General features: G+C 42.0%; 2 protein-coding genes across 2 annotated transcripts; one reads left to right on the top strand and one right to left on the bottom strand.

Moving 5' to 3' along the window:
- Positions 1-33,773: 33,773 nt before the first annotated feature.
- Positions 33,774-52,102, bottom strand: LOC139405180 (NLR family CARD domain-containing protein 3-like). The gene is made up of 10 exons (XM_071147600.1): positions 52,019-52,102; positions 42,651-42,767; positions 42,329-42,413; positions 41,970-42,198; positions 39,794-41,585; positions 39,334-39,507; positions 37,702-37,875; positions 35,696-35,869; positions 34,764-34,810; positions 33,774-34,306 (listed from the first exon to the last, which is right to left on the bottom strand). The coding sequence occupies exons 1-10, from the start codon at positions 52,099-52,101 to the stop codon at positions 33,774-33,776; spliced, it is 3,408 nt and encodes a 1,135-aa protein (XP_071003701.1). The 5' UTR covers position 52,102.
- A 22,225-nt stretch (positions 52,103-74,327) lies between these two features.
- Positions 74,328-89,775, top strand: LOC139405176 (NLR family CARD domain-containing protein 3-like). Its single transcript, XM_071147596.1, has 10 exons — positions 74,328-74,441; positions 79,188-79,331; positions 82,585-82,701; positions 82,955-83,039; positions 83,170-83,398; positions 83,773-85,543; positions 85,829-86,002; positions 87,524-87,697; positions 88,445-88,491; positions 88,915-89,775. The coding sequence occupies exons 2-10, from the start codon at positions 79,204-79,206 to the stop codon at positions 89,436-89,438; spliced, it is 3,249 nt and encodes a 1,082-aa protein (XP_071003697.1). The 5' UTR covers positions 74,328-74,441; positions 79,188-79,203; the 3' UTR covers positions 89,439-89,775.
- Positions 89,776-115,981: the final 26,206 nt, after the last annotated feature.

Below are 115,981 nucleotides of genomic sequence, written 5' to 3'. Positions count from 1 at the left end.
ATATTTAACACATCATTTAATATTCCTGTAGAACTGTAAGAGAGAATATATTTAACACATCATTTAATATTCCTGTAGAACTGTAAGAGAGAATATATTTAACACATCATTTAATATTCCTGTAGAACTGTAAGAGAGAATATATTTAACCTGTAGAACTGTATCATTTAATATTCCTGTAGAACTGTAAGAGAGAATATATTTAACACATCATTTAATATTCCTGTAGAACTGTAAGAGAGAATATATTTAACACATCATTTAATATTCCTGTAGAACTGTAAGAGAGAATATATTTAACACATCATTTAATATTCCTGTAGAACTGTAAGAGAGAATATATTTAACACATCATTTAATATTCCTGTAGAACTGTAAGAGAGAATATATTTAACACATCATTTAATATTCCTGTAGAACTGTAAGAGAGAATATATTTAACACATCATTTAATATTCCTGTAGAACTGTAAGAGAGAATATATTTAACACATCATTTAATATTCCTGTAGAACTGTAAGAGAGAATATATTTAACACATCATTTAATATTCCTGTAGAACTGTAAGAGAGAATATATTTAACACATCATTTAATATTCCTGTAGAACTGTAAGAGAGAATATATTTAACACATCATTTAATATTCCTGTAGAACTGTAAGAGAGAATATATTTAACACATCATTTAATATTCCTGTAGAACTGTAAGAGAGAATATATTTAACACATCATTTAATATTCCTGTAGAACTGTAAGAGAGAATATATTTAACACATCATTTAATATTCCTGTAGAACTGTAAGAGAGAATATATTTAACACATCATTTAATATTCCTGTAGAACTGTAGAACACATCATTTAATATTCCTGTAGAACTGTAAGAGAGAATATATTTAACACATCATTTAATATTCCTGTAGATATATTTAACACATCATTTAATATTCCTGTAGAACTGTAAGAGAGAATATATTTAACACATCATTTAATATTCCTGTAGAACTGTAAGAGAGAATATATTTAACACATCATTTAATATTCCTGTAGAACTGTAAGAGAGAATATATTTAACACATCATTTAATATTCCTGTAGAACTGTAAGAGAGAATATATTTAACACATCATTTAATATTCCTGTAGAACTGTAAGAGAGAATATATTTAACACATCATTTAATATTCCTGTAGAACTGTAAGAGAGAATATATTTAACACATCATTTAATATTCCTGTAGAACTGTAAGAGAGAATATATTTAACACATCATTTAATATTCCTGTAGAACTGTAAGAGAGAATATATTTAACACATCATTTAATATTCCTGTAGAACTGTAAGAGAGTAGAACTGTAAGAGAGTAGATATATTTAACACATCATTTAATATTCCTGTAGAACTGTAAGAGAGAATATATTTAACACATCATTTAATATTCCTGTAGAACTGTAAGAGAGAATATATTTAACACATCATTTAATATTCCTGTAGAACTGTAAGAGAGAATATATTTAACACATCATTTAATATTCCTGTAGAACTGTAAGAGAGAATATATTTAATATTCCTGTAGAACTGTAAGAGAGAATATATTTAACACATCATTTAATATTCCTGTAGAACTGTAAGAGAGAATATATTTAACACATCATTTAATATTCCTGTAGAACTTTAAGAGAGAATATATTTAACACATAATTTAATATTCCTGTAGAACTGTAAGAGAGAATATATTTAACACATCATTTAATATTCCTGTAGAACTGTAAGAGAGAATATATTTAACACATCATTTAATATTCCTGTAGAACTGTAAGAGAGAATATATTTAACACATCATTTAATATTCCTGTAGAACTGTAAGAGAGAATATATTTAACACATCATTTAATATTCCTGTAGAACTGTAAGAGAGAATATATTTAACACATCATTTAATGTTCCTGTAGAACTGTAAGAGAGAATATATTTAACACATCATTTAATATTCCTGTAGAACTGTAAGAGAGAATATATTTAACACATCATTTAATATTCCTGTAGAACTGGAAGAGAGAATATATTTAACACATCATTTAATATTCCTGTAGAACTGTAAGAGATAATATATTTAACACATCATTTAATATTCCTGTAGAACTGTAAGAGAGAATATATTTAACACATCATTTAATATTCCTGTAGAACTGTAAGAGAGAATATATTTAACACATCATTTAATATTCCTGTAGAACTGTAAGAGAGAATATATTTAACACATAATTTAATATTCCTGTAGAACTGTAAGAGAGAATATATTTAACACATCATTTAATATTCCTGTAGAACTGTAAGAGAGAATATATTTAACACATCATTTAATATTCCTGTAGAACTGTAAGAGAGAATATATTTAACACATCATTTAATATTCCTGTAGAACTGTAAGAGAGAATATATTTAACACATCATTTAATATTCCTGTAGAACTGTAAGAGAGAATATATTTAACACATCATTTAATATTCCTGTAGAACTGTAAGAGAGAATATATTTAATATTCCTGTAGAACTGTAAGAGAGAATATATTTAACACATCATTTAATATTCCTGTAGAACTGTAAGAGAGAATATATTTAACACATCATTTAATATTCCTGTAGAACTGTAAGAGAGAATATATTTAACACATCATTTAATATTCCTGTAGAACTGTAAGAGAGAATATATTTAACACATCATTTAATATTCCTGTAGAACTGTAAGAGAGAATATATTTAATATTCCTGTAGAACTGTAAGAGAGAATATATTTAACACATCATTTAATATTCCTGTAGAACTGTAAGAGAGAATATATTTAACACATCATTTAATATTCCTGTAGAACTTTAAGAGAGAATATATTTAACACATCATTTAATATTCCTGTAGAACTGTAAGAGAGAATATATTTAACACATCATTTAATATTCCTGTAGAACTGTAAGAGAGAATATATTTAACACATCATTTAATATTCCTGTAGAACTGTAAGAGAGAATATATTTAACACATCATTTAATATTCCTGTAGAACTGGAAGAGAGAATATATTTAACACATCATTTAATATTCCTGTAGAACTGTAAGAGAGAATATATTTAACACATCATTTAATATTCCTGTAGAACTGTAAGAGAGAATATATTTAACACATAATTTAATATTCCTGTAGAACTGTAAGAGAGAATATATTTAATATTCCTGTAGAACTGTAAGAGAGAATATATTTAACACATCATTTAATATTCCTGTAGAACTGTAAGAGAGAATATATTTAACACATCATTTAATATTCCTGTAGAACTGGAAGAGAGAATATATTTAACACATCATTTAATATTCCTGTAGAACTGTAAGAGAGAATATATTTAACACATCATTTAATATTCCTGTAGAACTGTAAGAGAGAATATATTTAACACATCATTTAATATTCCTGTAGAACTGTAAGAGAGAATATATTTAACACATCATTTAATATTCCTGTAGAACTGTAAGAGAGAAAATTAATATTCCTGTAGAACTGTAATAGAGAATATATTTAACACGTCATTTAATATTCCTGTAGAACTGGAAGAGAGAGTATATTTAACACATCATTTAATATTCCTGTAGAACTGGAAGAGAGAATATATTTAACACATCATTTAATATTCCTGTAGAACTGTAAGAGAGAATATATTTAACACATCATTTAATATTCCTGTAGAACTGTAAGAGAGAATATATTTAACACGTCATTTAATATTCCTGTAGAACTGTAAGAGAGAAAATTAATATTCCTGTAGAACTGTAATAGAGAATATATTTAACACGTCATTTAATATTCCTGTAGAACTGTAAGAGAGAATATATTTAACACATCATTTAATATTCCTGTAGAACTGTAAGAGAGAATATATTTAACACATCATTTAATATTCCTGTAGAACTGTAAGAGAGAATATATTTAACACATCATTTAATATTCCTGTAGAACTGTAAGAGAGAATATATTTAACACATCATTTAATATTCCTGTAGAACTGTAAGAGAGAATATATTTAACACATCATTTAATATTCCTGTAGAACTGTAAGAGAGAATATATTTAACACATCATTTAATATTCCTGTAGAACTGTAAGAGAGAATATATTTAACACATCATTTAATGTTCCTGTAGAACTGTAAGAGAGAATATATTTAACACATCATTTAATATTCCTGTAGAACTGTAAGAGAGAATATATTTAACACATCATTTAATATTCCTGTAGAACTGTAAGAGAGAATATATTTAACACATCATTTAATATTCCTGTAGAACTGTAAGAGAGAATATATTTAACACATCATTTAATATTCCTGTAGAACTGTAAGAGAGAATATATTTAACACATCATTTAATATTCCTGTAGAACTGTAAGAGAGAATATATTTAACACATCATTTAATATTCCTGTAGAACTGTAAGAGAGAATATATTTAACACATCATTTAATATTCCTGTAGAACTGTAAGAGAGAATATATTTAACACATCATTTAATATTCCTGTAGAACTGTAAGAGAGAATATATTTAACACATCATTTAATATTCCTGTAGAACTGTAAGAGAGAATATATTTAACACATCATTTAATATTCCTGTAGAACTGTAAGAGAGAATATAGTCGACGGCTGCTGTCCAAAGGTGATGGACGAGTTATTCCTGTGTCCTGTGTTCATGCCCTTTTAAGGACATCCTGTCCGGATATCCTCATGCTATTTAGGGTACGTTCATGCCCTTTTAAGAACATCCTGTCCGGATATCCTCATGCTATTTAGGGTACGTTCATGCCCTTTTAAGGACATCCTGTCCAGATGTCCTCATACTATTTAGGGTGTGGTTATGTAACTTGATAGTACAGCTGTTAATTTGAAGTAAAGCAAATGTTTGTAATAAAAAGTAATGGCCTGATGATTGATGTGTGGGGATCTTGTTGAACTGAAAGAAAATGTGTTTGAACTTATGGAGCTGCTGTGTAGTGACCTTGTGACCCCTTGTAGAATGAACAAGTCATTTTCCGGGTCGGTCTGACTGAGTTATAAGTTAGTGTTAGACTTGTCCTGTGAACAAGAAACCTCAAGATAGATAAACCACTGAAATCATGTCTCCTAGACCAATTCTAGGTGTATGGGGTCCTTCATGTGTGGTCCACAATGACAAAACCATCAAAGCCATTCTTTGTGATGCACCTGGTTGTTTTAATGGTGGGATTGATATGACTGAAGGCCATAAGGGTTACATTTTCCAACAATTCAACAGTGAAGATTTTCACACACAGCTGTCTCAACAACCTTTTTCAGCCAAAAACCTGGTGTTTTCTCTCCTTCGTTTCGCATGAGAGAATGGCTTAAGATAAGACTTGCTCTATGTCAGATCTAACAGGCCCTGAGCTGAACATCCCTGCCTGGGTACGTGTTGGAAGAGGAAGTTCCATTCAGAAAAACCTAAAATTGTCACTTCGGAGTATAAGCCACTGAAGAGATTCTTCTTTCCCCATATTTCCATTTCTCTCTCTCTCTCTCTCTCTCTCTCTCTCTCTCTCTCTCTCTCTCTCTCTCTCTCTCTCTCTTTCTCTCCCTCTCTCTCTCTCCCTCTCTCTCTCTCTCTCTCTCTCAAATTCAAGAAGCTTTATTGGCATGAAAAACATTGTGTCAATATTGCCAAAGCAACAATGTATATTGTATACATTGTAACAAAATTATAAATGATAGCAAATAATAATATAAAATGGTACTAAATAATAATACAAAATTAAATTCAAAAATAATAACAATAAAATGGTAACAGTCAATAGTAGCAATTATGGAAAATGAAACTATAACTAACTTATAACTAAATAACGGTCATCTTCTTCTTTATATCAGTACTACAACTACAATCATCATTACTACGACTACTACTACCATCACTAAACTGTTATCACTACCATTACCACCCATATTTGGGATAAACAGCAATAATAATAGTAATAACAATAATAGTAATAATAAGTAAGTTACTGTTTACTATACAGGAGAGATGATTTGAAAGCCATACGAATCTCTTCAGCAGCGTATAGTCCAGACTCCGAAGTGACAATTTTAGGTTTTTCTGAATTCAGTAGCGCAAATGCAACCAAATCTGTTAGTTCATATGTATTTTCAAACGCTTGTACAGTGGTCAACTACTTTGTACCTGTCTTTAGCTTCAAGTGGTGAGATTGGTTTACAGAGCTTGATAGGATAAAACAAGTACAGCAGTTTGTCCACCATCGTGAACATTTACGAAGATGGTCCCTTTTGTCCTCAAGACAAAACTTGGGCTGAACGATCAAGAAGGTTGATCTATCAGGGAAAAGAAAACTTACGACACCTGGAAGGCCATGGACAGCCAGTGTGGAAGAGGCAACGTCTGAGGCTTGTGGAGACTAATGGGGTGTCAGGTTGCAATAGGACCTGGAAGGCCATGGACAGCCAGCGTGGAAGAGGCAACGTCTGAGGCCCTCACAGCTTGAAGACGGGGATTTGGAGACTAATGGGGTGTCAGGTTACAATAGGACCCTGAAAAGGAGAGACTGATTGGGTTGTCAGGTTACAAAAGGCCCCTGAAAAGGAGAGACTGATGGGGGTGTCAGGTTACAATAGGCCCCTGAAAAGGAGAGACTGATGGGGGTGTCAGGTTACAATAGGCCCCTGAAAAGGAGAGACTGATGGGTGTGTCAGGTTACAAAAGGCCCCTGAAAAGGAGAGACTGATGGGGGTGTCAGGTTATAATTGGCCCATGAAAAGGAGAGACTGATGGTTACAATAGGCCCCTGAAAAGGAGAGACTGATTGGGGTGTCAGGTTACAATAGGCCCCTGAAAAGGAGAGACTGATGGGGGTGTCAGGTTACAATAGGCCCCTGAAAAGGAGAGACTGATGGTTACAATAGGCCCCTGAAAAGGAGAGACTGATTGGGTTGTCAGGTTACAATAGGCCCCTGAAAAGGAGAGACTGATGGGGGTGTCAGGTTACAATAGGCCCCTGAAAAGGAGAGACTGATGGTTACAATAGGCCCCTGAAAAGGAGAGACTGATTGGGTTGTCAGGTTACAATAGGCCCTGGAAGGCCATGGACAGCCAGTGTGGAAGAGGCAACGTCTGAGGCCCTCACAGCTTGAAGATGGGGATTTGGAGACTAATGGGGTGTCGGGTTACAATAGGCCCCTGAAAAGGAGAGACTAATGGGGTGTCGGGTTACAATAGGCCCCTGAAAAGGAGAGACTGATGGGGGTGTCAGGTTACAATAGGCCCCTGAAAAGGAGAGACTGATGGGGGTGTCAGGTTATAATTGGCCCCTGAAAAGGAGAGACTGATGGTTACAATAGGCCCCTGAAAAGGAGAGACTGATTGGGGTGTCAGGTTACAATAGGCCCCTGAAAAGGAGAGACTGATGGGGGTGTCAGGTTACAATAGGCCCCTGAAAAGGAGAGACTGATGGTTACAATAGGCCCCTGAAAAGGAGAGACTGATTGGGTTGTCAGGTTACAATAGGCCCCTTAAAAGGAGAGACTGATGGGGGTGTCAGGTTACAATAGGCCCCTGAAAAGGAGAGACTGATGGGGGTGTCAGGTTACAATAGACCCCTGAAAAGGAGAGACTGATGGGGGTGTCAGGTTACAATAGGCCCCTGAAAAGGAGAGACTGATGGGGGTGTCGGGTTACAATAGGCCCCTGAAAAGGAGAGACTGATGGGGGTGTCAGGTTACAATAGGCCCCTGAAAAGGAGAGACTGATGGGGGTGTCAGGTTATAATTGGCCCCTGAAAAGGAGAGACTGATGGTTACAATAGGCCCCTGAAAAGGAGAGACTGATTGGGGTGTCAGGTTACAATAGGCCCCTGAAAAGGAGAGACTGATGGGGGTGTCAGGTTACAATAGGCCCCTGAAAAGGAGAGACTGATGGTTACAATAGGCCCCTGAAAAGGAGAGACTGATTGGGTTGTCAGGTTACAATAGGCCCCTTAAAAGGAGAGACTGATGGGGGTGTCAGGTTACAATAGGCCCCTGAAAAGGAGAGACTGATGGGGGTGTCGGGTTACAATAGGCCCCTGAAAAGGAGAGACTGATGGGGGTGTCAGGTTACAATAGGCCCCTGAAAAGGAGAGACTGATGGGGGTGTCAGGTTACAATAGGCCCCTGAAAAGGAGAGACTGATGGGGGTGTCAGGTTACAATAGGCCCCTGAAAAGGAGAGACTGATGGGGGTGTCAGGTTACAATAGGCCCCTGAAAAGGAGAGACTGATGGGGGTGTCAGGTTACAATAGGCCCCTGAAAAGGAGAGACTGATGGGGGTGTCAGGTTACAATAGGCCCCTGAAAATGAGAGACTGATGGGGGTGTCAGGTTACAATAGACCCCTGAAAAGGAGAGACTGATGGGGGTGTCAGGTTACAATAGGCCCCTGAAAAGGAGAGACTGATGGTTACAATAGGCCCCTGAAAAGGAGAGACTGATTGGGTTGTCAGGTTACAATAGGCCCTGGAAGGCCATGGACAGCCAGTGTGGAAGAGGAAACGTCTGAGGCCCTCACAGCTTGAAGATGGGGATTTGGAGACTAATGGGGTGTCGGGTTACAATAGGCCCCTGAAAAGGAGAGACTAATGGGGTGTCGGGTTACAATAGGCCCCTGAAAAGGAGAGACTGATGGTTACAATAGGCCCCTGAAAAGGAGAGACTGATGGTTACAATAGGCCCCTGAAAAGGAGAGACTGATGGGGGTGTCAGGTTACAATAGGCCCCTGAAAAGGAGAGACTGATGGGGGTGTCAGGTTACAAAATGCCCCTGAAAAGGAGAGACTGATGATGGGTGTCAGGATACAATAGACCCCTGAAAAGGAGAGACTGATGGGGGTGTCAGGTTACAATAGACCCCTGAAAAGGAGAGACTGATGGGGGTGTCAGGTTACAATAGACCCCTGAAAAGGAGAGACTGATGGGGGTGTCAGGTTACAATAGACCCCTGAAAAGGAGAGACTGATGGGGGTGTCAGGTTACAATAGACCCCTGAAAAGGAGAGACTGATGGGGGTGTCAGGTTACAATAGACCCCTGAAAAGGAGAGACTGATGGGGGTGTCAGGTTACAATAGGCCCCTGAAAAGGAGAGACTGATGGGGGTGTCAGGTTACAATAGGCCCCTGAAAAGGAGAGACTGATGGGGGTGTCAGGTTATAATAGGCCCCTGAAAAGGAGAGACTGATGGGGGTGTCAGGTTACAATAGACCCCTGAAAAGGAGAGACTGATGGGGGTGTCAGGTTACAATAGGCCCCTGAAAAGGAGAGACTGATGGGGGTGTCGGGTTACAATAGGCCCCTGAAAAGGAGAGACTGATGGGGGTGTCAGGTTACAATAGACCCCTGAAAAGGAGAGACTGATGGGGGTGTCAGGTTACAATAGGCCCCTGAAAAGGAGAGACTGATGGGGGTGTCAGGTTACAATAGGCCCCTGAAAAGGAGAGACTGATGGGGGTGTCAGGTTACAATAGACCCCTGAAAAGGAGAGACTGATGGGGGTGTCAGGAGAGACTGATGGGGGTGTCAGGTTAATAGGCCCCTGAAAAGGAGAGACTGATGGGGGTGTCAGGTTACAATAGACCCCTGAAAAGGAGAGACTGATGGGGGTGTCAGGTTACAATAGGCCCCTGAAAAGGAGAGACTGATGGGGGTGTCAGGTTACAATAGACCCCTGAAAAGGAGAGACTGATGGGGGTGTCAGGTTACAATAGACCCCTGAAAAGGAGAGACTGATGGGGGTGTCAGGTTACAATAGACCCCTGAAAAGGAGAGACTGATGGGGGTGTCAGGTTACAATAGGCCCCTGAAAAGGAGAGACTGATGGGGGTGTCAGGTTACAATAGACCCCTGAAAAGGAGAGACTGATGGGGGTGTCAGGTTACAATAGGCCCCTGAAAAGGAGAGACTGATGGGGGTGTCAGGTTACAATAGACCCCTGAAAAGGAGAGACTGATGGGGGTGTCAGGTTACAATAGGCCCCTGAAAAGGAGAGACTGATGGGGGTGTCAGGTTACAATAGACCCCTGAAAAGGAGAGACTGATGGGGGTGTCAGGTTACAATAGACCCCTGAAAAGGAGAGACTGATGGGGGTGTCAGGTTACAATAGACCCCTGAAAAGGAGAGACTGATGGGGGTGTCAGGTTACAATAGACCCCTGAAAAGGAGAGACTGATGGGGGTGTCAGGTTACAATAGGCCCCTGAAAAGGAGAGACTGATGGGGGTGTCAGGTTACAATAGGCCCCTGAAAAGGAGAGACTGATGGGGGTGTCAGGTTACAATAGGCCCCTGAAAAGGAGAGACTGATGGGGGTGTCAGGTTACAATAGGCCCCTGAAAAGGAGAGACTGATGGGGGTGTCAGGTTACAATAGACCCCTGAAAAGGAGAGACTGATGGGGGTGTCAGGTTACAATAGGCCCCTGAAAAGGAGAGACTGATGGGGGTGTCAGGTTACAATAGGCCCCTGAAAAGGAGAGACTGATGGGGGTGTCAGGTTACAATAGGCCCCTGAAAAGGAGAGACTGATGGGGGTGTCAGGTTACAATAGGCCCCTGAAAAGGAGAGACTGATGGGGGTGTCAGGTTACAATAGGCCCCTGAAAAGGAGAGACTGATGGGGGTGTCAGGTTACAATAGGCCCCTGAAAAGGAGAGACTGATGGGGGTGTCAGGTTACAATAGGCCCCTGAAAAGGAGAGACTGATGGGGGTGTCAGGTTACAATAGGCCCCTGAAAAGGAGAGACTGATGGGGGTGTCAGGTTACAATAGGCCCCTGAAAAGGAGAGACTGATGGGGGTGTCAGGTTACAATAGGTCCCTGAAAAGGAGAGACTGATGGGGGTGTCAGGTTACAATAGGCCCCTGAAAAGGAGAGACTGATGGGGGTGTCAGGTTACAATAGGCCCCTGAAAAGGAGAGACTGATGGGGGTGTCAGGTTACAATAGGCCCCTGAAAAGGAGAGACTGATGGGGGTGTCAGGGGGTGTCAGGTTACAATAGGCCCAATAGGCCCCTGAAAAGGAGAGACTGATGGGGGTGTCAGGTTACAATAGGCCCCTGAAAAGGAGAGACCCCTGAAAAGGAGAGACTGATGGGGGTGTCAGGTTACAATAGGTCCCCTGAAAAGGAGAGACTGATGGGGGTGTCAGGTTACAATAGGCCCCTGAAAAGGAGAGACTGATGGGGGTGTCAGGTTACAATAGGCCCCTGAAAAGGAGAGACTGATGGGGGTGTCAGGTTACAATAGGCCCCTGAAAAGGAGAGACTGATGGGGGTGTCAGGTTACAATAGGCCCCTGAAAAGGAGAGACTGATGGGGGTGTCAGGTTACAATAGGCCCCTGAAAAGGAGAGACTGATGGGGGTGTCAGGTTACAATAGGCCCCTGAAAAGGAGAGACTGATGGGGGTGTCAGGTTACAATAGAGGCCCCTGAAAAGGAGAGACTGATGGGGGTGTCAGGTTACAATAGGCCCCTGAAAAGGAGAGACTGATGGGGGTGTCAGGTTACAATAGGCCCCTGAAAAGGAGAGACTGATGGGGGTGTCAGGTTACAATAGGCCCCTGAAAAGGAGAGACTGATGGGGGTGTCAGGTTACAATAGGCCCCTGAAAAGGAGAGACTGATGGGGGTGTCAGGTTACAATAGGCCCCTGAAAAGGAGAGACTGATGGGGGTGTCAGGTTACAATAGGCCCCTGAAAAGGAGAGACTGATGGGGGTGTCAGGTTACAATAGGCCCCTGAAAAGGAGAGACTGATGGGGGTGTCACAATAGGCCCCTGAAAAGGAGAGACTGATGGGGGTGTCAGGTTACAATAGGCCCCTGAAAAGGAGAGACTGATGGGGGTGTCAGGTTACAATAGGCCCCTGAAAAGGAGAGACTGATGGGGGTGTCAGGTTACAATAGGCCCCTGAAAAGGAGAGACTGATGGGGGTGTCAGGTTACAATAGGCCCCTGAAAAGGAGAGACTGATGGGGGTGTCAGGTTACAATAGGCCCCTGAAAAGGAGAGACTGATGGGGGTGTCAGGTTACAATAGGCCCCTGAAAAGGAGAGACTGATGGGGGTGTCAGGTTACAATAGGCCCCTGAAAAGGAGAGACTGATGGGGGTGTCAGGTTACAATAGGCCCCTGAAAAGGAGAGACTGATGGGGGTGTCAGGTTACAATAGGCCCCTGAAAAGGAGAGACTGATGGGGGTGTCAGGTTACAATAGGCCCCTGAAAAGGAGAGACTGATGGGGGTGTCAGGTTACAATAGGCCCCTGAAAAGGAGAGACTGATGGGGGTGTCAGGTTACAATAGGCCCCTGAAAAGGAGAGACTGATGGGGGTGTCAGGTTACAATAGGCCCCTGAAAAGGAGAGACTGATGGGGGTGTCAGGTTACAATAGGCCCCTGAAAAGGAGAGACTGATGGGGGTGTCAGGTTACAATATGCCCCTGAAAAGGAGAGACTGATGGGGGTGTCAGGTTACAATAGGCCCCTGAAAAGGAGAGACTGATGGGGGTGTCAGGTTACAATAGACCCCTGGCCCCTGAAAAGGAGAGACTGATGGGGGTGTCAGGTTACAATAGGTCCCTGAAAAGGAGAGACTGATGGGGGTGTCAGGTTACAATAGGCCCCTGAAAAGGAGAGACTGATGGGGGTGTCAGGTTACAATAGGCCCCTGAAAAGGAGAGACTGATGGGGGTGTCAGGTTACAATAGGCCCCTGAAAAGGAGAGACTGATGGGGGTGTCAGGTTACAATAGGCCCCTGAAAAGGAGAGACTGATGGGGGTGTCAGGTTACAATAGGCCCCTGAAAAGGAGAGACTGATGGGGGTGTCAGGTTACAATAGGCCCCTGAAAAGGAGAGACTGATGGGGGTGTCAGGTTACAATAGGTCCCTGAAAAGGAGAGACTGATGGGGGTGTCAGGTTACAATAGGCCCCTGAAAAGGAGAGACTGATGGGGGAAAAGGAGAGACTGATGGGGGTGTCAGGTTACAATAGGTCCCTGAAAAGGAGAGACTGATGGGGGTGTCACAATAGGTCCCTGAAAAGGAGAGACTGATGGTTACAATAGGCCCCTGAAAAGGAGAGACTGATGGGGGTGTCAGGTTACAATAGGCCCCTGAAAAGGAGAGACTGATGGGGGTGTCAGGTTACAATAGACCCCTGAAAAGGAGAGACTGATGGTTACAATAGACCCCTGAAAAGGAGAGACTGATGGGGGTGTCAGGTTACAATAGGTCCCTGAAAAGGAGAGACTGATGGGGGTGTCAGGTTACAATAGGCCCCTGAAAAGGAGAGACTGATGGGGGTGTCAGGTTACAATAGACCCCTGAAAAGGAGAGACTGATGGGGGTGTCAGGTTACAATAGACCCCTGAAAAGGAGAGACTGATGGGGGTGTCGGGTTACAATAGGCCCCTGAAAAGGAGAGACTGATGGGGGTGTCAGGTTACAATAGGCCCCTGAAAAGGAGAGACTGATGGTTACAATAGACCCCTGAAAAGGAGAGACTGATGGGGGTGTCAGGTTACAATAGGCCCCTGAAAAGGAGAGACTGATGGGGGTGTCAGGTTACAATAGGCCCCTGAAAAGGAGAGACTGATGGGGGTGTCAGGTTACAATAGGCCCCTGAAAAGGAGAGACTGATGGTGTCACAATAGGTCCCTGAAAAGGAGAGACTGATGGGGGTGTCAGGTTACAATAGGTCCCTGAAAAGGAAGGAGAGACTGATGGGGGTGTCAGGTTACAATAGGCCCCTGAAAAGGAGAGACTGATGGGGGTGTCAGGTTACAATAGGTCCCTGAAAAGGAGAGACTGATGGGGGTGTCAGGTTACAATAGGTCCCTGAAAAGGAGAGACTGATGGGGGTGTCAGGTTACAATAGGCCCCTGAAAAGGAGAGACTGATGGGGGTGTCAGGTTACAATAGGTCCCTGAAAAGGAGAGACTGATGGGGGTGTCAGGTTACAATAGGCCCCTGAAAAGGAGAGACTGATGGGGGTGTCAGGTTACAATAGGCCCCTGAAAAGGAGAGACTGATGGGGGTGTCAGGTTACAATAGGCCCCTGAAAAGGAGAGACTGATGGGGGTGTCAGGTTACAATAGGCCCCTGAAAAGGAGAGACTGATGGGGGTGTCAGGTTACAATAGGTCCCTGAAAAGGAGAGACTGATGGGGGTGTCGGGTTACAATAGGCCCCTGAAAAGGAGAGACTGATGGGGGTGTCAGGTTACAATAGACCCCTGAAAAGGAGAGACTGATGGGGGTGTCAGGTTACAATAGGCCCCTGAAAAGGAGAGACTGATGGGGGTGTCAGGTTACAATAGGCCCCTGAAAAGGAGAGACTGATGGGGGTGTCAGGTTACAATAGGCCCCTGAAAAGGAGAGACTGATGGTTACAATAGGCCCCTGAAAAGGAGAGACTGATGGGGGTGTCAGGTTACAATAGGTCCCTGAAAAGGAGAGACTGATGGGGGTGTCAGGTTACAATAGGCCCCTGAAAAGGAGAGACTGATGGGGGTGTCAGGTTACAATAGGTCCCTGAAAAGGAGAGACTGATGGGGGTGTCAGGTTACAATAGGTCCCTGAAAAGGAGAGACTGATGGGGGTGTCAGGTTACAAAAGCCCCCTGAAGAGGAGAGACTGATGGGGGTGTCAGGTTACAATAGGCCCCTGAAAAGGAGAGACTGATGGGGGTGTCAGGTTACAATAGGCTCCTGAAAAGGAGAGACTGATGGGGGTGTCGGGTTACAATAGGTCCCTGAAAAGGAGAGACTGATGGGGGTGTCAGGTTACAATAGGCCCCTGAAAAGGAGAGACTGATGGGGGTGTCAGGTTACAATAGACCCCTGAAAAGGAGAGACTGATGGGGGTGTCAGGTTACAATAGGTCCCTGAAAAGGAGAGACTGATGGGGGTGTCAGGTTACAATAGGCCCCTGAAAAGGAGAGACTGATGGGGGTGTCAGGTTACAATAGGCCCCTGAAAAGGAGAGACTGATGGGGGTGTCGGGTTACAATAGGTCCCTGAAAAGGAGAGACTGATGGGGTTGTCAGGTTATAATAGACCCCTGAAAAGGAGAGACTGATGGGGGTGTCAGGTTACAATAGACCCCTGAAAAGGAGAGACTGATGGGGGTGTCAGGTTACAATAGGTCCCTGAAAAGGAGAGACTGATGGGGGTGTCAGGTTACAATAGGCCCCTGAAAAGGAGAGACTGATGGGGGTGTCAGGTTACAATAGGCCCCTGAAAAGGAGAGACTGATGGGGGTGTCAGGTTACAATAGGCCCCTGAAAAGGAGAGACTGATGGGGTGTCACAATAGGCCCCTGAAAAGGAGAGACTGATGGGGGTGTCAGGTTACAATAGGCCCCTGAAAAGGAGAGACTGATGGGGGTGTCAGGTTACAATAGGCCCCTGAAAAGGAGAGACTGATGGGGGTGTCAGGTTACAATAGGCCCCTGAAAAGGAGAGACTGATGGGGGTGTCAGGTTACAATAGGTCCCTGAAAAGGAGAGACTGATGGGGGTGTCAGGTTACAATAGGCCCCTGAAAAGGAGAGACTGATGGGGGTGTCAGGTTACAATAGGCCCCTGAAAAGGAGAGACTGATGGGGGTGTCAGGTTACAATAGGCTCCTGAAAAGGAGAGACTGATGGGGGTGTCAGGTTACAATAGGTCCCTGAAAAGGAGAGACTGATGGGGGTGTCAGGTTACAATAGGACCCTGAAAAGGAGAGACTGATGGGGGTGTCAGGTTACAATAGACCCCTGAAAAGGAGAGACTGATGGGGGTGTCAGGTTACAATAGGTCCCTGAAAAGGAGAGACTGATGGGGGTGTCAGGTTACAATAGGCCCCTGAAAAGGAGAGACTGATGGGGGTGTCAGGTTACAATAGGCCCCTGAAAAGGAGAGACTGATGGGGGTGTCAGGTTACAATAGGTCCCTGAAAAGGAGAGACTGATGGGGTTGTCAGGTTACAATAGACCCCTGAAAAGGAGAGACTGATGGGGGTGTCAGGTTACAATAGGCCCCTGAAAAGGAGAGACTGATGGGGGTGTCAGGTTACAATAGACCCCTGAAAAGGAGAGACTGATGGGGGTGTCAGGTTACAATAGACCCCTGAAAAGGAGAGACTGATGGGGGTGTCAGGTTACAATAGGCCCCTGAAAAGGAGAGACTGATGGGGGTGTCAGGTTACAATAGGCCCCTGAAAAGGAGAGACTGATGGGGGTGTCAGGTTACAATAGGCCCCTGAAAAGGAGAGACTGATGGGGGTGTCAGGTTACAATAGGCCCCTGAAAAGGAGAGACTGATGGGGGTGTCAGGTTACAATAGGCCCCTGAAAAGGAGAGACTGATGGGGGTGTCAGGTTACAATAGGCCCCTGAAAAGGAGAGACTGATGGGGGTGTCAGGTTACAATAGGCCCCTGAAAAGGAGAGACTGATGGGGGTGTCAGGTTACAATAGGCCCCTGAAAAGGAGAGACTGATGGGGGTGTCAGGTTACAATAGGCCCCTGACCCCTGAAAAGGAGAGACTGATGGGGGTGTCAGGTTACAATAGGCCCCTGAAAAGGAGAGACTGATGGGGGTGTCAGGTTACAATAGACCCCTGAAAAGGAGAGACTGATGGGGGTGTCAGGTTACAATAGGTCCCTGAAAAGGAGAGACTGATGGGGGTGTCAGGTTACAATAGGCCCCTGAAAAGGAGAGACTGATGGGGGTGTCAGGTTACAATAGGCCCCTGAAAAGGAGAGACTGATGGGGGTGTCAGGTTACAATAGGCCCCTGAAAAGGAGAGACTGATGGGGGTGTCAGGTTACAATAGGCCCCTGAAAAGGAGAGACTGATGGGGGTGTCAGGTTACAATAGACCCCTGAAAAGGAGAGACTGATGGGGGTGTCAGGTTACAATAGGTCCCTGAAAAGGAGAGACTGATGGGGGTGTCAGGTTACAATAGGTCCCTGAAAAGGAGAGACTGATGGGGGTGTCAGGTTACAATAGGCCCCTGAAAAGGAGAGACTGATGGGGGTGTCAGGTTACAATAGGCCCCTGAAAAGGAGAGACTGATGGGGGTGTCAGGTTACAATAGGCCCCTGAAAAGGAGAGACTGATGGGGGTGTCAGGTTACAATAGGCCCCTGAAAAGGAGAGACTGATGGGGGTGTCAGGTTACAATAGGCCCCTGAAAAGGAGAGACTGATGGGGGTGTCAGGTTACAATAGGCCCCTGAAAAGGAGAGACTGATGGGGGTGTCAGGTTACAATAGACCCCTGAAAAGGAGAGACTGATGGGGGTGTCAGGTTACAATAGGCCCCTGAAAAGGAGAGACTGATGGGGGTGTCAGGTTACAATAGGCCCCTGAAAAGGAGAGACTGATGGTTACAATAGGCCCCTGAAAAGGAGAGACTGATGGGGGTGTCAGGTTACAATAGGCCCCTGAAAAGGAGAGACTGATGGGGGTGTCAGGTTACAATAGGCCCCTGAAAAGGAGAGACTGATGGGGGTGTCAGGTTACAATAGGCCCCTGAAAAGGAGAGACTGATGGGGGTGTCAGGTTACAATAGGTCCCTGAAAAGGAGAGACTGATGGGGGTGTCAGGTTACAATAGGCCCCTGAAAAGGAGAGACTGATGGTTACAATAGGCCCCTGAAAAGGAGAGACTGATGGGGGTGTCAGGTTACAATAGGCCCCTGAAAAGGAGAGACTGATGGGGGTGTCAGGTTACAATAGGCCCCTGAAAAGGAGAGACTGATGGGGGTGTCAGGTTACAATAGGCCCCTGAAAAGGAGAGACTGATGGGGGTGTCAGGTTACAATAGGCCCCTGAAAAGGAGAGACTGATGGGGGTGTCAGGTTACAATAGGCCCCTGAAAAGGAGAGACTGATGGGGGTGTCAGGTTACAATAGGCCCCTGAAAAGGAGAGACTGATGGGGGTGTCAGGTTACAAAAGGCCCCTGAAAAGGAGAGACTGATGGGGGTGTCAGGTTACAATAGGTCCCTGAAAAGGAGAGACTGATGGGGGTGTCAGGTTACAATAGGCCCCTGAAAAGGAGAGACTGATGGGGGTGTCAGGTTACAATAGGCCCCTGAAAAGGAGAGACTGATGGGGGTGTCAGGTTACAATAGGCCCCTGAAAAGGAGAGACTGATGGGGGTGTCAGGTTACAATAGGCCCCTGAAAAGGAGAGACTGATGGGGGTGTCAGGTTACAATAGGCCCCTGAAAAGGAGAGACTGATGGGGGTGTCAGGTTACAATAGGCCCCTGAAAAGGAGAGACTGATGGGGGTGTCAGGTTACAATAGGCCCCTGAAAAGGAGAGACTGATGGGGGTGTCAGGTTACAATAGGCCCCTGAAAAGGAGAGACTGATGGGGGTGTCAGGTTACAATAGACCCCTGAAAAGGAGAGACTGATGGTTACAATAGGCCCCTGAAAAGGAGAGACTGATTGGGGTGTCAGGTTACAATAGGCCCCTGAAAAGGAGAGACTGATGGGGGTGTCAGGTTACAATAGACCCCTGAAAAGGAGAGACTGATGGTCACAATAGGCCCCTGAAAAGGAGAGACTGATGGGGGTGTCAGGTTACAATAGGTCCCTGAAAAGGAGAGACTGATGGGGGTGTCAGGTTACAATAGGCCCCTGAAAAGGAGAGACTGATGGTTACAATAGGCCCCTGAAAAGGAGAGACTGATGGGGGTGTCAGGTTACAATAGGCCCCTGAAAAGGAGAGACTGATGGGGGTGTCAGGTTACAATAGGACCCTGAAAAGGAGAGACTGATGGTTACAATAGGCGCCTGAAAAGGAGAGACTGATGGTTACAATAGGTCCCTGAAAAGGAGAGACTGATGGTTACAATAGGTCCCTGAAAAGGAGAGACTGATGGTTACAATAGGCCCCTGAAAAGGAGAGACTGATGGGGGTGTCAGGTTACAATAGGTCCCTGAAAAGGAGAGACTGATGGGGGTGTCAGGTTACAATAGGTCCCTGAAAAGGAGAGACTGATGGTTACAATAGGCCCCTGAAAAGGAGAGACTGATGGGGGTGTCAGGTTACAATAGGTCCCTGCAAAGGAGAGACTGATGGGGGTGTCAGGTTACAATAGGTCCCTGAAAAGGAGAGACTGATGGGGGTGTCAGGTTACAATAGGCCCCTGAAAAGGAGAGACTGATGGGGGTGTCAGGTTACAATAGGCCCCTGAAAAGGAGAGACTGATGGGGGTGTCAGGTTACAATAGACCCCTGAAAAGGAGAGACTGATGGGGGTGTCAGGTTACAATAGGCCCCTGAAAAGGAGAGACTGATGGCGGTGTCAGGTTACAATAGGTCCCTGAAAAGGAGAGACTGATGGGGGTGTCAGGTTACAATAGGCCCCTGAAAAGGAGAGACTGACGGGGGTGTCAGGTTACAATAGGCCCCTGAAAAGGAGAGACTGATGGGGGTGTCAGGTTACAATAGACCCCTGAAAAGGAGAGACTGATGGGGGTGTCAGGTTACAATAGGTCCCTGAAAAGGAGAGACTGATGGGGGTGTCAGGTTACAATAGGTCCCTGAAAAGGAGAGACTGATGGGGGTGTCAGGTTACAATAGGCCCCTGAAAAGGAGAGACTGATGGGGGTGTCAGGTTACAATAGGCCCCTGAAAAGGAGAGACTGATGGTTACAATAGGCCCCTGAAAAGGAGAGACTGATGGGGGTGTCAGGTTACAATAGGCCCCTGAAAAGGAGAGACTGATGGGGGTGTCAGGTTACAATAGGCCCCTGAAAAGGAGAGACTGATGGGGGTGTCAGGTTACAATAGGCCCCTGAAAAGGAGAGACTGATGGGGGTGTCAGGTTACAATAGGAGAGACCCCTGAAAAGGAGAGACTGATGGGGGTGTCAGGTTACAATAGGCCCCTGAAAAGGAGAGACTGATGGGGGTGTCAGGTTACAATAGGCCCCTGAAAAGGAGAGACTGATGGTTACAATAGGCCCCTGAAAAGGAGAGACTGATGGGGGTGTCAGGTTACAATAGGCCCCTGAAAAGGAGAGACTGATGGGGGTGTCAGGTTACAATAGGCCCCTGAAAAGGAGAGACTGATGGGGGTGTCAGGTTACAATAGGCCCCTGAAAAGGAGAGACTGATGGGGGTGTCAGGTTACAATAGGTCCCTGAAAAGGAGAGACTGATGGGGGTGTCAGGTTACAATAGGCCCCTGAAAAGGAGAGACTGATGGTTACAATAGGCCCCTGAAAAGGAGAGACTGATGGGGGTGTCAGGTTACAATAGGCCCCTGAAAAGGAGAGACTGATGGGGGTGTCAGGTTACAATAGGCCCCTGAAAAGGAGAGACTGATGGGGGTGTCAGGTTACAATAGGCCCCTGAAAAGGAGAGACTGATGGGGGTGTCAGGTTACAATAGGCCCCTGAAAAGGAGAGACTGATGGGGGTGTCAGGTTACAATAGGCCCCTGAAAAGGAGAGACTGATGGGGGTGTCAGGTTACAATAGGCCCCTGAAAAGGAGAGACTGATGGGGGTGTCAGGTTACAATAGGCCCCTGAAAAGGAGAGACTGATGGGGGTGTCAGGTTACAATAGGTCCCTGAAAAGGAGAGACTGATGGGGGTGTCAGGTTACAATAGGCCCCTGAAAGGAGAGACTGATGGGGGTGTCAGGTTACAATAGGCCCCTGAAAAGGAGAGACTGATGGGGGTGTCAGGTTACAATAGGCCCCTGAAAAGGAGAGACTGATGGGGGTGTCAGGTTACAATAGGCCCCTGAAAAGGAGAGACTGATGGGGGTGTCAGGTTACAATAGGCCCCTGAAAAGGAGAGACTGATGGGGGTGTCAGGTTACAATAGGCCCCTGAAAAGGAGAGACTGATGGGGGTGTCAGGTTACAATAGACCCCTGAAAAGGAGAGACTGATGGGGGTGTCAGGTTACAATAGGCCCCTGAAAAGGAGAGACTGATGGGGGTGTCAGGTTACAATAGACCCCTGAAAAGGAGAGACTGATGGTTACAATAGGCCCCTGAAAAGGAGAGACTGATGGGGGTGTCAGGTTACAATAGGCCCCTGAAAAGGAGAGACTGATGGGGGTGTCAGGTTACAATAGACCCCTGAAAAGGAGAGACTGATGGTGTCACAATAGGCCCCTGAAAAGGAGAGACTGATGGGGGTGTCAGGTTACAATAGGTCCCTGAAAAGGAGAGACTGATGGGGGTGTCAGGTTACAATAGGCCCCTGAAAAGGAGAGACTGATGGTTACAATAGGCCCCTGAAAAGGAGAGACTGATGGTTACAATAGGCCCCTGAAAAGGAGAGACTGATGGGGGTGTCAGGTTACAATAGGCCCCTGAAAAGGAGAGACTGATGGTTACAATAGGCCCCTGAAAAGGAGAGACTGATGGTTACAATAGGTCCCTGAAAAGGAGAGACTGATGGTTACAATAGGTCCCTGAAAAGGAGAGACTGATGGTTACAATAGGCCCCTGAAAAGGAGAGACTGATGGGGGTGTCAGGTTACAATAGGTCCCTGAAAAGGAGAGACTGATGGGGGTGTCAGGTTACAATAGGTCCCTGAAAAGGAGAGACTGATGGTTACAATAGGCCCCTGAAAAGGAGAGACTGATGGGGGTGTCAGGTTACAATAGGTCCCTGCAAAGGAGAGACTGATGGGGGTGTCAGGTTACAATAGGTCCCTGAAAAGGAGAGACTGATGGGGGTGTCAGGTTACAATAGGCCCCTGAAAAGGAGAGACTGATGGGGGTGTCAGGTTACAATAGGCCCCTGAAAAGGAGAGACTGATGGGGGTGTCAGGTTACAATAGACCCCTGAAAAGGAGAGACTGATGGGGGTGTCAGGTTACAATAGGCCCCTGAAAAGGAGAGACTGATGGCGGTGTCAGGTTACAATAGGTCCCTGAAAAGGAGAGACTGATGGGGGTGTCGGGTTACAATAGGCCCCTGAAAAGGAGAGACTGATGGGGGTGTCAGGTTACAAAAGACCCCTGAAAAGGAGAGACTGATGGGGGTGTCAGGTTACAATAGGCCCCTGAAAAGGAGAGACTGATGGGGGTGTCAGGTTACAATAGGCCCCTGAAAAGGAGAGACTGATGGGGGTGTCAGGTTACAATAGGCCCCTGAAAAGGAGAGACTGATGGTTACAATAGGCCCCTGAAAAGGAGAGACTGATGGGGGTGTCAGGTTACAATAGGTCCCTGAAAAGGAGAGACTGATGGGGGTGTCAGGTTACAATAGGTCCCTGAAAAGGAGAGACTGATGGGGGTGTCAGGTTACAATAGGCCCCTGAAAAGGAGAGACTGATGGGGGTGTCAGGTTACAATAGGTCCCTGAAAAGGAGAGACTGATGGGGGTGTCAGGTTACAATAGGTCCCTGAAAAGGAGAGACTGATGGGGGTGTCAGGTTACAAAAGACCCCTGAAGAGGAGAGACTGATGGGGGTGTCAGGTTACAATAGGCCCCTGAAAAGGAGAGACTGATGGGGGTGTCAGGTTACAATAGGCCCCTGAAAAGGAGAGACTGATGGGGGTGTCGGGTTACAATAGGTCCCTGAAAAGGAGAGACTGATGGGGGTGTCAGGTTACAATAGGCCCCTGAAAAGGAGAGACTGATGGGGGTGTCAGGTTACAATAGACCCCTGAAAAGGAGAGACTGATGGGGGTGTCAGGTTACAATAGGTCCCTGAAAAGGAGAGACTGATGGGGGTGTCAGGTTACAATAGGCCCCTGAAAAGGAGAGACTGATGGGGGTGTCAGGTTACAATAGGCCCCTGAAAAGGAGAGACTGATGGGGGTGTCGGGTTACAATAGGTCCCTGAAAAGGAGAGACTGATGGGGTTGTCAGGTTATAATAGACCCCTGAAAAGGAGAGACTGATGGGGGTGTCAGGTTACAATAGACCCCTGAAAAGGAGAGACTGATGGGGGTGTCAGGTTACAATAGGCCCCTGAAAAGGAGAGACTGATGGGGTTGTCAGGTTACAATAGACCCCTGAAAAGGAGAGACTGATGGGGGTGTCAGGTTACAATAGGTCCCTGAAAAGGAGAGACTGATGGGGGTGTCAGGTTACAATAGGCCCCTGAAAAGGAGAGACTGATGGGGGTGTCAGGTTACAATAGGCCCCTGAAAAGGAGAGACTGATGGGGGTGTCAGGTTACAATAGGCCCCTGAAAAGGAGAGACTGGTGGGGTGTCAGGTTACAATAGGCCCCTGAAAAGGAGAGACTGATGGGGGTGTCAGGTTACAATAGGCCCCTGAAAAGGAGAGACTGATGGGGGTGTCAGGTTACAATAGGCCCCTGAAAAGGAGGAAAATGTTGATTCTTCTTTTTCTCTCAGAAAATAATAATAAACTGTCTTATTTTACATATAAACATGTATTGTGTAGTAATGTGTAGTATTGTGTAATAACAACATGTATTGTGTAGTAATGTGTAGTATTGTGTAATAATAATGTGTATTGTGTAGTAATGTGTAGTATTGTGTAATAACAACATGTATTGTGTAGTAATGTGTAGTATTGTGTAATAACAACATGTATTGTGTAGTAATGTGTAGTATTGTGTAATAACAACATGTATTGTGTAGTAATGTGTAGTATTGTGTAATAATAATGTGTATTGTGTAGTAATGTGTAGTATTGTGTAATAACAACATGTATTGTGTAGTAATGTGTAGTATTGTGTAATAATAACATGTATTGTATAGTAATGTGTAGTATTGTGTAATAACAACATGTATTGTGTAGTAATGTGTAGTATTGTGTAATAACAACATGTATTGTGTAGTAATGTGTAGTATTGTGTAATAACAACATGTATTGTGTAGTAATGTGTAGTATTGTGTAATAATAACATGTATTGTGTAGTAATGTGTAGTATTGTGTAATAATAATGTGTATTGTGTAGTAATGTGTAGTATTGTGTAATAATAACATGTATTGTGTAGTAATGTGTAGTACTGTGTAATAACAACATGTATTGTGTAGTAATGTGTAGTATTGTGTAATAATAATGTGTATTGTGTAGTAATGTGTAGTATTGTGTAATAATAACATGTATTGTGTAGTAATGTGTAGTATTGTGTAATAATTATGTGTATTGTTTAGTAATGTGTGGTATTGTTTAATAATAACATGTATTGTTTAGTAATGTGTGATAATAATGTTTATTGTGTAGTAATGTGTAGTATTGTGTAATAGTAACGATTATGATTTATATAAAGGTTTTACAAAACAACAACTGTTTTAAACCTGTATAACCTTTCAACTTTTAAAGAGTTCTCAGCAATCCATATTTTAATGGTCAACAGTTTGTTCATCTAGGGCAGGGGTGTCAAAGTCAAATGGACGGAGGGCCAAATAAAAAAATCAGCTACAAGACGAGGGCCGGACTGTTCGAATGTTCATTGAAAAATTTTTAAATGACGCATATAGTCTAGTGAACCTAATTGAACCTACTGAAAACCTAACAAATATATTACAATATGATCAGATAAATAAAGCAATATTTTCTTATGGCTCTGTCAGTAATCTTTAATTTTCAACAGACACAAAAGACAAATTTCCTTTATATAAATATCCCCATAACATGAACATTAAATGAAAGAAACCGGTATTCAAGGCACCATCAGTAGACTATATTTTCTATTTTAGCAAAAGTGGGCTAAATTTACTTCAAAGAAAAAACAATAATAGCAATTTTCTATCATCCACTCAACTGAAATATTTTTAAAATATAATTGGATTGAAATACAAAAAAATAAAGTGCAAAAATCTATTAATCAAAAACAACACTTTGTTTAAGGAGAAGTAACATGCAGTGAAAACAAATATTAAATTTTAACTTTTAAACTTGAACTGAGTAAAAACTCTAAATATGTGATTGCACAGTAATGTTCACTTGTTTGAGGTTGAGGGTGATACTTGGTGGTGTCCCATCTTTTCCACAAGTTCATCAATGTTCGGGGTAAGGCTCTGAGCTGAAGAAATCCTCAGAATTGAGTGGAGGTGTTCAGCAGTAAGTCGACTTCTGTGTGATGTTTTGTTCAGGTTCATCAAAGAAAACAGTTGTTCACACAGGTATGTGCTGCCAAACATAGACAACGTTTGAGCAGCCTGGATGCGCAGCTGGGGCATTGTGCCGGGGAGGAAACGGGCGAACTCCGCAGCACCCACTGCCGCATATTTTGCCCTCAGTGCATCATTGCATTGGAGGTCAATCAACTCCATTTGGAGGTTTGGTGGTGAGCTTTCCACGTCAACAGCAAATGGGTTACCGAGCAGTTCCAACCTGCTTTTTTGTGCTTCAAAGTCAGCAAATCGGCGTCGAAAGTCAGCGGCAAGCATACCTATTTTATCAGCCAACTGTGTGCTCGGGAACGCACTGGTAGAGAGCTTCTCTTTCATGGTCTGGCAGCTGGGAAAGTGGCTCAAATTTTCTTTCCGCATCTGCGTCTCCCACAGAGTCAGTTTGGTTTTAAATGCCTTCACTGTACTGTACATATCAGAGATGACACGATCCCGACCCTGCAGCTGCAAGTTTATTGCATTCAGATGACTCGTAATGTCACACAGAAAAGCCATTTCACACAGAAACATTTCGTCTCGGAGTTGTGTTGTGTCTTTCCCTTTGCTGTCCAAGAACAGACAAATCTCCTCACGAAGCTCGAAACATCTTTGAAGCACCTTTCCCTGGCTTAGCCATCGCACCTCTGTGTGATAAGGCAAATCACCATGCTCCGTTTCTAACTCCGTCAGAAATGCCTTGAACTGGCGGTGATTCAAACCTTTGGCTCTGATAAAGTTAACTGTGCGCGTGATGATGCTCATTACATGCTCCATTTTCAAGGCTTTACCGCACAACGCTTCCTGGTGTATGATACAATGATAAGCTGTCAGCTCACCTGTCGCGTTTTCCTCTTGCATCTTTTCCCGTATCTTCGCCACCAGTCCGCTCCTGTGTCCACACATCGCAGGTGCTCCGTCGGTTGTCAAACCCACGAGTTTTTCCCAAGGCAGCTCCATCTCATTTACACATCTTGACACCTCTTCATACAAATCATGCCCCGTAGTTGTGCCATGCATAGGACGTAAAGCCAAAAACTCCTCTGTCACGCTTAGGTTGGAGTCCACTCCGCGGATGAAAATTGACAACTGGGCAATGTCAGAAATGTCGGTGCTCTCATCCACAGCCAAGGAATATGCAATAAAATCTTTTCCCTTTTTCACAAGCTGCTCTTTTAGATTGATGGACAACTGGTCTACTCTCTCGGCAATGGTGTTTCTGCTCAGACTCACATTTAAAAAGAGTTGCCTTTTTTCTGGGCAAACTTCGTCACAAACTTTAATCATGCAGTTTTTGATGAAATCCCCCTCCGTAAATGGCCGGGCTGATTTAGCGATCTCTTCTGCCAAAATAAAACTGGCCTTGACAGCAGCCTGGCCTTGTGATTTGGCTTTTTTGAACAGAGCCTGTCGAGATTTGAGGCCTCGTTTTAATTCCTCTGCCTTTTGTAGCCTTTGTTCCATGTCCATATTCTTGTTTTTGTCCGCGTGTTTCGTTTCATAATGTCGTCTCAGATTATACTCTTTCAGTACCGCCACACTTTCTCCACACAGAAGACACACAGGTTTTCCAGCTACCTTCGTGAACATATACTCCGACTCCCACCTTGTTTGAAACCCCCGGTTCTCAGTATCCACCTTCCGTTTTGCCATTTTTGATGGGTATCTGAAAGTTAATTTTACTGTGATGCTGACGACTGCTGTGCCAATAAATATTGAAATGAAGCAGCCTACTGCTCGGTGCGTCACCTTTGCATTGTGGGAAATGTAGTATTGGTGCGTGTAAAAGATCTGCGGGCTGCCGGCTTGCTGCGGGCCGGTTCTAATAATAAATCAAGATCATCCCAGGGGCCGTAAAAAACCTTCTTGCGGGCCGGATGTGGCCCGCGGGCCTTGACTCTGACATATGTGATCTAGGGGGTCTCTTACACACATGGGAACTATATGCACACAAGGGGTGTCCCTAGTGTCTTTGAAAAAACAGTTTTAATCCTGCCTAACCTTTAACCTTTTAAAAAGTGTCCTCAGGGGGTCATCCTGGGATGTCCGAGGATGGACTGTCCAGTGTATGTCTCAGTCAATAAAAAATACAAAAAGGGATCATTGTATTATTTTATAAGATGGACCACTTTTAATGCATTATATAAATTATATAGTAAATAATAAATTAGATGTTGTGTTAGAGATAAAAATAAAATATTAACGAGAAAGGACTCTACTCACATATGTATTTATCCTAATGTTTTCAACAAACAAATGTCCATTTTGTGTGACATGTCTCAGTGACTCAGAACCATGAAATTGCATGCCAAAGCAAGGCTCTACTCAAGAGTGGACCACTGGCTCCCCCTAGTGGATGTACAGAGTTCTAGAAAACAATTACTTGACATTGTATAGCGTGTGCGTGTGTGTTATCGCTCTCTAAATGTAAAATACTTTTAAAAATGTTTTTAACAATGTATTAATATTTGGTTTCTACAAACATATTAAGACTCGATGACATACAAACATATTAAGACTGGATGACATACAATTCATATTAAGACTGGATGACATACAATTCATATTAAGACTGGATGACATACAATTCATATTAAGACTGGATGATATACAATTCATATTAAGACTGGATGACATACAATTCATATTAAGACTGGATGACATACAATTCATATTAAGACTGGATGACATACAATTCATATTAAGACTGGATGACATACAATTCATATTAAGACTGGATGACATACAATTCATATTAAGACTGGATGACATACAATTCATATTAAGACTGGATGACATACAATTCATATTAAGACTGGATGACATACAATTCATATTAAGACTGGATGACATACAATTCATATTAAGACTGGATGACATACAATTCATATTAAGACTGGATGACATACAATTCATATTAAGACTGGATGACATACAATTCATATTAAGACTGGATGACATACAATTCATATTAAGACTGGATGACATACAATTCATATTAAGACTGGATGACATACAATTCATATTAAGACTGGATGACATACAATTCATATTAAGACTGGATGACATACAATTCTCAGGTAATTTATATTATTACTATATTGTATTTTGTGTAAATTATCTGTATAAATCCTCTTGGAACTCTACGGCCGGTATTTCATTTTTGGATAAAAAACGTTCCCGTTTTAAGCGCGATATTTTGTCACAACAAGATGCTCGACTATGCATATAAGTGACAGCTTTGGATAGAAAACACTCTAACGTTTCCAAAACTGCAAAGATATTGTCTGTTAGTGCCACAGAACTGATGCTACAGGCGAAACCAAGATGAAATTTCAATCAGGAAGTGCTGCATTTTTTGAAACCGCGTCATGGCAATGACTCCTTATATGGCTGTGGAGGAGCTAGGAGTCAGCTTACATTTCCACATTTTTCCCCAAGGTGTCTGCAGCATTGTGACGTATTTGTACGCATATCATTGGAAGATTGACCATAAGAGACTACTTCTACCAGGTGGTCGCTTGGTGTCCTCCGTCGCAATTATTGCGTAATCTCCACGTCCATGCGCATTCCATTTTCTTCAGAGGAGAAACCAAACTGCTACGAGTGATTTATCATCGAATAGATATGTGAAAAACACCTTGAGGATTGATTCTAAACAACGTTTGCCATGTTTCTGTCGATATTATGGAGTTAATTTGGTAAAAAGTTTGGCGTTGTAGAGACTGCATTTTCAGATTTTTTTCTTAGCCAAACATGATGAACAAAACGGAGCGATTTCTCCTACACAAATAATATTTTTGGAAAAAATGAACATTTGCTATCTAACTGAGAGTCTCATTGAAAACATCCGAAGTTCTTCAAAGGTAAATTATTTTATTTGAATGCTTTTCTTGTTGTTGTGAAAATGTTGCCTGCTGAATGCTAGGCTTAATGCTATGCTAGGCTATCAATACTCTTACACAAATGCTTGTGTAGCTGGTTGAAAAGCATATTTAGAAAATCTGAGATGACAGTGTTGTTAACAAAAGGCTAAGCTTGTGAGTTAATATATTTATTTCATTTGCGATTTTCATAAATAATTAACGTTGCGTCCCTCTCTCTCTCTTTCCCTCTGTTTTGACACTCTACCCTCCCTCTCTCTCTCTTTCCCTCTGTTCTGACTCTCTACCCTCCCTCTCTCTCTCTTTCCCTCTGTTCTGACTCTCTACCCTCCCTCTCTCTCTCTTTCCCTCTGTTTTGACACTCTACCCTCCCTCTCTCTCTCTTTCCCTCTGTTCTGACTCTCTACCCTCCCTCTCTCTCTCTTTCCCTCTGTTCTGACTCTCTACCCTCCCTCTCTCTCTCTTTCCCTCTGTTCTGACTCTCTACCCTCCCTCTCTCTCTCTTTCCCTCTGTTCTGACTCTCTACACTCCCTCTCTCTCTCTTTCCCTCTGTTCTGACTCTACCCTCCCTCTCTCTCTTTCCCTCTGTTCTGACTCTCTACCCTCCCTCTCTCTCTCTTTCCCTCTGTTCTGACTCTCTACCCTCCCTCTCTCTCTTTCCACCTGTTCTGACTCTCTACCCTCCCTCCCTCTCTCTCTACTCTCCCTCTATTCTGACTCTCTACCCTCCCTCTCTCTCTCTTTCCCTCTGTTCTGACTCTACCCTCCCTCTCTCTCTCTCTCCCTCTGTTCTGACTCTCTACCCTCCCTCTCTCTCTCTTTCCCTCTGTTCTGACTCTCTACCCTCCCTCTCTCTCTCTTTCCCTCTGTTCTGACTCTCTACCCTCCCTCTCTCTCTTTCCATCTGTTCTGACTCTCTACCCTCCCTCTCTCTCTCTTTCCCTCTGTTCTGACTCTCTCCCCTCCCTCTCTCTCTCTTTCCCTCTGTTCTGACTCTCTACCCTCCCTCTCTCTCTCTTTCCCTCTGTTCTGACTCTACCCTCCCTCTCTCTCTCTTTCCCTCTGTTCTGACTCTCTACCCTCCCTCTCTCTCTCTCTCTTTCCCTCTGTTCTGACTCTCTACCCTCCCTCTCTCTCTCTCTCTTTCCCTCTGTTCTGACTCTCTACCCTCCCTCTCTCTCTCTTTCCCTCTGTTCTGACTCTCTACCCTCCCTCTCTCTCTCTTTCCCTCTGTTCTGACTCTCTACCCTCCCTCTCTCTCTCTTTCCATCTGTTCTGACTCTCTACCCTCCCTCTCTCTCTCTCTTTCCCTCTGTTCTGACTCTCTACCCTCCCTCTCTCTCTCTCTTTCCCTCTGTTCTGACTCTCTACCCTCCCTCTCTCTCTCCCTCTTTCCCTCTGTTCTGACTCTCTACCCTCCCTCTTTCTCTCCCTCTTTCCCTCTGTTCTGACTCTCTACTCTACTCTACTTTCTGACTCTCTACTCTCCCTCTCCCTCTGTGATATCTAAGTTTTTTTTAATAAAAATGTTCACACATAAAGTGAACCGTTTCTGCTTTGTAATTCTGGGTTATTGTGTGTAGATTGATGAGGGGAAAAACACATTTCATCCATTTTAGAATAAGGCTGTAACGTGACAAAATGTGTAAAAAGTCAAGGGGTCTGAATACTTTCTGAATGTTACTGTATATCAGTATATTAGACTCTCTCTCTCTGGTCTGAATACTTTCTGAATGTTGCTGTATATCAGTATATTAGACTCTCTCTCTCTGGTCTGAATACTTTCTGAATGTTACTGTATATCAGTATATTAGACTCTCTCTCTCTCTGGTCTGAATACTTTCTGAATGTTACTGTATATCAGTATATTAGACTCTCTCTCTCTCTGGTCTGAATACTTTCTGAATGTTGCTGTATATCAGTATATTAGACTCTCTCTCTCTCTCTCTCTCTCTGGTCTGAATACTTTCTGAATGTTACTGTATATCAGTATATTAGACTCTCTCTCTCTCTGGTCTGAATACTTTCTGAATGTTGCTGTATATCAGTATATTAGACTCTCTCTCTCTCTCTCTCTCTCTGGTCTGAATACTTTCTGAATGTTACTGTATATCAGTATATTAGACTCTCTCTCTCTCTCTCTCTCTCTCTGGTCTGAACACTTTCTGAATGTTACTGTATATCAGTATATTAGACTCTCTCTCTCTCTCTGGTCTGAATACTTTCTGAATGTTGCTGTATATCAGTATATTAGACTCTCTCTCTCTCTCTCTCTCTCTGGTCTGAATACTTTCTGAATGTTGCTGTATATCAGTATATTAGACTCTCTCTCTCTCTCTCTCTGCAGTGATGTTGTTTTCATCACTTCTGGTTTAACACTGCCATTAAGTGGTGATTGTCCAAACTGCACCACTGTTAAGATGGTGAGAGATAGAGAGAGCAGAGAATGTGGGAGAGAGAGGAGAGAGAGAGAGCAGAGTGTGTGGGAGAGAGATAGCAGAGTGTGGGAGAGAGAGAGGGAGCAGAGAGAGAGAGCAGAGAGCAGGCTGAGAAAGCAAAGAAAGAGTGAGAGAGCAAAGAGTGAAAGAGCAGAGAGAGAGAGAGCAGAGAGCAGAGAAAAGAGAGCAGCAGAGCAGAGAACAGAGAGATCAGAGAAAAGAGAGAGCACAGAGAGATCAGAGAAAAGAGAGAGCAGAGAGAGAGCAGAGAAAAGAGAGAGCAGCAGAGAGAGAGCAGAGAGCAGGCTGAGAGAGCAGATAGAGCAGAGAGTGGGAGCAGAGAGTGAGAGAGCAGAGAGAGCGAGCAGAAAGAGGGAGAGAGCAGAAAACAGAGAGAGCTGAGGGAGAGAGAACTCTGTTGCTATAGTGACCCTGCATTACAACACTCTGTTGCTATAGTAACCCTGCATTACAACACTCTGTTGCTATAGTGACCCTGCATTACAACACTATGTTGCTATAGTAACCCTGCATTACAACACTCTGTTGTACTAATTGTACAATTTGTTTAATTCTATTCCACATATTTAATTGTTTTGTATTTCATTTCATATTTGTTTCATGTTTCAACCAGTCGCAGGTTAACATCAACCTGACAGAGGAAATGTTAAATCAATAAACAAACTGTTTTCACAATTAACAGCCTTTTCTTGTTTCAACCAGTCGCAGGTTAACATCAACCTGACAGAGGAAACGTTAAATCAATAAACAAACTGTTTTCACAATTAACAGCCTTTTCTTGTTTCAAGTATGTTTTATTATGAAAAGTACAATATATCCTTGTATACTTGTACAACTATGGAGCGTATGTCCAGATATAATTGTACAACTATGGAGTGTATGTCCAGATATAATTATACAACTATACAGCGTATGTCCATATATAATTATACAACTATGGAGCGTATGTCCATATATAATTATACAACTATGGAGTGTATGTCCATATATAATTATACAACTATGGAGAGTATGTCCAGATATAATTATACAACTATGGAGAGTATGTCCAGATATAATTATACAACTATGGAGAGTATGTCCAGATATAATTATACAACTATGGAGAGTATGTCCAGATATAATTGTATATAATTGTACAATTTGTTATTCAACATAAAAGACATGTTATTGTAAGAGGTCCTGGGTCAAGGTCACAATTATAGGAAGATGCGCATGTGTGTGTGTCCAATGTGTTTGTGTGTTTCCTGTGTGTTATTCAACATAATAGACAACAAATGATCACACTTTGTGTCCAGCATGTGTGTGTCCAGCATGTGTGTGTCCAGTGTGTGTGTGTGTCCAGTGTGTGTGTTTGTGAACATGATCCATATATAATTATACATAATTGTACAATTTGTTTTTCAACATAAAAGACAAATGATCACATTGGTATTTTAACAGTGTTATTGTAAGAGGTCCTATATATATATGCATGTGTGTCCAATGTGTTTGTCCAGTGAGTGTGTGTTTGTCCAGTGTGTGTTTCCACTGTGTTTGTGTGTGTGTTTGTTTGTCTAGTGTGTGTGTGTGTTTGTCCAGTGTGTGTTTGTTTGTCCAGAGCGTGCGTGTGTCCAGTGTGTGTGTGTGTGTTTGTCCAATGTGTGTCTGTGAGTCCAGTGTGTGTGTCCAGCATGTGTGTGTCCAGTGTGTGTGTGTGTCCAGTGTGTGTGTGTGTGTTTGTGTGTGTGTGTGTTTTTGTTTGTCCAGTGTGTGTGTGTGTTTGTCCAGTGTGTGTCCAGTGTGTGTGTGTGTGTAGCATGTGTGTGTCCAGTGTGTGTGTGTGTTTGTCCAGCATGTGTGTGTGTGTGTCCAGCGTGAGTGCGTGTGTGTCTGTGTCCAGTGTGTGTGTGTGTGTCAAGCGTGTGTACGTGTGTGTGTGTCCAGCATGTGTGTGTCCAGTGTGTGTGTGTGTCCAGTGTGTGTGTGTTTGTGTGTGTGTGTGTTTTTGTTTGTCCAGTGTGTGTGTGTGTTTGTCCAGTGTGTGTCCAGTGTGTGTGTGTGTGTGTGTGTAGCATGTGTGTGTCCAGTGTGTGTGTGTGTTTGTCCAGCATGTGTGTGTGTGTGTCCAGCGTGAGTGCGTGTGTGTCTGTGTCCAGTGTGTGTGTGTGTGTCCAGCGTGTGTACGTGTGTGTGTGTCCAGCATGTGTGTGTGTGTGTCCAGCGTGTGTGTGTGTGTGTGTGTCAAGTGTGTGTCCAGCAGGTGTGTGTGTGTTTGTCCAGTGTGTGTGTGTGTGTGTGTGTGTGTGTGTGTCCAGTGTGTGTGTGTCACTGACAGAGGGACACTGAGGAGTCTTCATCCCAAACCCAAAACCCTGGATAGAGGGGCTCAGTGAATGTGGAGGTGAATGTGATCAGGTGGGTCAGTGTGTCAGAGGAGGCTCTATAGAAGGACAGAGTGCCGGCTGGCCAGTCCAGATACACTCCTACTCTGTGGGAACTGGAGGAGGGGACGTCTATGGTAGTGTGATTATTATTGTGACAGGCAGAGTAACTGTTGTCAGAGCAGATCAGACTCCAGGACTTGTCATTGCATCCAAAACAGCAGTCATCACCCCATCCTCTCCTACTGATTCCTTTATATGTCAATCCTATATCAGCCCCACTCCCACTCCTCTCTACCTCCCAGTAACAGCGCCCAGTCAGACCCTCTCTACACAGCACCTGTTCATAGTCCTCAAATCTCTCTGGGTGATCAGGATACGGCTGCTTCTCTCTCCTCCATGTCACCTTTCTGTTCTCCTCAGCCAGAGAGAGGCATCGGTTTACTGTGTTTGGGTCCAGTGTGAGATCACAGACATCTGATGGATGAAACCAGACACAATATTAGAAATCATCATCATTCACATTATAATGTTCACTCACTTTTCACTAATTCATTTAATGTAGATGTTTCTAGGTATCAAAAGGAGAAGTTAAGGTAACTTGAGACTTGTTGAATGATCATATGTTATACTGTATGGTAATATAGAACACACTTATTCACATTAATCACACACACACACACACACACACACACACACACACACACACACACACACACACACACACACACACACACACACACACACACACACACACACACACACATTGTCAAATCAACTCTTTGTAAACGTTGGTGTCCCTGATTTCTGCTTCTGTAGAACTACAGCTGATATTTAATATGACCAAGTCAGTAATGATGGTGGTCTTTGACTTTGACTTAACTTGAATTAAGACTTATTCTTAGTCATATTCTTCACAGCAGTCAACACTCACATTTTCTAGGTCCAGGTTTCATTCTGTTCTCTCCACCATGTTCCACACTGTAGCGGTAAGCAGAAGAACAGACAGTCATTGAGGGAAACACCTGAACTCACACACACACACACACACACACACGTATATAGCATATATCAAGCGATTGTTTGTCTGTGTGTGTGTGTGTGTACGTGTGTGTGTGTGTGTGTGTGTGTGTACGTGTGTGTGTGTGTGTGTACGTGTGTGTGTGTGTGTGTACTGTGTGTGTGTGTGAGTCCACCTGAACTCACACACACACGTATATAGGATATATCAAGCGATTGTTTGTCTGTGTGTGTGTGTGTGTACGTGTGTGTGTGTGTGTGTGTGTGTGAGTCCACCTGAACTCACACACACACGTATATACACCAAGCGAATGTTTGTCTGTGTGTGTGTGTGTGTGTGTATGTGTGTGAGTCCTGTGTGTGTGTGTCCAGTGTGTGTGTGTCCAGTGTGTGTCTGTGTGTGTGTGTCCAGTGTGCGTCTGTGTGTGTGTGTTCAGTGCTTGTATATGTGTGTGTGTGTGTGTGTGTGTGTCCAGCGTGTGTGTCCAGTGTGTGTGTGTGTGTGTGTCCACTGCTTGTTTGTGTGTACTGTGTGTGTGTGTGTGTACTATGTGTGTACTGTGTGTGTGTGTATACTGTGTGTGTGTGTACTGTGTGTGTGTGTACTGTGTGTGTGTGTCCAGTGTGTGTGTGTCCAGTGTGTGTGTGTCCTGTGTGTGTCATTGAGCTGGACCCACAGACACACACACTGGACACACACACACTGGACAGACACACACACACACTGGACACACACACACAGTCATCATATAACTTTGTCCAAGTGGTGGTCAGAATGTTTTGTCTTCACTAGCCTGATAAGTCAAACATGTCTGATATGAACATTGATATAAACCCTCTACATACTTGAGTTTCTCCAGTCTGCAGTGTGGATCCTCCAGTCCAGCAGAGAGCAGTCTGACTCCTGAGTCTCCTGGGTGATTGTTACTCAGATCCAGCTCTCTCAGGTGTGAGGGGTTTGACCTCAGAGCTGAGACCAGAGAAGCACAGCCTTCCTCTGTGACTAGACAGCCTGACAGCCTGCAAAGAGTCAAATCATATTAAAACCACACTGATATTCTTTGGTGGTGAAAATAGTGGCAGTATATTTTTTCAACATATTCAGATAAATCAGTGTCCTGAAACCTTCCATATCTATTCATAAAATAGTGTATCATCATAAAAAATGACAAATGATCAAAGTATTGCCTGCAGATAGAAACATGTATAGTACAAATATTATAGTAGACTGACCAGACCAGTTTAAAAAGCAGTATCAGTCAGAAGACAGACAGTGAGGTATCAGATTTAGATTGTATTGAGTATACAGTCCACACCATATCTATTTAGACAGTGAGGTATCAGATTTAGATTGTATTGAGTATACAGTCCACACCATATCTATTTAGACAGTGAGGAATCAGATTTAGATTGTATTGAGTATACAGTCCACACCATATCTATTTAGACAGTGAGGTATCAGATTTAGATTGTATTGAGTATACAGTCCACACCATATCTATTTAGACAGTGAGGAATCAGATTTAGATTGTATTGAGTATACAGTCCACACCATATCTATTTAGACAGTGAGGTATCAGATTTAGATTGTATTGAGTATACAGTCCACACCATATCTATTTAGACAGTGAGGTATCAGATTTAGATTGTATTGAGTATACAGTCCACACCATATCTATTTAGACAGTGAGGTATCAGATTTAGATTGTATTGAGTATACAGTCCACACCATATCTATTTAGACAGTGAGGTATCATATTTAGATTGTATTGAGTATACAGTCCACACCATATCTATTTAGACAGTGAGGTATCAGATTTAGATTGTATTGAGTATACAGTCCACACCATATCTATTTAGACAGTGAGGTATCAGATTTAGATTGTATTGAGTAAACAGTCCACACCACATCTATTTTGACAGTGAGGCTAACATTTTAAATGTGGCTCTATACTCCAACATTTTGGATTTGAGGTCAAATGTTTCATATGAGGTGACAGTTTATAATGTCACCTTTAATTTGAGGATATTTTAAGACACATTTAGTATTTTGTCGTAAACTCGTTGGTTGCATTTGCAGTTTGTTTTGGTTGTGTTTTGCCCAATAATAAAATGGTGGATGATGAGTGGAGTACTTTTCTGTCTAAGAGAGTAGATAACATGTTTCTAAACAATAATAAAATAATCCTGATGATGCCATGATTAAGAAAAATCATGAAACAATCATGAATAATAATGAGTGAGAAAGTTACAGAGGCTACAACAAAGCATGCTAACCTCTCACCATTACCAATAACAGAGGCTACAACAAAACATGCTAACCTCTCACCATTACCAATAACAGTAGCTACAACAAAACATGCTAACCTCTCACCATTACCAATAACAGAGACTACAACAAAACATGTTAACCTCTCACCATTACCAATAACAGAGGCTACAACAAAACATGCTAACCTCTCACCATTACCAATAACAGAGGCTACAACAAAACATGCTAACCTCTCACCATTACCAATAACAGAGGCTACAACAAAACATACTAACCTCTCACCATTACCAATAACAGAGGATACAACAAAACATGCTAACCTCTCACCATTACCAATAACAGAGGCTACAACAAAACATACTAACCTCTCACCTTTAACCTCAAATAAAAGGTGACATTCTGTACTGTCTCCTAATATGAAACATTGTATCTCAAATCCAAAATGCTGGAGCAGAGCACCACATTTAAAACTGTAAGCCTCACTGTCCAAACACATATGGTGTGGACTATGTGTGCCTGGTAAACACATGTGGATCTGGTGAACAGTTATCACTTGTTGACCAACAACAGGAATACTGACCTCAGAGTCTCCAGTTTACAGTGGGGATTCCCCAGTCCAGCAGAGAGCAGCTTCACTCCTGAATCCTTCAGGTCATTGTTACTCAGGTCCAGCTCTCTCAGGTGTGAGGGGTTTGACCTCAGAGCTGAGACCAGAGAAGCACAGCCTTCCTCTGTGACCAGACAGCCTGACAGCCTGCAAAGAGTCAAATCATATTAAAATCACACTGCTATTCTTTGGTGGTGAAAATAGTGGCAGTATATATTTTTTCAACATATTCAGATATATCTGTGTCCTGAAACCTGCCATATCTATTAATAAATGAATGTTTCATTATTAGAAATAACAAATGATCAAAGTATTGCCTGCAGTTAGAAAAATACATATTACAAATATTATAGTAGACTGACCAGACCAGTTTAAAAAGCAGTATCTGTCAGAAGACAGACAGTGAGGTATCAGATTTAGATTGTATTGAGTATACAGTCCACACCATATCTATTTAGACAGTGAGGTATCAGATTTAGATTGTATTGAGTATACAGTCCACACCATATCTATTTAGACAGTGAGGTATCAGATTTAGATTGTATTGAGTATACAGTCCTCACCATATCTATTTAGACAGTGAGGTATCAGATTTAGATTGTATTGAGTATACAGTCCACACCATATCTATTTAGACAGTGAGGTATCAGATTTAGATTGTATTGAGTATACAGTCCTCACCATATCTATTTAGACAGTGAGGTATCAGATTTAGATTGTATTGAGTATACAGTCCACACCATATCTATTTAGACAGTGAGGTATCAGATTTAGATTGTATTGAGTATACAGTCCTCACCATATCTATTTAGACAGTGAGGTATCAGATTTAGATTGTATTGAGTATACGGTCCACACCATATCTATTTAGACAGTGAAGCTAACATTTCAAATGTGGCTCTATTCTCCAACATTTTGGATTTGAGGTCTACAACAAAACATGCTAACCTCTCACCATTACCAATAACAGAGACTACAACAAAACATACTAACCTCTCACCATTACCAATAACAGAGACTACAACAAAACATGCTAACCTCTCACCATTACCAATAACAGAGGATACAACAAAACATACTAACCTATCACCATTACCAATAACAGAGACTACAACAAAACATACTAACCTCTCACCATTACCAATAACAGAGGCTACAACAAAACATGCTAACCTCTCACCATTACCAATAACAGAGGGGGGATGATCTTTGTTCTTCTGTAACTTTCTCATTCATCATTATTCACGATTCATTCATGATTATTCATAATCATGGTAGCATCAACATGAATGTAGAAGTGTTCAGAAACATCTTCTATTCTTACTGACAATATAAGTGAAGTGACTCCAAAATGACAGGACATTATTCACCATTCAGTTTCTATTAGGAAAAACATCTAAAACACAACCAAGACAAACTGTAAATTAATTCAACAAGTTAGTAGAATCACAAGCCTGTTGTAATCACTGCAGGCATGGAATATGGGACCAAATACTAAACGTATGACTACTTTAATACACTATAAGTGAATATAACCGAATAATTACGACTTTTCAAATGGGAGAACTACATACATAAAGTGCTTTCATATCTGATAATACTGACCTCAGAGTCTCCAGTTTACAGTGGGGATTCCCCAGTCCAGCAGAGAGCAGCTTCACTCCTGAATCCTTCAGGTCATTGTTACTCAGATCCAGCTCTCTCAGGTGTGAGGGGTTTGACTCCAGAGCTGAGACCAGAGAAGCACAGCCTTCCTCTGTGACTCCACAGTCTGACAGCCTGACAAAGAGATCATCATGACTTCACAAACACACTGTTAATTTAACACCAGTAGTGTAGAAGGACAATGGCAGATGCATTTGGTTTATTCTCTCAAACAACATATAGATTCATCTTCCGTTTCCTAGAATTGTATGGTCATATTGTTATACTAATGTGAAAATCAATGAATTTATTCAATATGTTTTTCAATATAATATTATTTACATATTATAATACATATTTTTCTCCAAACTGAATATTTTGTCCTGATGATTAGTTCTTAAATGTCATTTTATTTACTCACAGAACAGCTCTGGAGGCTTTGACCACTGGCAGCAGCCTCAGAAGACCTTCCTCTGATCTGGAGTATTTCTTCAGGTCAAACACATCCAGCTCCTTTTCTGAAGTCAGCAACACGAAGACCAGAGCTGACCACTGTGCAGGTGACAGGTTGGGTTTTGAGAGACTTCCTGAGCTCAGGTATCTTTGGATCTCCTCCACTAGAGAATGGTCATTCAGTTCATTCAGACAGTGGAACAGATTGATGCACCTCTCTTGAGAGGGATTCTCCCTGATCTTCTCCTTGATGTACTCAACTGTTTCTTCATGGCTCTGTGAGCTGCTTCTTGTCTTTGTCAGTAGACCTCGTAAGTACTTCTGATTGGACTCCAGTGAGAGGCCCAGAAGGAAGCGGAGGAAAAGGTCCAGGTTTCCTGTCTCACTTTGTAAGGCTTTATCCACAGCACTCTTGTAGAAAGCAACTTTACGCCTTTGTCTGATCCTCACAGAAAGGTTCCTGGACGTTGATTGAGGTTTGGCCATTACATTCTCATTGTTGTTGATGAATGAGAAGAACACATATACAGCAGCCAGAAACTCCTGAATGCTCAGATGTACGAAGCAGTACACCTTGTCCTGGTACAGCACACATTCCTCTTTAAAGAGCTGTGTGCACAATCCTGAGTACACTGAGGCTTCATTGACATCAATTCCAGCCTCTTTCAGGTCTTCTTCATAGAAAATCAGATTGCCTTTCACAAGCTGTTGAAAAGCCAGTTTTCCCAGTGACAGAATGCTCTCTTTATTCCAGTGTGGACCTGTCTCTTCTTTCCCAAGATACTTTTCATTCTTCTGTTTGGTATGAAACTCCACAAGGTGTGTGTACATCTCAGTCAGAGTCTTGGGCATCTCTTCTCTCTTATGTTTCAGCATGTGTTCAAGGACTGTTGCAGAAATCCAACAGAAGACTGGAATGTGGCACATGATGTGGAGGCTCCTTGATGTCTTTATGTGTGAGATGATTCTGCTGGCCAGGTCCTCATCACTGAATCTCTTCCTGAAGTACTCCTCCTTCTGTGGGTCATTGAACCCTCGTACCTCTGTCACCTGGTCAACACACCCTGAAGGGATCTTATTGGCTGCTGCAGGTCGGGTAGTTATCCAGAGGAGAGCAGAGGGAAGGAGATTTCCCTTGATGAGATTTGTCAGCAGAACATCCACTGAGGTTGACTCTGTGACGTCCCAACAGATCTTGTTCTTCTGGAAGTCTAGGGGCAGTCGGCACTCATCCAGACCATCAAAGATGAACAGAACTTTGTACTTGTTGTAGATGGAGATTCCTGATTGTTTGGTTTCCATTGAGAAGTGATTGAGAAGTTCAATAAAAGTGTGTTTGTCCTCTTTCATCAAATTCAGCTCCCGAAAAGGGAATGAAAATACAAATTGGACATCCTGATTTGCTTTTCCTTCAGCCCAGTCCAGAATGAACTTCTGCACAGAGACTGTTTTTCCAATGCCAGCGACTCCCTTTGTCAGCACAGTTCTGATAGGTTTGTCTTGTCCAGTTAAGGGTTTGAAGATGTCGTTACATTTGATTGCAGTCTCTGGTCTTGCTTGTTTCCTGGTTGTTGTCTCAATCTGTTTCAGCTCATGTTCATTATTGACCTCTCCTGTTCCACCCTCTGTGATGTAGAGCTCTGTGTAGATCTTATTGAGAAGTGTTGGGTTTCCTTGTTTAGCGATCCCCTCAAATACACATTGAAACTTCTTCTTTAGATTAGATTTGATTTCACGTTGGCAAATCACAGCAAGCTCATCTGAATGAATAAATAACACAGAGGATATTAATATTACGTCTGTTTTAATGCCTACAGTATTATAGGACTGTTATAAAGTTTTACATTATAATAATTCATTCTGTTAACAGACTGTATAAATGTGTAAATGTTTTCATAATGCATTACAGACTGGTGTGACTGATTATATTATTATTGGTATTATTGATGGTATTATTAATGTTGTCTCTCTCTCTCTCTAAATTAATCACCACAACACATCCCTGCTGCTTCTTGATGAGGTCACTAGGTGTTGTGTTAAGGCTGCTACAATATCATTGAGTTACACAGCTACTTTAGCTGTACTTTAGCTACAGCTTTTAAATGTTATAAAACAGCATTCAACATGAGGCAGAGAGATCTTACATTTCTCCAGTGTGTCAGCAAGCTCCTTCTGGTTCATTTTCCTCAGGACGTGCAGTGTGATCTTCAGAGCCCCCTCTCTGGCACTGCTCTCCTGCTGCTCATCTTCAGCATCCACCACTTCCTTATCCTGCTTCTGACTCTCAAAGCCTTCTGGGAGTTCTGGACTAAGAATCCTCTTGAACAGCTTCAGCTCGTTCTTCACAAATGTCATAATTTTCTGTTCAAGCAACTGAAATAAATAAAGTATATAAGTTAAGCAAGAGAAGAAATGCTTTTCTCATTAACACATTAATGAATTATTGACAGATCAACTTTACTTGAGGTAAACAAAAACAAATGTACATAACAGGACCACATACACTGAATATGGAGGCCAGGTCTGTTTGATGACTCTGGGAAGACTGACCACTGAGAATCTCTGACTCTGATCTCCCCTGTTGGTTTCTGTGGACAAAACATGAGATTACATCTCCTCATCCAGGGAGTACACACACACACACACACACACACACGGAGGGAATGTTGTGTTTGTTTAATATTGTCTTAGGACTATGAAAATGGACAAAATGATTAGCCTATGGATTATGAAAACAACAACAATAAATGGGAAAATGTGAGAGGAGAAATGACTAGAGACAGTGTTGTTTAACTCACTGACCATCACCCATTAGTTCTTCTTACCTTTGTTCAGTAGAAAAGTCTCCCTTTCTAAACACTATAGGACGATCCATAGACCGGTCACTCTTCATGGACACACAGCTGGGAACAGAGGAGGCTGGTCTCTCCTGCTTGATTGGTCTTCAACACAACAGAGACAAACATTACATCTCTCATCTACTCTGAGCTCAGATGGGGAAACATAAGAAGAGTTTCACAAATAGAACTGACTTCTAGACGTTAGTTAACGCGCGAGCAGTGTGTCATTTTTAATAACGAGATTAATTTAGCGTCGCGAGCGTTGTAGTCAGTCTGTCAGCCCCGCTAAAAGGCTGGTGTCGTTACTCTGCCTTCTCCGGGGGCATGTTGAGGTAAATTTACTAACCGGGAGGGTTGAATAATGTAATTTATTGGAGGGCTGGAAGACGCACTCTCGAGGTTGTTTACTCACAATATCAGATATTAAGATGATTTTTTTATAATGAATGTATACTGAGGTTGAGGTTCTGACTAGTGATTATTTACCCGGGATTCAATACCTGCTATTGAGGCGCCCTGAAAATAATATTCAAAAGTTCGGTCCTTGGACTCAGACGGGTTAAACACTAAAGTTACCGCCCATCTAGTGAAGAGAGGAGAACCGGACAGAGGTAGCCAGCATCCGTCAACGAGAGAGGGAGAAGCCTCACCGGGATTTAACAGGTGGAAGAAACAACCGGGGAGCTCCATCGGTCCACAAGAAATGCAGACAGCCGGTGATGATATAGTGGTAGCTATGGTAACTAGGATGCTGCTGGTAGAGTAGCTAGCTAGTTTACCGAGCTGTACCGACTGGCTATGGTAACTAGGATGCTGCTGGTAGACTAGCTAGGATAACTAGGATGTTGCTGGTAGACTAGTGTTAGTGTTCAAATACTGGAGAGTTGAGACCAAATCACGGACGCTGGACAGAGTGGATTTCAGTTGTAACAAAAGACAGTTTTAATGAGTCAGAGATATCTTGTCCCGCAGTTTTACGTGCACGGACCTAGTTCACATAACTCGGCAAGGAGCCAGGTGAAAAAGAGGCCTATACAATGGTTACATACATTTTTATACATAGAATAAAGTAGGTGGAGTCTTGTCGTTTCGGTCTTCTTGACTGGTCGGAGGGTTGGAGGCGGGCCTTGCTCTAGCCAGAGCGGGCCCCATTGGTGCACAGCAAAAGTTCTTTGCTCTTGGGACAGGCCAGTTAGAGGGAGATGAGATGTGTGTTTATATAAGGAAGAGGGGGTCAGTCTTATGGCTGGGTGTATGTGTTCTTACTACGGAATGTCTTTGTTTATATGAGCTATGTGTATGAATATTTATATAACAAATCCCCCTCTTCACGTCTATTAGACGTGAAAACTATAGCAGAAAGGTGGCGGTTGCAATCGTGGGTATACATAAGGTGGTGCTCCTAACCTTGTCTGGTTTGCATGGTGGGTCTGTAGGTGTAGTGCTACGTTTGGGACGGGAGTGATTGGAGGGAGTGATATCAGGAAAGGAGTTAGGGACATGTGTAGGGGCTGGTGTATGTGATGTGGCAGGGTGAAGTAGTTGTTCAATTAACCATGTGAAAGTCCTAGGGTTACTCCAAATATCAGTATGAATATCACAAATAAGGGACCAGATATCCCCAGCCTCACCCAGAGAGGGAGAAATTTCCCTCTAACTGGGCGAGGTTCCCTTCTCAGGGGAGGCGGAGTTTGATGCCGCATCACCTGAGGAAGGAGTGTCTTCATTTGGAATCGAATTTAGGCCGCTCAAATCAGCTCTGACTTCAGTCAGTGTTCTAGAAGGAATTGGGGCTGGGGTGCAATGTGTAAGGCGGTGCCAAGGTGTGCCTGATTTACCTTTGACCTGGACTGAGTGTGAAGTAACCTCCTTCACTTCGTACGGTCCAGTCCACCTGGGTTCCAGCCACTTTCTCTTGTGGACTGTAACCCTCACCCCGTCACCAACCTTTACCTTCAGTAGTGGCGTGTCCCCCGGCAGCTCCCCCTCCTGGACCTTGTGAACCTGGGTAGAGAGTGCTGCAGAGAGAACCGTCAGTTTTTTCACATAATTAGACATTACAATTTGTTGTACATCAAGGGCGGGCATATGACCTCCCTCCCTTGGTGGACCATGCATGACTCTACCAGTCATTATCCCATGAGGCACATACTTTAGCTATCTTAGCTTTTGCTTTTGGTTTGACGTTCCACCAGATTTTGGGATTGGGGCCTGTACACAGATCCAAATCTGTGGGTTATGCCAAATCTTTCTTCCACCTGTCTCAGGTGTTTGTTAAATGTAAGCCATTTGTCAAAATTGATTTGTCTTGGGATGCCATACCTGGGTATTAGTTTGGTTCGTAGCCACTTAAAGACTGACCTAGCATCCTCCCCTTTTGTTAGTATTGCCTCTACCCATTTGGAGAACCTATCTACTATGACCAGGAGATAGAGTTTGCCTTTAGATACATTTTCGGGGCCCATGTCGGTGTAGTCTATACTAATATCCTGAAAACATGCATTAGGTATTACGTATGAGCCCATTGGTGTTTGATATGGTGTCTTTGGGTTGTGTCTGTCACAACCATTGCATTCGTCACAAAATAAATCATCGTCATAAAATAAGTCAGTCATATTTTTTATGTGAGGGTGCCACCAGATGTGCGAGGCCTTTTTGGAGGGTCTTTAGTTTGCCTTCGTGTGTGGGGCCATGTGTTTCTCATAAAAGTTCTGGGTCCATCAGTGTGGCCTGCTTCATGGGCATGGGCTGAGTCTGTATAGATATTCAGTCTTTCCTTTTCCTCTGATGAGGACCTGCGTCAATCCGATGATTTCAGCTAATTTGGCCGATGCTGGTTGAGGGTTGATGGCTGATTGAAGGGTGACATGTGAACCGTCTGGGAGTTGCTGTTTCCTTCTTCTGCCGTGGGTGGTGGGCATTTTTATGACCAGGGGATGGTGCTCCCAGTCATTCCCTGGAACTGCGGTTGGTTGTATGCGGGTTGCTGATGCATGGGTGTGGGTCCTGGTTGCTGATGTTCGTACTGTTGAGGTCTATTTCCACCCCTTTCCTTCCCATATGGACCTCTCGTAGAGTTCCACTGGCGTTGTTGTGGTGTGAGTGGGTATGGACACTCTCGTGAGTAGTGCCCTGGAGTTCTACAGTTGAAACAAACCCCTCTTTTTGGATGGCCTGGTATCCATTGCGGCTGGTATGCAAATTGTGGTTGCGGGGGATACCAAGGCCCCGGGTTGGCTGGTTGAGGACCGGCCTGCTGTTGAATCATCTGGGAGATAGTCTGGGCCACTATTTGAGAGATGTCTGTTTTGGTGCCCGTCTCCTTCGTTTCTTCCGCCACCATCTGTTTCTTAGGTTTTTCTCCTTGTTGTGCTTCCTTCAATTGGAGTTTCAGGAGTTGTACCTGGAGGGACTGCACCTGGCGCTCAGCACCCCCTCTTTCCTTGTTGTGCTGGGTCACATGGTGGTGCACATGAGTGTTGAATTGGGTCAGAGGAAGTGCAAACAACCCTACCGTTCCTCTGAGTTTGGTTTTAACATCTCCGGGACACCCGTTGACCACCATTTCCTTCCACATGCTGAGTGTGGTATCAGTGTGATCGAATGGTTCTTCGTGGACCGATCTCCATGTGGTCTTAGCCCTGTCCAGGTATGCTGCAGGTTGCTCACCTGGGTTGATTGTAAAGGAGGATAAGGTGGCATGGTTTCTTTCTGTAGGGTATGCTCTCCGTAGAACTTCCCATAATCTGGTACGGAAGTGGTCTATGGGCAGTGTTGGGGCCCGCCATCCAAGGTCAGCTGCTGTCATGAGGGCCTCCATGGTTCCGTGGTCGGTGGCTCTTGCTAGAAGTGCTTTCATGTCTCCTAGGCAGAGTTGCAGGCCTGACGTAAGTGTCTGCAGTTGAAGTAGCCACGCTGAAGCTCCTCCATGTAGGCTAGGCATCTGTCCCATCAGTGTTGTTAAATCAGTCATTTTCCAGGGCTGGTACTCCACAGTGTGTGCATCACCTGGTGTCGGTCGCAGGGGGTACTGTCCTGCCATCTCCTGCTCTCGCTCTCTTCTATCAGCAATTCTGGAGGACCGACGGAGTGTTTCGGACCCCATTGATTCGGTAACTTTGGTTACTGTTCCTCTCATTATGCCTTCCACACGGTAGGATCCCTCTCTGTTGTTATCTTGGTTAGCTATTAGCTCCCTGAGTTCCTTAGCTCGAGCTATTGATGATTTCAGCAGCTCCTGCATCTTAGTCACGTTTGGAGCTCCCATCGGAGCTGGGGTGAGCACCATGTCAATTTCTTCTTCGTTTTCGATATCCATGTTCTGATGACAGTCCTCCCTATCCGTCTGATAGAAGTGGTTTGAATCTAATCTTGTTTGTAAGTGTCCTCTGGTTTCAGAGGTGAGAGAGTTCACAGAGGAGCATTGCGGCCTCCGTTCCTGGGGGAGGTCTCCTGCTCCTGGAATCCCAGTTTCGAACTGTTCACATACCATATGGCCAGCCGTTATCCCCAGGGTAATTTCTCCTTTTAACTCCCCTTGGTCTATTCTCAGAACTGGAGCCTGTATTGTGGGAGGTGCCCTGGGCAGGAATGGGTTGTGTGACGGGCTCCGGTGATTTTGTCCCTTTGAGTATGGCTGGGGCTGAACTGCCTCCATTGTCAATTGTGGATATAGTGAGGGAGAAACGGCCACAGGGGGAGCCGTGGGCAAGTTCTCAGGCGGAGCTTTAACATCCCCCGACGCCACAATAGCCACGCCCATCATGTCTGGTGTGTTTTTGGGCAGCACCCTCCTACTCTCCTGTATGGCCCATGTACCTATCTTGAGCTCCCCCTCTGCTCTCTCTCTCTCTCTTGTACCTACTTTTTTGAACCTGTGTATGTTGTTTCTCTCCGCCTCACTCGCTTTTGCATGCTCTACTGCGTCCTCTAATTCTGTCTGCATATCTTGGAGTTTCCCCCCTGTAGGTGGTCCTCCGCTAAAATAACCTGCTTGTGTCCATCTTATCCGTAATCCTTTCCACACTTTCTCCACTTTCCCATACTGTTTTTTACCTCCCGCTCTATCAATCATACTCTGATCTAAATAATCATTGAATTTTAGTTTGGGCGTGGTAGCTGCAGACATTTTATCTAGTTCGTCTGATAATGTGTATAATGCGTTATTTAGGTATATTCAATCCTTACTATGTGGTGTTTATTTCTATCGTTGTATGCTTAGCCTGTCCCTGGTCGAGACAAAGGGGGTTATCAGTATGTGACGCCCGCCACGTGTGTATTTCACCGGTATTTTATTTGAATTTGTTCAGCGATTCGTTTAGGTATTTTCTATAAATGATTCTGCGATTTCCTTTTGGAACAATATATCAGTGAATATATGCGGTTCTATAACAATTTTCAGAGTAATTCTAGCTCTTTAGGAAATATAGATAGAATGTCTAGACAACTAAGAGTTGTTCAGTGAATTATTTAAATACTTTCTGTAAACAATTCAGTAAATTCCTTTATGAACTTATATCAGTAAATTTGAGCGATTCTATAGCAATTGTCAGAATAATTTTAAACTTTAGGCAATATCAACAGGAATGAAAAAAAAACGAAAATCAGTATTCCATTCGATACTAAGGTGGCTTTGTCTACCAGCACGTGTGCATAATAGCCCAGTTACGTATCCCAACCTACTCCGCGACAAACGTTTCTTTCAATTTAATTTCCCCCATCTCCAAATCATGGAATGTCAACTCTGGTTCATCTTATGTTTATTGTTTGATGTGCAATAGCCACATCATTCCCGATCTCTGTCTAGTGGAAGGCCAAACTTACATATCCTATATCTATTCGACTACACCTCTAACATAACCAATTAAACAGTTTACAACTCATTCAATAGGATCTTTTACATGCAGATTCAGTCGATCTATTAATTAACTAAATCTCTAAACACAACCAATTAAACAGTTTAGAACTTATTCAATAGGAACTTTTACGTGCATACTACACTTCTAAACAAAACCAATTAAACAGTAAGCACTTATTTAATAGGAACTTTTACATGCATACTACACTTCTAATAATAGGCCAATTGATAAAAAATAAAAATACAAATAAAAAATAAAAACGAGCAAAACAAGATCTCCCCGATCAATGTCTTAGGTTCTTATGTAAAAAATTTGGGCACCGATTCATACTCACGCCCAGTACTTTCTGATCAAAATTTGGTTTAGGCTATAATACAATATGCAGATTTCGATATAACGGGCTCTGCTCACCTTTATATAGAGCGCTCCGATCAGATTTCCTGAGGCAAGATGAATGGCTGGGGAAGTCACTCTTCCGTCTGATTTTTTAGCCGTGATCAGTCTCGTCCTCTCACACTAACTTATAATAGATCGAATTCAAGAACAACCAAACTCTGCTACCAATTCTGTTAGTGTTCAAATACTGGAGAGTTGAGACCAAATCACGGACGCTGGACAGAGTGGATTTCAGTTGTAACAAAAGACAGTTTTAATGAGTCAGAGACATCTTGTCCCGCAGTTTTACGTGCACGGACCTAGTTCACATAACTCGGCAAGGAGCCAGGTGAAAAAGAGGCCTATACAATGGTTACATACATTTTTATACATAGAATAAAGTAGGTGGAGTCTTGTCGTTTCGGTCTTCTTGACTGGTCGGAGGGTTGGAGGCGGGCCTTGCTCTAGCCAGAGCGGGCCCCATTGGTGCACAGCAAAAGTTCTTTGCTCTTGGGACAGGCCAGTTAGAGGGAGATGAGATGTGTGTTTATATAAGGAAGAGGGGGTCAGTCTTATGGCTGGGTGTATGTGTTCTTACTACGGAATGTCTTTGTTTATATGAGCTATGTGTATGAATATTTATATAACACTAGCTAGGATAACTAGGATGCTGCCGGTAGAGTAGCTAGCTAGATTACCGAGCTGTACCGACTAGCTAGGATAACTAGGATGCTGCTGGTAGAGTAGCTAGCTAGCTTACCGAGCTGTACCGACTAGCTAGGATAACTAGGATGCTGCTGGTAGAATAGCTAGCTAGCTTACCGAGCTGTACCGACTAGCTAGGATAACTAGGATGCTGCTGGTAGAGTAGCTAGCTAACTTACCGAGCTGTACCGACTATCTAGGATAACTAGGATGCTGCTGGTAGAGTAACTAGCTAGCTTACCGAGCTGTACCGACTAGCTAGGATAACTAGGATGCTGCTGGTAGAGTAGCTAGCTAGATTACCGAGCTGTACCGACTAGCTAGGATAACTAGGATGCTGCTGGTAGAGTAGCTAGCTAGATTACCGAGCTGTACCGACTAGCTAGGATAACTAGGATGCTGCTGGTAGAGTAGCTAGCTAGCTTACCGAGCTGTACTGACTAGCTATGGTAACTAGGATGCTGCTGGTAGAGTATCTAGCTAGCTTTCCGAGCTGTACCGACCAGCTTGGTTAGTTAGCAGGTCGTTCGTCTCGATGATGAATCCGGTGAACCACAAAATGAAACAAGGATAGAGAGTGAAAAGGATCTGGCTACACTCATACTGTCCCTGACCGTAAAGAAAAAAGCTAATTGAACAATAAACTTCGGTGTAACAAACTCCGTCGTTATTCCCCAAGATCACCTCAGTCCACTCTGCGCGTAACCGGACAATATCCTTGGCGTTGGGTTCTGTACGGGGACGCGGAAAGTTCTGTACGGGGACGCGGACAGTTCTGTACGGGGACGCGGACAGTTCCAGAACGCGGACATGATCAGTGCAACACAATCAACTAAACCCAGTCTCTACAGTCTTTTTTATTATTATGTTAAACAAACATTTAAAAAAAATTATAACAACATTTTGAGATCAAACATTCAGTTTTTTTATAACAAAATTTTGAGATCTGGGACCATATGGCCAAAGTGTCTCAGAGTAGAAAATTGGTCGTATAAGTGCTGAAAATAAAGACATTTTACACTTATGGGTATAAATTACCTAGTTACCTACCCACCTAGTCAGCAGATATTTAGGACACCTCGTGAGCTGTCCTAAGTAGTTAAGAGTTAACAGCAGGTGTCTTGATATTACTATAGAATCATGCAGTGAGTCAGTGGTTCCTGAGCCACATGTAATTGCTTTGCAGTAGTTAAAAATAATGTTTTATATTTCTATATGATCAATCCATTAATAATATAGACCTACATGCAACAGTATGTCTTGTGCTTTTGGCAATGATTTATGTATAATACTTATGTATAACAAGTGATACCATGTATGTCTGCATTGCATTTTGTCTTCATTTTGGCAGATTAACTCAGGCTTATTTCTGAAGATTAACTCAGGTTGGAGTTGGAGCTGTGACCGAAGGGTGGACTTGTTCTGACCACTGGAGGGCTGCTGGGTTCACATCCTCAAAACATTAACCTTTTGTTGATCAGAACTCTAGGGGTTCTTCTTCACTGAACCCAAATATATATAATGTTTTAGTGGTTCCATATTAATGAAGTGATAGAAGCCTTTTTGGCTCTATAAGGAACCTTGTTTTCTAAACACGTTTTTCTTCTGATGATTTAATTATCTACATCATGTTATTTGAGAGTGTATAATAATAACCACGTTTACATCATGTTAGTTCAAGTTCTCCCTTTGGAGCACAACATCATGTTGTTAAATAATAATCCTAAATTGGGCGTGGCTATAAATTGGGCGTGGCTATAAATTGGCTATAAATTGGGCATTTGAAGGCATCTAGGGTGTAATATGTGTTCGATGAAAATGAACATTGTTGCAATGTTGTAGGCAACATTATTGGCAAGGGACTTGATACCTACTATGCCAAAGATATTTAGAGTGTTAAACGGGTGTGAAGAGTTGTACATTGCAACGAGTACAGTCAGGGTGCCGTGGAACCCCTGCAGTACCTCCACAGACACCGGATTGAGAACCCCTGCAGTACCTCCACAGACCCCAGATTGAGAACCCCTGCAGTACCTCCACAGACCCCGGATTGAGAACCCCTGCAGTACCTCCACAGACCCCGGATTGAGAACCCCTGCAGTACCTCCGGAGACCCCGGATTGAGAACCCCTGCAGTACCTCCCCAGACCCCGGATTGAGAACCCTGCAGTACCTCCACAGACCCCGGATTGAGAACCCCTGCAGTACCTCCACAGACCCCGCATTGAGAACCCCTGCAGTACCTCCACAGACCCCGGATTGAGAACCCCTGATTTAGACAACCACATATCACATTCAAATATACAGGATACGAACATTCCATTCCTGATAAACAAAGGATATATAGTGTTTCATCTTAAGATAACTATTTATTTTGAATGAACTCGATAAATTCTTTATAAATGGTCATCTTACCTCTTAGCTTTGGTGTCATGTCCCCCAGAGAGATGCATTTTAGAGGCAGGACCCCCCTCCTCTCTCTCCCCAGAGAGACTCATTTTAGAGGCAGGGCCCACCTCCTCTCTCTCCCCAGAGAGACTCATTTTAGAGCACTGACCCCTAAACAGAGATCCAGCATGTTGGTTGTGGTTAACACAGTGAAAACTAAACAGAGATCCAACATGTTGGTTGTGGTTAACACAGTGACAACTAAACAGAGATCCAGCATGTTGGTTGTGGTTATTAACACAGTAACAACTAAACAGAGATCCAACATGTTGGTTGTGGTTAACACAGTGTCAACTAAACAGAGATCCAACATGTTGGTTGTGGTTAACACAGTGACAACTAAACAGAGATCCAACATGTTGGTTGTGGTTAACACAGTGACAACTCAACAGAGATCCAACATGTTGGTTGTGATTAACACAGTAATTCTTGAAGGTCATATGTTCTCTTTTATTCATTATCTCTTAGAAAAAAAAATATTTACTAACAGACACATTCAAACAGTCAGGTGATTTAATGCATCACATGAATATGTAGTCGTGATTTATATTTTTCACCTTTTGTCCATAATAATAATAATATTATATAATATAATAATACTAATAATAATAACAATATAATATATAATATTAATAATAATAATGTCTCACTTTCTCTTTTAATAATTTCTCTCATTCTAGCGTGTTGCTTTGTTCAACAGGTATGATATTATGATGATGTTACTAAATTGAGTTCATAATATTAATGTTAAGAAAAGTCTGTTCAGTGGTTTCATACCAAATTACACAGGAAGCAGGAGCTCATTGGAATTTAGAAAACAACAAATGTTCTGATATTCTGAAAGATGATTTAGAACTATGATACATTAACATTTTTACAAATTATAAAATAACCACTATATAAGAATCGTATAATACGATATATGAACAATATGTTTTTGAATGTGACTTGCCTACGCCCAGTTAGCTATATGAACAACATGTTATAATGTGACTTGCCTACGCCCAGTTAGCTATATGAACAACATGTTATAATGTGACTTGACTACACCCAGTTAGCTATATGAACAACATGTTATAATGTGACTTGACTACACCCAGTTAGCTATATGAACAACATGTTATAATGTGACTTGCCTACACCCAGTTAGCTATATGAACAACATGTTATAATGTGACTTGACTCCACCCAGTTAGCTATATGAACAACATGTTATAATGTGACTTGACTACACCCAGTTAGCTATATGAACAACATGTTTTAATGTGACTTGACTACACCCAGTTAGCTATATGAACAACATGTTATAATGTGACTTGACTACACCCAGTTAGCTATATGAACAACATGTTATAATGTGACTTGACTACACCCAGTTAGCTATATGAACAACATGTTATAATGTGACTTGACTACACCCAGTTAGCTATATGAACAACATGTTATAATGTGACTTGACTACACCCAGTTAGCTATATGAACAACATGTTATAATGTGACTTGACTACACCCAGTTAGCTATATGAACAACATGTTATAATGTGACTTGACTACACCCAGTTAGCTATATGAACAACATGTTATAATGTGACTTGACTACACCCAGTTAGCTATATGAACAACATGTTATAATGTGACTTGACTACACCCAGTTAGCTATATGAACAACATGTTATAATGTGACTTGTCTACACCCAGTTAGCTATATGAACAACATGTTATAATGTGACTTGACTACACCCAGTTAGCTATATGAACAACATGTTATAATGTGACTTGACTACACCCAGTTAGCTATATGAACAACATGTTATAATGTGACTTGACTACACCCAGTTAGCTATATGAACAACATGTTATAATGTGACTTGTCTACACCCAGTTAGCTATATGAACAACATGTTATAATGTGACTTGACTACACCCAGTTAGCGCCATATTGTATGATTGAACTGTCACGTAGCTGTCCCAGGTGAAATGGACTGTTAGATCTGAGTGTTTTACTGTCATTCACTATACTAAAATAACACCAGACATTTAATGTCTCTACACACTTTACAATAATCCCTGGGAAGAGTCTTACCTTGTAGCCTGAATTCACAACCAGAACATGTCAAGTCACTGAGATATTTTCCGTTGTGCTGAGAGAGAACCTTCCTGATGACAAGTGTCTCTGTATCTATGTTCTAGGTTCAGTTGATCTCTGGATGTAATAATATCTGGTCAAAGTCTAGTGACACAACACCATAGTAAATCATAAACATAACAGCAGTTTAACCTTTGGCCAGTAAAGGCCATGGTATATTATAACATGTAGAATCATTATGATGATCCAGGTTCATACTATAACATTTAGAATCATTATGAGTATCCAGGTTCATATTATAACATGTAGAATCATTATGATGATCCAGGTTCATACTATAACATGTAGAATCATTATGATGATCCAGGTTCATACTATAACATGTAGAATCATTATGATGATCCAGGTTCATATTATAACATGTAGAATCATTATGATGATCCAGGTTCATATTATAACATGTAGAATCATTATGATGATCCAGGTTCAACATATCTCTAACTGTGAAGGATACAATGGGGTCCCACATTATTGACACCCTGATAAAGATTTGTAAAACTGACTGTATAAAATAAATAATTCTAAGACTGAGCTATATTGTATGCTCAAACAAAATGGTGAAATTAAATGATTTTCTACTAATACAATATGGTTCAGAGAAAGAGATTGTTTAACAAGTAATACTTTTTCTCTCTAAAGGTTCGGGGTCAAAATTGACACCCCTTTCAACACCTCACCTTGTGTGGAAAACAGCACAGAGCCTTTTTCTAAAAGGTTTTATGAGTTGGAGAACACATTGGGAGTGATCATTCCTCCATACAGAATCCTTACAAATCGCTTGCTCTCTCTCTCTCTCTCTCTCTCTCTCTCTCTCTCTCTCTCTCTCTCTCTCTCTCTCTCTCTCTCTCTCTCTCTCTCTCTCTCTCTTTCTCTCTCTCTCTCTTTCTCTTTCTCTTTCTCTCTCTCTCTCTCTCTCAACAACAAGGCGGTAAGAACCCCCACTGAGCAGCACATCGTCTCGTCTTCCCCTCAGCCTCCCCCCAGCCAGTAACCACATTGGCTCCCGGTCCACTGGAACAACAACAGAACCCCTGGCATACAGCCTCAGCTCAAATCCAGGCCACACGACAGTTGATTTCTCTGCCCACCACTTCAGCACCAGTTTCTTTCTCATCCTCGTTGGAGGACTTCCCTCCTTTTCCCAAGTTCTCTCCTCTAGTTAAGCATCAGGCTTCTCAAAAACGATCATCACCATTGGGGCCACGCCCTTCCCCAGCACAGTGCTCTTTAAACCAGAAGCTAAATAATCAGTATCATCCTCTTCCTCAGACACAATCTTCTACTGAGATAGGGATCCGTACCTCAACACCCTCTTCCCCTGTTGCACCTTCGCAGACACAGATAGATGTCAGCAATATTGCCCCAAACAACTCCCCATCTCATTCTAAGAACAACATGGCCCCCACTCCCTCCCCATCTCATTCTAAGAACAACATGGCCCCCACTCCCTCCCCATCTCATTCTAAGAACAACATGGCCCCCACTCTCTCCCCATCTCATTCTAAGAACAACATGGCCCCCCACTCCCTCCCCATCTCATTCTAAGAACAACATGGCACCCACTCCCTCCCCATCTCATTATAAGAACAACATGGCCCCCACTCCCTCCCCATCTCATTCTAAGAACAACATGGCCCCCACTCCCTCCCCATCTCATTCTAAGAACAACATGGCCCCCACTCTCTCCCTTTCTTCCAAAGTAAAAGGAAAGGAGATTATGAGAACCCCGACCTCCACTTCTCCTCATGACCCACAGAGATTAAACAACCCAGGGACCACCCAGGAGAACAGTATTCAAAGTATCATTGGTCCCCCATCGCCCACCATAGGCTCCAACCTTGAATTGATAACCACTAACACCTCTAATTTAATCCAGGCCCCAGTTGAGTTCCACCATAGGGCCTGCAGCCAGAAACCCTCAATGTTATAGCAACACTCCCCTATCCCCTGGTTAAAACTCCTAAACACAGCAATGTTTCAGTTAAAATCTTGGAAAGGATTTCACCTCTATTGCTCTCACCAACAGGAGGCGCCACATCAGGGGGGGAGACTAGGACTGGGCAGTTCCAGGGGCAAATTATGATTAATGGACAAAACAATGGGCAACAACCCAAAAACAACCAATCTGAGCCCTCCCAAAAAGACACCATGTCACTGCCAGTCCGAGACCCCTGTATAACTGGCGCCTCAACATACTCACCCCAGTTTGAATTCCAACCCCCAACCCCAGCCTCAGCCCCAGCATCAACCCCCAACCCCAGCTTCAGCCCCAGCATCAACCCCCAACCCCAGCCTCAGCCCCAGCATCAACCCCCAACCCCAGCCTCAGCCCCAGCATCAACCCCCAACCCCAGCCTCAGCCCCAGCATCAACCCCAACCCCAGCCTCAACCCCAGCATCAACCCCAACCCCAGCCTCAGCCCCAGCATCAACCCCCAACCCCAGCAACCCTTCAGAAACCATCGTACCATAAAGACAGACCAAAAGGCAAGGTGGCGGATTGGAATTTTAAGGGATATAAACCAATACTAGTCTTGGGAGACTCAAATGTTAATAGAATCCCTCCATTTCATAACCCAAACATACAAGTGGACAGTTACTCTGGAGCAACATTTGACCATTTCACAAAGGTTCTGGAGAAAACAGAGGTTCATTTAGACACCAGCATAGTGGTTCTCTCGGTGGGCATAAACAATATGGATAATGACCCATACACAACATCAATCAAACAGATTGCATCAATGCACAAGGAAGCAAGAGTCACTTTCCCTAATGCAATTATTTACATCCCCATTATTAACCACTCACACCTCCTTTCACCAGATCGAAAACGAAACCTCAGTCATTACTGGATTTCATCACCACACATGGCCCATTTCTCTTGGAGATACCCCATGATGAATTCCACACAACAACAGACCTGATACACTGGACAACAACCACAACAGACCTCATTTTTAAGAATTGGTGTGAGCAGCTAAATTTAGAATAGGCTCTACCCAAAATTTGGACACACCTAGGCCACACCACACCCTTCTTTTCCCCCCAACCCCCTGTACTCTCTCCACCCTTTCCTCCCCCAGTTGCTTTCTTAGATTACCCAGCAGAGGTGGTAGTTGACACCCTCCCATCAAACATCATGAATTTATCCGTCTTTTCAACTCACAACAGCACAGACCCAACTTTTGGAGAGGGGGTTGTCTTTCATTCCCCGCCCTGGTAAATTTGATTGGGAAGAACTTCATAGGGACACACATAAATATCATAGACGACTTAAACTTCTAGACTACTTTGACTATCAGACGAATGACAACCATTTACCATTCACCCTTCCTTCAATCTGGGAACCCAAACTGTCCCAGATAGATAGGAGGGTAAAGAACCTAATCAGAACCAACCAAGACACCCTTCACAACTATCACACCCAGGCAGATAGAGAGGACAGTATCACCCGCATCGAAAGACAAGCCATAAAATAACTCATAAACAACCTTCACATAATTTTGAAACTGGCAGATAAGGGATCTAAAACAGTGATCCTAGATAAACATCAATACACATACGAGGCAAATAGACAGTTATCCAACACCAAGTATTATGTACCAATAGGAAACAGCCTACAAGCACAGACCCAGACTAAATTACGTAGAATCATACAAACACTTTATGATAAATGGCACATCACGAAAAAACAACCAGACTTTCTATTTGGACCAGACACTCCACCACCTAGACTGTTTTACCTGCTTTGCAACATTCATAAAGAACCAGAAACCTGGACTATTCCCTATGAAGTTCCTCCTGGCAGGCCAATCGTATCAGACTGTAATTGCGAATCATACAACATAGCCCACTATATAGATCATTATATCAACCCTCTCTCCACTAGACACCCCAGCTACCTCAGAGACACTTAGCACTTTCTTGAGAAGATCAAGCCCATAGTTGTTCCCTCCCAAACATATATATTCACTATAGACATTAATAGCTTATACACTAACATGAATACAGCAACAGGAGTACAGACGGTCAGAAATATTTTCCATGCACACCCAGATAGCAATAGATCAGACAATGAAATACTACAATTATTAGAAATCAGCCTCACACACAATGACTTTATATTCAATGATAAGCACTACTTACAGGTGGAGGGAACAGCTATGGGCAAGAAATTTGCCCCGGCATATGCAAACATTTACATGGCTGAATGGGAGAGAGAGGCATTGGCCAAGTGCCCACATCAACCTACATTCTATTACAGACTTCTAGACGACATTATAGGAGCCTGGCCTCATGATATCCAACTATTCACTGAATTCATTATCCTTCTCAACAGTCACCACCCATCCATTAAAACCTCTTAGAGGTTAGGGTGCCTTTTTTCAACTTTTTGATAAAAAGCGTGCAACATTTCAACGTCCTGCTACTCATGCCAGGAACATAGCATATGCATATGATTAGTATGTGTGGCTAGAAAACACTCAGAGGTTTATAAAACTGGTTAAATCATGTCTGTGACTATAACAGAACTTGTGTAGCAGGCAAAACCCCAAGGAAAAACTGTTCAGAAAAAAAAAACATCTCTCCGCCAGTTTCCTGTATTGTCTATGTCAAGGGAAATTAGATAGCGCCCAGCTTACAGTTCCTACAACTTCCACACGATGTCGCCAGTCTTGGGAATTGGGTTGAAGTTAATCCTTAGTGAAATGAAGAATAGGCACTACCTGTCAGAGGTTACATTGTGGATAGTTATGAAAGAGACAAAATCGTCCATGACTTGTTGACTTGCTGCTATTGATACAGATCGCCCCGTCATCAATTTGGTCGATTATTAACGTTTACAAATACCTAAAGTTGGATTACAAAAGTAGTTTGAAGTATTTTGGCAAAGTTTATAGGCAACTTTTAAACATTTTATAATGACGTTGCGTTTTGGAAAGCTGTTTTTTTCTGGATCAGACGGGCTTTATAAATGGACATTTTGGGTATACATGGACGGATTTAATCGAAAAAAATAACCAATTGTGATGTTTATGGGACATATTGGAGTGCCAACAAAGAAGCTCGTCAAAGGTAATTTCGTCGAAAAGCATTTTCTGACATGTTGGCTGGATTCACAACGAGTGTAGCTTTAATTGAGTACCCTGCATGTGTGATATAATGAAAGAGAATAATTTTGCACGCCCAATTTTTCTGTTTTTGATTTGTTAAAAAAGTTTGAAATATCCAATAAATGTCGTTCCACTTCATGATTGTGTCCCACTTGTTGTTGATTCTTCACAAAAAAATACAGTTTTATATCTTTATGTTTGAAGCCTGAAATGTGGCAAAAGGTCGCAAAGTTCAAGGGGGCCGAATACTTTCGCAAGGCACTGTAACTGTAGCATCTTTTCAGTCTATCCTTATGATATTCACCTACCTATATTATAGCCAAATATAGCCCAATGGAACGCCTAGCATTCTGTTGCTGTAGCATATTTTCAGACTATCCTTATGATATTCAGCTACCTATATTATAGCCAAATATAGCCCAACGGAACGCCTACCAATTCTGTTGCTAACTGTAGCATCTTTTCAGACTATCCTTATGATATTCAGCTACCTATATTATAGCCAAATATAGCCCAATGGAATGACTAGCAATTCTGTTGCTGTAGCATCTTTTCAGACTATCCTTATGATATTTAGCTCCTTTTTAAAAAATCTATTTGGAACTTTTAGCCACTTTTGAAAAGTAACTCAAAGCTATAATGCATTGTCCCTCTCAATGCCACAACCCATTTTCTCTGTCATTATTTGAGGAATGTTATTGTGTAGTCAACGTAAAATGACACAGTTTTACCTTCAAATCAGCCTGCCTCTGTAAAATATATATTCCCTATTCAGATTGAGTTCTATCGACAAAGTAAAACCAACCAAACTTCTCAACTTTCTATACCCTAACATTTAAACGTACCATGTTCTGTCTTAAATGTATCGTATGTCAGTCGATTCATAAAACAATATATCATCCTGGTGGCACAAAACTGTATTGTATCTCTTCGTTATTCCCTAAAATTAATCAGGTTTAGGTGACTTTCTCTTCTATGATACATTTATTTAAATATGACTCCCATCTCAATACATTATTCCAGCAGATCATTTTGGGCAAAATAGCGTATAACATCGAAATTGTCTCGCCATTATTTTGAATGAATTCTTCTTTCAATTCAACCTAAACAAAATATTAAACGTTCAGTTCATATCTTATACAAACACTGGCGACCATATTTTTTCAGGCAAAACATACAAATAGATGAATTACAATCTAAAAATCAATTTTAGTCTATCGGTTTCAAAGCTGAGATACAATCCTTAGTGTCCCGCTATTGAAATGATTGAGTTTCCCCCCCAATAATTATATTATTATTATTGTCTGTAGTCGCAAACTCCGGCACCGAGAATTCCCAGGAAATAGTCCTAATTTAAACCGTTCCTGACTATTTTAGTAGTATCAGCTTCTATTCAGGGTCTTTGTCTGGGTCAGATTTTGGACGCCTCCCTTCCTTTTCCTTTGTTCTCAGCTCCCTTCCTCGCCGCGGCTAACCATATCCTAGCTGTATTTAGCCCCTCTGCCCGTTGTTTATCTGTCTTTTCTCCACTAACCCTATTTATTTGTTTAATCATTGATTAATAACCCCTCTGGCCTCCAAGGCACCCGGATCTATCAAGCTAGTTTTTTTTATGGTGTGTATTCTCTCCTTCGTTTTCTCCTTTGTGGAAACGTTGTCAATAGCTTTGACTGTTGAATCGGATATTAGGTGTTACCTATACAACTACAAGCCCAGGGGTCGTAAATCCCTAGTTAACATCTTATTTTCCAGTTGTGTCAGAGGACTTTTAAAGACAATAATATCGTTAATCTCACGCCACTATTTTAGGCTTCCCTCTTGCTTGGAACCTCTTGTCTATAGATTTGGCTTTTATCCCATTCCTCTAGATTTTGGTTTCCCTCTCCTCCTCATTGGGACTTTATTTCGGAACTATTTGTTGAATCAGAACGATGGTCAATACTCCCACAATTCAATTGACCATTCAAGTTATCTTGTCCGCATAGAATTCCCTTCCTGTCTCCCCACGCTTAGTTAATATCATATTTGTACAAGATCACCGTCCTATCCCCCAGCACCTATTTAATATCAATTCTTAATCTCGGGCGAACATGCCTCTCATGATTAAGTTTATTTTATTTACGGTAGTGCACATTACCACAGGTTTTTTTTTAACCTGCCCAGTGTATATCGGTTATACAAAACCCAGTGTATGTTGGTCATACAAAACTCTGTGGGAATAGTAAAGCTCCCATTATTGATCAATTATAAAAAATGTAGAACATCAAATCAAAGAACTTAAATCATTCCCCCCAGAATCGAGAATATAAGCTACTGACCTTGCCGCCGACTGGGAAAAGCACTGTTCGTTGGATCTAGTCAACGTCCCTGTCGGTCTGGGGTGTACACCGGCCTGGTCTTTACCCTCAATTCAGAGGCCAGGTCTTAAATAACGGGACCAGACCTGCTTGTGCACGATTTTCGACGTATGACCTTCAGATGGCAGAGACGGGTATTTTAGATCCGGCTCGAAGGACCAATTGTTACAGGAATTAAATTCCTATATGTTTTAATACCCAATGAAAATTAAACACTCTGTCAATTCCTAAAAATTTGTAAGACTATTATTTGCATTGAGATCCGGGCTCTTCGCTGGCCATGGCAGAACACTGACGTTTCTGTCCTGCAGGAAATCACGCACAGAACGAGCACTATGGCTGGTGGCATTGTCATGCTGGAGGCGTCTCAAAATCTATCAGCAGCGTTTATTCTCGAGAGTACTGAACATGATACAGTTTACCACAGATTATAAACTGAAAATGACGTCATTAGTTTTCGTACTACCCCGTCTCATCTCCGCTCCAGTACAATGGCTGTATGGTTCTCAAGACTTAGATAATTTATGATCCGAGCCAAGGTCTGCCTGTGTAGATAAGCATTCTAGCCAGTCTGGCTAGAAGTTCAGCCATTTCTACCAAGGAACAGACAGTCATTGTTCTAATTCTTGATTATATTTACACACAATTTATTCAGTACTAAGGTTAAAAGAAAATTCATACATCTATACAGTAACATAATAGTATTCTGATTAGTCAGTCCTGATTGAAATGTATACATAATTAGTCATTATTGATAAAAATTCCCTTAACATCACCCCAAACATACATTTAGAGGCATCGTTAAATCACAAATTATACGATTTCATAGGATTTCCTCCTGCAAACAGGACCTGGGAAAAGCAATTCAAACATAATTTCATGCACTCAGACAGAGAGGTCACTCTAAACGATATCTCGGAACCATAAAAAACAGCACCTTGGGGGCCCTCTCTCCCATTCAACATACACACTCACATAACACAAGTCTGTCAATCACTCTTTTGGACCCCAACCTCCATTATAGAGGTTCCGGAGACATTTCCAAATCCTCCCCTTCCCCTGATTTCAACCCTGACCACAACCCTAATCTTAACCCTAACCTTAACCCTAAACCTAACCCTAACCCCTAACCTTAACCCCTAACCCTAACCCTAACCCCTAACCCTAACCTTAACCATAACCCTAACCCTAACCATATCCATAACCCCACCCCTAACCCCACCGCTAACCCTAACCCCACCCCTAACCCCACCGCTAACCCTAACCCCACCACTAACCCTAACCCTAACCTTAACCCCACCCCTAACACCACCTCTAACCCTAACCCCACCACTAACCGTAACCCCACCACTAACCCTAACCCCACCACTAAGCCTAACTCTAACCCTAACCTTAACCCCACCCCTAACCCCACCGCTAACCCTAACGCCACCACTAAGCCTAACTCTAACCCTAACCTTAACCCCACCCCTAACCCCACCTCTAACCCTAACCCCACCACTAACCCTAATCCTAACTCTAACCCTAACCATAACCCCACCCTTAACCCCATCGCTAACCCTAACCCCACCCCTAACCTTACCCCTCCTAGAACAACAGATTTGGAAATTGACCCCCCTCGGAACCACAATCTTCTTTCCTTCTCTCATTCCCCTTCCGAGCAGCAGACAATCCTCATCCTCCTAGTTACTACATTCTCAAATCAAATCAAATCAAATGTATTTATATAGTCCTTCGTACATCAGCTGATATCTCAAAGTACTGTACAGAAACCCAGCCTAAAACCCCAAACAGCAAGCAATGCAGGTGTAGAAGCACGGTGGCTAGGAAAAACTCCCTAGAAAGGCCAAAACTTAGGAAGAAACCTAAAGAGGAACCAGGCTATGTGGGGTGGCCAGTCCTCTTCTGGCTGTGCCGGGTGGAGATTATAACAGAACATGGCCAAGATGTTCAAATGTTCATAAATGACCAGCATGGTCAAATAATAATAAGGCAGAACAGTTGAAACTGGAGCAGCAGCATGGTCAGATGGACTGTGGACAGCAAGGAGTCATCATGTCAGGTAGTCCTGGGGCATGGTCCTAGGGCTCAGGTCCTCCGAGAGAGAGAAAGAAAGAGAGAAGGAGAGAATTAGAGAACGCACACTTAGATTCACACAGGACACCGAATAGGACAGGAGAAGTACTCCAGATATAACAAACTGAACCTAGCCCCCCGACACATAAACTACTGCAGCATAAATACTGGAGGCTGAGACAGGAGGGGTCAGGAGACACTGTGGCCCCATCCGAGGACACCCCCGGACAGGGCCAAACAGGAAGGATATAACCCCACCCACTTTGCCAAAGCACAGCCCCCACACCACTAGAGGGATATCTTCAACCACCAACTTACCATCCTGAGACAAGGCTGAGTATAGCCCACAAAGATCTCTGCCATGGCACAACCCAAGTAGGGGCGCCAACCCAGACAGGATGACCACATCAGTGAATCAACCCACTCAGGTGATGCACCCCTTCCAGGGACGGCATGAGAGAGCCCCAGTAAGCCAGTGACTCAGCCCCTGTAATAGCGTTAGAGGCAGAGAAAGCTCCAGAGCCTTTCCGTTCACCTTCACACTCCTGGGCCAGACTACACTCAATCATATGACCCACTGAAGAGATAAGTCTTCAGTAAAGACTTAAAGGTTGAGACCGAGTTTGCGTCTCTGACATGGGTAGGCAGACCGTTCCATAAAAATGGAGCTCTATAGGAGAAAGCCCTGCCTCCAGCTGTTTGCATAGAAATTCTAGGGACAATTAGGAGGCCTGCGTCTTGTGACCGTAGCATACGTGTAGGTATGTACGGCAGGACCAAATCAGAGAGATAGGTAGGAAGCCCATGTAGGAAGCCAAGGATTCTAGCAGCCGTATTTAGCACCAACTGCAGTTTATTTAGTGCTTTATCCATGTAGCCGGAAAGTAGAGCATTGCAGTAGTCTAACCTAGAAGTCACAAAAGCATGGATTAATTTTTCTGCATCATTTTTGGACAGAAAGTTTCTGATTTTTGCAATGTTACGTAGATGGAAAAAAGTTGTTCTTGAAATGATCTTGATATGTTCTTCAAAAGAGAGATCAGGGTCCAGAGTAACGCCGAGGTCCTTCACAGTTTTATTTGAGACGACTGTACAACCATTAAGATTAATTGTCAGATTCAACAGAAGATCTCTTTGTTTCTTGGGACCTAGAACAAGCATCTCTGTTTTGTCCGAGTTTAAAAGTAGAAAGTTTGCAGCCATCCACTTCCTTATGTCTGAAACACATGCTTCTAGCAAGGGCAATTTTCGGGCTTCACCATGTTTCATTGAAATGTACAGCTGTGTGTCATCCGCATAGCAGTGAAAGTTAACATTATGTTTTCGAATAACATCCCCAAGAGGTAAAATATATAGTGAAAACAATAGTGGTCCTAAAACGGAACCTTGAGGAACACCGAAATTTACAGTTGATTTGTCAGAGGACAAACCATTCACAGAGACAAACTGATATCTTTCCGACAGATAAGATCTAAACCAGGCCATAACTTGTCCGTGTAGACCAATTTGGGTTTCCAATCTCTCCAAAAGAATGTGGCGATCGAGGTCTAGGAGCACGAGGACAGATGCAGAGCCTCGGTCCGATGCCATTAAAATGTCATTTACCACCTTCACAAGTGCCGTCTCAGTGCTATGATGGGGTCTAAAACCAGACTGAAGCATTTCTTATACATTGTTTGTCTTCAGGAAGGCAGTAAGTTGCTGCGCAACAACCTTTTAAAAAATGTTTGAGAGGAATGGAAGATTCGATATAGGCCGATAGTTTTTTATATTTTCTGGGTCAAGGTTTGGCTTTTTCAAGTGAGGCTTTATTACTGCCACTTTTAGTGAGTTTGGTACACATCCGGTGGATAGAGAGCCGTTTATTATGTTCAACATAGGAAGGCCAAGCACAGGAAGCAGCTCTTTCAGTAGTTTGGTTGGAATAGGGTCCAGTACGCAGCTTGAAGGTTTAGAGGCCATGATTATTTTCATCATTGTGTCAAGAGATATAGTACTAAAACACTTGAGCGTCTCTCTTGATCCTAGGTCCTGGGAGAGTTGTGCAGACTCGGGACAACTGAGCTTTGAAGGAATACGCAGATTTAAAGAGGTGTCCGTAATTTGCTTTCTAATAATCATAATCCTTTCTTTAAAGTTCATGAATTTATCACTGCTAAAGTGAAAGTCATCCTCTCTTGGGGAATGCTGCTTTTTAGTTGGCTTTGCGACAGTATCAAAAAGGAATTTCGGATTGTTCTTATTTTCCTCAATTAAGTAAGAAAAATAGGATGATCGAGCAACAGTAAGGGCTCTTCGGTACTGCACAGTACTGTCTTTCCAAGCTAGTCGGAAGACCTCCAGTTTGGTGTGGCGCCATTTCCGTTCCAATTTTCTGGAAGCTTGCTTCAGAGCTCAGGTATTTTCTGTGTACCAGGGAGCTAGTTTCTTATGAGAAATGTTTTTAGTTTTTAGGGGTGCAACTGCATCTAGGGTATTGCGCAAGGTTAAATTGAGTTCCTCAGTTAGGTGGTTAACTGATTTTTGTCCTCTGGCGTCCTTGGGTAGACAGAGGGAATCTGGAAGGACATCAAGGAATCTTTGTGTTGTCTGTGAATTTATAGCACGACTTTTGATGTTCCTTGGTTGGGGTCTGAGCAGATTATTTGTTGCAATTGCAAACGTAATAAAATAGTGGTCCGATAGTCCAGGATTATGAGGAAAAACATTAAGATCCACAACATTTATTCCATGGGACAAAACTAGGTCCAGCGTATGACTGCGACAGTGAGTGGGTCCAGAGACATGTTGGACAAAACCCACTGAGTCGATGATGGCTCCGAAAGCCATTTGGATTGAGTCTGTGGACTTTTCCATTTGAATATTAAAGTCACCAAAGATTAGAAAATTATTTGCTATGACTACAAGGTCCGATAGGAATTCAGGGAACTCAGTGAGGAACGCTGTATATGGCCCAGGAGGCCTGTAAACAGTAGCTATAAAAAGTGATTGAGTAGGCTGCATAGATTTCATGACTAGAAGCTCAAAAGACGAAAACGTAATTTATTTTTTTTTAAATTGAAATTTGCTATCGTAAATGTTAGTAACACCTCCGCCTTTGCGGGATGCACGGGGGATGTGGTCACTAGTGTAGCCAGGAGGTGAGGCCTCATTTAACACAGTAAATTCATCAGGCTTAAGCCATGTTTCAGTCAGGCCAATCACATCAAGATTATGATCAGTGATTAGTTCATTGACTATAATTGCCTTTGAAGTAAGGGATCTAACATTAAGTAGCCCTATTTTGAGATATCATGAGATATCAGAGATATCAGATATCAGAGGTATCATGATCTCTTTCAATACTGACAGGAATGGTCTTTATCCTAGTGAGATTGCTAAGGCGAACACCGCCATGTTTAGTTTTGCCCAACCTAGGTCGAGGCACAGACACGGTCTCAATGGTGATAGCTGAGCTGACTACACTGACTGTGCTAGTGGCAGACTCCACTATGCTGGCAGGCTGGCTAACAGCGTGCTGCCTGGCCTGCAACCTATTTCATTGTGGAGCTAGAGGAGTTAGAGCCCTGTCTTTGTTGGTAGATAAGATGAGAGCACCCCTCCAGCTAGGATGGAGTCCGTCACTCCTCAGCAGGTCAGGCTTGGTCCTGTTTGTGGGTGAGTCCCAGAAAGAGGGCCAATTATCTACAAATTCTATCTTTTGGGAGGGGCAGAAAACAGTTTTCAACTAGCGATTGAGTTGTGAGACTCTGCTGTAGAGCTCATCACTCCCCCTAACTGGGAGGGGGCCAGAGACAATTACTCGATGCCGACACATCTTTCTAGCTGATTTACACGCAGAAGCTATGTTGCGCTTGGTGATCTCTGACTGTTTCATCCTAACATCGTTGGTGCCGACATGGATAACAATATCTCTATTCTCTCTACACTCGCCAGTTTTAGCTTTAGCCAGCACCATCTTCAGATTAGCCTTAACGTCGGTAGCCCTGCCCCCTGGTAAACAGTGTATGATCGCTGGATGGTTCGTTTTAAGTCTAATACTGCGGGTAATGGAGTCGCCAATGACTAGAGTTTTCAATTTGTCAGAGCTAATGGTGGGAAGCTTCGGCGTCTCAAACCCCGTAACGAGAGGAGTAGAGACCAGAGAAGACTCGGCCTCTGACTCCGACCCGCTGCTTAATGGGGAAAACCGGTTGAAAGTTTCTGTCGGCTGAATGAGTGACACCGGTTGAGCGTTCCTACATGAGAAAGTTGTCCGGCTGCAGGGACTGTGCGAGGGGATTTATACTACTATCTGTACTTACTGGTGGCACAGACGCTGTTTCATCCTTTCCTACACTGAAATTACCCTTGCCTAACGATTGCGTCTGAAGCTGGGCTTGTAGCACAGCTATCCTCGCCATAAGGCGAGTACAGCGACTGCAATTAGAAGGCATCATGTTAATGTTACTACTTAGCTTCGGCTGTTGGAGGTCCTGACGAATCGTGTCCAGATAAAGCGTCCGGAGTGAAAAAGTTGAGGAAAAAAATATATATATATATGAACGGTAATTAAAAAGTAAAAACCGTAAAGTTGTCAGGTAGCAAAATAGGTTGGCAACAAAACGCACAGCAACTCGAAAACAAGTCTGCAAGTTGTGACCGGAAATGACTTCAACACGCTGGAGTCGTATATAGCTTCCATATTTACTCTGTACCGGTACCACCTGTATATAGCCTCCACATTGACTCTGTACCGGTATATAGCCTCCACATTGACTCTGTACCAGTACCCCCTGTATATAGCCTCCACATTGACTCTGTAACGGTACCACCTGTATATAGCCTCCACATTGACTCTGTACCGGTACCCCCTGTATATAGCCTCCACATTGACTCTGTACCGGTACCACCTGTATATAGCCTCCACATTGACTCTGTACCGGTACCACCTGTATATAGCCTCCACATTGACTCTGTACCGGTACCCCCTGTATATAGTCTCCACATTGACTCTGTACCGGTACCACCTGTATATAGCCTCCACATTGACTCTGTACCGGTACCACCTGTATATAGCCTCCACATTGACTCTGTACCGGTACCCCCTGTATATAGCCTCCACATTGACTCTGTACCGGTACCCCCTGTATATAGCCTCCACATTGACTCTGTACTGGTACCCCCTGTATATAGCCTCCACATTGACTCTGTACCAGTACCCCCTGTATATAGCCTCCACATTGACTCTGTACCGTAATACCCTGTATATAGCCTCCACATTGACTCTGTACCGTAATACCCTGTATATAGCCTCCACATTGACTCTGTACCGTAATACCCTGTATATAGCCTCCACATTGACTCTGTACCGTAATACCCTGTATATAGCCTCCACATTGACTCTGTACCGGTACCCCCTGTATATAGCCTCCACATTGACTCTGTACTGGTACCCCCTGTATATAGCCTCCACATTGACTCTGTACCGGTACCCCCTGTATATAGCCTCCACATTCACTCTGTACCGGTACCCCCTGTATATAGCCTCCACATTCTCTCTGTACCGGTACCCCCTGTATATAGCCTCCACATTGACTCTGTACCAGTACCTCCTGTATATAGCCTCCACATTGACTCTGTACCGGTACCCCCTATATATAGCCTCCACATTGACTCTGTACCGGTACCCCCTGTATATAGCCTCCACATTGACTCTGTACCGGTACCCCCTGTATATAGCCTCCACATTGACTCTGTACCGGTACTCCCTGTATATAGCCTCCACATTCACTCTGTACCGGTACCCCCTGTATATAGCCTCCACATTGACTCTGTACCAGTACCTCCTGTATATAGCCTCCACACTGACTCTGTACCGTAACACCCTGTATATAGCCTCCCCATTGACTCTGTACCGGTACCCCCTGTATATAGCCTCCACATTCACTCTGTACTGGTACCCCCTGTATATAGCCTCCCCATTGACTCTGTATCGGTACACACTGTATATAGCCTCCCCATTGACTCTGTACCGTAACACCCTGTATATAGCCTCCACATTGACTCTGTACCGGTACCCCCTGTATATAGCCTCCACATTGACTCTGTACCGTAACACCCTGTATATAGCCTCCACATTGACTCTGTACCGGTACCCCCTGTATATAGCCTCCACATTCACTCTGTACTGGTACCCCCTGTATATAGCCTCCACATTGACTCTGTACCGGTACCACCTGTATATAGCCTCCACATTGACTCTGTACCGGTACCCCCTGTATATAGCCTCCACATTGACTCTGTACCGGTACCACCTGTATATAGCCTCCACATTGACTCTGTACCGGTACCACCTGTATATAGCCTCCACATTGACTCTGTACCGGTACCCCCTGTATATAGCCTCCACATTGACTCTGTACCGGTACCCCCTGTATATAGCCTCCACATTGACTCTGTACTGGTACCCCCTGTATATAGCCTCCACATTGACTCTGTACCAGTACCCCCTGTATATAGCCTCCACATTGACTCTGTACCGTAATACCCTGTATATAGCCTCCACATTGACTCTGTACCGTAATACCCTGTATATAGCCTCCACATTGACTCTGTACCGTAATACCCTGTATATAGCCTCCACATTGACTCTGTACCGTAATACCCTGTATATAGCCTCCACATTGACTCTGTACCGGTACCCCCTGTATATAGCCTCCACATTGACTCTGTACCGGTACCCCCTGTATATAGCCTCCACATTGACTCTGTACCAGTACCCCCTGTATATAGCCTCCACATTGACTCTGTACCAGTACCCCCTGTATATAGCCTCCACATTCACTCTGTACTGGTACCCCCTGTATATAGCCTCCCCATTGACTCTGTACCGTAATACCCTGTATATAGCCTCCACATTGACTCTGTACCGTAATACCCTGTATATAGCCTCCACATTGACTCTGTACCGTAATACCCTGTATATAGCCTCCACATTGACTCTGTACCGTAATACCCTGTATATAGCCTCCACATTGACTCTGTACCGTAATACCCTGTATATAGCCTCCACATTGACTCTGTACCGGTACCCCCTGTATATAGCCTCCCCATTGACTCTGTACCGGTACCCCCTGTATATAGCCTCCCCATTGACTCTGTACCTGTACCCCCTGTATATAGCCTCCACATTGACTCTGTACCGGTACCCCCTGTATATAGCCTCCACATTGACTCTGTACCGGGACCCCCTGTATATAGCCTCCCCATTGACTCTGTACCGGTACCACCTGTATATAGCCTCCACATTGACTCTGTACCGGTACCACCTGTATATAGCCTCCACATTGACTCTGTACCGGTACCCTCCTGTATATAGCCGCCCCATTGACTCTGTACCGGTACCCCCTGTATATAGCCTCCACATTGACTCTGTACCGGTACCCCCTGTATATAGCCTCCACATTGACTCTGTACCGGTACCCCCTGTATATAGCCTCCCCATTGACTCTGTACCGGTACCCCCTGTATATAGCCTCCACATTGACTCTGTACCGGTACCCCCTGTATATAGCCTCCACATTGACTCTGTACCGGTACCCCCTGTATATAGCCTCCACATTGACTCTGTACCGGTACCCCCTGTATATAGCCTCCCCATTGACTCTGTACCGGTACCCCCTGTATATAGCCTCCACATTGACTCTGTACCTGTACCCCCTGTATATAGCCTCCACATTGACTCTGTACCGGTACCCCCTGTATATAGCCTCCCCATTGACTCTGTACCGGTACCCCCTGTATATAGCCTCCCCATTGACTCTGTACCGTAATACCCTGTATATAGCCTCCACATTGACTCTGTACCGGTACCCCCTGTATATAGCCTCCCCATTGACTCTGTACCGGTACCCCCTATATATAGCCTCCCCATTGACTCTGTACCGGTACCCCCTGTATATAGCCTCCACATTGACTCTGTACCGGTACCCCCTGTATATAGCCTCCACATTGACTCTGTACCGGTACCCCCTGTATATAGCCTCCCCATTGACTCTGTACCGGTACCCCCTGTATATAGCCTCCCCATTGACTCTGTACCGTAATACCCTGTATATAGCCTCCACATTGACTCTGTACCGGTACCCCCTGTATATAGCCTCCACATTGACTCTGTACCGGTACCCCCTGTATATAGCCTCCCCATTGACTCTGTACCGGTACCCCCTGTATATAGCCTCCACATTGACTCTGTACTGGTACCCCCTGTAAATAGCCTCCACATTGACTCTGTACCGGTACCCCCTGTATATAGCCTCCCCATTGACTCTGTACCGGTACCCCCTGTATATAGCCTCCCCATTGACTCTGTACCTGTACCCCCTGTATATAGCCTCCCCATTGACTCTGTACCGGTACCCCCTGTATATAGCCTCTACATTGTTATTTTACTGCTGCTGTTTAATAATGTGTTACTTTTATTTTCTATTTTTTACTCATCTGTTTCTGTCATCTTGTAAGTAGGGCTTTCCCTGTAAGGTCTACTACACCTGTTGGTTAAGGGCCTGTAAGTAAGGCTTTCCCTGTAAAGCTGTTGGTTAAGGGCTTGTAAGTAAGGCTTTCCCTGTAAGGTCTACTACACCTGTTGGTTAAGGGCTTGTAAGTAGGGCTTTCCCTGTAAGGTCTACTACACCTGTTGGTTAAGGGCTTGTAAGTTAGGCTTTCCCTGTAAAGCTGTTGGTTAAGGGCTTGTAAGTAAGGCTTTCCCTGTAAGGTTTACACCTGTTGGTTAAGGGCTTGTAAGTAAGGCTTTCCCTGTAAGGTTTATACCTGTTGGTTAAGGGCTTGTAAGTAAGGCTTTCCCTGTAAGGTTTACACCTGTTGGTTAAGGGCTTGTAAGTTAGGCTTTCCCTGTAAAGCTGTTGGTTAAGGGCTTGTAAGTAAGGCTTTCCCTGTAAGGTTTACACCTGTTGGTTAAGGGCTTGTAAGTAAGGCTTTCCCTGTAAGGTTTATACCTGTTGGTTAAGGGCTTGTAAGTAAGGCTTTCCCTGTAAGGTCTAAACCTGTTGTATTTGGTGCATGTGACAAATACAATTTGATTTGATTAGATTTTTTAATTACAGTACACATGATATTTTGCCACGGACACGTTTGATTTCTCGATCGGAAGTGGTATTATTTCAAATGCAGAATAGGTATTTATTTAGTATTTACAGATGCTCAAAAGGAGCCATTTGAAATAGATTCTGACTGTGCTCGTCCTTCAGCTTGATGTGCCTGGTCTGAGGCTCACTACCGAGTTTGGAACTCAATAGTGAGTGTTACAACCGAGGACAGACGTGCTTCAGCCCTCAGCAGCCCCATTATGTAGAGCTTGTGTGGCCTACCACTTTACGCCTGAGACGTTGTTTCTCCTAGATGTTTCAACTTCACAATAACAGCATTTAGAGTTGACTGGGGAATCTCTAGCAGGGCAGAAATGTGATGAACTGACTTTGTGGAAAGGTGGCATCCTATGACTGTGTCACGTTGAAAGTCACTGAGATTTTCATTAAGGCCATTCTACTGCTAATGTTTGTCTATGGAGATTGCATGGCAGTGTGCTCGATTGTATACACCTGTCAGCAACAGGTGTGGCTGAAATAGCCAAGTCTACATATTTGAAGGGGTGTCCACATACTTTTGTTTATATATACTAAAGTACATACTAAAGTATATATAAATAGTAAGTAACCTTTACTTAACTAAGCAAGTCAGTTAATTAAGAAAAAAATATTTATTACAATGATGGTCTACCAGGGAACAGTGGGTTAACTGCCTTGTTCAGGGGAACAGTGGGTTAACTGCCTTGTTCAGGGGAACAGTGGGTTAACTGCCTTGTTCAGGGGAACAGTGGGTTAACTGCCTTGTTCAGGGGAACAGTGGGTTAACTGCCTTGTTCAGGGGAACAGTGGGTTAACTGCCTTGTTCAGGGGAACAGTGGGGTTAACTGCCTTGTTCAGGGGAACAGTGGGTTAACTGCCTTGTTCAGGGGAACAGTGGGTTAACGGCCTTGTTCAGGGCAGAACAACAGATGTTTACCTTGTCAGCTCCTGTTACTGTCCCAACGCTCTAACCACTAGGTTACCTGCCGCCTCAAAAGTGTAATATAGCTTAATATGCACATACATTTATACTAACTAGACACAGACGCACATATCATGGCAACGTTGCTTTGCTAAACTCATGCGCAGAAACACATTATCGGGTATAACGGTCGTCTCACGCCGAACTGCGCATGTGCAGGCCGTCAAATAAAAGACACTCCTTCGATATAAAGTCATTTTGACTAAAATAATAACGTGCCAGTTTGTCACTTTCACGAAGTTGGAGTAATAACATGTTCAAATACTTAATACATTGGCTCGAATCTAGGTTGTGTCTTTAAATTTCGAGAAAATGTACAACTAAGGAATCATTTTTCACTTCTGACTTCTCAAACCCCAAATCACGGCATCGGTCGACTTCCTACAGTCTTCTTCCCAGCGGTCCCGGTAGACTCGGGATGTTGCGTCTGGGTTTAGGAATTCTGGTTATGTAATTTCCTCATGAAGTTGAAAGTACGTTTGCAGGCGAATGCACTTACAAAATGGATGTTGAAACTGTGGCGCACATTTCTCGGCAACATTAGAAGTCTGGTAAAAGTATTGATTTGAAGGAAAGACGAGCAGATTCTGGTAAGTCTAGAGGAAACATACAAACTATTATAAAGTTAGGTCGTCATCAGACATTTAATAGTCAAGATTAGGTTTGATCTATGATCACTGATCATCATGTGTGTAGTGCTGGGGAGAACCTTCATTTTAAGAAGACACGAAGAAAATATTCTGATAAATTCTAAATAAATTATATTTAATTACCAGGTGAATGGTAACGTCACTGTTACAAAAAATATACATTTCTAATAAGATTTTAGGACGGTTAGCTGAAGCTGAATAGTAAAAATATACATTTCTAGTCAGATTTTAGGACGGTTAGCTGAAGCTGAATAGTAAAACAAAATGGAGGATGGATTTTATCCATCTTCTAAAACAGGGCTCTCTGATCCTGTTCCTGGAGAGATACCATCCTGTAGGTTTTCATTACTATTCAAAACTAGTCACCTGATTAAAATAATGAGTTGGTTTATAAGATGAATCAGTTTAGTTACAACTGGGGTTGGAGTGAAAACCTACCGGAGGGTAGCGCTCCAGAAACAGGGTTGGAGTGAAACCCTACCGGAGGGTAGCGCTCCAGAAACAGGGTTGGAGTGAAACCCTTACCGGAGGGTAAAGCCCCAGGAACAGGGTTGGAGAGAAACCCTACCGGAGGGTAAAGCCCCAGGAACAGGGTTGGAGTGAAACCCTACCGGAGGGTAGCGCTCCAGGAACAGGGTTGGAGTGAAACCCTACCGGAGGGTAGCGCTCCAGGAACAGGGTCGGAGAGCGCTGTAATGAAAGGCTATTCAATAGATAGATATACATCTGTCGGTACAAACTTTGATTGAATACATTTTGACGTCATTTACATATTTCTTTGTGCTCCCTAAAAAAAAATACATCACTGCTTATCATGAAGACCGACCAGATGGCCTCCGTTGAAAATGTTGTAAAAAATATCAGGCCTAGGCTACATTCTCTGTCCTGCTACTGGTAGGACTATAACATTATGTGAACTGATCTGAACAGGTTTAGGCTGGTCATCTATGATATGTAGGTTATATACAGTACATTCTCTGTCCTGCTACTGGAAGGACTATAACATTATGTGAACTGATCTGAACAGGTTTAGGCTGGTCATCTATGATATGTAGGTTATATATAGTACATTCTCTGTCCTGCTACTGGTAGGACTATAACATTATGTGAACTGATCTGAACAGGTTTAGACTGGTCATCTATGATATGTAGGTTATATACAGTACATTCTCTGTCCTGCTACTGGTAGGACTATAACATTATGTGAACTGATCTGAACAGGTTTAGACTGGTCATCTATGATATGTAGTTTATATACAGTACATTCTCTGTGCTGCTACTGGTAGGCCTGTAACGTTATGTGAACTGACCTGGTCATCTATGATATGTAGGTTATATACAGTACATTCTCTGTGCTGCTACTGGTAGGAATATAACATTATGTGAACTGACCTGAACAGGTTTAGACTGGTCATCTATGATATGTAGGTTATATACAGTACATTCTCTGTCCTGCTACTGGTAGGACTATAACATTATGTGAACTGATCTGAACAGGTTTAGACTGGTCATCTATGATATGTAGGTTATATACAGTACATTCTCTGTCCTGCTACTGGTAGGACTATAACATTATGTGAACTGATCTGAACACGTTTAAACTGGTCATCTATGATATGTAGGTTATATACAGTACATTCTCTGTCCTGCTACTGGAAGGACTATAACATTATGTGAACTGATCTGAACAGGTTTAGACTGGTCATCTATGATATGTAGGTTATAGCCGAGGTATAGACCTCGATCTGCATATCACTAACAACCACTACTATACATTATAACCTAGTCTACTTTACATAATATAACATCTATATATCACTAACAACCCACTACTATACATTATAACCTAGTCTACTTTACATAATATAACATATCACTAACAACCCACTACTATACATTATAACCTAGCCTACTTTACATAATATAACATCTACATATCACTAACAAACCACTACTATACATTATAACCTAGTCTACTTTACATAATATAACATCTACATATCACTAACAACCCACTACTATACATTATAACCTAGTCTACTTTACATAATATAACATATCACTAACAACCCACTACTATACATTATAACCTAGTCTACTTTACATAATATAACATCTACACATCACTAACAACCCACTACTATACATTATAACCTAGTCTACTTTACATAATATAACATCTACATATCACTAACAACCCACTACTATACATTATAACCTAGTCTACTTTACATAATATAACATATCACTAACAACCCACTACTATACATTATAACCTAGTCTACTTTACATAATATAACATCTACATATCACTAACAACCCACTACTATACATTATAACCTAGTCTACTTTACATAATATAACATATCACTAACAACCCACTACTATACATTATAACCTAGCCTACTTTACATAATATAACATCTACATATCACTAACAAACCACTACTATACATTATAACCTAGTCTACTTTACATAATATAACATCTACATATCACTAACAACCCACTACTATACATTATAACCTAGTCTACTTTACATAATATAACATATCACTAACAACCCACTACTATACATTATAACCTAGCCTACTTTACATAATATAACATCTACATATCACTAACAACCCACTACTATACATTATAACCTAGTCTACTTTACATAATATAACATATCACTAACAACCCACTACTATACATTATAACCTAGTCTACTTTACATAATATAACATCTACATATCACTAACAACCCACTACTATACATTATAACCTAGTCTACTTTACATAATATAACATCTACATATCACTAACAACCCACCACTATACATTATAACCTAGTCTACTTTACATAATATAACATCTACATATCACTAACAACCCACTACTATACATTATAACCTAGTCTACTTTACATAATATAACATCTACATAGCACTAACAACCCACTACTATACATTATAACCTAGTCTACTTTACATAATATAACATATCACTAACAACCCACTACTATACATTATAACCTAGTCTACTTTACATAATATAACATCTACATATCACTAACAACCCACTACTATACATTATAACCTAGTCTACTTTACATAATATAACATCTACATATCACTAACAACCCACTACTCTACATTATAACCTAGTCTACTTTACATAATATAACATCTACATATCACTAACAACCCACTACTATACATTATAACCTAGTCTACTTTACATAATATAACATCTACATATCACTAACAACCCACTACTATACATTATAACCTAGTCTACTTTACATAATATAACATCTACATATCACTAACAACCCACTACTATACATTATAACCTAGTCTACTTTACATAATATAACATCTATATATCACTAACAACCCACTACTTTACATTATAACCTAGTCTACTTTACATAATATAACATCTATATATCACTAACAACCCACTACTATACATTATAACCTAGTCTACTTTACATAATATAACATCTACATATCACTAACAACCCACTACTATACATTATAACCTAGTCTACTTTACATAATATAACATATCACTAACAACCCACTACTATACATTATAACCTAGTCTACTTTACATAATATAACATCTATATATCACTAACAACCCACTACTTTACATTATAACCTAGTCTACTTAATAATAATAATAATAACATAATATAACATCTATATATCACTAACAACCCACTACTATACATTATAACCTAGTCTACTTTACATAATATAACATCTACATATCACTAACAACCCACTACTATACATTATAACCTAGTCTACTTTACATAATATAACATATCACTAACAACCCACTATTATACATTATAACCTAGTCTACTTTACATAATATAACATCTACATATCACTAACAAACCACTACTATACATTATAACCTAGACTACTTTACATAATATAACATCTCTTACTTGATGCATAAAACCTTTCTGAATGGATCAATGATTTCCCCCTCAGATCAATCATGTCCGTTTTAGCCCTTCTGTCTGTATTCTCAGATACATTTAGAAAATAACAGATTGAAAGACAATAAACAGCCACTTTTAATGAATAAAAACAAGTGTGAGACATGGCCTTGTGTTTCTGTACTGTCTAGAACTACCTTAACAAACAGTGACTTATTATTATTATTATTATTATTGTTGCTGTACTGTCTATAACTACCTTAACAAACAGTGACTTATTATTATTATTGTTGCTGTACTGTCTATAACTACCTTCACAAACAGTGACTTATTATTATTATTGTTGCTGTACTGTCTATAACCACCTTAACAAACAGTGACTTAATAATAATAATAATAATAATAATAATAATAATAATATTGTTGCTGTACTGTCTATAACCACCTTAACAAACAGTGACTTATTATTATTATTATTAATATTATTATTATTGTTATTATTATTGTTGCTGTAGTGTCTATAACCACCTTAACAAACAGTGACTTATTATTATTACAGACAGTTACCATGGAGATGAAATGTCACAACTACGTTTTCATGTGATGCATTAAATCATCTGATTGTTTCTATGTCTGTTAGTAAATGTTTTATTTCTCAAAGAGATAAATAATAAATGATAACAATTGACATTAAATAATTACTGTGTTAACCACAAACAACATTTTGGATCTCTGTTTAGGGGTCAGTGCTCTAAAATGAGTCTCTCTGGGGAGAGAAAGGAGGGGGGCCCTGGCTCTAAAATGCGTCTCTCTGGGGAGAGAGAGGAGGGGGGCCCTGCCTCTAAAATGAGTCTCTCTGGGGAACATGACGCCAAAGCTAAGAGGTGAGATGACAATTTTTGATATCATTATTATGAGTTTATTTCCAAAATGTTCACATTTGTTTTTTTTATCAGAAATGGTTGCTATGGGTACCTTCAATATTACTGTTCTCAGATTTGTAACTAATAGATTTTAGATGGGTGTATATGTATATATATATATATATATATATATATATATACTCACGTAGCTATCTTAATTAAGATGAAAGCACTTACTGTAAATCACTCTGTATAAGAGCATCTGCTAAATCAGGGGTTCTCAATCAGGGGTCTGTGGAGGTACTGCAGGGTTTCTCAATCCGGGGTCTGTGGAGGTACTGCAGGGGTTCTCAATCCGGGGTCTGTGGAGGTACTGCAGGGGTTCTCAATCCGGGGTCTGTGGAGGTACTGCAGGGGTTCTCAATCCGGGGTCTGTGGAGGTACTGCTGGGGTTCCACGGCACTGTACTCATTGCAATGTTAGACATGTGATAGAATTTCCACATGATACGACCACTTTTTCTACTCTTAATTATTGCCTAATATAATGGAATGCATAATTTTTTTACCAATTCTGATGCTTGTTACAAGCAGAATATTGACAATATAACCATTACATCAACACACTCTTCACACCCGTTTAACAACTCTAAATATCTTTGGCATAGTAGGTATCAAGTCCCTTGCCAATAATGTTTCCTACAACATTGCATACAATGTTCATTTTCATCTAACACATATTACGCCCCAGATACCTTCAATTGCCCAATTTATAGCCACGCCCAATTTAGGATTATTATTTAACAACATGATGTTGTTCTCCAAAGGGAGAACTTGAAATAACATGATGTAGATAATTAAATAATCAAAAAAAAAAACGTGTTTATTATTATACACTCTTAGAACCGAAGGTTCCTTCTAGAACTAAAAAGGCTTCTATCATTTCCTTAATATATGGAACCACTAAAAGTTCTATATATTATTGGGTTCAGTGAACCTGTAGAGTTCTGATAACCAAAAGGTTCCTGTTTTGAGGATGGGAACCCAGCAGCCCTCCAGTGGTCAGAACAAGTCCACCCATTTTTTCCAGCACCCGGCCCGGGATTCGAACCAGCCACCGTTCAGCCATAGGTCATACTCCCTCCACAGCTCCAACTCTTTAGCCGCTGGGTGAAAACCTGAGTTAATCTTCAGAAATAAGCATGAGTTAATCTGCTAAAATGAAGACAAAATGCTATGCAGACAAACATGGTATTACTTGTTTACATAATTATCATACATAAATCAGTGCCAAAAGCACAAGACATACTGTTGCATGTAGGTCTATATTATTAATGGATTGATCATATAGAAATGTAAAACATTATTTTTAACTACTACAAAGCAATTACATGTGGTGCAGGAACCACTGACTAACTGAATTATTCTATAGTATTATCAAGACACCTGCTGTTAACTCTTAACTACTTAGGACAGCTGCTGTTAACTCTTAACTACTTAGGACAGCTGCTGTTAACTCTTAACTACTTAGGACACCTGCTGTTAACTCTTAACTACTTAGGACAGCTCACGAGGTGTCCTAAATATCTGCTGACTAGGTGGGACGAGAGACTTCATGCATAGCTTTAATTTATACCCATAAGTGGAAACTGTCTTTATTCTCAGCACTTATACGACCAATTTTCTACTCTGAGACACTTTGGCGATATGGACCCAGATCTCAACATATTGTTATAAAAAAAACAGAATGTTTGTTTTACATAATAATAAAAAATGAGTATTATCAATGTAACCCACTGTAAAGACTGGGTTTAGTTGATTGTGTTGCACTGCTCATGTCCGTGTTCTGGAACTGTCCGCGTCCCCGTAAAGAACTGTCCGCGTCCCCGTAAAGAACTGTCCGCGTCCCCGTACAGAACTGTCCGCGTCCACGTTCGGTGTGTCCGGTTACGCGCAGAGTGGACTGAGGTGATCTTGGGGAATAACGACGGAGTTTATTACAGTGTTGAGACACCGAAGTTTACTGTTCAATTTGTTTTTTTCTTTACGGTCAGGGACAGTGTGAGTGTAGCCAGATCCTTTTCACTCTCTATCCTTGTTTCATTTTGTGATTCACCGGATTCATCATCGAGACGAGGGACAGACGAACGACCTGCTATCTAACCAAGCTATTCGGTACAGCTCGGTAATCTAGCTAGCTACTCTACCAGCAGCATCCTAGTTATCCTAGCTAGTCGGTACAGCTCGGTAAGCTAGCTAGCTACTCTACCAGCAGCATCCTAGTTACCCTAGCTAGTCGGTACAGCTCGGTAAGCTAGCTAGCTACTCTACCAGCAGCATCCTAATTATCCTAGCTAGTCGGTACAGCTCGGTAAGCTAGCTAGCTACTCTACCAGCAGCATCCTAGTTATCCTAGCTATTCGGTACAGCTCGGTAAGCTAGCTAGCTACTCTACCAGCAGCATCCTAGTTATCCTAGCTAGTCGGTACAGCTCGGTAAGCTAGCTAGCTACTCTACCAGCAGCATCCTAGTTATCCTAGCTAGTCGGTACAGCTCGGTAAGCTAGCTAGCTACTCTACCAGCAGCATCCTAGTTACAATAGCTACCACTACATCATCACCGGCTGTCTGCATTTCTTGTGGACCGATGGAGCTCCCCGGTTGTTTCTTCCACCTGTTAAATCCCGGTAAGGCTTCTCCCTCTCTCGTTGATGGATGCTGGCTACCTCTGTCCGGTTCTCCTCTCTTCACTAGATGGACGGTAACTTTAGTGTTTAAACCCTCTGTGTCCAAGGACCGAACTTTTGAATATTATTTTCAGGGCGCCTCAATAGCAGGTATTGAACCCTGGGTAAATAATCACTAGTCAGAACCTCAACCTCAGTATACATTCATTATAAAAATCATCTTAATATCTGATATTGTGAGTAAACAACCTCGAGAGTGCGTCTTCCAGCCCTCCAATAAATTACATCATTCAACCCTCCCGGTTAGTAAATTTACCTCAACATCCCCCGGAGAAGGCAGAGTAACGACACCAGCCTTTTAGCGGGGCTGACAGACTGACTACAACGCTCGCGACGCTAAATGAATCTCGTTATTAATAATGACACACTGCTCGCGACGCTAAATTAATCTCATTATTAATAATGACACACTGCTCGCGCGCTGCAACGAGAACTAGAAGTCAGTTCTATTTGTGAAACTCTTCTTATGTTTCCCCATCTGAGCTCAGAGTAGATGAGAGATGTAATGTTTGTCTCTGTTGTGTTGAAGTCCAATCAAGCAGGAGAGACCAGCCTCCCCTGTTCCCAGCTGTGTATCCATGAAGAGTGACCAGTCTATGGATCGTCCTATAAAGTTTAGAGAGGGAGACTTTTCTACTGAACAAAGGTAAGAAGAACTCATGGGTCATGGTCAGTGAGTTAAACAACACTGTCGCTAGTCATTTCTCCTTTCCCACTTTCCCATTTATTTTGGTTGTTTTTCATAATCCATAGGCTCATCCTTTTTCAATTTTCGTAGTCTTAAAACAATATTATACAAACACAACATTCCCTCCGTGTGTGTGTGTGTGTGTGTGTGTGTGTGTGTGTGTGTGTGTACTCCCTGGATGAGGAGATGTAATCTCATGTTTTGTCCACAGAAACCAACAGGAGAGATCAGAGTCAGAGATTCGCAGTGGTCAGTCTTCCCAGAGTCATCAAACAGACCTGGCCTCCATATTCAGTGTATGTGGTCCTGTTATGTACATTTGTTTTTGTTTACCTCAAGTAAAGTTGCTCTGTCAATCATTCATTAATGTGTTAATGAGAAAAGCATTTCTTCTCTTGCTTAACTTAGTTACTTGATTTATTTCAGATGCTTGAAGAGAAAATTATGACATTTGTGAAGAACGAGCTGAAGATGTTCAAGAGGATTCTTAGTCCAGAACTCCCAGAAGGCTTTGAGAGTCAGAAGCAGGATAAGGAAGTGGTGGACCCTGAAGATGAGCAGCAGGAGAGCAGTGCCAGAGAGGGGGCTCTGAAGATCACACTGCACATCCTGAGGAAAATGAACGAGAAGGAGCTTGCTGACACACTGGAGAAATGTAAGATCTGTCTGCCTCATGTTGAATGCTGTTTTATAACATTTAAAAGCTGTAGCTAAAGTACAGCTAAAGTAGCTGTGTAACTCAATGATATTGTAGCAGCCTTAACACAACACCTAGTGACCTCATCAAGTAGCAGCAGGGATGTGTTGTGGTGATTAATTTAGAGAGAGAGACAACATTAATAATACCATCAATAATACCAATAATAATGTAATCAGTCACACCAGTCTGTAATGCATTATGAAAACATTTACACATTTATACAGTCAGTTAAAAGAATACATTATTATAATGTAAAACTTTATAACAGTCCTTCAATACTGTAGGCATTAAAACAGACGTAATATTAATATCCTCTGTGTTATTTCTAGATTCAGATGAGCTTGCTGTGATTTGCCAACGTGAACTCAAATCTAATCTAAAGAAGAAGTTTCAATGTGTATTTGAGGGGATCGCTAAACAAGGAAACCCAACACTTCTCAATAAGATCTACACAGAGCTCTACATCACAGAGGGTGGAACAGGACAGGTCAATAATGAACATGAGCTGAAACAGACTGAGACAACAACCTGGAAACAAGCAAGACCAGAGACTGCAATCAAATGTAACGACATCTTCAAACCCTTAACTGGACAAGACAAACCTATCAGAACTGTGCTGACAAAGGGAGTCGCTGGCATTGGAAAAACAGTCTCTGTGCAGAAGTTAATTCTGGACTGGGCTGAAGGAAAAGCAAATCAGGATGTCCAATTTGTATTTTCATTCCCTTTCCGGGAGCTGAATTTGATGAAAGAGGACAAATACACTTTCATTGAACTTCTTAATCACTTTTTAATGGAAACCAAACAATCAGGAATCTCCATCTACAACAAGTTCAAAGTTCTGTTCATCTTTGATGGTCTGGATGAGTGCCGACTCCCCCTAGACTTCCAGAAGAACAAGATCTGTTGGGACGTCACAGAGTCAACCTCAGTGGATGTTCTGCTGACAAATCTCATCAAGGGAAATCTGCTTCCCTCTGCTCTCCTCTGGATAACTACCCGACCTGCAGCAGCCAATAAGATCCCTTCAGGGTGTGTTGACCAGGTGACAGAGGTACGAGGGTTCAATGACCCACAGAAGGAGGAGTACTTCAGGAAGAGATTCAGTGATGAGGACCTGGCCAGCAGAATCATCTCACACATAAAGACATCAAGGAGCCTCCACATCATGTGCCACATTCCAGTCTTCTGTTGGATTTCTGCAACAGTCCTTGAACACATGCTGAAACATAAGAGAGAAGAGATGCCCAAGACTCTGACTGAGATGTACACACACCTTGTGGAGTTTCATACCAAACAGAAGAATGAAAAGTATCTTGGGAAAGAAGAGACAGGTCCACACTGGAATAAAGAGAGCATTCTGTCACTGGGAAAACTGGCTTTTCAACAGCTTGTGAATGGCAATCTGATTTTCTATGAAGAAGACCTGAAAGAGGCTGGCATTGATGTCAATGAAGCCTCAGTGTACTCAGGATTGTGCACACAGCTCTTTAAAGAGGAATGTGGGCTGTACCACGACAAGGTGTACTGCTTTGTTCATCTGAGCATTCAGGAGTTTCTGGCTGCTGTATATGTGTTCCTCTCATTCATCAACAACAATGAGAATCTAATGGACAAACTGCAAACAAACGACGAGCCTGAAGTTACTTTCTACAAGAGTGCTGTGGATAAAGCCTTACAAAGTGAGACGGGAAACCTGGACCTTTTCCTCCGCTTCCTTCTGGGCCTCTCACTGGAGTCCAATCAGAAGCACTTACGAGGTCTCCTGACAAAGACAAGAAGCAACTCAAAGAACCGTGAAGAAACAGTCAACTACATCAAGGAGAAGATCAGGGAGAATCCCTCTCCAGAGAGGTGCATCAATCTGTTCCACTGTCTGAATGAACTGAATGACCATTCTCTAGTGGAGGAGATCCAATGCTTCCTGAGATCTGGAAGTCTCTCTAGAGTCAACCTGTCACCTGCACAGTGGTCAGCTCTGGTCTTTGTGTTGCTGACTTCAGAAAAGGAGCTGGATGTGTTTGACCTGAAGAAATACTCCAGATCAGAGGAAGGTCTTCTGAGGCTGCTGCCAGTGGTCAAAGCCTCCAGAGCTGTTCTGTGAGTAAATAAAATGCCATTTAGAACTAATCATCAGGAAGAAATATTTAGTTTAGAGACAAATATGCATTATAATATGTGTATAATATTATGTTGAAAAACATATTGAATAAATTCATTGATTTTCACATTAGTATAACAATATGACCATACAATTCTAGGAGACAGAAGATGAATCTATATGTTCTTTGAGAGAATAAACCAAATGCATCTACCATTGTCCTTCTACACTACTGGTGTTAAATTAACAGTGTGTTTGTGAAGTCATGATGATCTCTTTGTCAGGCTGTCAGGCTGTCTAGTCACAGAGGAAGGCTGTGCTTCTCTGGTCTCAGCTCTGGAGTCAAACCCCTCACACCTGAGAGAGCTGGATCTGAGTAACAATGACCTGAAGGATTCAGGAGTGAAGCTGCTCTCTGCTGGACTGAAGAATCCCCACTGTAAACTGGAGACTCTGAGGTCAGTATTCCTGTAGTTGGTCAACAAGTGATAACTGTTCACCAGATCCACATGTGTTTACCAGACACACATAGTCCACACCATATGTGTTTGGACAGTGAAGCTTACAGTTTTAAATGTGGTGCTTTGCTCCAGCATTTTGGATTTGAGATATAATGTTTCATATTAGGTGACAGTACAGAATGTCACCTTTTATTTGAGAGGATTCATATATTATATCATTTAGAAAACATTTTCTAAACAGTGAAACAGATAAAATATCCTCATTTAAATGGTGACATTATATACATATATATATATATATATATATATATATATATATATATATATATATATATATATATATATATATATATATATATATACTGTCACCTCATATGAAACATTTGATCTGAAATCAAAAATGTTGGAGTAAAGAGCCACATTTAAAATGTTAGCTTCACTGTCAAAATAGATATGGTGTGGACTGTATACTCAATACAATCTAAATCTGATACCTCACTGTCTAAATAGATATGGTGAGGACTGTATACTCAATACAATCTAAATCTGATACCTCACTGTCTAAATAGATATGGTGTGGACTGTATACTCAATACAATCTAAATCTGATACCTCACTGTCTAAATAGATATGGTGTGGACTGTTTACTCAATACAATCTAAATCTGATACCTCACTGTCTAAATAGATATGGTGAGGACTGTATACTCAATACAATCTAAATCTGATACCTCACTGTCTAAATAGATATGGTGTGGACTGTATACTCAATACAATCTAAATCTGATACCTCACTGTCTAAATAGATATGGTGTGGGCTGTATACTCAATACAATCTAAATCTGATACCTCACTGTCTAAATAGATATGGTGTGGACTGTATACTCAATACAATCTAAATCTGATACCTCACTGTCTAAATAGATATGGTGTGGGCTGTATACTCAATACAATCTAAATCTGATACCTCACTGTCTAAATAGATATGGTGAGGACTGTATACTCAATACAATCTAAATCTGATACCTCACTGTCTAAATAGATATGGTGTGGGCTGTATACTCAATAGAATCTAAATCTGATACCTCACTGTCTGTCTTCTGACTGATTCTGCTTTTTAAACTGGTCTGGTATAAATAAATAAATAAATATTTGTTCTATAGATGTTTCTATCTGATGTCACAGTCGTTGTAACGTGATGACATTCTATAGATGTTTCTATCTGATGTCACAGTCGTTGTAACATTCTATAGATGTTTCTATCTGATGTCACAGTTGTTGTAACATTCTATAGATGTTTCTATCTGATGTCACAGTCATTGTAACATTCTATAGATGTTTCTATCTGCAGGTAATACTTTGATAATTTGTCATTTATAATAATGATACATTCATTTATGAATATATATGGAAGGTTTCAGGACACTGATGTATCTGAATATGTTGAAAAAATATATTGCCACTATTTTCACCACCAAAGAATATCAGTGTGATTTTAATATGATTTGACTCTTTGCAGGCTGTCAGGCTGTCTAGTCACAGAGGAAGGCTGTGATTCTCTGGTCTCAGCTCTGGAGTCAAACCCCTCACACCTGAGAGAGCTGGACCTGAGCTACAATCACCCAGGAGACTCAGGAGTCAGACTGCTCTCTGCTGGACTGGAGGATCCACACTGCAGACTGGAGAAACTCAAGTATGTAGAGGGTTTATGTCAATGTTCATATCAGACATGTTTGACTTATCAGGCTAGTTAAGACAAACATTCTTACAGCCACTTGGACAAAGTTATATGCTGACTGTGTGTGTGTGTGTGTGAGATCTGGGACCATATGGCCAATTTTTCAGAGGAGAAAATTGGTAATTTAAGTGCTGTGTGTGTGTGTGTGTGTGTGTGTGTGTGTGTGTGTGTGTCTGTGTGAGTTCAGTGTGTGTGTGTGTGGGTCCAATGTGTGTGCAGTGTGTGTAAATCTCTCAATGACACACACTCTGGACACACACACTCTGGACACACACACTCTGGACACACACACACACTGGACACTCACACACTGGACACACACTGGACACACACAGGACTCACACACACACAAACACACACACAAACACACACTGGACACACACACACTGGACAAACACACATTGGACACACATACACACACTGGACACACACAGACACACAATGGAAACACACACACTGGACACACACACACACTGACACAATCACAAACTGGACTCACACACACACACACACACAGTACACACACACACACACACACACACACCCTACACACACACACACACACACACACACAGGACAAACACATACAAGCACTGGACACACACACACAGATTGATATATGCTATATACGTGTGTGTGTGTGTGTGTGTGTGTTTGTGTGTGTGTCTCAATGACTGTCTGTTCTTCTGCTTACCGCTACAGTGTGGAACATGGTGGAGAGAACAGAATGAAACCTGGGCCTAGAAAATGTGAGTGTTGACTGCTGTGAAGAATATGACTAAGAATAAGTCTTAATTCAAGTTAAGTCAAAGTCAAAGACCTCCATCATTACTTACTTGGTCATATTAAATATCAGCTGTAGTTCTACAGAAGCAGAAATCAGGGACACCAAAGTTTACAAAGAGTTGCTTTGTGTGTGTGTGTGTGTGTTTGTGTTCATACAGGTGTGTGTGTGTGTGTGTGTGTGTGTGTGTGTGTGTAATTAATAGGAAAAGGTGTGTTTTATATTACCATACAGTATAACATAAGATCATTCATCAAGTCTCAAGTTACCTTAACTTCTCCTTTTGATACCTAGAAACATCTACATTAAATGAATTAGTGAAAAGTGAGTTAACATTCTAATGTGAATGATGATGATTTCTAATATTGTGTCTGGTTTCATCCATCAGATGTCTGTGATCTCACACTGGACCCAAACACAGTAAACAGACTCCTCTCTCTGTCTGAGGAGAACAGAAAGGTGACATGTAGGAGAGAGAAGCAGCCGTATCCTGATCACCAAGAGAGATTTGAGGACTGTGAACAGGTGCTGTGTAGAGAGGGTCTGACTGGGCTCTGTTACTGGGAGGTAGAGTGGAGTGGGAGAATGGCTGTTATTGGAGTGACATATAAAGGAATCAGCAGGAGACGAGAGGTTAACGACTGTTATCTTGGATACAATGACATGTCCTGGACTCTGTTCTGCTCTGACAACAGCTACATTGCCTGGCACAATAATTATCCCACTACCATAGACCTCCACCCCTCCAGCTCCCACAGAGTAGGAGTGTATCTGGACTGGCCAGCCGGCACTCTGTCCTTCTATAGAGCCTCCTCTGACACACTGACCCACCTGATCACATTCACCTCCACATTCACTGAGCCCCTCTATCCAGGGTTTTGGGTTGATTACAACTCCTCAGTGTCCCTGTAAATAATAACCTGACACACACACACTGAAACACACAAACACTGGACACACACACAATAGACTTACACACACTGGACACACACACACACGCACTGGACACACACTGAACACACAAACACACAGACACACACACACATTGGACACACACACGCAAACACGCACACGCAAACACATACACACACTGGACACACACACATACTCACACACACACACTGGACAAACACACACACACCAACAAACACATATTGGACACACACACACACACACACACATTGGACACACACACACAAACACACAGTGGACACACACATTCGACACACACACAAACACACTGGACACACACACACACACACACACACACACACACACCGACTGGACACACACACCAAGTAGTTCCACAAACACAGATATCACTTCCAAACCTGAAAAACTCGAATGGAGAAATAGCCATGCAGGGCACCAGTCTAGTGAGGACCAGTGGTTGCTTGGCAGTTTCTGGATCCCAGGTTCTAGAACAGCTTCTATCCCAGTTCTATCTGCCTGTTAAATCAGTTTCTGGACCACAGGTTCTAGAACAGCTTCTATCCCAGTTCTATCTGCCTGTTAAATCAGTTTCTGGACCACAGGTTCTAGAACAGCTACTATCCCAGTTATATCTGCCTGTTAAATCAGTTTCTGGACCACAGGTTCTAGAACAGCTTCTATCCCAGTTCTATCTGCCTGTTAAATCAGTTTCTGGACCACAGGTTCTAGAACAGTTTCTATCCCAGTTCTATCTGCCTGTTAAATCAGTTTCTGTACCTCAGGTTCTAGAACAGCTTCTATCCCAGTTCTATCTGCCTGTTAAATCAGTTTCTGGACCACAGGTTCTAGAACAGCTACAATTCCAGTTCTATCTGCCTGTTAAATCAGTTTCTGGACCACAGGTTCTAGAACAGCTTCTATCCCAGTTCTATCTGCCTGTTAAATCAGTTTCTGGACCACAGGTTCTAGAACAGTTTCTATCCCAGTTCTATCTGCCTGTTAAATCAGTTTCTGGACCACAGGTTCTAGAACAGTTTCTATCCCAGTTCTATCTGCCTGTTAAATCAGTTTCTGGACCACAGGTTCTAGAACAGTTTCTATCCCAGTTCTATCTGCCTGTTAAATCAGTTTCTGGACCACAGGTTCTAGAACAGCTTCTATCCCAGTTCTATCTGCCTGTTAAATCAGTTTCTGGATCACAGGTTCTAGAACAGCTTCTATCCCAGTTCTATCTGCCTGTTAAATCAGTTTCTGGACCACAGGTTCTAGAACAGCTTCTATCCCAGTTCTATCTGCTTGTTAAATCAGTTTCTGGATCACAGGTTCTAGAACAGCTTCTATCCCAGGTCTATCTGCCTGTTAAATCAGTTTCTGGACCACAGGTTCTAGAACAGCTTCTATCCCAGTTCTATCTGCCTGTTAAATCAGTTTCTGGATCACAGGTTCTAGAACAGCTTCTATCCCAGTTCTATCTGCCTGTTAAATCAGTTTCTGGACCACAGGTTCTAGAACAGCTTCTATCCCAGTTCTATCTGCCTGTTAAATCAGTTTCTGGATCACAGGTTCTAGAACAGCTTCTATCCCAGGTCTATCTGCCTGTTAATGCAGTTTCTGGGCCACAGGTTCTAGAACAGCTTCTATCCCAGTTCTATCTGCCTGTTAAATCATCAACCTAAACTGTTTCCATCAGACTATTAGAACATGACTGAACCTTTTGGTTCCATTTCTGATCTTTTACCACTTTGCATTTTTATGATATATTTTACTGTTTGTGTTTGTACCACAGGAGGTTGGTGGGACCTTAAATGGGGAGGACAGGCTTGTAATGGCTGGAGGGGAATAAGTGGAATGGTATCAAACACGTGGTTTCCATGTGTTCCATTTCATTCACTCTGTTCCAGACATTATTATGAGCCGTCCTCCCCTCAGCAGCCTCCTCTGGTATGTACTGTCCTATATGTGAGAGAGCTCCAACAAGGAATTACAATGTATGTACTACTTTTAATACCTGCAAATGGCAAATAAACTACTAGAACTCCTTATGAATGTCTGCAGCCGACTAGACTGTTGGCGTCTGACAAGAGGTGAAAATATTACAGGAATATTCTGCAAATGTTGAGGAAGACGTCACTCAATCCCCCCAAAACAACATGCAGTCTTTCCACAAGACTCCCATGAAGTTATAGTGTGACGTTATGAGTTGACGTTAAAGTAACATTCTCAGAACATACTGCACTTGTTTTATACTGTTTTAGATGGATCCTCTGTTTATCATCTTGTTTTATACTGTTTTAGATGGATCCTCTGTTTATCATCTTGTTTTATACTGTTTTAGATGGATCCTCTGTTTATCATCTTGTTTTATACTGTTTTAGATGGATCCTCTGTTTATCATCTTGTTTTATACTGTTTTAGATGGATCCTCTGTTTATCATCTTGTTTTAGATGGATCCTCTGTTTATCATCTTGTTTTATACTGTTTTAGATGGATCCTCTGTTTATCATCTTGTTTTATACTGTTTTAGATGGATCCTCTGTTTATCATCTTGTTTTATAGTGTTTTAGATGGATCCTCTGTTTATCATCTTGTTTTATACTGTTTTAGATGGATCCTCTGTTTATCATCTTGTTTTATACTGTTTTAGATGGATCCTCTGTTTATCATCTTGTTTTATACTGTTTTAGATGGATCCTCTGTTTATCATCTTGTTTTATACTGTTTTAGATGGATCCTCTGTTTATCATCTTGTTTTAGATGGATCCTCTGTTTATCATCTTGTTTTATACTGTTTTAGATGGATCCTCTGTTTATCATCTTGTTTTATACTGTTTTAGATGGATCCTCTGTTTATCATCTTGTTTTATACTGTTTTAGATGGATCCTCTGTTTATCATCTTGTTTTATACTGTTTTAGATGGATCCTCTGTTTATCATCTTGTTTTAGATGGATCCTCTGTTTATCATCTTGTTTTATACTGTTTTAGATGGATCCTCTGTTTATCATCTTGTTTTAGATGGATCCTCTGTTTATCATCTTGTTTTATACTGTTTTAGATGGATCCTCTGTTTATCATCTTGTTTTATACTGTTTTAGATGGATCCTCTGTTTATCATCTTGTTTTATACTGTTTTAGATGGATCCTCTGTTTATCATCTTGTTTTAGATGGATCCTCTGTTTATCATCTTGTTTTATACTGTTTTAGATGGATCCTCTGTTTATCATCTTGTTTTATACTGTTTTAGATGGATCCTCTGTTTAAACATTTAAACTCTTACAATAACACCGTTAGAATAACAATGTGATCATTTGTTGTATGTCTTTTATGTTGATTAACAAATTGTACAATTATATATGGACATACCATATATATATGTTATATTATATATTATATATATATATATATATTATAAACTACTCCATAGTTGTACAAGTATACAAGGATATATTGTACTTTATATTGTACTTTTCATAATAAAACATAATTGAAACAAGAAAAAGCCTGTTAATTGTGAAAACAGTTGTGTCATCGATTCTTCATTGCTCCTCTGCTAGTCGCAGGTTGATGTTTGTCATGAATCTTGACCTGGAGGTAGATCTGCGAGTTTTCCTCTACATATGCCAGCAACAAAGTCAAAATTGGCTATATCGTAAACATCTATCGAAAATAATTGTATTTGTTGGACTTAATTTAAGGGAAGGATTAGTAGTGTGGTTAGGGTTGAGGTTAGAATTAAAATCGGATTGTATTACTTTGTGCCTGTGCCAGTTAGTGACCACTTTACAGAACTGCCTCCAGAGCAAGATTAATGACAATAAATGCCAACCTGCCTCCCAGTCATCCCCTCCTTATCTTTACAAGGCTGCAGAACATGCAAGCTAGTGATGTGGGGGTTCTTTCATAACCCTCAGTCCCCAGGTGGGTAGATGGCAGGTTGAATAAAGAGAAGCTAGTGATGTGGGGGTTCTCTCATAACCCTCAGTCCCCAGGTGGGTAGATGGCAGGTTGAATAAAGAGAAGCTAGTGTTGTGGGGGTTCTCTCACAACCCTCAGTCCCCAGGTGGGTAGATGGCAGGTTGAATAAAGAGAAGCTAGTGATGTGGGGGTTCTCTCATAACCCTCAGTCCGCAGGTGGGGACCATGAATGTATAAAACATTAAGGACACCTTTCTTTCCATGACAAACTGTGAATCCAGTTGAAAGCAATGATTCTTTATTTTTCACTTGTAGATGAAAAGGAGGAGAAAGGTTCTCTGGTTCTCTGGGATATGTGGGACGCTAACTAAAAATGCAGCGCGCCAAATTCATGTTGTGTATCCAGCCAACATGTCTGATTTCAAAAAGGATTTACGGTGAAAGCATAAGATTATGTTAGGTCAGTACATAGTCACAGAAAAACACAGCCATTTTCCCAGCCAAAGATAGGAGTCACAAAAAGCAGAAATATAGATCAAATTAATCACTAACCTTTGATGATCTTCATCAGATGACACTCATAGGACTTCATGTTACACAATACATGTATGTTTTGTTCGATAATGTGCATATGTATATCCACAAATAACGGTTTACATTGGGGCCATTTTCAGAAATGCCTCCAAAATATCCGGAGAAATTGCAGAGAGCCACGTCAAATAACAGAAATACTCATCATAAACTTTGATGAATGATACATGTTTTACATAGAATTAAAGATACACTTGTTCTTAGTGCATGTAGCGCTATGCTATTCAGCGGTTGTTGATGACACTTATCCCGATATCGGGATTGCAGCCATAACAAGTTAATACAACCGCTGTGTCAGATTTCAAAAAAACTTTACGGAAAAAGCAAACCATGCAATAATCTGAGACGGCGCTCAGATATAAACAACATTTCTCCTCCGTGTTGGAGTCAACAGAAATACGAAATTACATCATAAATATTCCCTTACCTTTGATGATCTTCATCAGAATGCACTCCCAGGAATCCTAGTTCCACAATAAATTGTTGTTTTGTTCGATAATGTCCATTAATTATGAACAAGTAGCTACTTTTGCTAGCACGTTTAGTACACATGTCCAAAAGCTCACGCAGGTCCAGGCGAACGTCGGACGAAAACTATAATAACTATAAATATTACAGGTCGAAAAAACTTGTCAAACTAAGTAGAGAATCAATCTTCAAGATTGATCATAAATATTCATAAATATTCAAAAACGTTCCAACCGGAGAATTCCTTTGTATCTACAGAAGTAATGAAACGCAAGGCGATATCATGTGGAATGTGCATGACCAGGAACTGGCTCTCTGCCAGACCACTGACTCAAACACCTCCCATCCAGCCCCACATCACAGTAGAGGCTTCATTCAACGTCCTGCAGACTGTTGACATCTAGTGGAAGGCATAGGCAGTGCAAACAGATCCATATTTTACTGGGATTTGAATAGGCGATGAGTGAAAATGCTGCCCCCTATCCTAGAGAAGTTTTAAAGAATGATTTTTAAGCCTGGAGACAATTGAGATTGTGATTCATGGATTGTGTATGTGTGTCATTCAGAGGGTGAATGAGCAAGACAAAAGTTGTAAGTGCCTTTGAACGGGGTATGGTAGTAGGTGCCAGGCGCACTGGTTTGTGTCAAGAACTGCAACACTGCTGGGTTTTCACGCTCATGTTCGACCACCCAAAGGACATCCAGCCAACTTGACAACTGTGGGAAGCATTGGAGTCAACATGGGTCATCATCCCTGCTGAACTCAATGTTAGGAAGATGTCCTTAATTTCTAGTCCACTCAGTGTATAACATGTAGACTACACTGGTCAGTTAGAGTAATATCTAGTCCACTCAGTGTATAACCTATAGACTACACTGCTCAGTTAGAGTAATATCTAGTCCACTCAGTGTATAACCTATAGACTACACTGCTCAGTTAGAGTAATATCTATTCCACTCAGTGTATAACCTATAGACTACACTGCTCAGTTAGAGTAATATCTAGTCCACTCAGTGTATAAGCTATAGACCACACTGGTCAGTTAGAGTAATATCTAGTCCACTCAGTGTATAACCTGTAGGCTACACTGCTCAGTTAGAGTAATATCTAGTCCACTCAGTGTATAACCTGTAGACTACACTGCTCAGTTAGAGTAATATCTAGTCCACTCAGTGTATAACCTATAGACTCCCCTGCTCAGTTAGGCTCTCTCTGTTAAGGCTGTCTGTTAAGGTGCCTCTTTATCAGCATCATAAAAGCTGATCGTTTTTCAACCACATCAAATATACATCCAAGTCAAACTGAAATCTTATCAGAAACATGTTGGGCCTTTTACAATGAAGATTGGCCACTAGATTATTACCAGTTTCTATTCATAACTAAAACATCCCCTCATTTTAACATTCTGTCATAAAGAACACATTCTAACATTCTCTCATAAAGAACACATTCTAACATTCTGTCATAAAGAACACATTCTAACATTCTGTCATAAAGAACACATTCTAACATTCTCTCATAAAGAACACATTCTAACATTCTGTCATAAAGAACACATTCTAACATTCTGTCATAAAGAACACATTCTAACATTCTGTCATAAAGAACACATTCTAACATTCTGTCATAAAGAACACATTCTAACATTCTGTCATAAAGAACACATTCTAACATTCTGTCATAAAGAACACATTCTAACATTCTGTCATAAAGAACACATTCTAACATTCTGTCATAAAGAACACATTCTAACATTCTGTCATAAAGAACACATTCTAACATTCTGTCATAAAGAACACATTCTAACATTCTGTCATAAAGAACACATTCTAACATTCTGTCATAAAGAACACATTCTAACATTCTGTCATAAAGAACACATTCTAACATTTTGTCATAAAGAACACATTCTGACAATTCTGACATAAAGAACACATTCTGACAATTCTGACATAAAGAACACATTCTAACATTCTGTCATGAAGAACACATTCTAACATTCTGACATAAAGAACACATTCTAACATTCTGTCATAAAGAACACATTCTAACATTCTGTCATAAAGAACACATTCTAACATTCTGTCATAAAGAACACATTCTAACATTCTGTCATAAAGAACACATTCTAACATTCTGTCATAAAGAACACATTCTAACATTCTCTCATAAAGAACACATTCTAACATTCTGTCATAAAGAACACATTCTAACATTCTGTCATAAAGAACACATTCTAACATTCTCTCATAAAGAACACATTCTAACATTCTGTCATAAAGAACACATTCTAACATTCTGTCATAAAGAACACATTCTAACATTCTGTCATAAAGAACACATTCTAACATTCTGTCATAAAGAACACATTCTAACATTCTGTCATAAAGAACACATTCTAACATTCTGTCATAAAGAACACATTCTAACATTCTGTCATAAAGAACACATTCTAACATTCTGTCATAAAGAACACATTCAAATTAGTAACTAAAATAAAAAACAGTTTTATTCCATCTCAAAAGGTTAAATAAAGAAATGACTATAATAAGAGCATATTAAGTGCCAAATAACATTTGTAACAATTTGTGGAAATAGGAAGACAAATGTGAATAACTGTTGTTATCAACAAAAGTGATATTTGAGGCGTAACACTGGAAGACATTAGGTCTCCCATATTCTCCAGTAATACATTAACAGACACTATAGTTTTGGTTCTAATACAAGGTATTAAGTGCAGTGACCAATTAACACACACAAATACCATAACTATTCTCTGGGGAAGTGGGTATCAATACCATAACTATTCTCTGGGGAAGTGGGTATCAATACCATAACTATTCTCTGGGGAAGTGGGTATCAATATCATAACTAATCTCTGGGGAAGTGGGTATCAATACCATAACTATTCTCTGGGGAAGTGGGTATCAATACCATAACTATTCTCTGGGGAAGTGGGTATCAATACCATAACTATTCTCTGGGGAAGTGGGTATCAATACCATAACTATTCTCTGGGGAAGTGGGTATCAATACCATAACTATTCTCTGGGGAAGTGGGTATCAATACCATAACTATTCTCTGGGGAAGTTGGTATCAATACCATAACTATTCTCTGGGGAAGTGGGTATCAATACCATAACTATTCTCTGGGGAAGTGGGTATCAATACCATAACTATTCTCTGGGGAAGTGGGTATCAATACCATAACTATTCTCTGGGGAAGTGGGTATCAATACCATAACTATTCTCTGGGGAAGTGGGTATCAATACCATAACTATTCTCTGGGGAAGTGGGTATCAATACCATAACTATTCTCTGGGGAAGTGGGTATCAATACCATAACTATTCTCTGGGTTAGGGGGTATCAATACCATAACTATTCTCTGGGGAATAATGATACAATATGAATAACATTCCACCATGAGGTCACTAGGTAATAATGATACAATATGAATAACATTCCAGCATGAGGTCACTAGGTAATAATGATACAATATGAATAACATTCCACCATGAGGTCACTAGGTAATAATGATACAATATGAATAACATTCCACCATGAGGTCACTAGGTAATAATGATACAATATGAATAACATTCCACCATGAGGTCACTAGGTAATAATGATACAATATGAATAACATTCCACCATGAGGTCACTAGGTAATAATGATACAATATGAATAACATTCCACCATGAGGTCACTAGGTAATAATGATACAATATGAATAACATTCCACCATGAGGTCACTAGGTAATCTGACTGCAGGAAAGCAGTAGCTACACAGTGATTGTGTAAACCCATGGCTTGAATACAAAGTTAATCAGTAACTAAAATGACACACAGGTTCTTGACATTGGGGAGGTGAATAAACCGTTCCCAGGGTTTCTTTCTCAACAGAACAGAAAATATCTCAATGACTTGACATGTTCTGGTTGTGAATTCAGGCTACAAGGTAAGACTCTTCCCAGGGATTATTGTAAAGTGTGTAGAGACATTAAATGTCTGGTGTAATTTTAGTGTAGTGAATGACAGTAAAACACTCAGATCTAACAGTCCATTTCACCTGGGACAGCTACGTGACAGTTCAATCATACTAAATGGCGCTAACTGGGTGTAGTCAAGTCACATTATAACATGTTGTTCATATAGCTAACTGGGTGTAGTCAAGTCACATTAAAACATGTTGTTCATATAGCTAACTGGGTGTAGTCAAGTCACATTATAACATGTTGTTCATATAGCTAACTGGGTGTAGTCAAGTCACATTATAACATGTTGTTCATATAGCTAACTGGGTGTAGTCAAGTCACATTATAACATGTTGTTCATATAGCTAACTGGGTGTAGTCAAGTCACATTATAACATGTTGTTCATATAGCTAACTGGGTGTAGTCAATGAAATGAAAAAACATATTGTTCATATATTCGTATATTGTGGATATTTTACAATTTGTATATTTTTTCATGTATTATAGTTCAATGACATGTTGGATCTCTGTGTAGGGGTCATTGCTCGAAAATGAGTCTCTCTGGGGAGAGAGAGGAGGGGGGCCATGCCTCTAAAATGAGTCTCTCTGGGGAGAGAGAGGAGGGTGGCCATGCCTCTAAAATGAGTCTCTCTGGGGAGAGAGAGGAGAGGGGCCATGCCTCTAAAATGAGTCTCTCTGGGGAGAGAGAGGAGGGTGGCCATGCCTCTAAAATGAGTCTCTCTGGGGAGAGAGAGGAGAGGGGCCATGCCTCTAAAATGAGTCTCTCTGGGGAACATGACACCAACGTTAAGAGGTGAGAGTACAATTTTGTTTAAGAATTTATGAAGAGTTTATATCCAAAACGCTATATCCATAATTTTTTCACATTTGTGTTTTTTCATCAGAAATTAAGTCTTCTGGGTACCTTCATGTGTAAAATATTACTTTTCTAAGATAGATTTTAGTGTCTGATTTTTTCTCCTAAACGTCAACTGAGCGGCGCAGAGACACCATTCAAATGTGTGCAGATTCATTACATCTTCAGCTGGAAACACTAAGTGATGTTGTCCGTCTGTGACCAAGAGAAAGTGGTCTTAGTTCAATTCTATGAAATTATTTATTTATTTACTTTTCATTTTGGGGGCTGAACATCACAGCGAATATTGTTACATCACAGCAAGATGAAACTAATATTGTTACATTCTCTAGATTCTCCCATTTCATTTTTAATTTAACTAGGCAAGTCAGTTAATAACAAATTCTTATTTTCAATGACAGCCAGTGGGTTAACTGCCTGTTCAGGGACAGATTTGTACCTTGTCAGCTCGGGGGTTTGAACTTGCAACCTTCGGGTTACTAGTCCAACGCTCTAACCACCCTGCCGCCCCACAGTGGAGGTGTCATAGTACCCATAACACCTAGCGGTCAAACAGGGAAATGGTTCCAATAGTTTTATAGAGCCCCACAGTGGAGGTGTTATAGTACCCATAAAACCTAGCGGTCAAACAGGGAAATGGTTCCAATAGTTTTATAGAGCCCCACAGTGGAGGTGTTATAGTACCCATAAAACCTAGCGGTCAAACAGGGAAATTGTTCCATTAGTTTTCCACCATATATTTTTCCCATAGGGAATTGTAGAAACACTTCAAATAAGGGCTGTGTAGGGAGGGGCGGCCATTCTTGTGGGCAAATTTTGTTATCAAACTTTGTCATCAAAGTCTGGCCTTCTCTGGATTTATGGTGCTTTCAAGACAACTTGGAGCTCTGAAAAAAGCAACATTGATCTTCAGGTCGGAGCTCTCGAAAAGGCCAGAGTCCCCGACTTAGAATTTATAGTTGGATGACGATTCAAGACGTATTCTCTCTGTCGGAGCTAGTTTTTTTCCGAGTTCCCAGTTGTCTTGAACTCACTGAAATCTGAGATTTCCGCGTTTCCAGTTGTTTTGAACTCAGCAGAAGTCACAGCATGGCCAATGTATTCAACCTTTTCTGGTCCATGGTGTTGCAGGTGAATGTTTATCCTTTTAAGCTTGAAAAAGACTTGGACCCCTCTCACTGAATAGCAGGCTTGTGATTGAAAAAGACTTGGACCCCCTCTCACTGAATAGCAGGCTTGTGATTGGAAAAGACTTGGACCACACCCCCTCTCACTGAATAGCAGGCTTGTGATTGGAAAAGACTTGGACCACACCCCCTCTCACTGAATAGCAGGCTAGTGATTGGAAAAGACTTGGACCACACCCCCTCTCACTGAATAGCAGACTAGTGATTGGAAAAGACTTGGACCACACCCCCTCTCACTGAATAGCAGACTAGGGATTGGAAAAGACTTGGACCACACCCCCTCTCACTGAATAGCAGGCTAGTGATTTGCTTTGCAACACTTACAGTTAAACACTGATTCCCTCCAAACCACTCATTGTTGAATTTGCAATTTCCAACTTGGCCGATAAGCACTGATACGTTCTATCTATAATTTATCTTCATATGACAAGGATTGAAGAGGATTTGCCAGTAGATTGTTGACCTGATTCATGATGATGACTGCTAGCTTGCTAGCTAGGGTTTTGAAAGTATGATGTTGATATGATCAGTCCAATCAAAGCTACTGTAGATATAACGTGATGTTCATTTTATCCGTGGCCAATGACCTTGAGCCTTTTGGATGGACACTTCTAATGTAACTCTATGGCAGCACCCCAGTGGGCTTGAATTTTAGAGATCTCCCTGTAAATTGTGTGGTGACGTAGTGTCTCCATGAGTGACAGAACACAGAGCCAATCATGACGCAACTATTTACTTATTATTATTTTTGGACTGAATAATTATAACAGTTTGCCACTGTTCCAAAGCAGGAACCACTGATTGGCTGCTTGTTCTATTATCCAGATACCTGCTGGTACCTCTTAACTGGTTAGGACAGCTGATGAGGTTATTATCCAGATACCTGCTGGTACCTCTTAGGACAGCTGATGAGGCTATTATCCAGATACCTGCTGGTACCTCTTAACTGGTTAGAACAGCTGATGAGGCTATTATCCAGATACCTGCTGGTACCTCTTAGGACAGCTGATGAGGCTATTATACCTGCTGGTACCTCTTAACTGGTTAGAACAGCTGATGAGGTTATTATCCAGATACCTGCTGGTACCTCTTAACTGGTTAGAACAGCTGATGAGGCTATTATCCAGATACCTGCTGGTACCTCTTAACTGGTTAGAACAGCTGATGAGGTTATTATCCAGATACCTGCTGGTACCTCTTAGGACAGCTGATGAGGCTATTATCCAGACACCTGCTGGTACCTCTTAACTGGTTAGAACAGCTGATGAGGTTATTATCCAGATACCTGCTGGTACCTCTTAACTGGTTAGAACAGCTGATGAGGCTATTATCCAGATACCTGCTGGTACCTCTTAACTGGTTAGAACAGCTGATGAGGTTATTATCCAGATACCTGCTGGTACCTCTTAGGACAGCTGATGAGGCTATTATCCAGACACCTGCTGGTACCTCTTAACTGGTTAGAACAGCTGATGAGGCTATTATCCAGATACCTGCTGGTACCTCTTAACTGGTTAGAACAGCTGATGAGGTTATTATCCAGATACCTACTGGTACCTCTTAACTGGTTAGAACAGCTGATGAGGCTATTATCCAGATACCTGCTGGTACCTCTTAACTGGTTAGAACAGCTGATGAGGTTATTATCCAGATACCTGCTGGTACCTCTTAGGACAGCTGATGAGGCTATTATCCAGATACCTGCTGGTACCTCTTAGGACAGCTGATGAGGCTATTATCCAGACACCTGCTGGTACCTCTTAACTGGTTAGAACAGCTGATGAGGCTATTATCCAGATACCTGCTGGTACCTCTTAACTGGTTATGACAGATGATGAGGCTATTATCCAGATACCTGGTGGTACCTCTTAGGACAGCTCATGAGGTGTCCTACCCGCCATTTTTAAAAAGACAAGACAAAGCTCATTGCCTTCTTCATTCATGCAGAGTCGGGCAGCCTGAAGGTATCTTCATTGATTTAGCTGGAAAGGGGAGAAATTGTGCTTAACATTGGTATTCATATTACAGTTGACCTGGAAGTATTAGGTTTTTGGGCACTAAAATAAGGTCAATTGTATAGAACAGTGAAATATACAAATGTTTGTTAACTATCATTACGCTCCCACTGTCTGGTTCTCCTCTCTTCACTAGGTGGACGGTAACTTTAGTGTTTAACCCCTCTGTGTCCAAGGACAGAACTTTTTAATATTATTTTCATGTGCCTCAAGTAGACTGGACACATTCCATTTTTAACAACGTTTTTTTCTGATGAAAACTAGTTCATTGCAACCTCCTTGGAGCCCAGTTTCATAATATTACCTTATTTGCCTAGCTATGAAGTAATCGCACAGAGTGGGCTGACGTGATCTTAGGGAATAACGATGGAGTTCGCTACAGTGTTGAGATGCCAAAGTTTATTGTTCAGACGAACGACCTGCTGGATATTCAAGCTAGTCAGTACAGCTAGGTAATCTAGCTAGCTACTCTACCAGCAGCATCCTAGTTATCCTAGCCAGTCGGTACAGCTCGGTAAGCTAGCTAGCTACTCTACCAGCAGCATGCTAGTTATCCTAGCTAGTCAGTACAGCTAGGTAAGCTAGCTAGCTACTCTACCAGCAGCATCCTAGTTACCATAGCTACCACTACATCATCACCGGCTGTCTGCATTTCTTGTGGACCGATGGAGCTCCCCGGTTGTTTCTTCCACCTGTTAAATCCCTGTGAGGCTTCTCCCTCTCTCGTTGACGGATGCTGGCTACCTCTGTCCGGTGTTTAAACCTCTGTGTCCAAGGACCAAACTTTTGAATATTATTTTCAGGGCGCCTCAATAGCAGGTATTGAACCCCGGGTAAATAATCACTAGTCAGAACCTCAACCTCAGTATACATTCATTATAAAAAATCATCTTAATATCTGAAATTGTGAGTAAACAACCTCGAGAATGCGTCTTCCAGCCCTCTAATAAATTACATAATTCAACCCTCCCGGTTAGTAAATTTACCTCAACATGCCCCCAAAGAAGGCAGAGTAACGACACCAGCCTTTTAGCGGGGCTGACAGACTGACTACAACGCTCGCGTCGCCAAATGAATTTCGTTATTAAAAATGACACACTGCTCGCGCGCGCCAACGAGCGTCTTGAAGTCAGTTCTATTTGTGACGCAGTTCGCGCTGCATCTCCTCATTGGTTTATAGAAGCAGGTATTCACGTGGCATCTCCTCATTGGTTTATAGAAGCAGGTAACCACGGGCCATCTCCTCATTGGTTTATAGAAGCAGGTACCCACGTGTCATCTCATTTAGCAAAAAAACATAACTTCTTTAAACAATAAAAGCTAATTTATGAAAATTTCTGAATGTGAATATATAGCTTTTTGAAATGAAACTCTTATGTTTCCCCATCAGAGCTCAGAGTAGATGAGAGATGTAATGTTTGTCTCTGTTGTGTTGAAGTCCACCTTTATTTAACCAGGTAGGCAAGTTGAGAACAAGTTCTCATTTAATATTGCGACCTGGCCAAGATAAAGCAAAGCAGTTCGACACACACAACAACACAGAGTTACACATGGAGTAAAACAAACATACAGTCAATAAAACAGTATAAACAAGTCTATATACGATGTGAGCAAATGAGGTGAGATAAGGGAGGTAAAGGCAAAAAAAGGCCATGGTGGCAAAGTAAATACAATATAGCAAGTAAAACACTGGAATGGGAGATTTGCAATGAAAGGATGTGCAAAGTAGAAATAAAAATAATGGGGTGCAAAGGAGCAAAATAAATAAATTAATTAAATACAGTAGGGAAAGAGGTGGTTGTTTGGGCTAAATTATAGGTGGGCTATGTACAGGTGCAGTAATCTGTGAGCTGCTCTGACAGTTGGTGCTTAAAGCTAGTAAGGGAGATAAGTGTTTCCAGTTTCAGAGATTTTTGTAGTTCGTTCCAGTCATTGGCAGCAGAGAACTGGAAGGAGAGGTGGCCAAAGAAATAGTTGGATTTGGGGGTGACTAGAGAGATATACCTGCTGGAGCGTGTGCTACAGGTGGGAGATGCTATGGTGACCAGCGAGCTGAGATAAGGGGGGACTTTACCTAGCAGGGTCTTGTAGATGACATGGAGCCAGTGGATTTGGCGACGAGTATGAATTGAGGGCCAGAAAACGAGAGCGTACAGGTCGCAATGGTGGGTAGTATATGGGGCTTTGGTGACCAAACGGATGGCACTGTTATAGACTGCATCCAATTTGTTGAGTAGGGTATTGGAGGCTATTTTGTAAATGACATCGCCAAAGTCGAGGATTGGTAGGATGGTCAGTTTTACAAGAGTATGTTTGGCAGCATGAGTGAAGGATGCTTTGTTGCGAAATAGGAAGCCAATTCTAGATTTAACTTTGGATTGGAGATGTTTACAGTCTAACCAGACACATAAGTATTTGTAGTTGTCCACATATTCTAAGTCAGAACCGTCCAGAGTAGTGATGTTGGACAGGCGGGCAGGTGCAGGTAGCGATCAGTTGAAGAGCATGCATTTAGTTATACTAGTATTTAAGAGCAATTGGAGGCCACGGAAGGAGAGTTGTATGGCATTGAAGCTTGCCAGGAGGGTTGTTAACACAGTGTCCAAAGAAGGGCCAGAAGTATACAGAATGGTGTCGTCTGCGTAGAGGTGGATCAGAGACTCACCAGCAGCAAGAGCGACCTCATTGATGTATACAGAGAAGAGAGTCGGTCCAAGAATTGAACCCTGTGGCACCCCCATAGAGACTGCCAGAGGTCCGGACAGCAGACCCTCCAATTTGACACACTGAACTCTATCAGAGAAGTAGTTGGTGACCCAGGCGAGGCAATCATTTGAGAAACCAAGGCTGTCGAGTCTGCCGATGAGGATGTGGTGATTGACAGAGTCGAAAGCCTTGGCCAGATCAATGAATACGGCTGCACAGTAATGTTTCTTATCGATGGCGGTTAAGATATCGTTTAGGACCTTGAGCGTGGCTGAGGTGCACCCATGACCAGCTCTGAAACCAGATTGCATAGCAGAGAAGGTATGGTGAGATTCGAAAAGGTTGGTAATCTGTTTGTTGACTTGGCTTTCGAAGACCTTAGAAAGGCATGGTAGGATAGATATAGGTCTGTAGCAGTTTGGGTTAAGAGTGTCCCCCCCTTTGAAGAGGGGGATGGCCGCAGCTGCTTTCCAATCTTTGGGAATCTCAGACGACACGAAAGAGAGGTTGAACAGGCTAGTAATAGGGGTGGCAACAATTTCGGCAGATCATTTTAGAAAGAAAGGGTCCAGATTGACTCGCCCGGCTGATTTGTAGGGGTCCAGATTTTGCAGCTCTTTCAGAACATCAGCTGAACGGATTTGGGAGAAGGAGAAATGGGGAAGACTTGGGCGAGTTGCTGTGGGGGGTACAGTGCTGTTGACCGGGGTAGGAGTAGCCAGGTGGAAAGCATGGCCAGCCGTAGAAAAATGCTTATTGAAATTCTCAATTATGGTGGATTTATCAGTGGTGACAGTGTTTCCTATCTTCAGTGCAGTGGGCAGCTGGGAGGAGGTGTTCTTATTCTCCATGGACTTTACAGTGTCCCAGAACTTTTTTGAGTTAGTGTTGCAGGAAGCACATTTCTGCTTGAAAAAGCTAGCCTTGGCTTTTCTAACTGCCTGTGTATAATGGTTTCTAGCTTCCCTGAACAGCTGCATATCACGGGGGCTGTTCGATGCTAATGCAGAACGCCATAGGATGTTTTTGTGTTGGTTAAGGGCAGTGTGTGTGTGTGTGTGTGCATGTGCGTGTGTGTGTGTATACTCCCTGGATGAGGAGATGTAATCTCATGTTTTGTCTCATTATTACCTCAACTACCTGGTACCCTGCACATTGACTCAGTACTGGTAGTCCTTATAGTCTCATTATTACCTCAACTACCTGGTACCCTGCACATTGACTCAGTACTGGTACTCCTTATAGTCTCACTATTACCTCAACTACCTGGTACCCTGCACATTGACTCAGTACTGGTACTCCTTATAGTCTCATTATTACCTCAACTACCTGGTACCCCTGCACATTGACTCAGTACTGATACTCCTTATAGCCTCATTATTACCTCAACTACCTGGTACCCTGCACATTGACTCAGTACTGGTACTCCTTATAGTCTCATTATTACCTCAACTACCTGGTACCCTGCACATTGACTCAGTACTGGTACTCCTTATAGTCTCATTATTACCTCAACTACCTGGTACCCTGCACATTGTCTCAGTACTGGTTCTCCTTATAGCCTCATTATTTTTATTTTGTGTTACTATTTCCAAGGTATAAGGGCAATGTAGCACATCTGGTGAACAGGTTCCATATCCTCAGTCAGACCAGTAGAAACTGGATCAGCAGCACAACAAGGTATCAGGTCTGGCGGAGCATTTATCAATACTGATAGGATGGATAGAAAGGGAACGCTGCTCTCAGATCAGTTTTTTCCATTCAAATATGTTCTTAACATTATAATTATTTCACAATACTGACCACGGATCAGTTTCTATTATCCCCTATGGCTACAAATACTGAGGCGGTTATTCTAATGCTTACCCCCAATAAATTCACTAAATCACAGATTTGGCACATCATTGTGTTCATGTTAGGATACACATCATGTAATATATTGAGACAAATTACAGACAGTAGCACATCATTGTGTACATTGTGTAGCCTACAAGTAGCAAAATATAACTCTATATGTTGAACAATATGATTGAATATGAATTTTAACTCTACTGTTTATATATTTATATTTTAATGACATTTTAAACCATGTGATTCTATGTTTAGCAGAGATCTTCTGTGTATAAAGTCATGCGGAAGGGCAAAAAAACATCTAACAACACAATCAGCTGTTCTACCAAACAGTGAGACATTTAGTTAAAATTTGGAAGCAACACAGTTGTTACAGAGCAGAGAGGAAATGAACACAGATACCTCTTAAAAGTAGATAAGACACTTGACAGAGAATTGGTACAGGATAAATATGAATGGACGCCAAAGGGAGAATTGGACAGACATGATAATGTCAGAACATGAGGATAATTTACTAATCCTACCTAAGTCAATATTTAGGGTAGATAAGGTTGTTACCTGGGCAGAGCCAGGTATCAAAAGGGGGATAGGGAAGTTTGTGGTCTAGGATAGGACACTTAGTGGCCTATTGGATAATAAACTAATAATAAAAAAATAAAAAAACAAAAAAAATGTAGCAAATAGACATAGAAGTCAGAGACTTTTTAGCTAACACATAGGCATAGAGTTTAAAGATATAATCAGATAAAACATATGAGAAACTGTTTGTTAACCAAGCCTGTATGTCCAGGATTTTATGCATTACAGATTAATTACAGGTGAAGTCACTCAATCCAGTCCCTGAGGCTTGTTGGGGGGACCATACCAAGGACTCTTGGTGACAGCTAGCTGAAAGAGCTACCTGGATTCATATCACACTGCGGGAGGGTAAGACACCCTGACACTGTCGAACAATAACAGTGTTCGAGAGGAGAACTGGAATTAACATAATTCCGGGGGCCATCTCTCGAATGAAGATCTCCTTTCCGTCATTTCATCCCTGTTTTTCTTCATAGAAGTGAAAGTGTGTCTGGCTCTTGCTAAGGATGTGTTCTCAGGGAGAGGGTGGGGCTTCACATGTGCGCTGACCGTCGTGAGCTGTTTAATTGTAGGGGCCATAGTCCTGATCCACCATGATCCCCCGGAGAAGGCCAACGGGGGTAACTTGACTCATGTGCTAGACGAGGGAACTTTGATATTACCAAAGCATCTCAAAAGATCACTGAAACAAAACAGTTAGGAAATGAGAGTGGGATTGGGAAGGATATCTCAGTGGAGTTCTAGGTAGACCAAATGGGTCCTCTGACTCCTTGGCATTTCAGGACTAAGAGCAGCTATTATGGAAGACATCTATGCAAGTCCCTGTGTAGTTCATGGAAACAGGTTATAGCTCACATCATGTGAGAGGGCTACATAAATCTACATACCCAGCATGGAAGAAGATGGAGTGTAGTGAAAGTAAGGGTTTCAGTTGATAACCTAGTGCATTCCAGGTAGAAAAAGTTAGAGCAGATAATTGCTCTATAGTCAGCAGAATACAAGCAGAGTCTCCCTGACAAAGCAGATACTGACTGTGGAGTTGTCCAGAGCCAAGAGCCGGTGTGGATAGTTCAGATGAAAGATCTTAAGGAAAGGGAAACTGGTTACCTAAGTTGATAGCCTGTATGGTAAAGCTATTCATGGAAGCAGGAAAGCCAGATAATAACAGTTGTATGGATTTACACTATTTATATCCACATGTTCCTCTGAAATCTAAGCTTCCTCCTTTCACAGAGGCAAGGGGAGACTGTTTACGGTTTGATTCAGTATAGTACTTATGGGAAATATGTGGGGGAAATCAGTACCTGCAATAGGACAGATAATGTTACTTCTGATGCGACGAATGAGTGATTTGGCAGGCTGGTGGAGATCTGGGAATTTCAGTAAGATAAGGAGGCCCAGGGCTTACATCTGGTGGTGGTTGTGTGGGGGAATGACGTTATAGCTGAGTATTACTGACAGATTGTACAGGATTATGGGCCCTTGTACATTTGGGAATGCCTTTCACACTCATTCAACACCAAGACATGAAGTTAGCCAAACGGGAGAAAAGTGGTACTCCATCTGGGTCTTTTGATGACAGAGTATATATTGATAATATTGGGGTTCCACGGGGGGGGGGGGGGGGGGGGCGCAGATAAGTTCAAAGCAAGAAATCAGATCCTAGCAGGATTAGAGTCAAGCATTTCCTGGTGGTCTACTCTCAAGAATAACGTGGACTGGATTAATTATATTTATTATAGTTAACAGCGCTTTATCAAATATACCAGAGATGCTATTAAAGGTTTGGCAGAACAGACTGAAGCAACCAGCCTGATGACTTGGCAGAATAGAATTGCATTAGATATGTTATTGGCTGAAAAGGAAGAAGTATGCGTGATTTTCGGGACCATGTTTGTGCTTACATCCCAAATAACACAGCTCCGGACGAATCAGTGACCGAAGCCTCAGCTGGTTTGACCACCCTGGCTCACGGTTTGGCAGAAAACACTGGGGTGGATACTTCTCTGACTAATTGGTTTGATAGTATGTTTGGAAAATGGAAAAATGTTATGATCACTGTATTATGGGTTACCTTCATCTGTGTAAATGTTTTAGTTTTATGTGGCTGTTGTCTAATTCCCTACTAGGCCTTATTTCCAGGACTCTGGAGAAATCGATGACACAACAGATAGTGAGGTACGGGCCGATTCCAAGTTCTGACCCGTGGAGTGCTGAATGCATGTCTACAGAACAAGTGGACGAATCTGGATCCTTCATTTGCGGGGAACTTATGTTTGATGAGACCATTTTTGATATTTAGGGAGGTTAGGTTGTACCTTGTTTCAATGAAGATTGTAACGAAAATTCTGATGAGAAGAGTTATGATTCTGATGTTGGCCTAAAAACAGTCTGTGTGAATGCAAGTAGTGGGTGAGTTTAGGTTTAGGTGATGTTTTGATAAACAACAATAAATATTTCTAATAAATATTAATTAATCTAATTTCTAATAAAAATAGAAGTATGCTTTTTAATATTTTAATATAACTAGATGTGTGATTGGATGTATAATATTTAATCATAGGGTGGATATATAGGGTGGATATATAAAAGGACATTTTTATCAATAATGACTAATTATGTATACATTTCAATCAGGACTGACTAATCAGAATACTATTATGTTACTGTATAGATGTATGAATTTTCTTTTAACCTTAGTAACCTTAGTACTGAATATAATGTGTGTAAATATAATCAAGAATTAGAACAATGACTGTCTGTTCCTTGGTAGAAATTAATGAACTTATAGCCAGACTGGCTAGAATGCTTATCTACACAGGCAGACCTTGGCTCGGATCATAAATTATCTAAGTCTTGAGAACCATACAGCCATTGTACTGGAGCGGAGATGAGACGGGGTAGTACGAAAACTAATGACGTCATTTTCAGTTTATAACCTGTGGTAAACTGTATCATGTTCAGTACTCTCGAGAATAAACGCTGCTGATAGATTTTGAGACTGGTCTCTGTCCATTTCATGCAAATAAGAGTCTTACAAATTCTTAGGAATTGACAGAGTGTTTAATTTTAATTGGGTATTAAAACAAATAGGAATGTAATTCCTGTAACAGATGATAACTGTGTTTGTGGAGTAAAGCATGTGTATCTGTTGGTTTGAAATAAACTTTAGTGAATATTGTTTTTTGAGATTTATGTGATTAAAGAAAACTGTAGTATCCAATACGTGTACTTCACATGGATCTATTATGTATTTAACCTTAATGAATGGGTGGTGACTGTTGAGAATGCTAATGAATTCAGTGAATAGTTGGATATCATGAGGCCAGGCTCCTATAATGTCGTCTAGAAGTCTGGAATAGAATGTAGGTTGATGTGGGCACTTGGCCAATGCCTCTCTCACCCATTCAGCCATGTAAAAGTTTGCATATGCTGGGGCAAATTTCTTGCCCATAGCTGTTCCCTCCACCTGTAAGTAGTGCTTATCATTGAATATAAAGTCAGTGTGTGTGAGGCTGATTTCTAATAATTGTAGTATTTCATTGTCTGGTCTTTTGCTATCTGGGTGTGCATGGAAAATATTTCTGACCGTCTGTACTCCTGTTGCTGTATTCATGTTAGTGTATAAGCTATCAATGTCTATAGTGAATATATATGTTTGGGAGGGAACAACTATGGGCTTGATCTTCTCAAGAAAGTGATAAGTGTCTCTGGGGTAGCTGGGGTGTCTAGTGGAGAGAGGGTTGATATAATGATCTATATAGTGGGCTATGTTGTATAATTCGCTATTACAGTCTGATACGATTGTCCTGCCAGGAGGAACTTCATAGGGAATAGTCCAGGTTTCTGGTTCTTTATGAATGTTGCAAAGCAGGTAAAACAGTCTAGGTGGTGGAGTGTCTGGTCCAAATAGAAAGTCTGGTTGTTTTTTCGTGATGTGTCGTTTATCATAAAGTGTTTGTATGATTCTACGTAATTTAGTCTGGGTCTGTGGTTGTAGGCTGTTTCCTATTGGTACATAATACTTGGTGTTGGATAACTGTCTATTTGCCTCCTATGTGTATTGATGTTTATCTAGGATCACTGTTTTAGATCCCTTATCTGCCGGTTTCAATATTATGTGAGGGTTGTTTATAAGTTATTTTATGGCTTGTCTTTCGATGCGGGTGATGTTGTCCTCTCTATCTGCCTGGGTGTGATAGTTGTGAAGGGTGTCTTGGTCGGTTCTGATTAGGTTCTTTACCCTCCTATCTATCTGGGACAGTTTGGGTTCCCAGATTGAAGGAAGGGTGAATGGTAAATGGTTGTCATTCGTCTGATAGTCAAAGTAGTCTAGAAGTTTAAGTCATCTATGATATTTATGTGTGTCCCTATGAAGTTCCTCCCAGTCAAATTTACCAGGGCGGGGAATGAAAGACAACCCCCTCTCCAAAAGTTGGGTCTGTGCTGTTGTGAGTTGAAAAGACTTGGATAAATTCATGATGTTTGATGAGAGGGGGTCAACTACCCCCTCTGCTGAGTAATCTAAGAAAGCAACTGGGGGAGGAAAGGGGGAGAGAGTACAGGGGGTTGGGGGGAAAAGAAGGGTGTGGTGTGGCTAGGTGGGTCCAAATTGTGGGTAGAGCCTATTCTAAATTTAGCTGCTCACACCAATTCTTAAAAATGAGGTTTGTTGTGGTTGTTGTCCTGTGTATCAGGTCTGTTGTTGTGTGGAATTCATCATGGGGTATCTCTAAGAGAAATGGGCCATGTGTGGTGATCTAACCGTTAATGACTGAGGTTTCGTTTTCGATCTGGTGAAAGGAGCTGTGAGTGGTTAATAATGGGGATGTAAATAATTGCATTAGGGAAAGTGACTCTTGCTTCCTTGTGCATTGATGCAATTTGTTTGATTGATGTTTTGTATGGGTCATTATCCATATTGTTTATGCCCACCGAGAGAACCACTATGCTGGTGTCTAAATGAACCTCTGTTTTCTCCAGAACCTTTGTGAAATGGTAAAATGTTGCTCCAGGGTAACTGTCCACTTGTATGTTTGGGTTATGAAATGGAGTGATTCTATTAACATTTGAGTCTCCCAAGACTAGTATTGGTTTATTTCCCTTAAAATTCCAATCTTGCCTTTTGGTCTGACTTTATGGTACGATGGTTTCTGAAGGGTTGCTGGGGTTGGGGGTTGATGCTGGGGCTGAGGCTGGGGTTGGGGGTTGATGCTGGGGCTGAGGCTGGGGTGGGGGGTTGATACTGGGGCTGGGGTTGGGGTTGATGCTGGGGCTGAGGCTGGGGTTGGGGGTTGATGCTGGGGCTGAGGCTGGGGTTGGGGTTGATGCTGGGGTTGAGGCTGGGGTTGGGGTTGATGCTGGGGCTGAGGCTGGGGTTGAGGGTTGATGCTGGGGCTGAGGCTAGGGTTGGGGGTTGATGCTGAATAATTCTCATAATCTCCTTTCCTTTTACTTTGGAAGAAAGGGAGGGAGTGGGGGCCATGTTGTTCTTAGAATGAGATGGGGAGGGAGTGGGTGCCATGTTGTTCTTAGAATGAGATGGCGAGGGAGTGGGGGCCATGTTGTTCTTAGAATGAGATGGCGAGGGAGTGGGGGCCATGTTGTTCTTAGAATGAGATGGGGAGGGAGGTGGGGCCATGTTGTTCTTAGAATGAGATGGGGAGGGAGTGGGTGTCATGTTGTTCTTAGAATGAGATGGGGAGGGAGTGGGTGTCATGTTGTTCTTAGAATGAGATGGGGAGGGAGTGGGTGTCATGTTGTTCTTAGAATGAGATGGGGAGGGAGTGGGTGTCATGTTGTTCTTAGAATGAGATGGGGAGGGAGTGGGTGTCATGTTGTTCTTAGAATGAGATGGGGAGGGAGTGGGTGCCATGTTGTTCTTAGAATGAGATGGGGAGGTAGTGGGGGCCATGTTGTTCTTAGAATGAGATGGGGAGGGAGTGGGGGCCATGTTGTTCTTAGAATGAGATGGGGAGGGAGTGGGGGCCATGTTGTTCTTAGAATGAGATGGGGAGGGAGTGGGTGCCATGTTGTTCTTAGAATGAGATGTGGAGGGAGTGGGTGTCATGTTGTTCTTAGAATGAGATGGGGAGGGAGTGGGGGCCATGTTGTTCTTAGAATGAGATGGGGAGGGAGTGGGGGCCATGTTGTTCTTAGAATGAGATGTGGAGTTGTTTGGCCCAATATTGCTGACATCTATCTGTGTCTGCTAAGGTGCAACAGGGGAAGAGGGTGTTGAGGTACAGATCCCTAGCTCAGTAGAAGATTGTGTCTGAGGAAGAGGAGGATACTGATTATTTAGCTTCTGGTTTAAAGAGCACTGTGCTGGGGAAGGGCGAGGCCCCAATGGTGATGATCGTTTTTGAGAAGCCTGATGCTTAACTAGAGGAGAGAACTTGGGTAAAGGAGGGAAGTCCTCCAACGAGGATGAGAAAGGAACTGGTGCTGAAGTGGTGGGCAGAGAAATCAACTGTCGTGGGGCCTGGATTTGAGCTGAGGCTGTATGCCAGGGGCTCTGTTGTTGTTCCAGTGGACCGGGAGCCAATGTTGTTATTGGCTGGGGGGAGGCTGAGGGGAAGGGGAGCTCTGTAGTGGGGTAAGAAAGGGTAGCCCTAGGGAGTTGTCTGGCGTGAGTTTCTAAGGAATGGTTCAACATTGTTTCCACTGTAGTGATGGTAGTGTGTGTCAGTTTGTGTGTGTATCTCTTATGTGCCCAGCCCACAGCTATGTGCAATGCAAGAGTGTTGAATGTATTGGGTGGTTGTGTGAGTGATTCGATAACTGTCTGGTAGTGTATTTGTAATATGTTCATGTTATTGTTCATCCATTGCTGTGTGTTCTGTAGTACTTGGGTTGCAGTGTAATCTGTGGGTGAGGATGGCTTGATCTAATTGGTGAGTCTGCTCACCTGTCTCATCATGCCACTAGGGAACCTTCGGCCTGAGATGGCTTTATCAATGATTTCTTTATGATGGATGGCCTGTATCAATTTGAAGTAGAGTTTTGATGTTTGCCTGGTTGCCTCATCAGGGGGTTGGTTTAGGCGTGGCTGTCTGATGAGATGGGGGTGTGGGACTCTATTAGTGGGGGGTTGTAAGACTCTGTTGTTAAGGGGTTGTTGGGCTCTACTACTGCGTTACTGCACTCATAAGGGACTGCATGGTTTCCTATACCTGTTAGGGTGGGTGTCGTTCCCTAGTAGGGGCAGGATGGCGTGCAGCAACCGGACGGGTGTGTGTTTTAATTGCAAGATGTGAATTTCTTGGCAGCAGGAGACGATGTGCTGCTCAGTGGGGGTTCTTACCACGTTGTTGGAGAGAGAGAGAGAGAGAGAGAGAGAGAGAGAGAGAGAGAGAGAGAGAGAGAGAGAGAGAGAGAGAGAGAGAGAGAGAGAGAGAGAGAGAGAGAGAGAGAGAGAGAGAGAGAGAGAGAGAGAGAGAGAGAGAGAGAGAGAGAGAGAGAGAGAGAGAGAGAGAGAGAGAGAGAGAGAGAGAGAGAGAGAGAGAGAATCTTTAATCAGGATGGCTCATTCGGCAGGTCATACATAGTCTGTTTGTGAGAGAGAGGAGTGTGGAGACATTATCACCACCTACCACTAGAGGGCGACTAATACACGGTTTTGTTAGTTTGTCATTTGTTCATGGTAAGAAAATAAACTGGGAAGATTTTTAAGGAATCTATATGGAGGAATGGTCTAAGATCACTCCCAATGTGTTCTCCAACTCATAAAACCTTTTAGAAAAAGGCTCAGTGCCGTTATCCACACAAGGTGAGGTGTTGAAAGGGGTGTCAATTTTGACCCCGAACCTTTAGAGAGAAAAAGTATTACTTGTTAAACAATCTCTTTCTCTGAACCATATTGTATTAGTAGAAAATCATTTAATTTCACCATTTTGTTTGAGCATACAATATAGCTCAGTCTTGGAATGATTTATTTTATACAGTCAGTTTTACAAATCTTTATCAGGGTGTCAATAATGTGGGACCCCATTGCATCCTTCACAGTTAGAGATATGTTGAACCTGGATCCATCATAATGATTCTACATGTTATAGTATGAACCTGGATCCATCATAATGATTCTACATGTTATAATATGAACCTGGATACTCATAATGATTCTAAATGTTATAGTATGAACCTGGATCATCATAATGATTCTACATGCTATAATATGCCATGGCCTTTACTGGCCAAAGGTTAAACTGCTGTTATGGTTATGATATACTATGGTGTTGTGTCTCTAGACTTTGACCAGATATTATTACATCCAAAGATCAACTGAACCTAGAACATAGATACAGAGACACTTGTCATCAGGAAGGTTCTCTCTCAGCACAACGGAAAATA

Source organism: Oncorhynchus clarkii, unplaced genomic scaffold (assembly GCF_045791955.1).
Source record: "Oncorhynchus clarkii lewisi isolate Uvic-CL-2024 unplaced genomic scaffold, UVic_Ocla_1.0 unplaced_contig_8549_pilon_pilon, whole genome shotgun sequence".
In the NCBI taxonomy this organism is placed as follows: domain Eukaryota; kingdom Metazoa; phylum Chordata; class Actinopteri; order Salmoniformes; family Salmonidae; genus Oncorhynchus; species Oncorhynchus clarkii.
Note: the sequence above shows the minus strand (reverse complement) of the source record. Positions and strands in the feature narration are given on the sequence as shown.

What these genes read in the sequence shown, in the direction of transcription:
- LOC139405176 (XM_071147596.1), top strand. Translation starts at nt 79,204, where the DNA reads ATGAGTCTCTCTGGGGAGAGAAAGGAGGGGGGCCCTGGCTCTAAAATG. An exon ending in CATGACGCCAAAGCTAAGAG is followed by an intron (nt 79,332 to 82,584) that starts GTGAGATGACAA and finishes GTTGTGTTGAAG; the next exon opens with TCCAATCAAGCAGGAGAGAC. An exon ending in TGTAAACTGGAGACTCTGAG is followed by an intron (nt 86,003 to 87,523) that starts GTCAGTATTCCT and finishes GACTCTTTGCAG; the next exon opens with GCTGTCAGGCTGTCTAGTCA.
- LOC139405180 (XM_071147600.1), bottom strand. Translation starts at nt 52,101, where the DNA reads ATGAGTCTCTCTGGGGAGAGAGAGGAGGGGGGTCCTGCCTCTAAAATG. An exon ending in ACCTGGCCTCCATATTCAGT is followed by an intron (nt 42,199 to 42,328) that starts GTATGTGGTCCT and finishes TATTTATTTCAG; the next exon opens with TTGCTTGAACAGAAAATTAT. An exon ending in TGTAAACTGGAGACTCTGAG is followed by an intron (nt 35,870 to 37,701) that starts GTCAGTATTCCT and finishes GACTCTTTGCAG; the next exon opens with GCTGTCAGGCTGTCTAGTCA.